A 144,179-nucleotide genomic window follows, 5' to 3' on the forward strand; every position below is an offset into this window, starting at 1 on the left:
ATGAGTGCAGAAAGATCTATGGTTGGCTGGTTGTGGTGGCTCACACCTGTAATCCCAGCACTTTCGGAAGCTGAGGCGGGTGAATTACTTGAACCCAGGAGTTCAGGACCAGCCTGGGAAACATAATGAAACCCCATCTCTACCAAAAAAAAAAAAAAAATACAAAAATTAGTTGGGCATTATAGTGCACACCAGTAGTTCCAGCTACTTGGGAGGCTCAGGTGGGAAGATCACTTGAGCCTGGGAGACAGAGGTTGCAGTGAACCAAGATAACACCACTGCACTCTAGCCTGGGCAACAGAGTGATATCCTATCTCGAAAAAATAGAAAGAAGGAAGGAAGGAGGAAGGAAGGAAGGAAGGAAGGAAGGAAGGAAGGAAGGAAGGAAGGAGGGAAGGAGGGAAGGAGGGAAGGAGGGAAGGAGGGACGAGGGAAGGAGGGAAGGAGGGAAAGAGGGAAGGAGGGAAGGAAGGAAAGGAGGGAGGGAGGAAAGGAAAGAGAAAAGGAAGGATCTACCGTTTAAAATTTCCAGATCTAAAAAAAGACTCAAATGATCTTGGTTGGGGGTGGTAATGCCAAACTATTAAGGTAAGTAACTGTCATACATCACATATTTGACTATTCTTTTGGTTCAGGCAACTTTCGTGGAAGATAATACAGGCAGTTTTGCCAACATGACAAAATAATACAATGGTCCCTTGGTATCCATGGGGAATTTGTTCCAGTACCCCCATGGATATCAAAATCTGTGGATCCTCAAGTTTCTTATATAAAATGAGGTAGTAAGCTGGGCATGGTGGGCCAGGCCCGTAGTTCCAGATGTTTGGAAGGCTGAGGAGAGAGGATTGCTGAGCCCAAGAGTTCAAGTCCAACCTAGGCAATATAGAAAAATTGATGTAATATTTGTATATAACCTATGCACACCCCCCTGTATGCTTTACATCATCTCCAGATTACTTATAATACCTAATACAATGTAAAGTCTATGTAAATTATTGTCATATTGTATTATTAGTATCTTTTATTGTTATTTTATAATTTTTTTCCATATATTTCCATTGGTTGAACTGGGATGTGAAACCCAGGGATTCTAAGGGCCAACTGTAATTGAATTAAAACCCTTCCTCCTGTTCAAGACTGTTTAAGACTTCGAAGAAAATAAAAATAATGTATAAGAGCTGGCCTTTTCAATACCCTTTTGTGAGTTTATTATCTTGAAAACCTGGATATAGTTTTTAACTCAAAGTAATAATTGATGCCTTCAGACCAAGGTGTTTTAATTTTCCAGAGTTTACAAAATCTCCAAAACAGATACTATTAATCTAATTTGTAAAGCACATAGATTGAAGCTTATATATTTGCATAAATTAAACCTACCAGTCATTAATCTAGAGGTGAACTTTGCCAGTTGGTGGTTGTTTTCTGGTTCTCTGGACACAAAGGGAGCGAACAAGACATTTGAATGGCTCCCTCTGTGTGGCATTTTGTGACCCACCAGCCAGGTCTTCCCTACCAGCCAGTCCTGGGCTGCATTTTCTGTTCTGTGTGGACAGTGACAGTGTCCTCTTGGAATTTAACTCTTACCTTTGTCTAGAGGCTGTGCAAATTAGATTATTTTATAAAATAAGAAAAATAACTTCCCAACCACATTACAATATAAACACCCCGAACTTAATGTAGTGCTCTTGCCTGTAATCCCAGCACTTTGGGAGGCCGAGGAGGGTGGATGACCTGAGGTCAGGAGTTCAAGATCAGCCTGGCCAACATGGTGAAACTCCATCGCTATTAAAAATACAAAAAAAAATTTAGCTGGGTGTGGTGGTGTGTTCCTGTAACCCCAGCTACTTGGGAGGCTGAAGCAGGAGAATCACTTGCACCTGAGAGGCAGAGGTTGCAGTGAGCCGAGATCTGCCACTGCACTCCAGCCTAGGTGACAGAGGGAGACTGTCTCAAAAAAAAAAAAAAAATAGTTAAAGACCTGCCTGACCAACTTGGTGAAACCCCGTTTATACTGAAAATACAAAATTGTCGGGCATGGAGGCGCCTGTAATCCCAGCTACCCTGGAGACTGAGGCAGGAGAGTCGCTTCAACCAGGGAGGTAGAGGTTGCAGTGAGCTGAGATTGTGCCATTGCACTCCAGCCTGGGCAACAAGAGTGAAACTCCACCTCAAAAATAAATAAATAGGCCAGGAGCAGTGGCTCATGCCTGTAATCCCAGCACTTTGGGAGGCCGAGGGGGGCAGATCACGAGGTCAGGGGATTGAGATCATGCTGACCAACACGGTGAAGCCCTGTCTCCACTAAAAATACAAAAATTAACTGGGCGTGGTGGTGTATGCCTGTAATCCCAGCTACTCAGGATGCTGAGGCAGGAGAATCACTTGAACCAGGGAGTTGGAGGTTGCGGTGAGCTGAGATCGTGCCACTGCACTCTAGCCTGGGCGATAGAGCAAGACTCCGTCTCAGAATAAATAAATAAATAAGAAAAAATAATAAATAAATAAATATAAAGGTGGCAGAATATTCTGCAGTTGTATATAATTCTACGAAAAGAAACTAATGAGGCCAGTCACGGTCTGAAATAATGCGAAAGCAAGTATCTAGATTCACAGAGGAAGTAGGTTTGCTCTGTTCTTTTAAGAGCTATAAAATGTCTGGTTGTTTTTAAATTAAAATTCCAGTGTTCATCCATATGTTTGGCATTAGGGAGACCTAATCTTTTTTTTTTTTTTTTTTGAGACAGAGTTTTGCTCTTGTTGCCCAGGCTGGAGTGCAGTGGCACAATCTCAGCTCACTGCAACCTCCACCTCCCGGATTCAAGCAATTCTCCTGCCTCAGCCTCCGGAGTAGCTGGGATTAGAGGCACACGCCGCCACACCCAGCTAACTTTGTATTTTTAGTAGAGACAGGGTTTCACCATGTTGGTCAGAATGGCCTTAAACTCCTGACCTCAGGTGATCTGCCCACCTCAGCCTCCCAAAGTGCTGGAATTATAGGCATGACCCACCGTGCCCAGCCAGACCATTAAGATGGTTAAGACCATTAAGATTAGGTCTTAATCTAATCTTAATCTAATTAAGATTAGATTAAGACCTAATCTTAATCACCAGTTAGAAAAGTGGAATGTATGGCCAGGTATGGTGGCTCATGCCTGTAATCCCAGCACTTTGGGAGGCCAAGGCTGGAGGATCATGGAGGTCAGGAGTTTAAGACAAGCCTGGACAGTATGGTGAAACCCTGTCTCTACTAAAAATACCAAAATTAGCAGGGCGTGGTGGCACACAGCTGTAGTCCCAGCTACTTGGGAGGCTAAGGCAGAAGAATCCCTTGAACCCAGGAGGTAGAGGTTGCAGTGAGCTGAGATGGCACCAATGCACTCCAGCCTGGGCGACAGAGCAAGATTCCATCTCAAAAAAAAAAGGAAGAGGAAGAAGAAGGAGGAGGAGGAGGAGGAGGAGGAAGGAAGAAGGAGGAAGGAGAGAAAGTAGAGTATTTACCATGCTACTTAGAAGGTAGTTCAAGTAACAGGGAAAAAAACAAATTCAGGTGGTAAAATGGCAGAAAAGTAAATGTTATGAGGGCTATAAAATATTTTAAGCAAACTGGCCTTGAAAAGATGACCTATTCTTTAAAATAAATCACTTGAATATGTATGAAAGAAAGTGTTTAAAATTATTTAAATAACATTCTTTTAGAGCAATCCAAATTTCAATCACTTTCTCTCCCTCATTAGTGACTTATACTTGACACTGAAATGAACAATTTAAACGTGAAATAGAGTTGTGAGAGAAAAAAAAGAGATCTATCTAAGAATCTTCATCCACTTTAGGCTACCAAAAACAACTTGGAGCACACCAAAAACAGTAACCACAGTGACAAACAAAAAGTGCTCTTTAATGTTTGTGGTATTCATCACAATGCATATAGCAAGAATGAAAACTGTTTTTTTTTTTTTTTTGGAGACAGGGTCTTGCTCTGTCACCCAGGCTGTGGTACAGTGGTGTTCATGGCTCACTGCAACCTCTGCCTCCTGGGCTCAAGCCGTCCTCCTGCCTCAGCCTCCTGAGTAGCTGGGACTATAAGCACAAGGCACAACACCCTGCCATTTTTTATTTTTTATTTTTTTGTAGAGATGAGGTCTTTCTCTTTCTCTCTCTCTCTCTGTTTTAATTTTATTTTAATCTAAATAGAGATAAGGTCTCAACATGTTGCCTAGGCTGGTTTCAATTTCTTGAATTCAAGTGATTCTCCCATCTCGGCCTCCCAAAGTGCTGAGATTACAGGCATGAGTCACTGCACCTGGCCAAAATTCTTTCCAGGTTAAAGAAGTGTTAAGACCGGGCACGGTGGCTCAAGCCTGTAATCCCAGCACTTTGGGAGGCCGAGGCGGGCTGATAACAAGGTCAGGAGATCGAGACCATCCTGGCTAACACGGTGAAACCCCGTCTCTACTAAAAAATACAAAAAACTAGCCGGGCGAGGTGGCGGGCGCCTATAGTCCCAGCTACTCGGGAGGCTGAGGCAGGAGAATGGCGTGAACCCGGGAGGCGGAGCTTGCAGTGAGCTGAGATCTGGCCAGTGCACTCCAGCTTGGGTGACAGAGCGAGACTCCGTCTCAAAAAAAAAAAAAAAGAGGTGTTAAATGGAACATTAAGAACTATGTCTAGGTCCGATGCAGTGTCTCATCCTTGTAATCCTAGCACTTTGGGAGACGGAGACGGGTGGATCACTTGGGGTCAGGAGTTCAAGACTAGTCTGGCCAACATGGTGAAACCTTGTCTTTACTAAAAATACAAAAATTGGTGAGGTGCTGTTGTGGGCCCCTGTAATCCCAGTTACTTGGGAGGCTGAGGCAGGACAATTGCTTCAACCCTGGAGGTGGAAGTTGCAGTGAGCCACGTTCATACCACTGTGCCTCAGCCTGGGCAACAGGCTGACTCCATCTCAAAAACAAAAACAAACAAACAAAAAACTATGTCTGACCCACTCCAAAAAAGAGATCAAATTATAAACCCACTATGTGCACCATACGTTTACATTTATTGAGGTAAACAAAGGTGACTACCTAGAATAAAAATGCCACCTTAGTGAATAACTTGGAACCAAATCAGCTCTTTTACTCTCATCAGAAGTGTAAGTCATGGCTGGTCCTTAGCAAGCACTTTATTCTTCTAGGATTACTTGCTTACAATTTAGGAAGAGATGTTCTTTCCATAACTATGATAAATATAAAATCTTAGATTCAGGTAGACATGTAAATTTAGATACACAAATAAAACATTCACCAAATGATGATGTCATTAAAACGGATTTATAAATTTGTCATCTTGGCTCAAGAGCCAGTATGGGCTCAAGCCACCCATATCCCAGGGTCTGTTTACTAGAACTATTATGAGGGTAAATACATTTCACAGGAAACAGTCAAGTGCTGAAAAGATGCTTGTGACTGTGGAAAGGATTTTAAGCTTGAATTTTAAATGTGTGTAATAAAACTACTGTGAAATGCGGACTCTACTTACTAGACTTGCCTCTATAAAAATCGATTGTTTGTCCTATTCTTATAATCAAGTGCACCCATTATGCCATATAACTTCCTGTAAGAATCTATACAAAAAAAAAAAAAGAATCTATACAAACTAAACACTTCAAGGTTATAGACAATCTGTTAGGATAATGTTACGATGTTGCAGGTTTCGACTATAAAATTCTAGTGCTTGCTTAACTCATAAAAGTGCTCCTCAGAGAGTCTAAGTATGTGGTTCCCTCTGATCTTATTCTTAAGGTAGAGTACACGTTCTTTTTCTCACTTTGGGCACCTCCTCTCTGATTACAATTATGTTGTTAGAGAGCTTCATTGCTAATCTAGGAAAAGTTTCTTCAACCTGTACGTAACATTGAAAAAGTATCAAAAATAAAAGAATATCACCTCCAAAGGGGTCCAGAATACAGCCATTTCCTTAGTAGGTTTCTGTTGAAGTTTTCCTTCCATTCTCTTTTCTAATATAAATTATGCTGCATCAGATGAAAAAAATAAATGAGACTGAAAAAGAATCAGAAAGAGAGCAGAGATCCAATAGAAAACGTCAAGGGAAGAGGTAGATCTCCTTTGTCAACTTTAAGGTGAGATTTAAAGAAAAATAACATTCCACTGTTCTTTGCTATAATCATGAAGAAAGACTGATATGTTAACCACCTTCTTTGCCTCTCATGCTGATGTGTGATGAAATGACTAGCAAAGTATTTTCAAAATTTCGATTATTCCCTTGAGATTGTCATTCTAGCATTACAACTTCCTTAAATGCATTTAAATTGGTATTACTTTAGTGTTACATTTTACCAGGAGCAATTTTGTTGTGTGGGAATTAAATTTGCAAAACAGATCTTCCTAAAAGTAAACAAATAAAAGAAGTCATTGAAATTCCTTCACACCCAAGCTCCCCCTTTATAGCTTTCCCTTTGTCTTGCTCCCTCCACTTCTCATTCTCTTTCTACATCTTCCCATTTTTCCTTTTTTTACTTCCCACTCTATTCTTTTCCTTTTCAAATGAGTTGATTACCATAGACATTTTTCTTCACACACACACACAAAACACACACACACACACACACACACACACACACCATGCACCACTCACCCCACTGCATCTGCTACTGATTGGTTTCTTCTGAAAGGACAGAGGGTCAGTTAGAGGAACCATCCTTCAGTTTGCATACAAAGTTCTGGCAGACTGGCTGAAATTGGTAGAAGTAACTGTCATTAGACTCTGCAGAAAATTAAGTAATTGGATCCATATGTGCTGGTTTTAAAAAGGAAGTAACTTCAATGTGTAGCTCTGATTTTAGTAAGAAAGGGTGCAGAAGTAAAAGCACATACCTACGATTATTTATCTAATTTACTTCTTGGCAAGTTATTGTACCACTTTTTTTTTTTTTAAGTTTTTTCCTAGTAACTCACAGAACAAGTACTCCACTCTTTAATGGAGATTTTGTATCCATAGATGTTTGACCTTGGGTTATAGAGTAACTACATGTTTTGAACCTATTTATAAGAAAGTAATATTCTAATCTAGATAATTTTCGTTTAGTACATACATATTTTACAACTCTGTAACTACTATATTTCTGCAAAATAGGATTTGACTAGTTCGGCCAAGTCAGAAATCCAATGTGATATGTATATTTGAAGACAAAACTACCAACACAATTTAAAATTTAAATAAAGCTTCAATAAAAATATAAAATAATATTCACTATAAATATTAAAGAAAACAACACAAGGCTTAAAATACAATAGGATTGTTTTATATCTGCAGCAGTGAAGAGGTAGCAACTAACAGCAAGAACGCTAGGATCTCACTGGTTTCAAATCCTAGCTCTGTTGTTTCCTAGATACGTAACCTTGGAAAAATCTCTCTTCTCTATACTCCAGTTTCCTAATTTGTAAAACGGGCACAAGAGGATGTTATGAGGATTAAATGAGATAATTCAAACAAAGTTCCTACAACAATTCCTGGTATGGAATAGGTGATATAGAGATGATCTTTCATATTAAGGTTGCTTTTAACAAAACCCATTACTGGAGCACATTTTGTTGTATCACTAACTTGCTTTGGACTTCAATGAGTCACTTAATGCCAGTTTTCTCATTTGTAAAATGGATGCAGATTGGACTTCATTTATTTCTTTTTTTTCTTTTTTTTGGAGATGAAGTCTCACTCTGTCACCCAGGCTGGAGTGCAGTGGCATGATCTCTGCTCACTTGACCTCCACCTCCTGGGGTCAAGCTATTCTCCTGCCTCAACCTCCCAAGTAGCTGGGATTACAGGTGTCCACTGCCACACCCAGCTAACTTTTTTGTATTTTTAGTAGAGACAGGGTTTCACCTTGTTGTCCAGGCTGGTTTCGAACTCCTGACCTCAAGTGATCCATCTCCCTCCACCTCCCAAAGTGCTAGGATTACAGGCTTGAGCCACCACGCCTTGCCTGGACATCATTTTTAACATTCCTCCGAGAGAGAGAGACAGAGACAGAGAGAGAGAGAGAGAATACATGTATAATATACACACATATATACATATATAATGTATATAATATATATTTTCTATGACCTTACCGGACTTCAAAAGTACACAAAATAGTTTAAATATTGTTATGTATGATATGGGCTCAACAAATCTAAAATCCTCATAGTCATTGAGTAACTAATCACAAACATTTCTTGTTTAGGTACCAAGTTTGGGGAATGCAGAGGTAATAGGATAATGAATAATAATAAAATACACCTTCTAGCCAGGTCAGGAGGCACAACAGAGAACTGTATCCAATATTCTTATAAAATAGCCTGTGTGGGTACTCACTGTAAAAATGGAGAGTTGGCAGTCGTTCTTGACTAGTTATCAGGATGAAAGTCAGGCAAAGCATGGCAGTGCTAGACATCCAGGCTGAGTATCCCAGGATAACATTAATTGGACTAGATTCTCTGGAAAAGAGAAATTATGTTTTTTCAGGATCTCACTAGAGAGTGAAATTAGGGTCCAAAAAGAAAGAATGAAAGTCTCGAATATTGCTCAATGAGGTTTTCTGTACTTTGTTAATCACACAGTAATTGGCATGCTGTTACCCTCATGTGTTTGGGACATAATGTTTTGGTACTATATTTTTCTTTCTCATAAAATGCAACAAAATCCCTGCATACACTAAGTATTCATTTCATTTTGATTAAATAAATTTATGAGCCCTCTTAAAAAGTCAGCCAAGGTCGGCCGTGGTGGCTCATGCCTGTAATCCCAGCACTTTGGGAGGCCAAGGCAGGTGGATCACCTGAGGTCAGGAGTTCGAAACCAGCCCAGCCAAGTTGGAGAAACCCCATCTCTACTAAAAACATACAAAAAATTACCCAGGTGTGGTGGTGGACACCTGTAATCCCAGCTACGTAGGAGGCTGAGGCAAGAGAATCGCTTGAACCTGGTAGTCGGAGTTTGCAGTGAGCAGAGATCACACCACTGCACTCTAGTCTGGACAACAGAGTGGGACTCCGTCTCAAAAAAAAAAAAAAAAAAAAGCCTGGTGCAGCATGCCTGTAATTCCAACACTTTGGGAGGTTGAGGTGGGTGGATCACCTGAGGTCAGGAGTTTGAGACCAGCCTGGCCAATATGGAGAAATCGCATTTCAACAGAAAAATATACAAAAATCAGCCCGGTGTGGTGGCATGCACCTGTAATCCCAGCTACTTGGGAGGCTGAGGAAGGAGAATCGCTTGAATCCGGGAGGCAGAGGTTGCAGTGAGCCAAGACTGCACCACTGCACTCTAGCCTGGACAACAGAGTAAGAGTTTGTCTCAAAGAAAAAAAAAAAAAAATCTGTAAAGTTAAAGTCTAAATGCCTCACTTTTTAAATAAAGAATCTGATAAAAATAATTTGAACAAAGCCAAATGATTTAGTGACAGAAGCCAGGACTAAACACTCAAGTTGTGTGACCTGTAAAGTCATCCTATTTCCATTATACTAAACTACCTTCACTTTTGTTCACGAACCAAATCACCAAGCCTAATATTCAAATACAAAATTTCTGATTTGTTTGTTTAATGCGAAACACTAGGCTATTCAAGCAGTGTAGTTCAAAAAAGATTCAAAATGTCATGTATTTCAAAGTCTTAAATATACACTTAAGGAATTCCAGCCCAGAGTTTACTCACAGTTTTATATTTTATATAATTTATCCAGTAAACAATAATTGTTGCTTAGGAGTCACTTGGGTTTATTTTGAAAATTCCTGAGACTGTTTTTGATTAAATAAGCACATAAACAAGGTTAACAGTGGGGATGGAGAGGATAAACCCAAATGTGTCTCACATTTTTTATTTAAAGAGAAGTATTGCTAATTAGGATCTCTTTTATTCAATTGAATTATTTATATCTAAGTTGTTCTTCATTAGAAAACCATCTAAAGATCACCATTATCCCTTTTATTTTGTCATAATACCAGAAGGTCTTCTTCATGCCATTTGGTCAATCACTTTAGTCAAGTAGCCTGGGTAAGAATCACCACAATATAGGGATGTCTGAAAGTTCCACGTATGTTGCTACCTCTGTTATTTTTGTACACAATATAAAGAATCTATTACTCGTATTCCTATGTTATTTTTCTCAGGTTTGCAAGACATATGAGGGTTAGGAAGGTATTCAAACTCTCAAAAGTATATGCCTTTTTTGGACTTATGATTTCTTGCAAAAATGTATATTTTGGCTCGGATATTAGGCTGATGCAGCATTTATGATCAGTAATGTTTTTTCAACCAGCACATGTGCCCAAGGAGATCCTGGAAAAATTTTTGAATGATCATTGTACTGAATAAATGTTTTACCACACTCAGTATTTGAATTTTATATATTTGATATCTCCAACACATCTAATCCATCATTTCCTCTAAGCAAGGAGAATGCCAATTTTGTTTACACAAGTTTTCAAACCTAACAATTTGTTTTATTTACTATGATTCTATTTTCTGTAACTTTGGCTGTTAGCTTTCCACTTGGTGCTATTTGAGTTCCAAGAATGGCAGTAGATTAGGTAGGCCTAGGAGAACTAATTAAGAATTATTTAGATAATAAAATTAAGTAAAGGATTAGTTAATTAATTGGAGAATTAAGGAAGGCCTAAAAGAACTAATGTAGAGAATGAAAACTAAAAAAGCATTATCTGGTCTATACCAAGAAGTGGTCAAAATGGAACAAAAGATCAAAAGAAAAATGCATACCAAAGCCAGGTCAGTCCAGCAAGAGTTAGAAAGCAGAAAAACGTAGTCGTCTGAAATCCAGCAAGGGTCAGAAAGCAGATAAATGGAAGAAATAGGAAGCCAGGAACAAAAAGGCCACAGGCAGATACCTGAAGTTAAAACAAAGTATTGGAAAGGGGTAGGGAACACCATCCAAACAATCGGGAATCAAATAGGAAACACACTTGAGAAGATACACTCTAAATTGAGCCACATTCTGTCTCCACGGTGATTAGCTTTAAATGCTTCCATCTGAGGGCAGAAGCTAATCCCACCACAAATAGAGACAGGTGGCTAACCAGGAATCACGAACGGATCCTGATAAGATTAAGATCTTCTTTACTACACTAGTGTGGTTAGCGTGAAATTTTACTGATTCATCAAGTAGGGTATCGAAAATATAGCAGTAAAGAAAGCAGTTAAAACTTCCTACCCTCATGAAGTTTACATTCTGTAGAGTTAGACAAATCCCAGATTAAAGAGTGCAGTTATAGAACACAGCTTTTCAGACTTGAAAGGTAACCTAGTTTCTACCCTTAACTTAGGTCAAGTTCCATAAACTGCCATCTTAGTACTTGCTGTAATTAATTCCTGAATTCACCTCGTTTTTTATCTTTTTCACTTTTCCAGGTAAATATTTTTCACATATTCTTTTTCGTCATTACAGTTTTCGTTTCTGGAGCCATAGTGGTTTTAAGTTCTCACCCATGCATTCTTTTTAATATCATGATTTTCATATTTAATTGAATATGATTCAATATTTGTAGACTCTGGAGAAGACACCAAAATGGGAAAGAACAAGTTTCTTCATTCAAGGAGTTTTTATTTCTGCAGGATTCCATATGTGCTTAAGAAACTGTCCGACCAGGATGAATGTATTATGGCCCACAAGGGAGGCATTAAACGCTATGGTGATGAAAAGGCTATGATAACAGGAAAATTTCCAGATCCCTGAAACATGACTAAAATCACTTCCGTTGGTAGGAATCAGGAAATGCTTATAGAGAAAATTCAATTAATTTATAAGAAAATTTAACTAATTAAATGTAATGCATAAGCGTTATATTCAAGAGTAGTGACATGTCTGATTCCTGATTTTATCCCTAGTATGCACAACAAAGTCTGGGACACAAAAGTACTTTAAGTACTCAACAAATATTTGTTGAACTGATCTGGAATGATTGATTAAACCCTGTAGAACTAGTAGGACTTCAATTAAGGAAAATTAGAACAAACGCAGCGGATTTTTTTCTAAAGAAAAGAAACACAAGGCCATGCACAGTGACTCGTGTCTGTAATCCCAGCACTTTGGGAGGCTGAGACAGGCAGATCACCTGAGGTCAGGAGTTTGAGACCAGCCTGGCCAACATGATGAAACCCCATCTCTACTAAAAATAGAAAAATTAGCTGGGCGTGGTGGCACATGCCTGTAATCCCAGCTATTCTGGAGGCTGAGGCAAGAGAATGCTTTAACCAAGGAGGCGGAGGTTACAGTGAGCCAAGACTGTTCCCCTGCACTCCAGCCTGGGTGACAGAGCCAGACTCCATCTCAAAAAAATAAAAAGAAAAAAGAAAAGAAACACAAAGCATGACAAAACAAGAAAAGAGAAAAAGGTAAGCAGAGAGTAGTCTAATTTGGATGCAGTGAAGTGTCCACAGAAAAAGTCATATTGGAAAGTTTAGGCCGGACATGGTGGCTCACGCCTGTAATCCTAGCACTTTGGGAGGTCAAGGCGGGTGGATCACCTGAGGTCAGGAGTTCGAGACCAGCCTGGTCAGGAAGGAAAAAAGGAAGAAAGGGAGAAAGGAGGAAGGGAGGAAGGGGGGAAGGAAGGTTAGTTTAATGCTTGGACTCTATTTCAGACATCTAGCTGAATGATAATGGGCAAAGGGAGAGAAATTTTAGATTGGAAAGAGTATTTTTACAGGGAGAGTGGGATGCAGTAAAGAAGGAAAGACTGAAGATGCAAGTGGTAAAGATGAAATCAATTGGGAAGGATCTTCTAGGAAAAGTTGGGGCACAAGATCCAAATCAAAGGGATAACAGGCCCAGGACTGAGAGACACGGGCCTCATATTGACTTTGCTATAAGCGATTTTCCTTTTTTTTTTTTTTTTTTGAGACGAAGTCTTGCTCTGTCACCCAGGCTGGAGTGCAGTGGCGCAGTCTCAGCTCACTGCAACCTCCGCCTCCCAGGTTCACACCATTCTCCTGCCTACGCCGAGTAGCTGGGACTATAGGCGTCCACCACCACGCCTGGCTAATTTTTTTGTATTTTTAGTAGAGACAGGGTTTCATTGTGTTAGCCAGGATGGTTTTGATCTCCTGACCTCATGATCCGCCCGCCTCAGCCTCCCAAAGTGCTGGGATTACAGGCGTGAGCCACCGCGCCCGGCTTGCTATAAGCGATTTTATTTGGGTCAAATCACTTAATCCTCTGAGTTTGCTGCCTTTTCTGTAAAATGGAGACAGAGCTTACATCATAAAATTATGATGTGTAAACAAAATAACATTTGTTAAATAGCTGGCATATATAGTATACTACTATAAAATAAATATATTTTTATTGAATTATATAGAGAATATTTATATCCTTATAGAATATGTGTAGGTACAGAAATGTGTTGATTTTCTAGGGCTGTTGGAGTGCCACAAACTGAGTGGCTTAAAACAACATAAATTTGTTCTTTCAAATTCAGGAGGCTAGAAGTCCAAAATCAAAGTGTCAGTAGTGTTGATTTTTGGAAACTCAGAGGATGATTTTGTTCCATGCCTCTCCCCTAACTTCTGGTGGTTGCTGGCTGTCCTTGGCATTGGTTCCATGGCTCATGGCAGCATAACTCTCATCTTTGCCTCTATCATCACAGAGCTCCTCCCCATGATTCCCTGTGTGTCTCTGTCTCTTCTTTTTCCTATAAGGACAGCCGCCATATTGGATTTAGGACCCACCCTACTCCAGTATGACTTCAATCTTAACTGATTACATTTGCAATGACCCTATTTCAAAATAAGGCCACATTTTGGGTTCCAGATGGACATAAATTTTACAGGGCACAATATTCAACCTCGTACAAGAAATATATTGTTATCTTTTGTTTTATAATAGCTTCAATAGGCTTTTTTTTTTTTTTTTTTTTTTTAATAAGAACCAGGATTTGGGCCTTAAATGGGAGGATAGCAAAATGTTTGAGGGCTGAGATTATGGAATTTGGATCCCATCTATTCCTCTTCCAGTCATCTAGCCCTTTAAGGCTACACCTCTTCAGCTGTCAGTTTTCTCATCTAGTAAACAGGGAGGCATGATACTTCAGAGTATTTTTTGGGAGGATTATGCGAAGTAACATATGCAACACACTTAACATAGGATTTGGCCCGGAGCACAGTGCTTGCCTCCCTCACAAAAGCTGTCTGTAGGGTGGAAGTCTAGGTTTGTATTCATGTAAACAAAGAAGATTCCTTGTTCTCTTATACTTGCAGGCTGAAAGTGCTGTTTGCAGAGCCAGTTGCATTGTTCTGACACTTTCCTACCAATATTTCTCCACACCTAGTTATTCAGTACTAAGATGAATGATTTATTGCTATTGTTGACTCACATTCCACAGCTGGATCACTTTTCATTATACTTCCATGTCTAACATTTCAGTTTGCCCATTGACTGTATCATCACGTTATTACTGTACTCCAAAAGTCAACTATTTAAGCAACATCTTTTTCTTTGTTTTTTTGAAAGAATAATTTTAAAACATGTAAAGAAATCATGTCTAAATTTTTATGAGTTTAATACATAATCACTCTTTCAGGTAGAAAACCAGGTATTTTATCACATCTATTTTTTTAGTGAGAAAAATGATGTTCTATGTGGTTACACGACTTAAGTGTAACAGTTTGCTCTGTCCTGATCAGTGGAGATATGTATCTTCCACAGCACCGATGTATATTAGTGACATTCTAGGAATTCATTGTTGATCACCTGGTAATGAAATACAAAAATGTTAGTCAATATTTGCTGTCTGTGGTAGGTCTCTATCTTATCTATAAAGAAGATTCACTACTACACCTTTGAATAGACTTGAAAGTTGGCCTGAAAATACAGTGCCAAAATCTATATTGATCTCTTATTGATTTAACATTCAACTTTGTTAGCTTGCTGTTTTCCTGAGTGCTGTACCAAGAAGACTGGGGCGGGAAAGGGGGAGGGATTTAAAAATCTGAATAAACTCTTTGCCATTCCCAAGTCAGTTTTATATCATGAGTTCAAATTCTATTGTATTCCATTGATTTTATGAAACGATGTACAGCATGGTAAAGTAGGACACTTTAACACTATGCTTCTGGTTCCCAAACAGGTCAATATATTCTCAAGACTTCAATAAAGAGATTTTAAGAATTTTTGTATGCCATTACCTATTATAAACTCCATGCCTAACTAGACAGGCAGGGACATTTACAGATTGACTTATAAAATCAAGATAAATTGTGCATTAAATGCAAACCTCAGGAAGCCCAAGGTTATGTATCAACTACCCAAGTGGAAAGAAGCCAAATACAACAAAATTCCTAACAGTTCAAAACAAATTACACAAGCTTTAGGGTTAGTACTTTGGCTGTTTTTGTGTTTCAGGGCATATCTACACTATTCTTTTGGCATTTTGCATTTTACCTAAAATATGTTCGATATAGCTGTTATAAACGGAATTTATTATACTTACATAATAAGTACAGTCATTTCCACTTATAACAGCTATAGCTGACATATAAGGGAGCTCTTGAAACAAAAAGAGATCTTGGTGCATGTGTGCAAAAGACAAGGTTAGACTGTTTTTGTGTTTTCTGAATTCATTGGGAGATGAACTAAGACTTTTTTTCTCCATCTCCAATTTCTGTGACTGTGGTATGTTAGCCTGGTATTCCACCACATATAAATTTTTAACCGTACACAGATTTCATGAGTTTGTGGCTTGCCTGAACTTCCTTTTTTAAAATCCAGACATTTGCAGATGAAAATAATCTCCGTTACTTTTAAAATTGCACTTTACAAAATATTCATATAAATGTAAATGTTTTGCAGATTTATTTCAAAACATTCTAAATTCCCAAAATCTTTACTGATACAAACCCACATGAATGAGGCAATTTGGAGAGTTAGTGTAAACAGGCACCACTTTGTAGTAAGTTTGGTAAAGATAAAGCATTTCAGCACATGTTCTGCCACAAAGCATTTGGGACTCTTACGTTAGAGCTTCAGAATTCCTTCTGAAGAAGACAAAAGAGAGACTTCCTGTCATTTCCACTGGTTTCTGCACGTGGAACCAATATGGGCAAAGTTTAAACAGATGCAAATGGCAAGGGGAGGAGGCAGTGTCACGTCTTGTTTTACGTATTTCTTCACATCCAGATTGGATTTAAGTCATTCTCTTCTTGGAGCTTTCAGAGTACACTGCCACTAAAGTTAGAGCATGCTTGAATGGTTTATTTCACCGATATTTGCTTATGGAAATAAAGGGGAGTGGCCGAGGGAAGGGAGAAGAGGAATGGAGGAGGGGTTTGAGGCTGAGGGAGGCTCTAACCACAGCACCGAGCACCGGCAACCTTGTCTGATGTGATCATTAACCTTCCTGCAAAACACAGCTGGCAGTTCTCTGAGGTTTGTCATTAGAATGTGAAGACAGCCACACAGATATTGCACAGACTATTTACAGATCGTTTGGTTTACATTGAGAGTCATTGCTCCACTTTTGTGCGGTAGGAAAATGAGATTTCAGCAATTCCTTTTTGCATTTTTTATTTTTATTATGAGTCTTCTCCTTATCAGCGGACAGAGACCAGGTAGGCCTTTGATACATTTGTGCAAGTAACTGTTTTGCCTCTTTGCATCCCTGGGTCTCTGAGCATGATTGTGTTTATGTGAAAACCACTTAGGTGTGCTTGCAATTAGTAGTATTGGGGATAAATGTGTAGGATTTTGAAAGTATGCTGTCTATCCTGTTGGGTGTATTATTTCAATATTAACAGCTGGACTTTGAAATGATAAGTATTTTACCACCATTTTTTCTAAATGCAAAGAAAATAGATCTCTAAGCTATTGCAGATGATGTTGTCCTTACAAATAAAATGAAACAGAAATGTTCGTCTATTCATTATAAAAGTAAATAAATCTATAGATTTTTAGGTAAAATGCAAACTCCAAAGCAGTTTATTTAAAAAGTATGTTGCTGCCCGGAGTAGGGACTGAATTAACATACAAAAAGCATAATGCAACAAAATGCAGATGAAATTTTAAAATTTCAATAGCTGTTGTTTCTAATTATGTAACTAGGCATGTCACTTAAAACAAGTGCAATTTTTATTATTATTATGCTTATAGAGCTAAAAAGCGTCAAAAATATGTATGGTAAAGATACATAATATTAATTTACTTGACACATTTTCAAAGATGATATCAACTGTATTGTACTTAACCAACAGAAATTTAGTACACAGAAGTATTCTAATGTACATTTACTTCAAAACCAAATAGCTAAGATTTCAAAGAACTGGTAAGTTAAAAAGAAAGAAAGAATGAGAGAGAGAGAGAGAGAGAAAGGAGGGAAGGAAAAAAGGAAGAAAAGAACAGGAAAAAAATTAGAAAGTTAAAGTTTGCTGACTCAGGAAAACCACAAACCCAACTTTAAATAAAAAGGTGGCAATATTTACATCCAAATATGTTAAATTATTCACTTGATAATATGCTTCTTCAGTTAGAACAGAAAATGATGCATTACTTGTTAAAAATTCAGACTTTGCTTTTTAGTGAATTAGAAGTTTGATCACTGTGAGTTTATTTCAAATGATGTCCCCTGATCTGTTCTTTTACATAAATAAAAAAAGTTCCAAGTCAGCAACTCTGAGAAAGCAGCTTGATCCCTTCTCATTGTTTACGGCAGTCACTATTCAAACCATTTATACTTTTCGGAAATACAGAGTAGCTTGGACAATGTTCTTACAAAATATTTGTGATTAATTTACTACATAAAATAAAAGGTCTAGGAGTATTTAGGAAAAAATCATGTAAAAGGAGGAGGATATTACTATTAAGATGTTGCTATATTGCTTAACGATATTAATAAAAAATAAATAAGAGTAAAAGAAGATCTTGCTATTAACATTAACTGTTAAGAACACCCCTTTTGTATACGCATCACATTGATTTTTAATTTTATAATCACATTTGAACAAATTGCAAATAACCACAGTCTAGTTTGGCTCCAAAATATGTTTGAATTGTCTAGATTAAACAACAATTAAGCCTCTGAAAAATGCTCCTAATACTTCTCTCTTTTTCCTTCAGTTAATTTGACCATGAGAAGAAAATTGCGCAAACACAATTGCCTTCATAGGAGATGTATACCTCTCCATTCACGAGTACCCTTCCCCTGAGGTATTTTCTGACCAAAAATAGTTTTGCTACACTTAGGCAATGTTCCAAATTAGATATGCCAGAGAATGTTTCTTCACAGTTTGTAACATGTGATAATGGCTTATGGCGATGTCAAGGCTTTAGAGATGCATACCAATAAATGAAAGAGTGAAATGAATGACATGACTTTTGAGAATTGCTTTAATAGCTAAGGAAGAAAATTAGACGAGGACAATGTAGGAAAATCTTGATAATTGTTGAATCTGAGTAACAGCTATATGGGGGCTAATATTATTGTGGATGTTATGCAGAATAAGCCGATTCCCCTATTAAGACCAGTGTGTATGAAAGCATTTGGACATATTCACCCAACATCACACCATCAATGAACTACCATCAATACTTCAGGGTTTTCTTTTCCTCTTCTCCTCTCCTCTCCTCCCCCTCCCTCTACTCCTGTCTCCTCTCCACTCTCCCCTCTCCCCCAGGGTCTTGCTCTGTCACCCAGGCTGGAGTGCAATGATGTGATCTCAGCTCGTTGCAGACTCAACCTCTTGGGCTCAAGTGATCCTCCCATCTCAGCCCCACAAGTAGCTGGGACTACAGGCGTGTGCCACCACTCTTGAGTAATTTTTGTATTTTTTGTACAGATGAGGGTTCCCCGTGTTACGCAGGCTGGTCTCGAACTCCTAACCTCAAGTGATCCACCTGCCTTGGCCTTCCAAAGTGCTGGGATTTCAGATGTGAGCCAACACACCTGGCCCTCAGGGTTTATTTTTTTCTGAAAATATTTCTTTTAATAGATAAAGTAAACTTAACACTAATGAAATGGCAGCTTTCCAGCCCCATCAATAGTAGCGACCTTGATAGTCACATCTTAAGGATAAATTCTGGTAGAGTTTTGCACCTCCCTTTTCTTGTTTTTACACTTGCTAAATACTTTTACACCACCACGATTACCGGTAATACTGCTTGAATCAGCTAACTTCAAACACTGTTCAAGTTTAAGTTACTTCATACTAAAAAATACACAGTTTGGCATTCCATTGTAAGTATTTCAAGCTCATTAATTCATTAAAGATATATCTTCCTTAAAAAATGCCAGAGAAATATCCCTCATCTGGTTAACATACACAGGCAATGGCTAAATTAGCTTACTCAGTTGGCCTGTAGAGTAGCTTTTATGGTTCCATTCATTCAGTGGAAAGAACAGTTGCTATGTCTGTTGTTTAATGCATGCTTTTCAAAGCCAGGGAAAGCCCTGTAGTAGAAAATTAAATGAAGGAGGAGCAATTTAGTAAGAAACATTTATCAAAAGGACTGAGACAAAAAATGTCAAGTTCTCTATGCCTATATCTGTAACAATTAATCTTTGTTATAAAAATACAAAAAATAGCTTCGGTGGGGGAATCCAGAAAGATACAGTAGGAGGATTACTGAGAAGCCAATTGATTGAAACATGCTTTAAAAAGATTTTTTGTGCCGGGCGCCGTGGCTGAAGCCTGTAATCCCAGCACTTTGGGAGGCCGAGACGGGCGGATCACGAGGTCAGGAGATCGAGACCATCCTGTCTAACATGGTGAAACCCCGTCTCTACTAAAAATACAAAAAACTAGCCGGGCGAGGTGGCGGGCGCCTGTAGTCCCAGCTACTCCGGAGGCTGAGGCAGGAGAATGGCGTAAACCCGGGAGGCGGAGCTTGCAGTGAGCTGAGATCCAGCCACTGCACTCTAGCCTGGGCGACAGAGCAAGACTCCGTCTCAAAAAAAAAAAAAAAAAGATTTTTTGTGTTAGAATATCCTTTGGTGTGTGTTGATAATGCTTCCAGCAGGGCATTTCAGTGTCATGTATAAAACAATGGTAAAAATCTGTGCTTAAGAGGAACAGAGACACCCCAGATTTTTCCAGCACTCCTTCATAAATAACAAAGAGGAGAGGACACATTTCACAATAGCAAGAGAATTCCTGCATATACAAAGAAAGACACCTTTCAAAATATAAACACAAGTCTTTAGATAACCACAGATTATCCTCAAATCACATACCATAAAAACCAGTGTTACAAGTAAGCATGAGTAGTGAAATTTGAATTTTTAAAGTTGAGGGAAACTTTGACTTATAAATCAAGTTTGTAAACCAAAAGGAAATGTAATTAAAGCTTTGCAAACTACTTAATAATAGCAACCCTTTACAAAAGTTGACTGATAGCTTATAAAACTGCTTGGGTTATAGCATCCATTTTCTCAGTTTTAGACTACTTCTAGATTCCAGCTACAGTTCTTTGAAGAATGCTTAAAAGTCACCTGTTGGAATCTACTTAAGAGTTAACGTAAGATAAACATTAGACGATTTTTCAAGACCTTGCTCAACCAGCACTATAATAACAAGTGCTACCTTCAGATCTGATAACATAATTCTCACTGTCCTAAATACTTTCTCATTTTTTATATGTTTTGCAACAAGGGCACTTTGGTAACTGGGTCAATGTACTGTAAACCTAGGTAGTGGACTCTAAGGCAAAACACCCATTTCATCTCCCCCTCTAATTTTTTGGATGCTTTAGATAAAATCACATGTGGTTATTTGATCAGTTAGGATCAAGTAAGACTTTGTAAAAGGATAGGTAAGGTAAACAATTGACTTTGAAAGTTTTCCAGATTAACCCTTTTTTAGAATGTTCAGACCTTTAGCTCATTTAATAGGAATGTCATATTATCTTTACTGAAGTCAATTTTTCCAGCTCCTAGGGTCATCCTCAATGATCCCAGCCTATGCAACTGAATTAATTACGCAGAAAAATCCATGCTGTATGCAGTTCATTTCCTTGATTTTTTTTCTTAAAAACATTTTGGCATCACCTTCAGTCCTAAGTGATTTAGAGTGAAGGAGAGCAAGAGAAGGGGTGTCAGGAAATGCAAGTCTACAGGTTAATGTGAGGGCCCTAGAGTGGAAAATGAGATTGCGACTTAAGACTGGCATGACTTCTCCCTTCCAATAGTAAAATCTCACCACAGCAATGCTTTTATTTATAAGTATGTACTCTAAGGCCAGGTCCAGTGGCTCATGCCTATTATCTTAGCACTTTGGGAGGCGGAGATAGGTGGACGGCTTGAGTGCAGAAGTTCAGGACCAGTCTGGACAACATGATTAAATCTTGTCTCTACCAAAAATAAAAATAAAAAAATTAGCAAGGCATGGTGGTGTGTCCCTCTAGTCCTAGCTGTTTGGGGAGCTGAGGCCTCCAGGGAGGATCTTTTGAGCCGAGGAGTTTGAGGCTGCAGTGAGCTATGATTGTGCACTCCAGTCTAGACCCTGTCTCTAAAAAATTACTTAATTAATATGTACTCTAGATAACTACATATCCCGTCAATATATACTCTACTCGCTTTTTTTTTTTTTTTTTTTTTTTTGAGACAGAGTTTTCATTCTTGTTGCCCAGGCTGGAATGCAATAGTGCCATCTCGGCTCACCACAGCCTCCACCTTCTGGGTTCAAGTGATTCTCCTGCCTCAGCCTCCCGAGTAGCTGGGATTACAGGCATGCACCACCATACCCAGCTAATTTTGTATTTTTAGTAGAGACAGAGTTTCTCCATGTTGGTCAGATTGGTCTCGAACTCCTGACCTCAGGTGATCCGCCCATCTTGGTCTCCCAAAGTGCTGGGATTACAGGCGTGAGCCACCGCGCCGGGTCTAGCTAGCTTTTTAATAACAATTGTAATACATGTTCATGGTGTAGAATATATTTCTAACAGCATAGAATGTAAAGTCAAAAGTACAAGTTCCCCATCCTACCCTATTGCCCATTTTCATGTTCCAGAGGTAATGACTATGAAAAGATTTTTGGAAAAAGTATCTTTTAATACATTATTTTTAATTGAGTCCAGCTAACACTCTCTTGTCACCTTCACTTACTATTCAAACTTTGCTTCTAGTTTCCTATTTTCTGCCTTATTCTTACCCCCTTTCAGACATGGGCATCTGAACCCCTTAACCAAACCTGCGCTGCTTCCCAACTCTTCCTGCAATTGTCCTAGCATCTTCATCCTTCTCACTCCATTCTCTCCACCTCTTGAGTTTAACTGAAACCCAACTCTGCTTTCAGCATAGAATCTCTACTTTCATGGAGCACTTCATCTCCCACTTTAGCTGGGTTCTCTGGGAAGAATTCTTCTGCACTTCATATTGCTATTCAACTATTATTTCAAACTAATAACCTCTAGTTTCTTTACACTTCTTAATCTTCTCTTCCAACTCATAGCAAAAGATAACTCCTCTTACTTCATGGTGAAATAGGAGGTCATTAAGCCTGGAAATCCAACCTCACCCCGAAACTACAGACATCTACATCTACAATGCTTCTTTTGTGTTCCCTTCCTAGTCTTTTTCTTTGAGACAGGATCTCATTCTGTCACCCAGGCTGGGTGCCATGGTGTGATTATAGTTCATTGTAGCCTCAAAGTCTTGGGCTCAGGTTATCCTCCTGCCTTAGCCTTCCAAATATGTGAAACTACAGGTGTATGACACCATGCTTGGCTGATTTTAAGATGTTTTTGTAGAGACAGGGTCTAACTTTGTTGCCAGGCTGGTCTTGACCTTCTGGGCTCAAACAATCCTCCTACCTTGGCCTCCCAAAGTGCTGGGATTACAGGCATGAGCCACTGTGTGTGGCCCCTAGTCTTTCAATAAAAGATACCTCTCTTGGATATGGGTAATCTCCCTAACCTCAAGTATCTTGATCTAGCAATTATACTCCCTTGCTCCCCCAGAATGTTCAATATGTCAACACTGATCTATTTTATCTTTTTTTTAAAAAAAAAAAAAGACAGAAAGATGAAAGAGACAAAGACAGAAAGAGAAAAAGAAGAAATGAAACAAAGAAAGAAGACAGAAAGAGGAAGAGAAGAAAGAGAAGGGAAGAAAAAAGGAAAGAAAGAAAGAGAAACAGGGAAAGAAAGAGAAAGAAAGGAGAAAAGAAAGAAAGGAGAGAAGAAAGAAACAGAGAGGGAGAGAAGAAAGAGAACGGAAGAAAAAAGGAAAGGTAGAAAGAGAAACGGAAAGAAAGAAAGAGAGAAAGGGAGGGAGGAAGGAAGAGGAAGAGAAAGAAAGAAGGAGAGAAGAAAGAAACAAAGAGAGAGGAGAGAAGAAAGAGAACGGAAGAAAAAAGGAAAGGTAGAAAGAGAAACAGGGAAAGAAAGAAAGAGAGAAAGGGAGGGAGGAAGGAAGAGGAAGAGAAAGAAAGAAGGAGAGAAGAAAGAAACAAAGAGAGAGGGAGAGAAGAAAGAAAAAGAGGGAGGAAGAGAAGGAAAGAAAGAAAAGAGTTCCACCATTGACTCCATAGTGCTCTCTAGTGACCAGCCCATGTTCTCTTCCATCTCTTCAAAGCCACATTTTTGGAAAAGGCAGCTGTTTTCTTTCCTCCCAACTATTTTCAACACATTCTTCCCCTTTTCCTTCTGGGGAAGGTCCATTATGACTTCCTTCTTCTGAATCCTGTGAATGTGTTTCAGTCCTGATCTCAGTTATCCCGCTGTAAGTCAAATGGAACACAAAATAATAACAATAATTTGACAAACAATACCTTACAACATATGCCTTTCCAGTTTCATCTGTTACCTGATTCTTTCCCCCTTGCCTGCCCCAGAGGGGATAAGAGTTAAGACTGTGTTTGGACCCACTGGATTCAAGCTCTGGCCACACAGCTCACTCTCTGTGATCATTGTTAGTAAGTCATTTATTCTCTCTGAGTTTCCCTCCACTTCCAGATCTATAAGATGGAACTTGTTATGGCCCTTACCCTATCATAACAATACTTGGCACATAGTAAGTGCTAAATAAATAGTAGTCAGACTTATTATTACTTTAAAATCAGTCCATTCTTCACCTCTTAGCTCTTCTTCAAGCTATGCTTTTACCTAAAAGGAAAATTTTTTAACTTTTGTTCTCAGTATCATTCATCCTTTAGGAAACCTTCTCTGATTTTAATACCCCTACCAATTACAATAGATATGCCCACTTTTGCTCTCAGAGCACTATTTACATACTTCTGTTAAAATCCTTAATGCCCGGCATTAGAAAGTGTTAACTGACTGCAGTCCTCCCCCTTCTCTCTGCATGCTGTCAATTCCTCGAAGCCCGAGGGTAGGCTTTACTTATCTTTGTATCTTCCGCCAAAAAAACTGCCTGCAATATAGCAGGCACTTCATAAGTGTTTTCGTTTGTTTGTTTGTTTTGTTTTGTTTTGTTTTTGAGACGGAGTCTTGCTCTGTCGCCCAGGCTGGAGTGCAGTGGTGCAATCTCAGCTCACTGCAGCCTCCGCCTTTTGGGCTCAAGCAATTCTCCTGCCTCAGCCTCCCAAGTAGCTGGCATTACAGGTTTGCGTCACCACACCCAGCTAATTTGTATAGTTTTAGTAGAGACAGGTTTTCACCATGTTTGGCCAGGCTGGTCTCGAACTCCTGACTTCAAGTGATCTGCCTGTCTTGGCCTCCCAAAGTGCTAGGGTTACAGGTGTGATCCGTCATGCCCAGTCTCATAATGTTGCTAAAAGAAGTAAAATAGGCTGGGCGTGGTGACTCACGCCTATAATTCCAGCACTTTGGGAGGTCAAGATGGGCAGATGGCTTGAGGTTGGGAGTTTGAGACAAGCCTGACCAACATGGTGAAATGCCATCTCTACTGAAAATACAAAAATTAGCCAGGTGTCGTGGCGGGCACCTGTAATCCCAGCTGCTCAGGAAGCTGAGGCAGGAGAATCACTTGAACCCAGGAGGTGAAGGTTGCAGTGAACCGAGATCACGCCATTGCACTCCAGCCTGGGTGACAGAGTGAGACCATGTCTCAAAAAAAAAGGAAAAAAAGAAAAAGAAAGATGAAATGAAATGAAGCTTTTACTTATTATCTTTTAAGATAATAAATTTAATACTTGTTCTCACTAGACACATACACACATTTTCAGATTTATTTTCTAATATTTCTAGGATGGAACTATGATTTTCTATCTCTGTGGTAGAGATATTTCCTCTTCTAGGAATTCCTTCTCTCATCAAGTCCAAACTCTCTGCCTCCTTGACAGTTCTCATATATCTTATTTTCCTCGTGAGGCCCACCCGAATTCAGTTAGTTTAAAATAATCTTCAATCCTCCTAACAGTCACAGCACTTTTAGTAGTAGGCTTTTAAAGCCATTTATCACATTCGACTTTGTTTCTTGAAATTTTTATCAGTATTGAAATATGAGCTCCTTGAAGACAAGATGTAGCCCCTAAAGCTTAAGGTACAAACCTTTGCTTAATGTGAATGGCCCAAGAACTGCCTGAAATATGGGACATTCCTGTGAGGGCTAAAATATCTGCAGGACATATTGCATAAAGCTAAATGAAATATAGAAAATCACTCTTTTCTAAATTAATCACAGCCCAGTGTCCAAAGGTCATGCTTGGAGGAAATCCCTAATGTCCCTAATTTACTGATGAGATAAAACTTTTCTGTAAAGATTATGATGCCAGCCAGCCACCGTGGCTCACACTTGTAAACCCAGCACTTTGGGAGCCTGAGGTGGCAGGATCTTTTAAGACCAGGAGTTTGAGAACAGCCTGAGCAACATTGCAAGACACTGTCTCTACAAAAAAATACATTAGCTGGCATGGTGCATCCCTGTAGTTCCAGCTACTCAGGAGGCTGAGGTGGGAGGATTGCTTGAGCCGAGGATTTGAGGCTGCAGTGAGCTGTGATCACACCACTGCACTCCAGCCTGAGAGACAGAGTGAGACTCCACCAAAAAAAAAAAAAAAAAGATTAGGGTGCCTTAATGATAAATATATTTACTTATACATTTATATATCAATACATAAATATAGTGATGTTTATATTATAAACATTTATTAAGATAATTATATATTCCTCTGAACAAAGTATGTATACAATGTTCTAGAGTTTCAAAGTTTTCTTTTCTTTTTTTTGAGACAGAATTTCTGTCTTGTTGCCTAGGCTGGAGTGTAGTAGAGTGGCACAATCTCGGCTTACTTGCAACCTCTGCCTCCCAGGTTCAAGCAATTCTCCTGGTTCAGCCTTCCAAGTAGCTGGGATTACAGGAGTATGCCACCACACCCAGCTAATTTTTTTGTATTTTTAGTAGAGACGGGGTTTCACCATGTTGGCCAGGCGGGTCTCGAACTCTTGAACTCAGGTGATCTACCCACCTCGGCCTCCTAAAATGCTGGGATTAAAAGGCATGAGCCACCGCACCCAGCCAGTTTTCTTCATTTCAAAAACTGATTTCTCCTTACAAAATGTGTAACAATTCTTTCCATAGATAGCTAAACTAGCTGCTCTCTACCATGTTGTTCAGGAATCTAAAATTTCTTTTTAGCATAAATCCCATCTAATACATTCCCCCCCTTACCCACCCCCATCTTCCTCTTCCTTCTTGGTATCACGGAAGGCATGGCCTGTCCTTCATACGTGCTGTGGGTCCCCTTCTCTCCCTAAGATTTCTTAGAAATTTCAAGCTGCCACTTACACCTTTACCTCTCTGGATCATCGTGTCAAATTGAAAGTTTAAATGGTGATAAGCCTATATATTAAAACAAACAAGACACACATATACACATCCACACACCCCTCTGTCAATACTCATGATTTTTCTGTACTCATTGTTCCCGATTCATTATTTTGCATTCACATCTAAATCCACTTTAATCTGTCTTACATCTCCTTTAGAATTATCCTTATCTTACTAAATTTTTTTTTTTTTTTTTGAGATGGAGTTTCGCTCTTGTCACCCAGGCTGGATTGCAATGATTCTATCTCAGCTCACTGCAACCTCTGCCTCCTGGGTTCAAGCGATTCTCCTGCCTCAGCCTCCTGAGTAGCTGAGATTACAGGCATGCACCACCACACCCAGCTACTTTTTGTATTTTTAGTAGAGACAGGGTTTCACCATGTTGGCCAGGCTGGTCTTGAACGCCTGACCTCAGGTGATCCATCTGCCTCGGCCTCCCAAAGTACTGGGATTACAGGTTTGAGCCACTGCACCCAGTCTGATCTTTCTAAATTAATTGACAAATTTTAGTCTTCTTCCTGATTTCACAGCAGAATTTAGCAGCTGGCTACTCGTCCTGCAAAAGTCCCTTCCCTTCAATTCCAGGGCACCATACTTATTTCCACTAAATTATCAGCCGACCCTCTGCCCCTAAGCAGGCTGTTGTACCCTTCAAGGTATAATAAAATGTATCTCTACTCTCTCCTGCTCTGTTTCATCCATTCCTTTAGCCCCAATTACCACTTTACACTTAATTTTCATACTCCTGAGGAAAAAAAGAAAAATAGAAGACGACCACTCAAATGAGATCAAGCCAGGGCTATTTATTCAGAGTTTACATAGCAAGGGAGTCAGCCAGCATCACTTGAGTTTGGCAGGGGACCAAGACAGGCAGAGAATCAGGAAAGCTTCATTGTGAGAAACAGGGAAGGCTTTAGGTATGATGTGACTGGAGATGGTTGGCATGGGAAAGCTGAAAGCAGGCTATCTAGAAGCAGGATATCCTATTTAATTTGGGGAGTATATGTGGTCTTCTTCAGTTAGTCCCAAGTTAGAACCAGGGGAGGAGGGATAAAAAGGACACTGGTAGTTCTTGATGAAATCTTGACCATCTGGGTCCAGCTGCTGCGGAGGTGGTGATTCGGCTTCCTGGGCTGATTGCTGCAGTCTGTGGGTCAAAGCATTAATATAGGATCTGGCCATTGTACACTTGTACATATTCAGTCTCCCAGTTCCCAATTTGTCACCAGTTCACCTCACACAAGCTCAACTACTGCTTACCTTGCAGCAACCTTCACACCTCCACTTTTGCTTCTCTTCTTTCTATCCAGTCTTTGTATTATGGCTTCTATACTGCTTAAGGTCCTTTAGTGATTTCTCATTACTCTTACAATTGAAATAAAATTCTGAATGTAAACCACAAAGGCGCTTCTCTGTGAGTTTGTCAAATATGTCATGTTCCTTACCACTTCAGAGCTTTTACACATTATTTTCTTCTGCCTAGACATGCTTTTTTCCTACTCTTCACCTTTTTCCTACTCAGTGAAAATTGTGATTAAATGTCACTTCACTTGAGTGTGTATGTATGTGTGGGTGTGTGTGTACCATATATCACTTCTTTTTTTCAAGACGGAGTTTTGCTGTTGTTGCCCGGGCTGGAGTGCAATGGCGTGATCTCGGCTCACTGCAACCTCTGCTTCCCAGGTTCAAGCGATTCTCCTGCCTCAGCCTCCCAATAACTTCTTTTATTACACTGGCCAAAGTAACCTTGGTGAGGGTGAGGAGGGAGTGGGGTGAGGGTGGGGGGTATGTGAGGGCTTGGTGTTCTTTAAGGAATCGCATTTCATTTATGTCAAAATTGTGCTGGAGTTTAGTTCAATTTTATACTAGTCTTCACATTTTTTTCTAATAGCAACATTTTTATATATACAAAAATTATATGTATAAATATGACGTATATACACATTATTTAAACACATATGAAAACCATTTACAGCTTTGTCTTTTTTTTTTTTTTTTTTTTTTGAGACGGAGTCTCGCTCTGTCGCCCAGGCTGGAGTGCTGTGGCCGGATCTCAGCTCACTGGAAGCTCCGCCTCCCGAGTTCACGCCATTCTCCTGCCTCAGCCTCCCGAGTAGCTGGGACTACAGGCGCCACCACCTCGCCCAGCTAGTTTTTTGTAGTTTGTAGTAGAGACGGGGTTTCACCGTGTTAGCCAGGATGGTCTCGATCTCCTGACCTCGTGATCCGCCCGTCTCGGCCTCCCAAAGTGCTGGGATTACAGGCTTGAGCCACCGCGCCCGGCCAGCTTCGTCTTTTACTTAGCATCTAAATGACATTAAATCTAATTTACTTTTATATGTGTATAAATATGACATACATACACATTATTTAAACATATGAAATCCATTTACCGATTTGTCTTTTACTTAGACGTATTTATTTGTACATTAAAAAAGTAAGTTATTTTTATTTTACTTTAAGTTTCAGAATATGTGTGTAGAACGCACAGGTTTGTTAAATAGATAAACGTGTGCCATGGTGGTTTGCTGCACCTATCAACCCGTCACCTAGGTATTAAGAATGTCATTTTGAATGACACTGTAGTCCAGTCAGCCCTCCATATCCGTGGGTTTTTCATTAAATCAGCCAATGGCAGATTGAAAATATTTGGGGAAAAAAAACAGAATGGTAGTATCTGTACTGAACATGTTCTAACTTTTTTCCTTGTCATTATTCCCTAAACAATACAGTATAACAACTATTTCCATACCATTTATATTGTATTAGGTATTATAAGTAATCTGGAAACAATTTAAAGTATATGGAAGGCTGGGTGTAATTTATATGCAAATACTACACCATTTTATATAAGGAACTTCAGCATCCATGGATTTTGGTATCCAAGGGAAGTCCTAGAACCAGTTCCCAGGGATACTGAGGGATGATTGCATTTCACTGTATGGATAGCCTTAATTTATTTATCTTGACTTTATTGGCCAATATTGACGTTTTGTAGTATTTATTTATGCTATTTTGAACAATGTTGCAGTGAACAGGCATGCATACATATTTGAACATATGCACACTTATTTTCTTACAAAATATTCCTAGAAGTGGAATTATGAGGATATGTATATTTAATTTTTTTTCAGATATCATTTATACACCAGACAATTCACCCATTTAAGGTGTACAATTTAATGGCTTTTACTATATTCCTAAGTTGTGCAACCATCACCATGATCAATTTTAGAACATTTTCATCATCCCATAAAGAAACCCCATACCCATTAGTAGGCACTCCCCATTTCTCCCCAGCTGTTCAGTCTTGAACAACCACTAATCTACTTTCTGTCTCTATAGATTCCCCTATTCTAGATATTCCATATAAATGAACTCCTGTGATATATGGTCTTTGTAATGAGCTTTTTTAAATTAATGTTTTCAGGGCCCATCCATGTAGTAGCATGTATCTGTACTCCACTCCAGTGTACGACTGAATACAATTCCATGATATGGAAAAATCACAGTTCATTTGTCCAGTCAACTATTGATGAACATTTGGGTTATTCCCGCTATTTGGCTAATATGAATCATTCTGCTGTGAACATTAGTGTATAAGTTTTTGTTGGAACATACGTTTTCAGTTCTCTGGGAATTAAAAGAGAGGAATTGTTGGGTCATAGGGTTATTCTATGTGTAACTCATTGAGGTACTGCCAAGCTGTTTTTCATGGGGGTGGCATCATATCACATTCCCACCAGCAGTATATGTGGGTTCTAATTTCTCCACATACTTGCCAACACTTGTTATAGCTATCCTAGAGGGTGTGAAGTGACATCTTATTGTGGTTTTGATTTGCATTTCCATAATGACCGAAATGTTGAGTATCTTTTCACGTGCTTATTGGATATTTTTTTTTTTTTTTTTTTTTTTTTGAGACGGAGTCTCACTCTGTCGCCGGGGCTGGAGTGCAGTGGCCGGATCTCAGCTCACTGCAAGCTCCGCCTCCTGGGTTCACGCCATTCTCCTGCCTCAGCCTCCCGAGTAGCTGGAACTACAGGCGCCCGCCACCTCGCCCGGCTAGTTTTTTGTATTTTTTAGTAGAGACGGGGTTTCACCGTGTTAGCCAGGATGGTCTCGATCTCCTGACCTCGTGAGCCGCCCGTCTCGGCCTCCCAAAGTGCTGGGATTACAGGCTTGAGCCACCGCGCCCGGCCTGCTTATTGGATATTTGTGTCTCCTTAGGGAAATTGTTATTCAAATCCTTTGCCCATTTTTCAGTTGGATTATTTGTCTTTATATTGTTGAGCTGTAAGATATACATATATGTATATGTTCTGAATACAAAGCCCTTATCTGAAATACGATGGGCAAATATTTTCTTCCATTCTGTGGATGTCTTTTTTTGGTGGTGTCCTTGGAGCAAAAAAGTTTTTAATTTTATTGACGTCAAATTAGTCTATGTTTCCTTTGTTAACTTGTTCTTTAGGTATTATGTATTTAAAAAAAATTAATCGAAGGTCACAAAGATTTACATCTACTTTGTCAATTTCTGCACAGAGCCATCTGGTATTTGGATAGGGATAGTTTTAAATTTATAGATCAATGTAGCAAGTATTGCCATCTTGACAAAATTAAGTCTTCCGATCCATGAAATGGAATGTATTTCTCTTTGTTCAGGTCTATTTTAATTGCTTTTGTAGTATTCAGAGTAGAAGTTTCGTACTTCCTTTGTTAAATTTATTCCTAATATTTATTCTTTTGATGCTATTGCAAATGGAATTTTCTTAATTTCATTTCTGAATTGTCCATTGCTAATGCATAGGAATACAATTGATTTTTTATTGATCTTACATCCTGAAATCTTAATACAATTATTGATTCATTCTCATAGGTTTTTCAGTAGGTTCCTTAGGATTTGCTGTGTACAAGCTCACGTACAAGATCACCTGCAAATTGAGGTCGTTTCTTCTTCCTTTCTAATCTGGGTGTCTTTTTTCTTTTCTTGCCTAAGTGCCCTGACGAGAACCTCCAAAGTAGTTCAAGCAAACATGTTTGTCTTATTCTTGGTCCCAGATTTAGTCTTTCATCCATTAAGTATTACGTTAGCTATGGGTCTTTGTAGATGACCTTTATCAGATTGAGAAATTTTTTTCTGTTGCAAGATTGCTGAATGTTGTTATTATGAAGGGAGGATGTTTGTTTTGGTCAACTTCTTTTTCTGTATCTAAATTATCATGTGTGGCCAGTTGTGGTGGCTCACACCTGTAATCCCAACACTTTGGGAGGCTGAGGGGGGCAGATTGCTTGAGCCAGGGAGTTTGAGGCCAGCCTGGGCAACACAGCAAAACCCTATCTCTGCAAAAAATGTAAAGAATTAGCCAAGAAGGTGTGGTGGTATGCCCCTACAGTCCTAACTACTCTGGAAGGTGAAGTGAAAGAATTGCCTGATCCCAGGCCCAGGAAGTTGAGGCTGAGTGAGCTGTGATCAAACCACTGCATTCTAGCCTGAGCAATGGAGTGTGACCCTGGCTCAAAAGAAAAAAAAGAAAAAAAATACAGAAAACCAAATATATATTCACACACACATATATATGTATATATATTATCATGTGGTATATGTTTTGTCTCTTATTCTACTAATATTATGCATCACATTAAATGATTTTTGGATGTTAAATTAACTTTGTACTTCTGAGGTAAATCCCACTAACTCATAACGTTCTTCACATGTTGCTGAATTTAGATTGTTAGTATTTTGTTGAGGATTTTTACAGCTACATTCATAAGAGATATTGGTCTGTACTTTTCTTATGAGGTCTTTTTCTGATTTTGGTATCGGGGTAACCATAAAATGACTTGGGAACTGTTTTCTCCTCTTCTGAATTTTGGAAGAGTTTGGGAAAAATTGATACTAATTATTCTTTAATTGATTTATAGGATTCACCAGTGAAGCCATGTGGTTCTTTTTGGAAAGTTTCTTAATTGCTAATTCGATCTTTTTTCTTGTTATGGATCTATTTCAGATTTTTATTTCTTTTTGAGTCAGTTTTGGTAATTTGTGTCTTTCTAGGAATTTGTCTCTTTCTAGGAATTTGTCTATCTTATCTAAGTTATCAAATTTGTTGTCACACAGTTGTTTATATTATTTTCTTATAGTTATTTTTCGTTCCTGTAAGGTTAGTAGTGATGTTCCTTCTTTCATTTCAGAGTAGTATTTTGAGTCTTTTCTCTTTTATTCTTGGTCAGTCTAAATAAGGTTCATCAATTTTGTTGCTATTTCCAAAAAAACAACTTTCGTTTTGTTGATTTTTGCTATGGTTTTTCCGTTCTCCAGTTCATTCGTTTCTGCCATAATCGTCATTATTTCCTTGCTTCTGCCTGATTTAGGTTTTGTTTGCTCTTCCATTTTTAGGGTCTTAAGTGAAATGTTAGGTATTCAATTGGGATCTTTCTTCTCTTTTACTATAGATGTTTTTAGGTATAAATTTCTCTCCAAGTGCTGCTTTAGCTGTATTCCCTAAGTATTCAATGTCATTCATCTCAAAATAGTCTCTTATTTCCCTTGTGAGTCTTCTTTGAGTTACTGGTTGTTTAGGAGTCTGTTGTTAATTTCCACATATTTGAGAATTTCTCAAATTTCTTTTGTTATTGGTTTCTAATTTGATTCCATTGTTGAGTCATCTATTTCTCCTTTCAATTCTGCCAGATTTTGCTTCATGTATTTTAGGACTCTGTTTTTAAGTATATTTACCTTCTTAATTGTTCTATCTTCCTCAATTGACCCTTTTAGCATTATAAATGTCCTTCTTTGTCTCTAGTAACAATTTTTGTCTTAATTTTTAAAAATATGACATAATTATTAGTATATTCACTTCAGTTCTCTCTTATACTTGCTGCTTGCATGATATCTCTTTTTTCATCCTTTGACTTTCAATCTATTTTTGGCTTTGAATCAGAAATACACCTTTGCAAAGAACATATGGTTAGATCATGTTTTTTGTTTGTTGTTTGTTTTTTTACCCAGTCTGACACAATCTGCCTTTTGAATGGATTATTTAGTAAGTTCATGTTTAATTTTATTATTTATATGGTCGAACTTACTTATGCAATTTTACTTTTTCTTTTCTATATGTCTCATGTCTTTTTTTGTTCCTCTCTTCCTCCTCTACTGCTTCCCCTGCATTAAATGAGTATTTTCTTGGGTTTGTTGTTTGGTCACTAAAAAAAAAAAAAAAAGGAAAGAAAAATTAAGAATATTGTGCAGTATAACATTTTAATTTATTTAACAATTTTTCGGCTGGGAGAGGTGGCTCACACCTATAATCTCAGGACTTTGGGAAGCCGAGGCAGACGGATCACTTGAGATCAGGAGTTCAAGACTAGCCTGGCTAACATGGCAAAACCCCGTCTCTACTAAAAATACAAAAAAATTAGCCAGGTGTCGTGGCGCACGCCTGTAATCCCAGCTACTCAGGAGGCTGAGGCAGGAGAATCACTTGAACCCAGGAAGTGAAGGTTGTGGAGAGCCAAGATCGTACCACTGTGCTTCAACCTGGGTGACAAATATGTATATATTATAAGTTTGATAAGCAAAAAAAATCCATCTCATTTTCATCTATTTTTTACAAAACACACACACATACATATATTTTTTTTTCTTTTTTTTCTTTTTTTGAGACAAAGTCTTGCTCTCTCGCCCAGGATGGAGTGCAGTGGCATAATCTGGGGTTACCGCAACCTCTTTCTTCCAGCTTCAAGCAATTCTCGTGCCTCAGCCTCCTGAGTAGCTGGGAATATAGGTATGCACCACCATGCCCGGCTAAATTTTGTAATTTTGGTAGAGACGGGGTTTCACCATGTTGGCCAGGCTGGTCTCAAACTCCTGGGCTTAAGCAATCCACCTGCCTCAGCTTCCCAAAGTGCTAGGATTATAGGCGTGAGTCACCATGCTCAGCCACACACACATATTTTTTCTAGATGACCTCTTGCAATGTTTTCCAGGCTGGTTTTCAACTTCTGTGCTGAAGCCTTCCTCTCACGTCAGCCTCACCAGTAGATGTGAGCCATCATGCCCGGCCCCATTTCATTTTTATGTTCAAATTTAGGCAATCTGAGTTGAGGGAGATGATTCCAGAAGAGGCATCTGCATATTTGTATTGTGTAATTAGTCATAGTTAGCACCCCACTATGACTGTGAGATGTGAAGTGAAAGTGAAATGTGAAGGAGGTGGAAACTTCCAGAAATGAAGCAAGAAGCAGCCTTCATGTCTTCAGGAGGGGGCCAAAAAGAAACTACCTAGGGCGGCCGGGCGCGGTGGCTCAAGCCTGTAATCCCAGCACTTTGGGAGGCCGAGGCGGGCGGATCACAAGGTCAGGAGATCGAGACCATCCTGGCTAACACAGTGAAACCCCGTCTCTACTAAAAAAAAAAGTACAGGCCGGGCGCGGTGGCTCAAGCCTGTAATCCCAGCACTTTGGAGGCCGAGACGGGCGGATCACGAGGTCAGGAGATCGAGACCATCCTGGCGAACACTGTGAACCCCGTCTCTACTAAAAAATACAAAAAAAAAACTAGCCGGGCGAGGTGGCGGGCGTCTGTAGTCCCAGCTACTTGGGAGGCTGAGGCAGGAGAATGGCGTGAACCGGGAGGCGGAGCTTGCAGTGAGCTGAGATCCGGCTACTGCACTCCAGCCCCAGCGACAGAGCAAGACTCCGTCTCAAAAAAAAAAAAAAAAAAAAAGTACAAAAACTAGCCGGGCGAGGTGGCGGGCGCCTGTAGTCCCAGCTACTCGGGAGGCTGAGGCAGGAGAATGGCGTGAACCCGGGAGGCGGAGCTTGCAGTGAGCTGAGATCTGGCCACTGCACTCCAGCTTGGGCGACAGAGCGAGACTCCGTCTCAAAAAAAAAAAAAAAAAAAAAAAGAAAGAAACTACCTAGGGAAACATTGACACCAGTGGCGCACACCTGTAATCCCAGCTACTCGGGAGGCTGAGGCATGAGAATCACTAGAACTTGAGAGGCAGAAGTTGCAGTGAGCCGAGACTATACCACGGCACTCCAACCTCGGCAACAGAGTGAGACTCTGTCTCAAAAAATTAATAAAATAAAATAAAAATTTAAATTCAGCCTTTTAAAGACACATAGGTGCTGCCTTTCTTTTGAAAAGTAAGAATATATAAAGATGCTTTCAGCCCTGAAAAACACTGGTAAACTTCCATAACTCATTATTTGAAAAAAAAATTAAGCATGTGTTTATTGGTGTGCTGGATAGTATTTCTTTGATGTATTTCTTTCTCCTTTGCCTCTCAGATATAGATCTCTCTAGCTAACTTTACTGGATCTATCAGAAGAAGAAGAGGAGTGAAGGAAAGACACTCAGCCACCCAAAAGAACTTCATGATGCCAACAGTGTGATTGCTTAGAAGTTCCTACACAAAAAAAGGATCATTTGAAAGCACCTGGGATGGTTTATTAGCTTCAGAGGATTTTATTCTTCTTGGCTTCTCTTTAGAGAGAAAGTAACATAAACTCAAAAGGATTCCAATCTGAAGCCCAAATCATTTGCCTACATAACAAAAATATCTCATCTTTTCCTGCACATTATTATTCTCTTATGGGTTAAAAAGAAAAATACCTTTTAGTGTCTTACAACTCTCTCATGGTAAAAGGTGCAATAATTTACAATGTTGCTTTTATATTCCTATAATTCTCCAAAAGTATTAACTTTGTATATGTTTGAGTGATTTTCTAAAAACTGCTCAATCTGAAATCAATTGCATTGACCATTTGGCTTCGCACAAAAGGGAGAAAATAATTTGTTCTTTGATTATAGATAAAGACTAAGAAAAGCTATTAATTGCTACCAATTTTATGATAGGCTTTAAGGTTTATGAAAGTATGATTTTTTGATTTCATGAGTAATGTTGTCCGTTTGAAGTTAAAACATAAAATCCTAATTGTAGTTCATTTTATGTTCAAATGAAACCATTGTTTTTGTTTTTGTTTTTGTTCTTGTTTTGAGACAGAGTCTCACTCTGTTGCCCAGGCTGGAGTGAAGTGGTACACTTTTGTCTCACTGCAACCTCCACCTTCCAAGTTCAAGTGATTCTCGTGACTTAACCTCCCAATTATAGGCTGGTATTATAGGTGTGTGCCACCACACCCACCTAATTCTTGTATTTTTTGTAGAGATGAGTTTTCACCCTGTTGCCCAGGTTGGTCTTGAACTCAGGCGGGAACCATTCATTTTTTAACCTTTCTCATCATGTAATTATAAGAACCCAATGTTTGATTTCCTTTGAAGTTTTGTTATGTCTTTTATTATTTTGTATAGATAATTTCTTAAAAAGTCTTACTTAAAGTTGACATCTAAAATACAGTTATGCCAATGAAGTCCTACTCAGGGTGATATCTGTATCTAAAAGATGAGTGCTAAACATCCTATTAGGCTTTGTCTTGGTGTTGTTCATCCTGAGATGCTGAGACATGGAAATAAAAAATCAGAAGGAATTTAGGGATACGATTACTCAAAAAAGAAACTATCCGGTCTAAATTTGAGTTGTGTTGATAACTAGGTGTTCCTCAGATGCTAAGATGTTCTTAATTTGTATTTATTGAAGGATTGTTAGCTTAGTGCCACAGAATTTTTCTTACTTTATATTAATTCCAGATAAGAAATTTACAAGTGTATATCTTTTTTCTTTCTTTCTTTCTTTCTTTTTTTTTTTTTTTTTGAGATGAGATCTGGCTCTATCACCCAGGCTAAAGTGCAGTGTCGTGATCTAGGCTCAACCTCCACCTCCCTGGCTCAAGCGATCCTTCCACCTTAGCCTCCCGAGTACCTGGGACTACAGGCACTCACGGCCACACCTGGCTAATTTTTGTATTTTTTGTAGAGATGGGGTATCGCCATGTTGCCCAGGTTGGTCTCAAACTCAGGCTGGTGAGCTCAAGTGATCCGCCTCCTTGGCCTCCCAAAATGTTGGGATTACAGGCATGTGCCACCATGCTGGGCCAAAGTTCATATCTGGAGTAGAAGTTTTACTTTGTAAACATTATAAAGTAGAAGAAACCATAAACCATTAACCCTTATTTTGCTAAAATGAAAGATTGGGGTTAATATATATATAATTTTAAATAGAAAATCTGACAATACTGTGGAATTTGTCTTCCTTTCAAAGCTTATTAAAAGTGTCTTTGCAGATGAATCGTACTTTCCACAAGTGCATTTGAGTAGAAACATAAGCTAGTCTCAGTTATATTTATGTTTAAAACACGTACTTGTTTGTATATTTTGTACTGAAATAAAAAACCACTTGATTGTCAAGATACACCTCATTCAATACAAGTCTAAACTCTTTCAAGTACAAATTCGCATATTCACATAAAAAGTTACAAATCGGTTTTACCATTGTGAAGTAATGAAATGGTTATACATTTCTTAATTGTTCAATAAAACACTCAATGATTTGAATGTCTGGCTGTCCTTACTTTGTATAAGAAGTGTTCAGTGTTGAGTACAGTATGGTAGAAATGTTCCTGATACCTGTCTGTGTTTCCAGTGTTTGTTCATATTAATTGAGGCATTTAAGACTGAACAGTCGGGCCGGGCGCGGTGGCTCAAGCCTGTAATCCCAGCACTTTGGGAGGCCGAGACGGGCGGATCACGAGGTCAGGAGATCGAGACCATCCTGACTAACACGGTGAAACCCCGTCTCTACTAAAAACACAAAAACTAGCTGGGCGAGGTGGCGGCGCCTGTAGTCCCAGCTACTCGGGAGGCTGAGGCAGGAGAATGGCGTAAACCCGGGAGGCGGAGCTTGCAGTGAGCTGAGATCCGGCCACTGCACTCCAGTCCGGGCGACAGAGCGAGACTCCGCCTCAAAAAAAAAAAAAAAAAAAAAGACTGAACAGTCTCGATACATCCCTTACCACTGCAGATCTTTTACGTAATTCAAGATTATCAGAGCAAGGGCAAAAATTCTCTCAAAGTCTACCAAAACTCAATAACCAGTGGCACATAGGCTTGTTGACATACCAGAACAGGTCCTTGACATACAGCTATCTTTTATTCACTGGGAGGTGAATGAGACCAGAGGGGTGCCAAATCTGTATTCTTTAAACTTAACAATTTTTATGGGTTAGTATTCTTTTAAGTATTTTTCTTGGAGATAGAGTCTCACTCTGTTGCCCCGGCAGGAGTGCAGTGACATGCTTTCAGCTCACTGCAACCTCCACCTCCTAAGTTCACGCGATTCTGGTGCCTCAGCCTCCCAAGTGGCTGGGATTATAGGCACCCGCCACCACTGCTCCTGGCCTAATTATTTTTCTATTAAAAGTTTTTTGTGGCCAGGCACGATGGCTCACACCTGTAATCCCAGCACTTTGGGAGGCTAAGGCTGGTGGATCACCTAAGGTAAGGAGTTCAAGACTAGCCTAACCAGCATGGAGAAACCTGTCTCTACTAAAAATACAAAAATTAGCTGGGTGTGGTGTCGGGCGCCTGTAATCCTAGCTACTCAGGAGGCTGAGGCAAGAGAATTGCTTGAACCTGGGAGGAAGAGGTTGTGGTGAGTCGAGATCAGGCCACTGCACTCCAGCCTGCGCAACAAGAGCAAAACTCTGTCTCCAAAAAAAAAGTTATTTGTAATTTCTAACATTTTCAGAACACAAAGGAAAAGACTTTTTACAGAGCTTGATCAAGATGTTTAAGGGGATCAGTAGTAACGGTGTCACCCCAATTTGGATCCCAGGGGTGAGTCAGTGAGTAGACCAGATGGAGGGTAGTGGACCAAAGAAAATGTAAAGGCTGATCCCTTCTTTCAGGTTTTGCCGTTCTTACAGCTTCCTTTGAGGAACAAAAATCATTGTTTGTTGTACATTTGATCAGAAGGAAAAAGAAAAACTGAAATTAGTGGTCAGTGAAGTCTTTAGTCCCATCCTGGATCATTTTTACCCTCTGTTCAGGGACAGGTCTAAAATGAGTGAGCACAAAACTGAAGAGTGTGCTGGAAATCTCCACAATCAAGTTAACATTTGAACTCCATTTTTGAAAAAAAAAAAAAAAATTAACATCCACGAAAAATACATGATGAATAAAACATCAAAATTTTAGATAAACACAGGATATTAGGAATGAGTGTGGCGGCTCACCCACCCAAAGTGTAATCCCAGCACTTTGGGAATCTAAGACAGAAAGATTGCTTGAAGCAAAGAGTTAGAGACCAGCCTCTGCAACATAGCAAGTCTTCATCTCTAAAACAGAATAATTAGCCAGGCATGGTGGTGAATGCCTATAGTCTAAGCTACTGGGGAGGCTGAAGTGGGAGAATCACTTGAGCCTAGGAGTTGAAGGTTACAGTCAGTTCTGATCACCACTGCATTCTAGCCTGGGCAACAGGAAGACCTGTTGAAAGGAAGAGAGAGGGCTAGGCACGGAGACTCATACCTGTAATCCCAAGTCAGCTATCTGATTGTGCACCAGGAACTCACAAGGACTATCCACACCATCTCCTGATGCTGAACACTTTTAGGATTACTACAACACTCCCTATTTTTTTAAGTATCCCCTTAATACCTCATATCAGCTTGGTTTTGTGGCACTTGCCATGTAAGTGACTTTATACTAGTCTTCAAGCTGGGCACAGTGGCTGGTGCCTGTAATCCAGCACTTTGGGAGGCCGAGGCAGGAGGATTGCCTGAGTCCAGGAGTTCGAGACCAGTTTGGGCAACATAGCAAGACCTTATCTCTATAGAAAAATAGAAAAAAATAGCCAGGTGTGGTGACATACACCCATGGTCCCAAGCTACTGGGAGTTCGAGGCTTCATTGAGCCATAATTGTGCCACTGCACTCCAGCCTGGGAGACAAGAGCAACACCTTGTCTCAAAAAAAAAAAAAGTCTTCAATAGGTGAAAGTAAAAGAATATTATGGGGCCGGGCGCGGTGGCTCAAGCCTGTAATCCCAGCACTTTGGGAGGCCGAGACGGGCGGATCACGAGGTCAGGAGATCGAGACCATCCTGGCTAACACGGTGAAACCCCGTCTCTACTAAAAACACAAAAACTAGCTGGGCGAGGTGGCGGCGCCTGTAGTCCCAGCTACTCGGGAGGCTGAGGCAGGAGAATGGCGTAAACCCGGGAGGCGGAGCTTGCAGTGAGCTGAGATCCGGCCACTGCACTCCAGTCCGGGCGACAGAGCGAGACTCCGCCTCAAAAAAAAAAAAAAAAAAAAGACTGAACAGTCTCGATACATCCCTTACCACTGCAGATCTTTTACGTAATTCAAGATTATCAGAGCAAGGGCAAAAATTCTCTCAAGTCTACCAAAACTCAATAACCAGTGGCACATAGGCTTGTTGACATACCAGAACAGGTCCTTGACATACAGCTATCTTTTATCACTGGGAGGTGAATGAGACCAGAGGGGTGCCAAATCTGTATTCTTTAAACTTAACAATTTTTATGGGTTAGTATTCTTTTAAGTATTTTTCTTGGAGATAGAGTCTCACTCTGTTGCCCCGGCAGGAGTGCAGTGACATGCTTTCAGCTCACTGCAACCTCCACCTCCTAAGTTCACGCGATTCTGGTGCCTCAGCCTCCCAAGTGGCTGGGATTATAGGCACCCCCGCCACCACTGCTCCTGGCCTAATTATTTTTCTATTAAAAGTTTTTTGTGGCCAGGCACGATGGCTCACACCTGTAATCCCAGCACTTTGGGAGGCTAAGGCTGGTGGATCACCTAAGGTAAGGAGTTCAAGACTAGCCTAACCAGCATGGAGAAACCTGTCTCTACTAAAAATACAAAAATTAGCTGGGTGTGGTGTCGGGCGCCTGTAATCCTAGCTACTCAGGAGGCTGAGGCAAGAGAATTGCTTGAACCTGGGAGGAAGAGGTTGTGGTGAGTCGAGATCAGGCCACTGCACTCCAGCCTGCGCAACAAGAGCAAAACTCTGTCTCCAAAAAAAAGTTATTTGTAATTTCTAACATTTTCAGAACACAAAGGAAAAGACTTTTTACAGAGCTTGATCAAGATGTTTAAGGGGATCAGTAGTAACGGTGTCACCCCAATTTGGATCCCAGGGGTGAGTCAGTGAGTAGACCAGATGGAGGGTAGTGGACCAAAGAAAATGTAAAGGCTGATCCCTTCTTTCAGGTTTTGCCGTTCTTACAGCTTCCTTTGAGGAACAAAAATCATTGTTTGTTGTACATTTGATCAGAAGGAAAAAGAAAAACTGAAATTAGTGGTCAGTGAAGTCTTTAGTCCCATCCTGGATCATTTTTACCCTCTGTTCAGGGACAGGTCTAAAATGAGTGAGCACAAAACTGAAGAGTGTGCTGGAAATCTCCACAATCAAGTTAACATTTGAACTCCATTTTTGAAAAAAAAAAAAAAATTAACATCCACGAAAAATACATGATGAATAAAACATCAAAATTTTAGATAAACACAGGATATTAGGAATGAGTGTGGCGGCTCACCCACCCAAAGTGTAATCCCAGCACTTTGGGAATCTAAGACAGAAAGATTGCTTGAAGCAAAGAGTTAGAGACCAGCCTCTGCAACATAGCAAGTCTTCATCTCTAAAACAGAATAATTAGCCAGGCATGGTGGTGAATGCCTATAGTCTAAGCTACTGGGGAGGCTGAAGTGGGAGAATCACTTGAGCCTAGGAGTTGAAGGTTACAGTCAGTTCTGATCACCACTGCATTCTAGCCTGGGCAACAGGAAGACCTGTTGAAAGGAAGAGAGAGGGCTAGGCACGGAGACTCATACCTGTAATCCCAAGTCAGCTATCTGATTGTGCACCAGGAACTCACAAGGACTATCCACACCATCTCCTGATGCTGAACACTTTTAGGATTACTACAACACTCCCTATTTTTTTAAGTATCCCCTTAATACCTCATATCAGCTTGGTTTTGTGGCACTTGCCATGTAAGTGACTTTATACTAGTCTTCAAGCTGGGCACAGTGGCTGGTGCCTGTAATCCAGCACTTTGGGAGGCCGAGGCAGGAGGATTGCCTGAGTCCAGGAGTTCGAGACCAGTTTGGGCAACATAGCAAGACCTTATCTCTATAGAAAAAAGAAAAAAATAGCCAGGTGTGGTGACATACACCCATGGTCCCAAGCTACTGGGAGTTCGAGGCTTCATTGAGCCATAATTGTGCCACTGCACTCCAGCCTGGGAGACAAGAGCAACACCTTGTCTCAAAAAAAAAAAAAAGTCTTCAATAGGTGAAAGTAAAAGAATATTATGGGGCCGGGCGCGGTGGCTCAAGCCTGTAATCCCAGCACTTTGGGAGGCCGAGACGGGCGGATCACGAGGTCAGGAGATCGAGACCATCCTGGCTAACACGGTGAAACCCCGTCTCTACTAAAAAATACAAAAAACTAGCCGGGCGAGGTGGCGGGCGCCTGTAGTCCCAGCTACTCGGGAGGCTGAGGCAGGAGAATGGCTGGAACCCGGGAGGTGGAGCTTGCAGTGAGCTGAGATCCAGCCACTGCACTCCAGCCTGGGCGACAGAGGGAGACTCTGTCTCAAAAAAAAAAAAAAAGAATATTATGGGACATGCTGATGTAGGAGGGACTAAGCTCATGGGGGGACGTGAGAAGCGGTGGTGCCATCTTGAGAGTGGCAAAGGCAAGGTCCCCATGTTGATGTAGTCCAGTGGGCCCTGGGCACAAGCATAGCTTTCTTTTGGAGATCTTGGGGCTCATAGCAAATGTAGACGACTCCACATCCCGGGGTGGGTGAATGAATAATACGCATCTTGGCCACAGGGCACCTCAGAAAGCCATGGGCTGCGTTGTGAAGGGGCTTGTGGGCAGGGCTATATGGGTGGATATTTTGGGAAGATTGGAAATTTTGACCTCTGGCTACTCTATTGGAAAAATATTCCTCTTTCCGCACCCCAGGAGTGGATATAAACCTTGTTGAATCCAGTTCAGAGAGGCTTTATGGCCAGTAAGGAGCCGCAAACTTGGTGGGATTGGGGTGTGAGTCCTTCCTGGCCTGCTCGGTGGCTCCTGCGCATCCTGTGGCCGGGGTTACCGATCTGTCTGCTTCAGGTGAGCTGAGAAGGCCGCAGGAAAGGCCCAGAAGGGTCTCGACAGGAGGCCTAACTGGGCAGGACTTCCTGAACATTCTCTGTGCCCAGACCTCCGAGTCGCTGCCTGCCCACGACTGGATCTCCTTATTATCTGGCGAGGCTTTTGTGAGAAATTCAAGATTGTAGCGTTAGAACGGGTGTGGTGGGCCTGCGTCAATCAAGCTTTCAATGTTACGATCCAAGTTAGGGTTTATGAAGTGGCCGTGTTTCTTCAAAGAGTTAATGTACGTGTTTGGGAGTGGGGTTTGGGGAGTTAAGGGAGTGAAGTGGTAGCCGCCAGTTGAGAACCCACCAGCCTACATCGCCTGTACCCTTGACCTATGTAAGCATCCTTTAATCCTCACAAGGGTCTTACAGGTACGAATTATTACTTCTACTTTGTAGATGAGGCGCTTTAGGTGCAGGCATGTTAACAATCAGCCAGTATGATGATGGTTGAAACAGAGCTTGGAATCTACCACAGGTTTTATTTATTCCTTAAACAAGCTAGAGACATATTCCCACCAATAAGCTTGCTGCCTGGTGAGGGATTTTTACACGTTAGGTAAAGAATTGCAGAGTAGCTGTAAAATCACATTATAACTGTGATATATGACATGATGGGGAGCTAGGCAAAAAACTCGAGCTAGACTTAATGGATCTTTTTGCTTTGTTTTCCTTAAAGCGTAGGTTCACAAAGTACAGTCCGCAGGCCAGCAACATCATCTGGGAACCTAGGAAAAAAATAGCCCTACTGAATCAGAAGCTGGGGAGGTGGCCCAAGCAATCTTACACCAAGACCTCCACGTTATTATAATGCAAGGTAAGGTTTGAGAACTGCCTCCATAAAGTAATAAAAGACCAGTGGAATGTTTTCACTTGGAAGATGAAAGGATTCTATTTGTATTTGAAAAGATCAATTTAGCTACAGACTTAAGAAATTGGAGGCACCATTGTGTATCTAGGAGAGAGACATAAGTGTTTTAAACTAAGGTGGTGACCGTGTGTACAGAGCTGTTCTGTTCACTTAATGTCCTGATTTTAAATAGTAGAGAAGACTGCTTTGTGTGTATGATTAGGGGAAGAGGGACACAATGATACCTGGAGTGAATACCTCTCGTGTCCTTTGCACCGTGCTAGAGTCCTTTTTTATACATGTTTTCTTTTTTTTTTTTTTTTGAGACAGAGTCTCGCTCTGTGGCCCAGGCTGGAGTGCAGTGGCTGGATCTCAGCTCACTACAAGCTCCGCCTCCCGGGTTTATGCCATTCTCCTGCCTCAGCCCCGCCACCTCGCCCGGCTAGTTTTTTGTATTTTTTAGTAGAGACGGGGTTTCACCGTGTGAGCCAGGATGGTCTCGATCTCCTGACCTCGTGATCCGCCCATCTCGGCCTCCCAAAGTGCTGGGATTACAGGCTTGAGCCACCGCGCCCGGCCTCATGTTTTCTTAAAAATATATTTTTTCTTCTGATTTTACAATTTTTTGTAATGATGCTCTGCAGTTTACTAACTGTTGACATTGGGCAAGATTCTTAAAATTTCTTCAGCCTCAGTTTTTTCCAATCTCTGAGTGTTTCACGTGTCCATGTGAAGAGATCGCCAAACAGGCTTTGTGTGAGCAACATGGATGTTTATTTCACCTGGGTGCAGGTGGGCTTAGTCCGAAAAAGGAGTCAGCAAAGGTGATGGGATTATCATGACTTCTTACAGGTTTTGGTATAGGCGGTGGAGTTGAGCAATGTTCTGGGGGCAGGGGGGTGGATCTCACAAAGTACATTCTCAAGGGTGGGGGAGATTATAAAGAACATTGATCAGTTAGGGTGGGGTAGAAACAAATCACAATGGTGGAATGTCATCAGTTAAGCACTATTTTCACTTCTGTGGCTCTTCAGTGGCTTCAGGCCATCTGGATGTCTACGTGCAGGTTACTGGGGATATGATGGCTTAGCTTGGGCTCAGAGGCCTGGCACTGAACACCCTATGCAACCTCATCCCTATTCCCACGCACTTTCTGTCTTTCTTGCTCTGCTCAAAAGTACCCATTTGAAAGTAGCAGGCCAGGCGCAGTGGCTCAGACCTGTAATCCCAGCACTTTGGGGGGCCGAGGTGGGTAGATCACCTGAGGCCAGGAGTTCAAGACTAGCCTGGCCAACATGGCGAAACCTTTCCACCTCTACTAGAAATACAAAAATTAGCCAGGTGTAGCGGCACATGCCTGTAATCCCAGCTACTCAGGAGGCTGAGGCAGGAGACTCACTTGAATCCAGGAGGTGGAGGTTACAATGAGGCAAGATCGTGCCACTACCCCTCAGCCTGGAAGACAGAGTGGGACTCCGCGTGGGAAAAAAAAAAAAAGTATTAAGAATTGGGAGTTACCGTATCCTCACTTAGTGTGGGATGGTGGGAAGAGCAGTTTATAAGAGACAGTATTCTTTATTTTCTTTCTTTCTCCTCTCTTTTCTTCTTTTCTTTTCCTTTCCTTTTTCCTTTTTTTTTTTTTTTTTCCTTTCCTTTCCCCTTCCCCTTCCCTTTCGTTGAGATGAGATTTTGCCATTTTGCTCAAACTGGCCTCGAACTCTTGGGCTCAAGGGATCTACCCACCTTGCCTCCCAAAGTTTTGGGATGACAATTGTGAGCCACCATGCCCGGCCATTGTCCTTATTTTTTGTAGTTCTGTGTTCGAATTTTTCACAAGTTAAATGTACTCTAATCCTTGGATATACACAGGGTATTGGTTCCAGGGCACCCTGAAGATACCAAAATCCATGAATGCTCAAGACCAACGGATGCAGATTCTGCATCCCAGGAATACTGTGTTTTCAATTGTATCCACAATCGATTGTGTTAGTGGATACTGAACTTGCTGATACAGAGGGCTGACTATTTAAAGTAAAGGATATATTTTAAAATGCTGAAATTTCTGTCTTACTCCAGAATTAGTATAGGAAAATTTCTGAAGCACACCACTACTACAGTGAACCTGTTGGAAGTTACTGCCTTTTTCAATCATTTGAAGATTAGCAACCTTATAAGACATAATAACTTTTAGGTTAAATATTAATGTACTTTGGGGTTTTTTTTTTTGAAACAGAATCTTGCTCTGTTGCCCAGGTTGGAGTGCAGTGACATGATCTCAGCTCACTGCAACCTCCACATCCTGGGTTCAAGTGATTCTCCTGTCTCAGATTTCCAAGTACCTGGGATTACAGGTGTATGCCACCACACCCACACCCAGCTAATTTTTGTATTTTCAGTAGAGACAGGGTTTTACCATGAGGCCAGGCTGGTCTCGAACTCCTGACCTCAAGTGATCTGCTGCCTTGTTCTCCAAAAGTGCTGGGCTTACAGGTGTGAGCCAATATGCCTGGCCAAATGTGCTTTATATGCAAGTAAATATACATATCTCTATATATGTATGTATTTCATGTAATAAAATATAACATGGGATAATAGAATTATATGGATTCCCCTAAATTTGCATGTGCTCTTGAGATTTTCTGAGATTGTCTTATAATACTTTTTTTTTTTTTTTTTTTTTTGAGACGGAGTCTCGCTCTGTCGCCCAAACTGGAGTGCAGTGGCCGGATCTCAGCTCACTGCAAGCTCCGCCTTTCGGGTTCAGGCCATTCTCCTGCCTCAGCCTCCCGAGTAGCTGGGACTATAGGCGCCTGCCACCTCGCCCAGCTAGTTTTTTTTTTTGTATTTTTTAGTAGAGACGGGGTTTCACCGGGTTAGCCAGGATGGTCTCGATCTCCTGACCTTGTGATCCGCCCGTCTCGGCCTCCCAAAGTGCTGGGATTACAGGCTTGAGCCACCGCGCCCGGCCCTTATAATACTTTTTATTTATTTTTGTTTTTGAGACAGTTTCACTCTTGTCATCCAGGCTGGAGTGCAATGGCATGATCTCAGCTCACTGCAACCTCTGCCTCCCAGGTTGAAGTGATTCTCCTGCCTCAGCCTCCTGAGTAGCTAGGATTACAGGCACCTGCCACCATGCCCAGCTGATTTTTGTATTTTTAGTACAGACAGGGTTTCACCATGTTAGCCAGGCTGGTCTCGAACTCCTGACCTCAGGTGATCCACCTGCCTGGGCCTCCCAGAGTGCTGGGATTACTGGCGTGAACCACCGTGCCCAGCCTATAATACTTTTTACTGTATATGTATCAAATGCCAAGGACTGTGGCAGGTGTCTTAATTTATTCATTTATGCTTAAAACGTAATATAGTATTTTTTCCTACTTTCTGAGAAGTGAAACTCAGAGAAATTAACTTGACCAAGTACATGTAACTGGTTAAGTGTTACCACTGGATGAATACCCAATTCTGTTAGGTATTGCTATCTGTCAATTTGTATTTTTTCTTTTTTCACCATTGTAGTGTTGGATCAATAAGCCCATTTTAACCCATTAAAATATTTGGGATATGTTGGCCAGGCACGGTGGCTCACACCTGTGATCCCAGCACTTTGGGAGGCCAAGGTGGGTGTTTGAGACCAGCCTGACCAACATGGTGAAACCCCATCTCTACTAAATAGAAAAAATTAGCCAGGCGCGGTGGTACATGCCTGTAATCCCAGCTACTTGGGAGCGTGAGGCAGGAGAATCACTTGAACCTGGGAGACGGAGGCTACACTGTGCCAAGATTGTGCCATTGCACTCCAGCCTGGGTGACGAGTGAAAAACTCCAGTTTAAAAAAAAAAAAAAAAAAATGGGGGTAAGTTATTAAATATGAACAACTGAACATATCAAATATAAAAAATGTAAGGTGATTTGATATATAGAGAGATGCATAGGATGATGTGGGAGCGTAAAGAAGGAGCAGTACAGCTTAGTGATTGAGTATCATGCCAATGGTTATGCCAATTAGCATAATGTTGGATAAGCGTGTTAAATTCTTGTAGACTCTGCTTTTACAGCTCTAATTGAGGATGATAGCTCCTAACTTATGGAGTTGTTCTGATGGTTTAGTTGAACCTGTGACTATGTGGAAGATCCTAGATCCTTAGCATAGTACCTGACATATAATAAATTATCTTAGAGAACATTTCTCTTGGGCTGAGTCTCTAGAAGGACCAAAACTTAGTCCTAGGAAAGAAGTGAGGGTAGGGTAATCTATGCAGCAAGTGGTTTGTGAAGAGGGAAAGCAGGGCATCTAGGTTGGTTGGTTGGATGGTTTTGGCCCAGTACTTTAGGGGACTGTAGCCAGGTGAAGATAATGAAATATGAAGGGCTCTGAATGGTGAGCTAAGGTACAAAATGTTGTCCTGACTTATGGGGAGTTATGAACAGATTGAGGGCTTAACAAGTTTCCAGAAGCTGCCATTAACATGCCAAGTCAGTAAAACTGAAAGCTGGCCAGATTTCAAGGTCTGAGGAAGGTATCCACTTCTTCCCCAGACCTAGTGGGTCATGAGCTCTAGAGAGCTAGGCCTTGCTAAACCAAAAGAATTATCTTACCTACCATCTTTGTTCAAGGCTCAATGGAATTTGTGGCGGCCCTGGCTGACCTCCAAGCAGAGGCTAGCTGTCCCATCTGTCTGGACTACTTGAAAGACCCAGTGACCATCAGCTGTGGGCATAACTTCTGTCTCTCCTGCATCATTATGTCCTGGAGGATCTAGATGATAGTTTCCCCTGCCCCTTTTGCCACTTTTGCCGCCCAGAAAGGAAATTTGTAAGCAATCCCCAGCTGCGTAGTTTGACTGAACTTGCTAAGCAACTCCAGATAAGAAGCAAGAGGAAGAGGCAGGAAGAGAAGCATGTGTGTAAGAAGCATAATCAGCTTTTGACTTTCTTCTGTCAGAAAGACCTAGAGCTTTTATGTCCAAGGTGCAGTTTCTCCACTGATCACCAGCATCACTGTGTTTGGCCCATAAAGAAGGCTGCCTCGTACCATAGGAAGAAACTGGAGGACTACAATGCACTGTGGAAGGAGAGAGTGGAACTAATCGAAAAAGTCATAACTCTACAAACCAGAAAATCACTGGAACTGAAGAAACAGGTAAAACATAGGGCAGAAGAAGTCAAGTCTGAGTTTGAGCAACTTAGGTTATTTCTGCAAAATGAGCAAGAGACTGTTCTTAGGCAATTACAAGATGAAGACATGGATATTTTAGCACAACTAAATGAAAGCCTAACAAAATTTTCAGATTATACCTCCTCATTAAAATATCTACTAAAGGAGATAGAGAGCATATATGTGAAGTCAGAACTGGAATTACTGGCTAATGTTAAGGATATCTATCACAGATAAAAAAAAATTTAAAATTCCCTGAACCTTTTTCATTCAAATTAAAAGAATATGGTTACCATCTGCCTCCACAATATTCTGGCCTAAACAAAATTATCAAGCGATTTCAAGTAGATGTAATTCTAGATCCTGAAACAGCACATCGTAAACTTATAGTCTCAGAAGATAGAAAAACTGTGCGGTATGGAAATACAACACAAAACTTACCTCGTAACCCAAGAAGATTTTATGTCCTGCCAGCTGTCCTGGGTTCTAAGGGATATAGTTGTGGCAGGCAGTACTGGGAAGTAGAAGTGAAAGACAAGCTTGAATGGATTCTTGGTGTCTGTAATGACTCTCTTCCCAGAAGGAGGAAGAGTCAACCAATTTTAGTACAGGATGGACTATGGGGAATTTGGTGATCTAGTCAGAATAATTATATTGTATTGGGCCATAAGGAAATTATTCTGCTGCCCAAAGTAACACCTAGTAAGATTGGCATTTTTTTAGACTATGAAATGCATGAGGTTTCCTTTTATAATTTGAATGATAGATCTCTTCTCTATACTTTTAATGATGATTTTACAGGAGCACTTTGGCCTTATTTTTATACTGGAACTGACTCAAGACCTCTTAAAATTTCTACAGTAACAGATTCTGAATGAAGAACTATTAAAAGACTGTTGTCTTGTTTCAACTATTAGACATAACTGAGCCAGTGAATCTAGTTTTGGCCATTCTGTAATTTGTCCAGTTTTCCCCCTAAAAAAACAGAATCGTTTATATCTCAGTTTCAGCAACTTCTAAAAATATGTGATTATAGGACCTACTTTATTATAAATTATGGAGTCGGCCAGGCGTGGTAGCTCAAGCCTGTAATCCCAGCACTTTGGAAGGCCGAGGCAGGCAGATCACCTGAGGTTGAGAGTTCAAGACCAGCCTAATCAATATGGAAAAATCCCGTCTCTACTAAAAATACTACATTAGCTGGGCGTGGTGGTGCATGCCTGTAATGCCAGCTACTCGGGAGGCTGAGGCAGGAGAATCACTTGAACCCGGGAGGCGGAGGTTGCAGTGAGCCGAGATTGCACCATTGCACTCCAGCCTGTAGCCTGGGCAACAAGAGTGAAATTCCCTCTCAAGAAAAAAAAAAAAAAAAAAAAAATTACGGGGTTAGTGACAAACTACCTTAGACATTCTAAGACAAAATACTTGAAAAATATATTACTGAAGGAATGTATTATATAAGAAAACTATTACTCCTATAATTGCCAATAGAAGCCCAATAATGTTTTTTCTGTGTTGCCTATATATTTTTCCTTTAAGATTAAGTTTTTTTTTTTTTTTTTTTTTTTTTGAGATGGAGGCTCGCTCTGTCACCCAGGCTGGAGTGCAGTGGTGCGATCTCGGCTCACTGCAACCTCTGCCTCCTGGCTTCAAGTGATTCTCCTGCCTCAGCCTCCCGAGTAGCTGGGATTACAGGCATGCACCACCATGCCTGGCTTATTTTGAATTTTTAGTAGAGACGTGGTTTCTCCATGTTGGTCAGGCTGGTCTCGAACTCCCGACCTCAGGTGATCCACCTGCCTTGGCCTTGCAAAGTGCTGGGATTATAGGCGTGAGACACTGTGCCTGTCCAAGATTAAGTCTTTATTAAAGGCATTCATCATTACTCTTGGACTACCTGATATGTAAAGATAGCCACTATCAACTTTTTTTTTTTTTAATTAAAATTTTCTTTCTTTTTTTCTGTTTTGCCCAGGCTGGTCTTGAACTTATGGCCTCACGCAGTAAATCCTGCTTCAGCCTCCCAAAGCACTGGGATTACAGGCATTAACCACCATGCCCAGTGCCACTTTCCCCTTTCATCTGTTTACCTCAGTATTCCTAAGTAACTTTTTTATTCTGTGCGTCTTTGTCAGTACTGCCTTAGTCCTATAGAAACTGAGATGTCGGTCGGGTGCATTGGCTCACGCCTGTAATCCTAGCACTTTGGGAGGTGAAGGTGGGCCGATCACCTGAGGTCAGGAGTTCAAGAGCATACTGGCCAAAATGGTGAAACCTTGTCTCTACTAAAAATACAAAAAAATTATTGGGAGGCCGAGGCAGGTGGATCACGAGGTCAGGAGATCAAGACCATCCTGGCTAACACAGTGAAACCCTGTCTCTACTAAAACTACAAAAGAAAATTAGCCAGGCATTGTGGCGGGCGCCTGTAGTCGCACCTACTCGGGAGGCTGAGGCAGGAGAATGATGTGAACCCTGGAGGCAGAGTTTGCAGTGAGCCGAGATTGCGCCTTTGCACTCCAGCCTGTGCGACAGAGCAAGACTCCATCTCAAAAACAAAACAAAGAAAATTGTCGCACGTAGAAGCACATGCCTGTAATCCCAGCTACTCAGGAGGCTGAGGCAGGAGAATCTCTTGAACCCGGGAAGCGAAGGTTGCAGTGAGCCGAGATTGGACCATTGCACTCCAGCCTGGGCGACAAGAGCGAAACTCAATCTCAAAAACAAAGGAAAGAAAATGAGATGGCACTCTTAACATCCTCCTCTACCACACACACGTATACACACAACCAGTAAATAATCTTCTTCTGTTCCCTCCGGACAGAGTACCTTCTAGTGCTGTTCAGCTCCTGTCCTTCACTTCACTTTGGGAACTGATCTCTAGTCTCAGAATCCATCTTAACTTAGTTCCATGTTTTCCTCCTTAGGTTTATGTTAATTCAGAGATTAATATCATTCAATAGATCACATATGTGACATTTGGAAAAACTTGTGTCAACAAAAAAGACTGGTGAGCTTTTGATGGGATTATGTTGTATCTTTTTAGATTAATGTGGAGAAAATTGACATCTTAACACGTCAGCTGGCAGACATAACTGAGACAATGAATCTAGTCTGTTCCATCAATTTTTATGTCATTAACTTGTCTGAAATGTGTAGTTTTCAATGTACATGTGTTTAGCATCTTTTGTCAGATTTGTCCTTAAGTATTTGATATTTTTATGTTGATTATTTCAATTCTAATTGTTCATTACTAGAATGTAGAAATTGATTTTTGTGCATTAATCTTATTTCCTATAAGCTTGCTAAACTCACTTCTAGGAGCTCTTATGTAGATTCCATTGGATTTTCTGCAGAGGTAGTCATGTCATGGGCAAATAGAGACATCGATATTTCTTCCTGTGTAAGCTATTGATCATCTGTCTTTCTTTCTTTCCTTTCTTTTCCTTCCTTTCCTTCCTTTCCTTCCTTTCCTTCCTTTCCTTCCTTCCTTTCTTTCTTTCTTTCTTTTTCTTTCTTTTTTTGAGATGGAGTCTCGCTCTGTTGCCTAGGCTTGAGTGCAATGGCCCTATCTTGGCTCACTGCAACCTCTGCCTCCAAGGTTCAAGCGATTCTCGTGCCTCAGCCTCCAGTGTAGCTGGGATTATAGGCTCCCACTACCACACCTGGCTACTTTTTGTGTTTTTAGTAGAGACGGAGTTTCACCATGTTGGCCAATCTGGTCTTGAACTCCTGACCTCAAGTGTTCTGCCCACCTTGGCCTCCCAAAGAGCTGGGCTTACAGACGTGAGCCACTGCACCCAGCCCAAAAGCACAGTTTTTAAAAATCTAGGTTTATAGTTTCAATTATTGTTTACAAAATTTTTTTGATTTACAAATATTACTTTATAACCATTCCTGCCAGCTTTTCAGAGGCAGCCACCCTGAACTTTTCAGCTCTTTTATAGTCACCAAATCACATTCTAATAATACTTCTGGATTTTTTAGTTTGAAGTATTATGTCCCACTTTGGAAGATAAGAATTTGGAACAGCCTTCACCCAGTGGCCCTTCTAGTAGAATTTATCATTTTTGTTTTAGAATATTTTCTCATATTTATTTTGATTATTTCAATACCATTGAAATAGAATTTATCATTTTTATTTTAAAATACTGTCTCACATTTATTTTGACTATTTGAATAACATTCATTTCTCAGCCATGCATTGTGCAGTGATTGGCATTTTGTTTTTTCTATAACTGTTCCCTGTAGTAAATAATCTCATTGTCAATATGCTTTGTTTTCCATGTTCTTTTTCTTTTTTTTTTCAAGTTTTAACCGAAGCTTGTATGTAAGATTACTTTATTCCTGCATCTTCTCAATTGTTTCTTCCTTGTATTTGCCCTTTTCTTTTCCTGCATGGCGAGATTTGACTTTCTTTTCAAGGATCTTTTTGCAGTCTTTGTCCAGTTTTAGCCTAGTGATAACTACCTTACTGGCGTGAATGCCTACATGGACAGTTGTGCCATTAGCCTTTACCCACTGCACCTGTTCAGTGGAGATGACGTATTTCTTCCTGTAAACCTGGACTGCTTTGCCAAGTTGCTGACCTTTATAGTGTCCTCGTACAACCTGAACTTCATCATCCTATTGGATGGGCATGGATCAAACGTCGTACTTCTGTCTCAGCAATTTGGAAAGAAGGGAAGACAAAGTCTTCCTGTGACTATGGGAAGGTGCACTGAAATGCCTTTTGCGGTTCTTGCTTCTGTCAGAAGTCACAAAGGGACTGAACTTCATTTTGGCCGCTCCCACTTCAGTGATGGCTGCAAAAGGAAAGCGCTCCATGTTCTTATTCTTAATTCATTCCCAAACTGTCCCCTGCACTTGTCTGATTTCCTGAATTCATTTAAAGGCATCTGGCTTTATGCCATTTTCATCTTGCAGAATACTCTCAAGGAGCCCTGTAATCTGCAACACAGGCACATTTGTTCACTAAGCCAGCTGCTCAGGTATCTTGGAGATATTCTTGGCATCTCTTGAATTGTTTTACCTGTCTATGTTTTTCCATTTGGAAGTTGGTTTCTTGTTTAATTGGAGCACATCCCTCAGTAGCTTTCTAATAAGGCTCATGGGAAATAAAGTTTTTGAGACCTTTGTTTTTTTTTTTGTTTGTTTGTTTGTTTGTTTGAGACGGAGTCTTGCTCTGTTGCCCAGGCTCGAGTGCAGTGGCGTGATCTCGGCTCACTGCAAGCTCTGCCTCCTGGGTTCATGCCATTCTCCTGCCTCAGCCTCCCAAGTAGCTGGGACTACAGGCGCCTACCACCACGGCCCGCTAATTTTTTTGTATTTTTAGTACAGTCGGGGGTTCATCATATTAGACAGGATGGTCTCTATCTCCTGACCTTGTGATCCACCCACCTCAGCTTCCCAAAGTGCTGGGATTACAGGCATGAGCCACCATGCCCGGCCTCTGAAAATGTCTTTAGTCTATCCTGATATTTAATCAGAAGTTTTGCAGGGTCTGGAATTATAGTTTTGAAAGAATTTACTCTTACGTATTTTTAACCTTTTAAATTGAGAAATATATAGTTATATCTGCAATGTATTATGAAATACATGAGGAGGCTGGGCGCAGTGGCTCAAGCCTGTAATCCCAGCACTTTGGGAGGCCGAGACGGGCAGATCATGAGGTCAGGAGATCGAGACCATCCTGGCTAACATGGTGAAACCCCGTCTCTACTAAAAAATACAAAAACTAGCCGGGCGTGGTGGCCGGCGCCTGTAGTCCCAGCTACTCGGGAGGCTGAGGCAGGAGAATGGCATAAACCCGGGAGGCGGAGCTTGCAGTGAGCTGAGATCCGGCCACTGCACTCCAACCTGAGCGACAGAGCGAGACTCTGTCTCAAAAAAAAAAAAATATATATATATATATATATATGAGGATAAACAAATGTTCTATAAGCATGACATTTAGTCAGTTACACAAATTTGGTCAGGAACTTGCACCCAAAGTCAGCTGGCATTATAATGGATAAATTTAAGCTCCAGGTACTATTGCAATGCTTCAATTATTTTTATTTTTTATTTTTTTGAGATGGAGTCTAGCTCTGTTGCCCAGGCTGGAGTGCAGTGGTGTGATCTCTGCTAAATGGGGCCTCTGCCTCCTGGGTTTAAGCAATTTCTTGCACCTCAGCCTCCCAAGTAGCTGGAATTACAGACACGTGCCACCACGCCTGGTCAATTTTTGTATTTTTTGTTAGAGTCGGGGTTTCACTATATTGGTCAGGCTGGTCTTGAACTCCTGACCTCAAGTGATCCACCTGCCTCAGCCTCCCAAAGTGCTGAGATTACAGGCATGAGCCCCCACGCCTGGCCAGTTATCTTAATCCTAACCAATCCAGAGAAAATTACATACTTCCTGGCTAAATTACAGTAATTAATTATAGTAGACATCAAAAATAGGATGACATTAGTGAAATGTGTTATTAGAGAAATATGGATTGACTGAAATATTTGAGGACCTGTGAACGCGGTGGCTTCCTTGGACAAGAAAACAATCATGGTTTAAAGACAATTATTTTTGTAAGTGATAAAGGGTTTTGTAAATGAAAAATATAATTGTGTACTTCCAGCATCCCTACTCTGCACTCCTCTTGCCAGTTTCTGGCTACTTAATATTCCACCACCAACCTTATGTCCCAAGAAATCATTGCTATAATATTCTTTTCCCTATTTCCTCTACATAATCAGGCTTCTTCCTAATTGTTCTATTCCTTACTCATTGCTGAAACTAAGGCACTGAGATAGTGGAAAGAGCATGCATTTGAAGTCCCATATTAGGTTGGGCAGTTTGTGGCAGTTATCAATTTATTGCCTCTATTTTTATCTTTCAAAGAATCAGCTTTGGTTTTGTTGATTTTTCTGTCTTGTTTCTAATTTCAATTTTATTGATTTCTGCTCTAATTTTTATTTTCGTCCTTCTGTATGCTTTACATTGAAAAGCGTTACATTTGCTTTTTTCTCTCTAGTTTCTTAAGGTAAAGGGTTAAGTTACTGATTTTAGATCTTCTTTTCTAATATATGTTATAAATGTAATGCTATAAATTTCCCTGGAAATACTGTATTTGTATTTTGCTCAAAATATTTAATTTTCCTGAGACTTACTCTTTGACCCAAGGGATATTTAGAAGTGTACTAATTTTCACATTTTTGTGGATTTCTCAGAGATTTTTCTATAATATCAACTTTAATTTTGTATGATTTCTATTCTTTAAATGTGTGAGGGTATGTTTCATAGCCTATGATGTGGTTTATCTTGGTGAGTGTCTCATAGAAACTTGAAAAGAAGGCTGATTTTGACTTCTCTGTTTTTTGTTTTTATTGGAGACAAGATCTTAACTAATGTTGCCCAGGTTGGACTCAAACTCCAGGCTCCAAGTGATCCACCCACCTTGGACTTCAAAAGTGCTAGGATTAAGACAGGGTCTGGCTATATTGCCCAGGCTAGCATTCAATAGCTATTCACAAGCACAATCATAGCCCACTGTATCCCCAAATTCCTGGGCTCAGGAGATCTTCCTGCCTCAGCCTCCCGAATAGCTGGGACTATAGGTACACATCACCATGCCTTGCTTCTCTGGGTTTAATCAACCATGTTTTAATGATTACATTTTAATCTCTTCTATTAACTTTTTATTTATTTATTTTTTGAGACAGAGTCTTGCTCTGTCACCAGGCTGGAGTGTAGTAGAGCAATCTTGGCTTATTGCAACTTCTGCCTCCCAGGTTCAAGTGATTCTCCTGCCTCAGCCTCCTGAGTAGCTGGGACTACAGGTATGTGCCACCACGCCCAGCTGGTTTTTTTTGTTGTTGTTGTTTTTTGTTTGTTTGTTTGTTTTTTGAGATGGAGTCTCGCTGTGTCACCAGGCTGGAGTGCAGTGGTGCAGTCTTGGCTCACTGCAACCTCAGCCTCTCAAATAGCTGAGACTACATGCACACACCACCATGCCCAGCTAATTTTTGTATTTTTAGTAGAGACGGGGTTTCACTATGTTGGCCAGGATGGTCTTGATCTCTTGACCTCGTGATATGCCTGCCTCAGCTGCCCAAAATGTTGGGATTATAGGCATGAGCCACCGCGTCCAGCCTAATTTTTGTACTTTTAATAGAAACTGGGTTTCACCATGTTAGCCAGGATGATCTCGCTCTTGACCTCGGTCATCCACCTGCCTCGGCCTTCCAAAGTGCTGGGATTACAGGCATGAGCCATCATGCCTGGCCTTATTGTATACATCTTTTAAAAACATTTTTTAGTGGTTCTTCCAGGGGTTTACAGTATACATTTGAAAATAATTTGAGGCCTCCTTTAAGTGAAATTATACTGTTTCCCTTTCAGTTTAAGAACCTTGTAATAGTATATTCCCAATTCTCACTGATTCTTTGTGGTCTTCTATTCATGCAATACTTTTACATGTGCTGGAAAAATACTTTTTTTTTTTTTTTTTTTGAGATGGAGTCTTGCTCTGTCGCTCAGGCTGGAGTGCAGTGGCCCGATCTCGGCTCACTGCCCGCTCCACGGCCCGGGTTGACACCATTCTCCTGCCCCAGCCTGTGGATAGCTGGGACTATAGGCGCCTGCCACCACGCCAGGCTAATTTTTTTTGTATTTTTTTTTTTATTCAAATGTCAACTTTATTGTTTCTATATAAACACCTTTTTGTACTGAAAACTGTAAAAATAACAACGTTTGCTGTGATTGCAATCCAAATTTTTGAAAGCCAGAAAATCTAGTTATTATGCTATAGCCAAACTACCTAATGCTTTCTTTATCCACAAGTAACTCTGCTTCAATTTCTTTATGTTGGGTGTCATCTCACTGACTTTGGGCTTCTCAGACACATGGGAATACTTATGTCTTTGGGTCAAATCAAACAGTAAAGCTAAAGTTATTCAAATACCTTCAAATGACACAGATCCCTTACAAATGACTAGTATCATAGTAGGAAGAAAAAGATAACAAGAAGAAAAATATATCCTAGAACTTGTTAATATTATTGGTGTATAGTCTATACTAGCATAGAATAGCTTTCACAACCTGCTATATAGGATTACCAGCAAGAAGAAAAAGGTGCAAGAACAAGTTTTATGGCTGAAGTGGCTTGGTGTCATAATTCCCTATTCTAGCATTCTCAGAAGGATCCCATCCATTAGACACGCAGAAACTGCAGGGACATTTGAATGGTCTTGATTCCTTCCTAACTCCCTTAAGCCCAGTGTTTGTCAGTATTCTTTCATGCGTACGAACTCTGCCGAGTAACATGTATCTGAATCTTGCCATCCTTTCTCTCTGCACAGACAGCAATGTTCTTACTCCTCTCCTCCTGTAAATCAAGTCATCTCTGATTTCCCTGAGGACTGGTGCTCTTGCAGCAATTCCATCTATCACGCGATGGAGTGACTCTTCTGATAGAGGGGAAGGGGATTCATTAGTGGCGTTGATAGTCAAGTTACTAAGGTTCTTTATCAACATCTCGGAACAGATTTCAGAGGCCCCTGAATCGTCCCGAGAATTTTCTTGGGTCAGCATTTGTGAAGACTCTGGGATGGAGGTTGGATTAAACTGCTGTGATGGGTCCATCTGCGTCTTGAACAACACTAAGCTTCTCCTGGATCTTTGAAACCAAGCAGAAACTGACTGACCTTCAAATTGCTACAAGGTAGCCTGGAAAGAGGCTGAAAACCGGAGCTCCCATATTTTTTTTTTTTAGTAGAGTTGGAGTTTCACTGTGTTAGCCAGGATGGTCTCAGTCTGGTGACTTCGTGATCCACCTGCCTCGGCCTCCCAAAGTGCGGGGATTACAGGCATGAGCCACCGTGCCTAACCTTATTATTGTTTTAAACAGCTAGTTATCTGTTAGAGCAATTACCTTTATTTTATGCACTTTATTTATTTGTGTAAACACAAGTTTCTGACATCTATAATATTCCTTTGGCCTGAAGTACTTTAACATTCCTTGTAGTGTCTGATGGCAACAAATTCCCTCCATTTTATTTTTCTAAGTATTTTTCAATTGCTTTTGAGAAAGTGCTAATCGGTTATAGAATTGTGAGTTGGCAAGATTTCTTTTTATTTACAGAAGTAACTATTATCTCCTTCCTTCATCAGTAGTCATGCACTGCAAAACAGTGGTTCAGCCACTGACCACATACATGACAGTGGTCCTATAAGATTATAAAATTGCATTTTTACGGAAATTTTCTATGCTTACATATACTTAGATACACAAATACTTGCCATTGTGTTACAGTTTCTATAGTATTCAGTACAGTAACGTGCTGTACAGATTTAAAGCCTAGGAGCATTCGCCTGTACCGTGTAGCTTACAGGCATCATAAGCTACACAACTGCAATCTAGGTTTATGTGACATACTCTATGATGTTCACAGAATGATGAAATCATCCTATGACATAATTCTCAGAACATATTCCCGTAGTTAATGTATGCATAGCAGTAATGTAGTTTTTTACTTGGACTGCCTTCAAATTGTTTTTGATTTTAATTTTAAGCAGTTTGAAGTTGATTGATATGTTCATATGTTTGGAGATATGTTGTCATTTTTTTCTTGTTTTGGGGTGTGTGTGTGTGTGTGTTTTTTTTTTTTTTTTTTGGAGACGGAGTCTCGCTCTGTCGCCCAGGCTGGAGTGCAGTGCCCGGATCTCAGCTCATCGCAAGCTCCGCCTCCCGGGTTTATGCCATTCTCCTGCCTCAGCCTCCCGAGGAGCTGGGACTACAGGCGCCCGCCACCTCGCCCGGCTAGTTTTTTTGTATTTTTTAGTAGAGACGGGGTTTCACCATGTTAGCCAGGATGGTCTCAATCTCCTGACCTCGTGATCCGCCCGTCTCGGCCTCCCAAAGTGCTGGGATTACAGGCTTCAGCCACCGCGCCCGGCCGTGTGTGTTTTGATATTCATCATGCTTGGTGTTCTCTGGACTTCTTGGATCTGGAGTTTTAGTGTCTGTAACTAAATACTTGGCCATGATTTTTTATGAGTATTTCCTCTGTTTTTCTTTTTAAATTTTATTTATTTTTGCCTTCATTTCCTAGTGATGAGATTTCTTCTTTCTGAGATTCCAAGAGTCCGTAAATGACACTGTTTGATACTGTCCCACAGTTCTTGGTTTTTGTTTTTTATTCTTTTCCCTTTATATTTCAGTTTGGGTAGTTTGTTTATCTGTCTTCAAGTTCACTGATTATTTCCCTCAGTATGTTGAGGGTACTAATTAGCCCATTGAAGGCATCTTCATCTCTTTTTTGTGGTTTTCATTGCTAGCATTTCCATCTGTTTTTTTTTTTTTTTTTTTTTTTTTTTTGAGACGGAGTCTCACTTTGTCACCCAGGCTAGAGTGCAGTGGCACGATCTTGGCTCACTGCAGCCTCCACCTCTCAGGTTCAAGTAATTCTCCCTCACCCTCCCGAGTAGCTGGGATTACAGGCGCCTGCCACCACATCTGGCAGTTTTTTTTTTTTTTTTTTGTATTTTTAGTAGAGACAGGGGTTCACCATGTTGGTAAGCTTGGTTTCGAACTCCTAACCTCAAGCGATGGTCCACCTCAGCCTCCCAAAGTGCTAGGATTACAGGTGTGAGCCACCACGCCCAGCTCTTCCATTTAATTTTATAGTTTCCAACTCGCTGATGAAATTATCTATCTACTCCTGCATATTGTCTTTATTTTCCACTAAAGCCTTTAACATATCAATTACAAATATTTTTCATTGTTTTGCATGAGATTTCCTACATTTGTGTCATAGCTTAGTATGGTTCTGATGTTCGTTTTGTCTCTTCAGAGTGTGGTTTATTTTCCTTTTACTTTTTTTGTATGCCTTGTATTTTTTTGTTTTTGATAAAAACCAGACATATATAGAAAAATACATACTGAGGTAAACATTTTTATACTTGTAGATTATATTAGTTTTGGAGGGAATACCCTAATAAGGTATCACAAACTGGATGATTTACATAACAGGAAATGTATTGTCTCACAGTTCTGGAAGCCGAGTCCAAAATATGGGTGTTGGCAGAATTGGTTCTTTCTGAGGGCTGTGATACAGAATTGCTTCCATGCCTCCAGGCTCTGGTGGGTTGCTGCCAATCTGTCATTCCTTGGCTACTAGATGCATCACTCCGATGGCATTCTCCCCATGTTTCCTCACATAACCTTCCTCTGTGCATATATTTGTGTCAAAATTTTCTATTTTTATAAGGACAGCACTCAGATTAAGGCCCACCCTAATGGCCTCATTTGAACTGATTACCCCTTTTTTTTTTTTTTGAGATGGAGTTTCACTGTTGTCGCCCAGGCTGGAGTGCAATGGACAATCTCGGCTCACTGCAACCTCCCCCTCCCAAGTTCAAGCGATGCTGCCTCAGCCTCCCGAGTAGCTGAGATTGCAGGTGCCCGCCACCACGCCTAGCTAATTTTTGTATTTTTACTAGGGCAAGGTTTCACTGTGTTGGCCAGGTTGGTCTCGATTTCCTGACCTCAGGTGATCCACCCGCCTTGGCCTCCTAAAGTGCTGGGATTACAGGGGTGAGCCACCGCACCCAGCCTTAACAGATTACCTTGGTTAAAGACCTAATTTCCAAATGAGGTCACATCTGAAGCACTGGGGTTAGCACTTCAATAGATGTTTTTGGCAGAACACCATTCAACCAATAGAAGAAATGAACTTGTTTCCCTTCTGCTAGGCCTGTAGGGAGGGTGTGTTTGTATTAATCGAGCCAGGAGTTAGGCAGAGTTTGAAGTTTGTTATTGCTGTGGTTACCCTTAGTGCATTCAAGGCTTCACACTCCCCTTGTGATATGTCTCTTTCATTTCTCAAACTGGATTCTACTGTTATCTTCACTCAACTCCTGTCAGTGTGGTTTTGGGAGTTGGGGAAGTCCATGTTTTCCAATGTTCTGATTGAGTATGAGTCGTGGTCAGGCACTCTGACCTCTGGTCTCAGGCATGTGTGGCCTTCACAAATGTTCTTGACCCTCCTCCAGATGTGATGCTGGGCCTAGCACACATTCCCACATCTCACAGCACACAGGGAAATGACTGGCACATCTTCCAAGTCCCCTTTTTCAGGGAACTACCTGGTGATACGCTCACCAGAAGGGAAGAAAACTAAGAAGGGAAGCAAGGGACTCAGACAACAATAGACTTAAAACCTCTGGACTTAAGGTAGAAGATAAAACATAATTCTTAGGGCAATGGAAACATGAAAGTCCTCAGATGACAGCTGTGCATCATATCACCAAATTTCAGTTCATGCTAAGATGATAGAGGGCTTCCGGAGATTGAGCGCTACAAAGAAAATGAATATAATCAACAAATTACATGTGGAGTTTAGAGAGGAACTTTAGAGATTAGCAGCTATGGGGCTGAAAGAGATAAACAGAAAATGCAGCAAGTAAAGTATCAGGCAATTTTAATCACAGTAAAACAAAATGTGTATCAAATTATAGTACCTAAGTGGCTCAGCTGTGAACAATTATACAGTCATATGAACATATTAATCCAGTTACATTACCATATTTGGATATTTGTGGGTAAAGATAGAGTATGTGTCTGGGTGGTGTGAGACCTAAATTCTCAGTTTACCTAATAGAATGTTAATTTGAAATGTCTAACATTAGACATATTACAGTTACGGAGAAACAGCAAGGTCACTGGAATAAATCATGGCTCTGTTTAACAGGAATTTGGCATAGGATAGCATGACCCAGGAGATTTTCGTTTTTATATTAGACTTGTTGCTGGACTGAACTAATAATTTTCTATGTAATTTTGATAAAATTCATAATGTGGAATTTTAATTCATAATGTAGAATGCATTGATGACTGTGTAAGTAATAACGTCTTTCATCTTAGACTATCAAAAATACTTTATAATTTACTCCCATTACATCTCTGAAGAGTATGCATTTCTAATACTATTTTATTGACAGCTGCTAAAATAATGGAAGAAGAAAACCTTTTCTCTGCTTATAAGTGGTAAACACAGAATTCAGAAATGTGACGCTCCTCTCGTAAATAAAAATACAAGATAGTTTGGAAATAATTCATCCTTCATAATCTATTACTGTACAGATTATTAGAGGTTAGAAATCACACCCAGTGTGAAACACAGCTTAAGTAGTTTCATAAAAATATCACTTGAAGAAAAGATATGAGACCTGGCATTCAAGTTATAAGATTAAATGTCACCCACGTCATTGTCCAGAAAAATCCTAATATTACCGGGTTTTACTTTTAGTAGGAGAACGATTGCCGCTCTACCTACTGTAATGACTTCAGCAAAGTTACTACATTTCTGTAGCTGAATACTAAAGCATGAATCCTATTGTGATGGTGTCTTTTTCCATCTCCTGGGAAGACAATTCTAACAAACAACTCTATTATATCTATCCCGTTTGATTTTGTCCTCTCTCTTCCTCCTAGTAATACCAGCCTTAATCTTTTTTGGATCATGAGTTTTTGTGGTGTCTTTCCAAATCTCACTGTATTCTATCTTCAGAGATACAAGATTATGACGTGCTGTTTCAGGACCTAGAGTGAAATCTATGTAAAATGAAGAATCTTTTGTCGACCATAATGTTGTGGCAAGGCCGGGCGCGGTGGCTCAAGCCTGTAATCCCAGCACTTTGGGAGGCCGAGACAGGCGGATCACGAGGTCAGGAGATCGAGACCATCCTGGCTAACATGGTGAAACCCCGTCTCTACTAAAAATACAAAAACTAGCCGGGCGAGGTGGCGGGCGCCTGTAGTCCCAGCTACTCGGGAGGCTGAGGCAGGAGAATGGTGTAAACCCGGGAGGCGAAGCTTGCAGTGAGCTGAGATCTGGCCACTGCACTCCAGTCCGGGCGACAGAGCGAGACTCCGCCTCAAAAAAAATAAAAAAATAAAATAAAATAAAATAAAAAAATAATGTTGTGGCAGAAGTCTAAACCATCATTCCTTAGTTAAAATGGAAAAGCTCATGAAGTTTTTTATCTTAAAACATGTTATTGATACATACCCTTATATCAATTACTGGTTGTCTATTTGAGTGAATAGTTTGCTATCTCACTTATTAGAGCTTTAAGATAATATGGTCTGAAAGTTTCTTTTTCATCTAGTGTATGTATCATATCCTATTCTTTGTATTTTCGGGTTTTCAGAACTGCATCTTATTCATTTTCTAAATAGAGTATAAAGTGCTCAAAATCAAAGTTTAATCTCTTCCACTAATATTCGACTATCTTTGGTAGCATCCATGTATTTTTAGTTAACATAACTATTAGTTTAGTTTTGGCTTATTTAAAGCATTTTATACTTGCTAGCTCAGAGGTCAGATGTCCCCTGTGAGCTTCTTCCTTGAGGCAGCCTGCTCAATAGGGCAGGTGAGCCCAGCGGGAGACAGCCCACTGCAGACCCAAACCCTCTAGTACTTGTCACAAAAAGGGACTAGGACCTGATGGTGATTCTCTTCTTGCCTTTTCCTGGTGGTCCTTCTGAGTTGGAGTTGCCTGGTAATTTCAGTGGTATGAAAGCCGGAGTGTTGCTACTAAAATTCCTCCCTGGAATTTTAGCATGAACGACTGACAGGGCACGAGGAGAAAACGATTCCCAGGACTGGTGAAGCGACCGCTGTTGGACCAGTATGCTCGTCGTTGGATCTCTATGCAAAGAGACTGTCCAAGCGGCTGCAGTTTAGCGTAAGGTCTGTCAGGGAGACCTGAAGCCCTGCGCCAGGAACGCAGTGCTCGCTCAGCCCACCTTGCAGGGATGGCTCTCCAGGTGCTGGGTCTGGAGAAAAAGCGTGTCTGGAAATGGTTCCTTACAGTGGGTTCTTGGAGTCTCGCTGACTTCAAGAATGAAACCTTCTGGCCGGGCGCGGTGGCTCAAGCCTGTAATCCCAGCACTTTGGGAGGCCAAGACGGGCGGATCACGAGGTCAGGAGATCGAGACCATCCTGGCTAACACGGTGAAACCCCGTCTCTACTAAAAATACAAAAAACTAGCCGGGCGAGGTGGCGGGCGCCTGTAGTCCCAGCTACTCGGGAGACTGAGGCAGGAGAATGGCGTAAACCCGGGAGGCGGAGCTTGCAGTGAGCTGAGATCCGGCCACTGCACTCCAGCCCGGGCGAAACAGCAAGACTCCGTCTCAAAAAAAAAAAAAAAAAAAAAGAATGAAACCTTCTTCATGGTGAGTGTTACAGCTCTTAAAGATGGTGTGTCCGGAGTTTGTTTCTTGCAATGTTCAAATGTGTCTGGAGTTTCTTCCTTCTGGTGGGTTCGTGGTCTGGCTGACTTCAGGAGTGAAGCCGCAGACCTTCCTAGTGAGTGTTACAGCTCTTAAAGGTGTCACGTCCGGAGTTGTTTGTTCCTCCTGGTGGGTTCATGGTCTCCCTGACTTTAGGAATGGAGCTGCAGACCCTTGTGGTGAGTGTTACAGCTCCTAAAGGTAGTGCAGACCCAAAGAGTGAGTAGCAGCAAGATTTATTGTGAAGAGCAAAAGAATAAAGCTTCCACAGCGTGGAAGGTAATGCAAGTGGTTGCCTCTGCTGGCTTGAGTGGCCAGCTTTTATTCCCTTATTTGGCCCCACCCACATCCTGCTGATTGGTCCATTTTACGGAGGGCTGATTGGTGTGTTTACAAACCTTTAGCTAGACACAGAGCACTTATTGGTGCGTTTTTACAGAGTGCTGATTGGTGTGTTCACAATCCTTTAGCTATACAGAAAAGTTCTCCAAGTCCAGATTGGACCCAGGAAGTCCAGCTGGCTTCACCTGTCAAGAGGATAGCTGCCCCACCCTAGGGCACATCCTTCCATCCACTGTGGTACCTGGCGCTGCACCTGGTCTCCAACGTCACGCCCGACCTCCACATCTCACCCGGAAGTTGAAGCCCAGAGCTGCCCCACAATCACTGCTCTGCAGCCCTGACTTCAGTACAGACTTACTGGAGGTGTCGCTCAGCCCGCTGCGGGAAGCACTGCAGGGCTCTTGGGAGGCCTAGGCCTCGGGAGCACTTTGTATTCTGTGAGAAGTTTGCATTCTCAAGGAACCTCAGCTGTTTGGTTTGCTCTTCTGCCACCCACCCTACCTGTGCCGACTGAGGGCACTCCCTGCCCCACCCTAACAGCATAGGATTCTAGTTGCCGTTTTAATTTACTGAATGTTATTTGTAACTGGTGGGAGAAAAATGTGGTTATAATTCACACTGAACAGCTTATTAAAAGTTACAGTAACACTATAATTGAAATAATGTATTTTAGGAAATAATGAAATTATAAGATGAAATATATAAAGTACAGATGAAATTATACGATGTCTGGGAATTTGCTCCATTGGCAGCAGAAGCTGGTGGGGTTATAACGATTGTTAATTCAAATGATAGAAGTTGGTTTCTTTTTATCTGTAGGTTCTTCATACTGTTCTCGCTACTATTACGGATGTATGAAATACTCTACAATTTAAAAGCTTCCTTTCGTAGCCGGGCTGAAGCTCATGCCTGCAATCCCACCACTTTGGTAGGCTGAGGTGGGCCAATCACATGAGCTCTGGAGTTTGAGATCAGCCAGGCCAACATGGTGAAATCCCGTCTCTACAAAAAATACAAAAATTAGCCAGGTGTGGTGTGGCCTGTGCCTGTGGTCTCAGCTACTCCGGAGGCTGAGGTGGGAAAATCGCTTGGACCCAGAGAACAGAGGTTGCAGTGAGCCCAGGATAGCGCCACTGCCCCGCGTTCTGGACAACGGAACGAGACCCTGTCTCAAAAAAATAAACAAAATGTTTCCTTGAAAAAGCGAATCACTTTTCAGCGTATCAATACCTCAATGCAGAAAGCTAATTTCTCTTACTGTTTTCTTTGAGCCGCCTGCCCCCTTTCAGTCTGTCTCACGGCTCTCAGATTCTGTCTCCTTTTCTCTTCTCCCTCACAGTTGTCCCTAATCTTAACCAATTTTCCTTCCTCTACCAATCCCATCTCCTTTCCTGTCTGCACTCTTTTTAATCTCATGAAACTGCCAAATTAGTTTACATTGGGATTGAGGAAAGACCGAGACCAGGCACTGTGCTTGCATCTGGGTGTGTGTCCAGTGTGTGGATCCCAGGCCTGGTCTCAGATTACCTGAGTCATCTGGGGCTGGTTCCTTGATCCCCCTCTTCACCCTGTAGTGGTCACATGAAAACAAGGACAATCAACCTCAATTTCCCTTTAAGTTTTGTGTAAGCACCAATAAAGACATATCTTCTGGAAAACTTGTTTTGTTTTCCTTTTTTTTTTGAGATTGAAGTGCAGAAGTGCAGTGGCAAGATCGTAGCTCACTGTAGCCTCAAACTCCTGACCTCAAGCAATCTTCCTGCCTGGGTCTCCCACAGTACTAGGATTACAATCCTGAGCCATTGAGTTCAGCCTGGAAAACTTTTTTTTTAAAAATTAGGATTTGGTTTGGCACAGGATTCAACATATTCCAAGAATGGTTTGTGTTTCTTATACTTCTGTTGACTGTTTAACTGTAGATAGCTGATTATGCAGAACATCTCAGACATTATTAGATGTTATTAGGGGAAAAGAGCATTAGGTCCCTTATGAGAAATCGAAATCTGTGATTCTCATACAACATACAAAAGAACTGTCTCATATAGCATGTCAGAGTAAAGAGTGAAATATATAGGTATATGTGAAGGGTATGTATATGCTACTTATAATATCATAATAAAATTTTAAGTAAATATAAAAAACTGTATTTTATTTTTTGTAAAGATGGGGGTCTCACTATGTTGGCAAGCTGGTCTGGAACTCCTGGCCTCAAGCGATCCTGCTTTGACTCCCAAAGTGCTGGGATTTTAACCATGGTGCCAGCCATGTGTCGGGTATGTATGTGTTCATATGATAACATAATAAAATTTTAATTACATATATGATATGTAATTATATATATTCTGTATATGTGCATATAAATATGGAAATTATATGAGAAAATATTGAATCATATATATAATTTTAGATGTATATTAAAATATTTAAAAAACAAAACTGATGCTTAAAAAGTAAAATACATGAGCTTCCCAAGGTTCTTTCCAATGTGGTTATTTTCCCCAGATTAGGTCCAGCCAAAGGCTGCAGGACCTTTACTGAGTATAGCTCACCTGAGCCTCCTGGTGCAATCCTCACTCAGATATTCTGCTCCCAGTAGAGACTTGGTGTGGGGGAAGGAGCTGCCCTGTATTCACCTGTCAGATGTTCACTGGGGATTGTCAGCTTTTTCCATCCTTGTAGAGCTGTTTCTTCCTCGATCCACGTCAAAAGACACAACATAGTCCCCACTTCTTGTTCACCAGTGTGGTGACCTCAGGACCAATTTAGTCTTATAACCCTGCAGGGAGTTTTCTTTCCTTTATGCAGTCAGCATACGGAAAGTGAAAAGTAATTCTATCTTGTTCTCTGATTGCATCTTCTGAACTGGGGTCTGAAAGATTTGACTCATTTTCCTTCATTTCCATCTCCTATCACTGCACTGAAAAGATCTCTCAAATTTAATCAAGGATCTGCTTTCTGGTTTGATTGAATATTTTGAAAAGCCTTCATTTTTTTCAACTGCAGCTTTGCTAAAGCAATGGTGCCCCCAGCCTTTTTGGCATCAGGGACTGGTTTCATGGAAGATAATTTTTCCACAGACATGGGGTGGGTGGAATGGTTTTGAGTTGAAACTGTTCCAGCTCATATCAGGCATTAGATTCTCACAAAAAGCATACCACCTAGCTCCTTCATATGTGCGGTTCAAAATAGGGTTCGGGAGGCTGGGCGTGGTGGCTCATGCCTGTAATCCCAGCACTTTGGGAGGCCGAGGTGGGCAGATCACTTGAGGTCAGGAGTTCAAGACCAGCCTGGACAACATGGTGAAAACCCGCCTCTACTAAAAATAAAAAATTAGCTGGACACGGAAGTGCATTCCTGTACTCCCAGCTACTCGGGAGTCCGAGGCAGGAGAATCGCTTGAACCTGGGAGGCAGAGGTTGCAGTGAGCTAAGATTGTGCCTCTGCACTCCAGTCTGGGCAAAACAACAATAACAACAACAAAAACAAACAGAGAAAAAAACAAAAAGAAGCAAAGAAGAGATAAATCAAGTGAAGATAAAGAACAAAATAAACAAAAGAAAACCAAAAAAACAAAATAGGGTTGGAGCTCCTATGAGAATCTAATACCATTGCTGATCTTACAGGAGGTGAAGCTCAGGTAGTGATGCTCACTCTCCAGGCTCACCTCCTGCTGGGTAGCCCAGTTCTTAGCAGGCCACCATCAGGTCCCAGTCTGCAGCCAGGGATTGGGGACCCCTGTACTAAGAAATCTTGTCAGGCTCTTTCTGCAATTGTTGTAATACTGTTTGCCCCCTAAGAGGCTTATTTCCAGAGTTGTCCTTAACTGTGTTTTCTGGATTCTCACACTCAGGCAGCTCTCCAACTGGGTAGTCTCGTGCAGCAGCCAGCCTCCCAGGAGAAAACTCACTGGCTCCTCCCTGCTCCTTCTGGAGGTGGTAGCTCTGTAGTTGTGATAGAGGGAATAGGGCTATGAGCAGTGTCAAAGCTCCTATTGTAGCCAGCTCTCCCGGGAGCAATGTATCAGAACTTTACTATGGGGGAACGTGGGCATGTAGTTTAAATAAGTCCCTGTGGTGAATCTGGTATGTTGTCAGTCTCTGTGTGGGATATAAGAAACACATTTGGTTTTTGTTCCTTTTCCTTTTATGGAGTCCCTGAAGTCCCTTGAAATGTCCCCAGTTATATGTTTTGGTTTATTTTATTTTACTTTTTAATTTTTGGACAGTATTTCAAGTTTATCTGTATTCACAGAACATACCAGGTGATCTTGACAGCTGCCAGATGACAGCCCTCCAACCCCTAACCCTGCAGCTGCTCACTAAGGGCAAATTCCAGAAGACCCAGAAGATCATTCCTGAGGTCCGCAGATGCCTCACATAGTGGACAGAGTTGAGATCCTGGAGGACGGAGTGTCATTCCTAAACCTACAACCCACTGTTAACAGTGGAAAGTGTTCAGGTTCTTGGCGTCTTGAACGAAGAATTGGACAAAACGCACAAAGCAAGAAAGGAATGAAGGGTTTTCTTGAAAATGAAAGCACCCTTTGCAGTGTGGGAGCAGGTCTGAACATAGGGGCTCAAAAGCCCTGTTAACAGAATTTTCGGGAGTTTAAATAGCCCCTAGAGGATTCCATTGGTTACTTGGGGTGCACCCTATGTAAATGGAGGGAATGAAGTAAAATTACAAAGTCATTTACAGTCTATGCCTTATGGAGAGGATATTTCCTGTTACAGCTGAAGTGTGCATTGGCCTTATGTTCCCTTCCTCCAGACTCTCTTTTCCTGCCTCACCACCACTAGATTCCAGCCAGGAAGGCCTCCTTAACTGGAGTCCTCCCCTTTTCTTCTCCTACTCTGCTGCAGTTCCAAGTGTCCCCCTTCCACCAGTCCCACAAAGCTCAAATACTGAGAGGTCTCCATTTACAGCAGGGGGGACATCTCACACCCTTGCATAAGTTAAAACAAATATTACACACACTCCTCCGTCACCTAGGCGGACATACGGGAATACAAGTAAACATTAATTAGGAGCAATGAGAAATAAATTAACGACGTTCTCCGGGTTTTTCCCCACCGGGCGTAGCCCTGCAGCGTCTGTGCCTCAGTCTTCTGTTACTCGGTCTCCCTACAAGCCGCAGCTGGCTTCTCTGCTGTAATGTTCTGAGTTCCCTGGGCAGTGCCAGATTGAAAAACGCTCTCCAGCACCAGATACGCCTGGTGTTTTCTTTGGTTTTTCTGATTCTTTTTGGGGATTGCGGGGAGTCAGGGTTAGAAGTCGGCCTGGTGGTGCTGGAGAAAAGTGCTGAGGTCCAGCGTGGAGTCCCAGGGCTCCCAAGTCAGATTAAAGACTTGAGGACGGGCGCGCAGGGGTGGGGGCGTCCTCCAGAAGCAGGGGCGCCGGCACACTCTTCAGCCATGGGATCTGGCAGAAGATGAAGTGAGCAGGAGAAAGAGAAGCCTCTTTAGCGGGGTTCAGTTCCTTTACTGGCAGCTGGCACCCGACCCCTGGAGGGTAGAGGACTCTGCAGCTCCCCATTCGTGCCCTTGAGAGGCGCTGGGGTGAGGCTGGGGCCTCTGCGGGCTCCAGGAGAGGTCCAAAGTGAAGATCTTAGAACCTGAGCTCTGCCAGGTCACCGGCTTCGTGCATGATGGTCATGATGGGATGGGAACTGCGGGAGCGACACATCATGCGCTGGGTGGAACACAAGGGCAAGGGCTGGGTTGTGTTTGTTTGTTTGAGATGGAGAGATGGAGTTTCGCTCTTGTCCCCCAGGCTGGAGTGCAATGGCAGGATCTTCGCTTGCTGTAACCTCCGCCTCCCGGGTTCAAGCGATTCTCCTGCCTCAGCCTCCGGAGTAGCTGGGATTACAGGAGCCCGCCACCACGCCCAGCTAATTTTTGTATTTTTAGTAGAGACGCAGTTTCACCATGTTGGCCAGGCTGATCTCGAACTCCAAGCCTCAGGTGATCTGCCCACCTCGACCTCCCAGAGTGCTGGGATTACAGGCATGAGCTACCCAGCCCAGTGGGCTGGGTTTTTAAATTTCATATATTGTTTTGGACTCAGGATGTTGCTCTGTCACCTTGTAGTGCAGTGGGCAGTCATGGTTCACCATAACGTGGAACTCCTGAGCTCAAGGGATCCTCCAGCCTCAACCTTCCAAATAGCCAGGACTGCAGGCTCATGCCACCATACCCAGCTAATTTTTTCAAATTACCATGATTGGTGGGTAGAGATGCATAATATTCCTTTGAGGCAAAGGGAAAGCATGGCCAGGAAGTTGTTGAAATAAGCCTTAAAAAACCTGGCCAAATCTGTAGTAGCCAGATATTTACCATTTGCTGATTGGATAGAGTAAGTCATGTCAATAACATTGGGAAAGATCACCCCATTAAAGCTGTCATCAATTCACTCTGAGATGTCATATTTCTTTCAAAGCATAAGAACACACAAAATTGGGGTTGAACCCAGAAATAGTGAGATAATCACTCCTAGATCTTGCATCATGGGTTTCAAATCTTGAGTATCTATTTTAACTAATATTTAATCATATTATCATTTTTCACTGGGGTCAGGAACATCCATGGATCCCATTTTGTGAAGCTGATTTGAAAATACAGAAGATGTAATTTAATTTGCATTTATTACTTATTGTCTTTCTCTTTTCTCTTTTATATTTCATCCCAGTGTGTGTTCTCACGTGGAAAATTTAGGGAAACCAGTGATTTTCATAGTTAAAATAAAGGATACCTCTTTTACCTCCATTTTATGTTCAGTAACATCACTAAGGTAATAGAGGATTCTTCATTTAAAATCAGAGGGATTCGGCCGGGCGCGGTGGCTCAAGCCTGTAATCCCAGCACTTTGGGAGGCCGAGACGGGCGGATCACAAGGTCAGGAGATCGAGACCATCCCGGCTAATACGGTGAAACCCCGTCTCTACTAAAGAATACAAAAAACTAGCCGGGCGACGAGGCGGGCGCCTGTAGTCCCAGCTACTCAGGAGACTGAGGCAGGAGAATGGCGTGAACCTGGGAGGCGGAGCTTGCAGTGAGCTGAGATCCGGCCACCGCACTCCAGCCTGGGCGACAGAGCCAGACTCCGTCTAAAAAAAAAAAAAAAAAAAAAAAAAATCAGAGGGATTCCTGGTAAACTAATTAGAGGGAAATAATAAAGTCTATAAAGGTTTTCCAATGATGCATATCAACAGATGCTTAGGTTCAATCATCATCCAGGTTACACAGACAGAAAAGTCAACCAGCACCTTTTAATCTTTTGTGTTCTTTAGATTGTTTTTGGTAAATTTTGTATTTTCAACTTGAAGTTGCAAATTAGGAATTTTCCTCCAGTTTTTTTGTTTGGTGGTTTTGTTGTTGTTTGGTCCTCTCCTTGAATCTATAATTTGGTTCCTCTTATTTTTCTTCCTCTTTCTTCTCTATCTCCCTGACTTTTCATGTCCATTGTTTTTCATTCTTTTTTTTTTTTTTTTTTGGTTGACAAGCAATACACTTTAGGGGCTGTTCCTTTTCATGTTATTATGTTTTGAAGTTTCTGACTCCAGAAAACGTTCTATTAGTACCATCACAGTTCTATGGGCACTGGAGGGTTACAGAGTTTAGGAACCCTGGTTGTAAATTTGGTTGAAATTGACCACTTCAGTGAGCCACAGGGGTCACTGGTTTCTCCCCATAATTCTTTTTCTTCTTTCTTTTTCTTTTTCTTTTTCTTTTCTTTCTTTCTTTTCTTTTTTTTTTTTTTTTGAAACAAGGTCACATTATGTTGCCCAGGCTGGTGTCAAGCTCCTGAGCTCAAGCGATCATTACAGGTGTGAGATACTGTTCCCAGCTATCTTCCTATAATTCTGAAGATTAGAATATTTGTTGTAACAAAGGCCTAGACAGCAGCAGAAAGCAAAGATATTTCTAGGTCCTAATTATCCATCTGCTTTTATGAGTGTCAGCCTCAATAGCTATTGTTTAAATGTTTGTCTCCACAAACCTCATGTGTTATAAACAATCACCCATGTGATTCCACTGAGAGGTGGAACCTAATGACAGGTGTTTAGGTCTCAAGGGCTCCCCCTCATGGATTCATGCTAGGCTAAAAAAGAGTTTTCGAGGTTATATGCCCCCACTCTGCTCTCTCTTGCTTTTGTTTGAGATGGAGTCTTTCTCTGTCACCCAGGCTGGAGTGCAATGACACAGTCTTGGCTCTGCCATCTCTGCCTCTGGGGTTCAAATGATCCTCCCACTTCAGCCTCCTGAGTAGGTAAGACTACAGCTGCACGCCATCATGCCCAGCTAAGTTTTGTACTTTTAGTAGAGATAGGGTTTTGCCATGTTGGCCAAGCTGGTCTTCAACTCCTGGCCTCAAGTGATCTGCCTGCCTAGGCCTCCCAAAGTGCTGGGATTACAGGCACGAGCCACTGCACTCAGCAACTCCGCCTCTGCTCTTTAGCCATATGAGCAACAGTGTTTCTCCCTCCAGAGGCTGCAGCATTGAAGGCACCATCTTGGAAGCAGAGAACAGGCACTCACCAGACACCAAACGTGTCACTGCCTTGATCTTGAGCCTCCCAATTTCCAGAACTGTGAGAAATTAATTTCTCTTCTTTAGAAATTATCAAATCTCAGGTATTCTCTCAAATCAGAACAAAATGGATTAACATAAGTAATTATAATTTTCAAATAATGCTAAATCTCCAAATAGTGACTCCTTGCTTCACACAAGTGACCACCAAATGAGCTCGTATATGGCACAGGATACAATTTTTCCCGTATGTGCTCTATAGAACAGGCACCAGTTTGGAGGTGAGACACACTAACGATTGGTCACAAACTAGAGTTCCCCCTGAACTTACATCTGTCAGTCACAGCTTATGTTAGAATCTAGAAACACACCATGGAAAATTTAGGAAAGGCAGTGATTCTTATAGTTAAGATATGGGATACCTTTTTTGCCTTCATTTTATGATTAATAATGTCACTAAGGTAATAGAGGACTCTTCGTTTAAAAGCAGAGCGATCCCTGGTTACCTAATTGGAGGCAAAGGATTAAGTCTGTGAAGGTTTTCCAATTGATGCATTTCAGCAGATGTTGAAGTTCAATCTGGGTTACAGAAACAGAAAAGTCAACTAGCACCTTTTAATTTTTTGTGTCGTACAGATTGTGGGGAAAAGAAAGAAAGATCAGACTGTTACTGTGTCTATGTAGAAAGAAGTAGACATAAGAGACTCCATTTTGTTCTGTATTTGAGATGCTGTTAATCTGTGACCATACCCCCAACCTTGTCCTTGCAAGTGACATGTGCTGTGGTGACTCAAAGTTTAACGGATTTTGGGCTGTGCTAACAAGAAACCTAACGAAAAACCTAACGAGAAACTCCCACAGGTATGGAAGGGCAGGCCACCCCTTCACAGATTCTTTTGGTAAATTTTGCATATTCAACAGGAAATTGCAAATTAGGAACTTCTTTTCCAGTTTTTGTTGTTGTTGTTTCTCTCCTTGAATCTGTAATTCAGTTTTATTTTTCTTTTTATTCCCTGTCTCCCTGATGTTCATGTCCATTGTTTTTTGTTTGTTTGTTTGTTTGTTTTGTAGACATTCAATACACTTTATGGGCTGTTCCTTTTAATGTGATTATGCTTCGACAATACATAATAATTTAACGTGATTATTGTCTATGACAATACTGATCGTAACAGCTTGTGAAGAAGGTTCAATAGAGAAATAAGGCATAAACTTTTCTGTAAACTTATCAGTGGAAGTGTACACGAGGATCTGTTTTTTAAATTATAAAAGACACAGCAGTATGTCTGGACCGAGATGCATGACTCAGGGAGACATTAAAAGGGACCTGAGTCCATGTTCCTATACTTAAATAGCAAAATATTATCTAAATTACTGATCTAGGTCAGAGAATTCTCTCAAAGAGTCTCAGCCAAACTCAGTAAAAGCAGCACAAAGCAGCTGAGCTGAAAATGCAGGCTCATGATGGGGCACAGAGCCAGTGAGCAAAGCAAAGCTAAAACAGCAATTCCCTGAAGGTGGCAGCCAACATCTGGATAATCCTGCTCACGATGGCCATTGAAAGAGTCCGTTTGCATAGATAGGGTGAACTCTGCCTGACAACTGGTTCAGTGCTGAGACTGCTGATGCCACACACTCCAAGACTGTGTGAAATGGACTCTTACTCCTGTAATGAGGTTTATGAGGAAAGAAGGGGGTCTACAGAGTTGATGCAGAAGTGACTTGAGAGAGCAGGGACGGGAGACTGGTTTGGGGCTGTGATGGTGGTCAGGGGTGGGGCTGCTGAAAGGGTCCTGCACTACCAGGGATTTGCTAGGTCTGAACCTTCCACCTGCACCAACAGAGGGAGCACCCAGGCTTTCTCATCAGCTTGTCCAGGGAGAGCAGAAGGGAAGAGAGAAGAGTGAATCCTCCAAAAATATCAGCAGTCAAACATAAACATGGAATCAGAACCTTTATTACAAATGCCCTCGAAAAACAGAGGAATAAAAGATAGCTACATCATAAAGGGTGCTCTAAGTAGTTCCTCATTGGCCTATGACAATATGATTGTAACAGCTCGTGAAGAAGGTGCAATAGAGAAGTAAGGCATAAGCTTTTCTGTAAACTTATCAGTGAAAGTGTACACATATGATCTGGTTTCTAAATTATAAGATGAAACCTCTCCCAACTTATAGTCCAGAAAAACACCAATTTGCAGGACTTCTGTATTCCTTGTACTGCATGGACTACAGAATGGCTGAATTTGCCAGCACCCCATCTGTGGAGTTGGTGATGTTAAGACCATCTCTGGGAAATGTTTCTTTACACACACCAAGGAACCATGTACCTTTGCCTCTCAACTTCTACTTGCCAAAAGTGTCTCCCAGGATCAAATCCCTCACAGCTTCGGACAGCTGGATAAAAACTAAATGACTGGAGATTATCAGTAAAGTGTGGGTTCATCATTCTAAATATCACACTTTTTCTGTCTCTTGAGATAATAAGACTAGGGTGGGCTGTTTCTGGATTTAGTGTCAAATCTTCCTGAAAAGTGCTCATCATTTTTTGCAGGCCAAAATAATGTGGAGGGAGACTCAAACTCTCCTTCTTTGAGTCGTATAAGAAGACTGCAGGGGTTTTCAGGTTGTCATGTGTTGTAGATGTTCTCAATACCTGTCAGCACATCCAGATCTGCCTGAAAACACTTCTCTGTTACTTCATTTAAGAGATTCTGTAGTGTGGATGAGTGGTCTGAAATTTGTCTTTGGTTTTCAGTGAGTTTTTCTTTAGCATCCTTCTCTTCAGCAAGTAGCCTGGCATTAATTACAGCTCGTTCCTTTACCAAGAAAGACTTAATTTCTTTAAATTCAGATTGTAATTCCTTCCTCCATGTTGCTATCTTCCTTTTCCTTAGAATCCAATAATATGATTTATAGTGAAATGAGAACTTAGACGTAAAAGAAGCCAGGGCTAGAATCTGGTGTTCTTTCCAAGAACACATTGGCAAGTGGAAGCCAAGAATGGAAAATGGGCTACAGACATGGAGTTGGGGGAGTGAGGTCATTTTGGGAGGTGAGAATGAAGGGAAGAAACAGAGGGCTGAAACTTAGGTGCCCATATGGCTAGACAAGGCTCTTGTTACCGATGGGTTTCAAATGAGTGATTTTTCCTCTTGCCAAAGGCTGTAACATGGTTTAACTAATTTTCTTCCTTCCTTCCTTCCTTCCTTCCTTCCTTCCTTCCTTCCTTCCTCCCTCCCTCCCTCCCTCCCTCCCTCTAGCATTTATTTATTTATTTATTTATTTATTTATTTATTTTTGAGACAGAGTCTTGCTCTGTTGCCCAGGCCAGTGTGCAGTGGTGCAATCTCGGCTCACTGCAACCTCAGCTCACTGCAACCTCATTTTCCTGGGTTCAAGAGATTCTCCTGCCTCAGTCTCCTGAGTAGCTGGGACTGCAGGCACACACCATCACGCCTGGCTAACTTTTGTATTTTTAGTAGAGACAAGGTTTCACCATGTTGGCCAGGCTTGTTTTCTTTTTTTTTTTTTTTTGAGACGGAGTCTCGCTCTGTCGCCCAGGCTGGAGTGCAGTGGCCGGATCTCAGCTCACTGCAAGCTCCGCCTCCTGGGTTTTTACGCCATTCTCTCGCCTCAGCCTCCCGAGTAGCTGGGACTACAGGCGCCCGCCATCTCGCCCGGCTAATTTTTTGTATTTTTTTAGTAGAGACGGGGTTTCACCGTGTTAGCCAGGATGGTCTCGATCTCCTGACCTAGTGATCCGCCCGTCTCGGCCTGGCCAGACTTGTTTTCAACGCCTGACCTCAAGTGATCTATCCACCTCGGTGCTGGGATTACAGGTATGAGTCTCCGTGCTTAGCCCTCTCTCTTCCTTTCAACAGGTCTTCCTGTTGCCCAGGCTAGAATGCAGTGGTGATCAGAACTGACTGTAACCTTCAACTCCTAGGCTCAAGTGATTCTCCCACTTCAGCCTCCCCAGTAGCTTAGATGACAGGCATGCACCACCATGCCTGGCTAATTATTTTGTTTTAGAGACGAAGACCTGCTATGTTGCACAGGCTGGTCTCTAACTCTTTGCTTCAAGCAATTCTCCTGTCTTAGTTTCCCAAAGTGCTGAGATTACACTTTGGGTGGGTGAGCCGCCACACTCATTCCTGATATCCTGTATTTATCTAAAATTTCGATGTTTTATTCATCATGTATTTTTCATGAGTGTTTATTTTTTTCAAAAATGGAGTTCAAATGTTAACTTGATTGCTGAGATTTTTGGCACACTCTTCAGTTTTGTGCTCACTCGTTCTAGACCTGTCCCTGAAGAGGGTAAAAATGATTCAGGATGGGACAAAGACTTCACTGACCACTAATTTCAGTTTTTCTTTTTTCTTCTGACCAAATGTTCAGGAAACAATGATTTTTGTTTCTCAAAGGAAGCTGTAAGAAGGGCAAAACCTGAAAGAAGGGATCAGCCTTTACATTTTCTTTGGTCCACTACCCTCCATCTAGTCTATTCACTGACTCATCCCTGGGATCCAAATTGGGGTGATGCCATTACTACTGATCCCCTTAACCATCTTGATCAAGGTCTTTAAAAAAGTCTTTTCCTTTGTGTTCTGAAAATGTTAGAAATTACAACTAACTTTTAATAGACAAATAATTAGGCCAGGTGTAGTGTTCATGCCTGTCATCCAAGCATTTTGGAAGGCCAAGGCAGGCGGGTCACTCGAGGTCAGAAGTTTGAGACCAGCCTGGCCAAAGTGATGAAACCCCATATATACTAAACTTCATTTTGGTCACTCCCACTTCAGTGATGGCTGCAAAAGGGAAGAGCTCCATGTTCTTATTTTTAATTCATTCCCAAACTGTCCCCTGCAGTTGTCTAATTTCCTGAATTTATTTAAAGGCATCTGGCTTTATGCCATTTTCATCTTGCAGAATACTCTCAAGGAGCCCTCTAATCTGCAGCGCAGGCACATTTGTTCACTAAGCCAGCTGCTCAGGTATCTTGGAGATATTCTTGGCATCTCTTGAATTGTTTTACCTGTTTTTATGTTTTTCCATTTGGAAGTTGGTTTCTTGTTTAATTGGAGCACATCCTTCAGTAGCTTTCTAACAAGGTTCATGGGAAATAAAGTTTTTGAGACCTTTGTATTTGAAAATATCTTTAGTCTATCCTGATATTTAATCAGAAGTTTTTCAGAGTCTGGAATTAGAGTTTTGAAACAATTTACTCTTACATATTTTTTTTTTTTTTTTTTTTGTTGAGACGGAGTCTCGCTGTGTCGCCCAGCTGGAGTGCAGTGGCCGGATCTCAGCTCACTGCAAGCTCCGCCTCCCGGGTTTACGCCATTCTCTCGCCTCAGCCTCCCGAGTAGCTGGGACTACAGGCGCCCGCCATCTCGCCCGGCTAATTTTTTGTATTTTTTTAGTAGAGACGGGGTTTCACCGTGTTAGCCAGGATGGTCTCGATCTCCTGACCTCGTGATCCGCCCGTCTCGGCCTCCCAAAGTGCTGGGATTACAGGCTTGAGCCACCGCGCCCGGCCTACTCTTACATATTTTAAACCTTTTAAACTGGGAAATGTATTGGTATGATATCTACAATGTATTATGAAATACATTAGCATAAACAAATGTGCTATAAACATGAGATCTAATCAATACATGACACAAATTTGGTAATGAGCTCTCACCCAAGGTCAGCCGGCATTATAATGGATAAATTTAAGCTCCAGGTACCATTGTAATGTTTCAGTTATTTTTATTTATTTATTTATTTATTTATTTTTCCTTTTTTGAGATGGAGTCTGTGTCGCCCAGGCTGGAGTGCAGTGGCACCATCTCTGCTAACTGCAGCTTCTACCTCCTAGGTTCAAGCAGTTCTCCCACCTCAGCCTCCTGAGTAGCTAGAATTACAGACACATGCCACCACGCCTGGTCAATTTTTGTATTTTTAGTAGAGATGGGGTTTCACCATATTGGTCAGGCTGGTCTTGAACTCCTGACCTCAAGTGACCCACCTGCCTCAGCCTCCCAAAGTGCTGGGATTACAGGCATGAACCATTATACCTGGCCAGTTATCTTAATCTTACACCAATCCAGAGAAAATTACACATCTCCTGACTAACAATAATGAATTATAGTAGACATAAAAAATAGGATGACTGCCGGGCGCGGTGGCTCACGCCTGTAATCCCAGCACTTTGGGAGGCTGAGACGGGCAGATCACAAGGTCAGGAGATCAAGACCATCCTGGCTAACATGGTGAAACCCATCTCTACTAAAAAAATACAAAAAAAACTAGCTGGGCGAGGTGGCGGGCGCCTGTCGTCCCAGCTACTCGGGAGGCTGAGGCAGGAGAATGGCATTAACCCGGGAGGCAGCGGAGCTTGCAGTGAGCGGAGATCGCGCCACTGCACTCCAGCCTGGGTGACAGAGTGAGACTCCGTCTCAAAAAAAAAAAAAAAAAAAAAAATAGGATGACATTGGTGAAGTAAGTGTTATTAGAGATATATGGATTGACTGAAATATTTGAGGATCTGTAAACGCAGTGACTTTCTTGGATAAGATAACAATCATAGTTTAAAGACAGAATCATTTTTGTAAGTGATAAGAGTTTCATAAATGAAAAATATAATTATGTATTTCCAGCATCCCTACTCTGCACTCCCCTTGCCAGTTTCTGGCTACTTAATATTCCACCACCAACCTATGTCCCAAGAAATCATCACTGTAATATTATTTTCCCCATTTCCCCTACATAATCGGGCTTCTTCCTAATTGTTCTATCCCTTACTCATTGCCGAAACTAAGGCACTGAGATAGTTGAAAGAGCATGCATTTGAAATCCCATACTAGGTTGGGCAGTTTGTGGCAGTTATCAATTTATTGCCTCTATTTTTATCTTTCAAAGAATCAGCTTTGGTTTTGTTGATTTTCTGTCTTGTTTCCAATTTCAATTTTATTGATTTCTGCTGTAATTTTTATTATTGTCCTTCTGCATGCTTTACATTGAAAAGCTTTACATTTGCTTTTTTTCTATTTTCTCAAGGTAAAGGGTTAAGTTACTGATTTTAGATCTTCTTTTCTAATATATGTTATAAATGTAATGCTATAAATTTCCCTGTAAATACTGTTTTAGCTATGTTACACAAATATTGAAATATTGTATTTGTATTTTGCTCAAAATATTTAATTTTCCTGAGACTACTCTTTGACCCAAGGGGTATTTAGAAGTGTACTAATTTTTACATTTTTCTGGATTTCTCAGAGACTTTTCTATAACATCAACTTTAATTTTGTATGGTCCGATAATGTAGTTTGTATGATTTCTAGTCTTTAAATGTGGGAAGGCATGTCTCATAGCCCCATGATGTGGTTTACCTTGGTGAGTTTCCCATAGGAACTTGAAAAGAATGCTGATTTTGACTTCTCTGTTTTTTGTTTTTATCGGAGACAAGATCTCACTAATGTTGCCTAAATTGGTCTCAAACTTCTGGCCCCAAGTGATCCGCCCACTTTGGACTTCAAAAGTGCTAGGATTAAGACAAGTTCTGGCTATATTGCCCAGGCTGGCATTCAATAGCTATTCACAGGCATAATCATAGCCCACTGCATCCCCAGACTCCTGGGCTCAAGAGATACTCCTGCTTCAGCCTCCCAAATAGCTGGGACTACAGGAGCACACCACCATACCTTGCTTCTCTGGGTTTAATCAACCACATTTTATGATTACATTTTAATCTCTTCTATTAACTTCTTTTTTTTTCTTTCTTTTTTTTTTTTTTTTTTTTGAGACAGAGTCTCACTCTGTTGCCAGGCTGGAGTGCAGGGGCACGATCTCCACTTATTGCGATCTCTGCCCCCCAGTTTCAAGAGATTCTCCTGCCTCAGCCTCCCAAGCATCTGGGACTGCAGGTGCACACCACCACACCCAGCTAATTTTTGTATTTTAATAGAGATGGGGTTTCACCATGTTGGCCAGGATGATCTTGATCTCTTGGCCTTGTGATCTGTCCGCCTCGGCCTCCCAAAGTTCTGGGATTACAGGCATGGGCCACCGCGCCTGGCTTTCTTATTTTATACGTCTTTTAAAACATTTTTTCGTGGTTCTCCCATGGGCTTACTGTATATATTTTAAAATAATTTGAGGCCTCCTTTAAATGAAATGTACTGTTTCCCTTTCAGTATAAGAACCTTATAATAGTATACTCCCAATTCTCACTGATCCTTTGTGGTCTTGTAGTCATACAATACTTTTACATATGCTGGGAAAACACTAAATATTATTGTTGTTGTTGTTTAAAAAAGCTAGTTATCTTTTCGAGCAATTACCTTTATTTTATTTTATGCACTTTATTTCTTTGTGTAAACACAAGTTTCTGACATATATAATATTCCTTCGGCCTGAAGTACTTTAACATTCCTTGTAGTATCTGCTTGTGGCAACAAATTCCATAGTATTTTTCTAAGTATTTCTCCATTGCTTTTGAGAAATGTGCTAATTGGTTATAGAATTGTGAGGTGGCAAGGTTTTTTTTATTTACAGAAGTAACTACTGTCTCCTTGATTTCACATTTTCTGATGAGAGTTCTGTTGTAATTCTTATCCTCCTTCCTTTGTCAGTAGTCATGCACTGCGTAACAGTGTTTCAGCCACTGACCACATACATGACAGTGGTCCTATAAGATTATAAAACTGCATTTTTATGAAATTTTTCTATGTTTACATATACTTAGATACACAAATACTTACCATTGTGTTACAGTTTCTATAGTATTCAGTACAGTAACGTGCTGTACAGGTTTATAGCCTAGGAGCATTCGGCTGTACCGTGTAGCTTACAGACATAATAAGCTACACAACTGCAATCTAGGTTTGTGTGACATACTCTATGACGTTCACAGAATGATGAAATCATCCTATGACGTACTTCTCAGAACATATTCCCGTAGTTAATGTAAGCATGGCAGTAATGTAGGTTTTTACTTGGGCTGCCTTCAAAATTGTTTTTGATTTTAATTTTCAGCAGTTTGAATTTGATTGATATACCTATGTTTGGAGATACGCTTCTTGATTTTGGAGTGTTGGTGTCTGTAACTAAATTCTTGGCCATGATGTTTTTCAAATATTTCTTGTTTTTATTTGTAAATTTTTGTTTATTTTTGCCTTCATTTATAGTGATGAGATTTCTTCTTTCTGATATTCCAAGTATCCATAAATGACATTGTTTGATACTGTCCGACAGTTCTTAGATTCTCTGTTTTTTATTCTTTTCACTTTATAATTTTTATAATTCAGTTTGGGTAGTTTGTTTATCTATCTTCAAGTTCACTGATTCTTTCCCTCAGTGTGTTGAGGGTACTAATTAGCCCATTGAAGACATCTTCATCTCTTTTCTGTCGTATCTTAAAATAAATCACTAAAAGAACGATTTTAAAAGTGTAAGTGCAGTATAGGTATCACATTTCATATTTAAATATAGTTTCACTCCCTCTTTGGGTGGTCCACCCTCCCTGCACCTCAAAGCGTTCACAAATCTCAAAGCTCCTCATATTACATTCTTCAAGAGTTTGTATAAAGTTTATTTTCCAGGTCCCCCCACCATCCTACTGAAAGTTCTAATCACTTGGTCTTCTGTTGAGCAGCCCTATCCTGAGGCTACCCCGGGCCCCAACCCAACCCACCTCATTAGCATAAATCCAGTTGATTCAAAGGGGTTCATTATGAATAACAAAAAACTGGCTGGGAGCCCATGGCTGTAATCCCAGGACTTTGGGAGTTCAAGAAAGGAGGATAACTAGTTCAAGAAAGGAGGATAGCTAGTTGGGAACTCCTGGCCTACACAGTGAGACACCGTTTCTACAAAAAGAATAATTTTTAAAACTTAGCGGGGCATGGTGATGTGTGCCTGCAGTCCTAGCTATTTGGAAGGTTGAAGCTGCAGGATTGCTTGAGCCCAGGAGTTCCAGGTTACAGTGAACCATGACTGCATCACTGCACTACAGGGTGACAGAGCAACACCCAGCACTTGCCCTTATGCTCCACTCAGTGCATGATGTGTTACTTCCGCAGCTCCCACCCCATCATGACCATTCTGAAACCAGAGTTCAGAGTGCCTGCCCATGACTCATACTCAATCAGAACATCAGACAACACGAGCTTCCCCAACTCCCAAAACCACACTAAGAGGAGTTGAGTAAAAGTAACAGTAGAATCCAGTTTGAGAAATGAAAGAGACATCACTAGGGGAGTGTGAAGCCTTGAATGCACTAAGGACAACCATAGTAATAACAAACTTCAAACTCTGCCTAACTCCTGGCTCGATTAATACAAACACACCCTCCCTACAGGCCTAGCAAAAGGGAAATACGTTCATCTCTGCTATTGGTTGAATTGTGTTTTCCCAAAAAAGTATGTTGAAGTGCTAACTCCAGTACTTCAGATGTGACTTTATTTGGAAATTAGGTCTTTAGAAGGTAATTGGTCAAAATGAGGTCATTAGGGTGGGCCTTAATCCAGTATCATTGCTGTCGTTATGAAAAGATGACATTTTGACACAAAGATATGCATAGAGGAAGATTATATGAGGAAATACGAGGGAATGCCATTGGAGTGATGCATCTACCAGCCAAGGAATGCCAAACATTGGCAGCAACACAACAGAACCTGGAGGCATGGAAACTATTCTGTATCACAGCCCTCAGTACAAACCAATCGTGCCAACACCCATAATTTGGACCCAGCCTCCAGAACTGTGAGACAATAAATTTCCTGTTATGGGCTGGGCGTGATGGCTCACGCCCATAATCCCATCACTTTTCGAGGCTGAGGTGGGTGGATCATGAGGTCAGAAGTTCAAGACCAGCCTTGCCAAGATGATGAAACTCTGTCTCTACTAAAAATAAAAAAATTAGCTAGGTGTGACAGCAGGCTCCTGAAATCCCAGCTACTTGGGAGGCTGAGGCAGGAGATTCGCTTGAGCCCGAGGGTTGGAGGTTTCAGTGAGCCGAGATGGCACCACTGCACTCCAATCTGGGTGACAGAGTAAGACTCTGTCTCAAAAAAAAAAAAAAGAAAAGAAAATTTCCTGTTACATAAACCACCCAGTTTGTGATACCTTATTAGGGTATTCCCTATAAAACTAATATAATCTACAAGTATAAAAATATTTACCAGCTGGGCGTGGTGGCTCACGTCCGTAATCCCAGCACTTTGGAAGGCCGAGGCAGGTAGATCACCTGAGGTCAGAAATTCAAGACCAGCCTGACCCACATGGAGAATCCCCATCTCTACTGAATATACAAAAATTAGCCAGGCATGGTGACACATACCTATAATCCCAGCTATTCAGGAGGCTGTGGCAGGAAAATCACTCGAAACCAGGAAGGAGAGGTTGTAGTGAGCCAACGTGGTGCTACTGCACTCAAACCTGGGTGGCAGAGTGAGACTCTGTCTCAAAAAAATATGTATATGTATATTTACCTCAGTATACATTTCCCTATGCATGTCTGGTTTTTACAAAACAACAAAAAACAAAATATAAGGCATACAAAAAGACAATGTAAGAGGACAATAAACCATACTCTGAAGAAACAAAACAAACATCAGAACCAGACTAAGCTATGACACAAAGTAAGAACTCTCAGGCGAAAAAAAAAGAAAAATAATGATAATTGATGTATTAAAGGCTTTGGCAGAAAATAAAGACAACATGCAGGATCAGATAGACAATTTTATCAGAGAGTTGGAAACTATAAAATCAAGTGGAAATGCTAGCAGTGAAAACCACAGAAAAGAGATGAAGATGCCTTCAATGGGCTCATTAGTACCCTCAACACACTGAAGGAAATAATCAGTGAACTTGAAGATAAACAAATTACCCAAACTGAAATATGAAGTGAAAAGAATAAAAAAGAGAACCTAAGAACTGTGGGACAGTATCAAATGGTGTCGTTTGTGGATACTTGGAATCTCAAAGAGAAGAAATCTCATCACTAGGATATGATGGCAAAAATAAATAAACATTTAAAAATAAAAAAGAGCAGAAAAAATATTCGGGAAAAAAAAAAGGCCAAGAATTTAGTTACAGACATCAAAACTCCAGAACCAAGAAGCCCAGAGAACAACAAGCATAATGAACATCAAAAAACACCAAAAAAAACCCAAAACAAGAAAAACAGATACGTTTTCATTTTTTTCTTGTTTTGGGGTGTGTGTGTGTGTGTGTGTTTTTTTTTTTTTTTTTTGGAGACGGAGTCTCGCTCTGTCGCCCAGGCTGGAGTGCAGTGCCCGGATCTCAGCTCATCGCAAGCTCCGCCTCCCGGGTTTATGCCATTCTCCTGCCTCAGCCTCCCGAGGAGCTGGGACTACAGGCGCCCGCCACCTCACCTGGCTAGCTTTTTGTATTTTTTAGTAGAGACGGGGTTTCACCGTGTTAGCCAGGATGATCTCGAACTCCTGACCTCGTGATCCGCCCGTCTCGGCCTCCCAAAGTGCTGGGATTACAGGCTTGAGCCACCGCGCCCGGCCATTTATCAAAATTTCTAAGTCGAAATACTTAGAAAAAATAAAATGGAGGGAATTCATTGCCATCAAGTGGACACTACAAGAAATGTTAATAAAAGTACTTTGGACCAAAGGAATATTATATATGTCAGAAGCTTGTGTTTACACAAAGAAGTAACGTGCATAAAAATAAAATAAAGGTAATTGCTCTAAAAGATAACTAGCAGTTTAAAACAATAATATATAGTGTTTTTCCAGCATAGGTAAAAGTATTGTATGAATACAAGACCACCAAAGATCAGTGAGAATTGGGAATATACTGTTACAAGGTTCTTATACTGAAAGGGAAACACTATAATTTCATTTAAAGGAGGCCCCAAATTATTTAAAAATGTATAAACCCTGGGAGAACCACTGAAAATGTTCTTAAAAGATGTATAAAATAAGTTAATAGAAGAGATTAAAATGTAATCCTAAAACATGCTTGATTAAACCCAGAGAAGCCAGGCATGGTGGAGTGCACCTATAGTCCCAGCTATTCAGGAGGCTGAGGCAGGAAGATCTCTTGAGAGTAGGAGTTTGGGGCTGACGTGGGCTATGATTGTGCCTACGAATAGCTATTGAATGCCAGCCTGGGCAATATAGTCAGACCCTGTTTTAATCCTAGCACTTTTGAAGTCCAAGTTGGGTGGATCACTTGGGGCCAGGAGTTTGAGACAAACCTGGGCAACATTAGTGAGATCTTGTCTCCAGTAAAAACAAAAAAACAGAGAACTCAAAATAAGCATTATTTTCAAGTTCCTGTGGGACACTCACCAAGATAAACCCCATCATGGGCTATGGAACATGCCTTCACACATTTAAAGAATAGAAATCACACAAATGACAGGGCATGGTGGCTCACGCCTGTAATCCCAACACTTTGGGGGGCCAAGGCAGGCAGATCACACGAGGTCAGGAGTTCGAGCCCAGCTTGGCCAACATGGAGAAACCTCGTATCTACTAAAAATACAAAAATTAGCTAGGTGTGATGGTGTGCACCTGTAATCCCAGCTAATCGGGAGGCTGAGACAGGATAATCGCTTGAACCCAGTAGGCGAGATTATGCCATTGCACTCCAGCGTGGGCAACAAGAGTGAAACTCTGTCTCAGGAAAAAAAAAAAAAGAAATCACACAAACTATATTATCAGACTGTACAAAATTATAATAGATACTACAGAAGAATCTCTGGGAAATCCACAAAAATGTGAAAACTAGTACACTTCTAAATACCCCTTGGGTCAAAGAGTCTCAGGGAAATTAAATAAATATTTTGAGCAAAATAAAAATAAAAATACAATATTTCAATGTTTGTGTAACACAGCTAAAGCAGTATTTAGAGTGAAATTTATAGCATTAAATTTATAACATATGTTAGAAAAAAACTAAAATCAGTAACTTAACCCTTTACCTAAAGAAACTAGAGAAAAATGGCCGGGCACAGTGGCTCATGCCTATAATCTCAGCACTTTGGGAGGCTGAGGCAGGCAGATCACAAGGTCAGGAGATCGAGACCATCCTGGCTAACACAATGAAATCTCGTCTCTACTAAAAATACAAAAATTTGCTGGGCGTGGTGGCGGGTGCCTATAGTCCCAGCTACTCGGGAGGCTGAGGCAGGAGAATGGCATGAACCCAGGAGGCAGAACTTGCAGTGAGCTGAGATCGCACCACTGCACTCCAGCCTGGGCAACAGAGTGAGACTCTATCTCAAAAAAAAAAAAAAAAAAGAAAGAAAGAAAGAAAGAAAGAAACTAGAGAAAAAAAGGAGATGGAGAGCTTTTAAATGTAAAGCATGCAGAAGGACAAAAGTAAAAATTGAAGCAACAACTCAATAAAATTGAAAATTGGAAACGAGAGAAAAATTAACAAAATCAAAGCTGATTCTTTGAAGAGATAAAGATAGAGGCAATATATTGATAACTGCCACAAACGGCCCAACCTAGTATGGGATTTCAAATGCATGCTCTTTCCAGTATCTCAGTGCCTTAGTTTCAGCAATGAGTAAGGGATAGAACAATTAGGAAGAAGCCTGGTTATGTAGGGGAAATGGGGTAAGAATATTATAGTGATAATTTCTTGGTACACAAGGTTGGTGGTGAATATTAAGTAACCAGAAACTGGCAAGGGGAGTGCAGAGTAGGGATGCTGGAAATACATCATTATATATTTTTCATTTACAAAACTCTTTTCACTTACAGCAGTGATTCTGTCTTTAAACTATGACTGTTTTCTTGTCCACAGAAGCCATTGAGTTTATAGATCTTCAACTATTTCAGTTGACCCATGTATCTCTAATAACACTTATTTCACCAATGTCATCCTATTTTTGATGTCTACTAATTATTGTAATTCAACCAGGAGACGTGTAATTTTCTCTGAATTGGTGTAAAATAACCGGCTGGTTGCAGTGGCTCACACCTGGAATCCCAGCACATTGGGAGGCTGAGGCGGGTGGATCACTTGAGATCAGGAGTTTGAGGCCAGCCTGGCCAACATGGTGAAAGCCCATCTCTACTACAATTACAAAAATTGACCAGGTACGGTGGCGCAAGTCTGTAATTCCAACTATTCCAGAGGCTAAGGCATGAGAGTTGCTTGAACCCGGGAGAGGGAGGCTGCAGTGAGCTGAGACTGCAGCACTGCACTCCAGCCTGGACAACAGAGCGAGCCTCCATCTCAAAAAAGACAAAAAAAAAAAAAAAACTTAAACTGAAGCATTACAATAGCACCTGGAGCTTAAATTTATCCATTATAAGGTCAGCTGATCTTGGGTGCGAGTTCATGACCAAATCTATGTAATGTATGGATTAAATCTCATGCTTATAGAATTCTGTGTATGCTAATGTGTCATTTTTTTGTATTTTTTTTTTTTTTTTAGTTTTTTGAGATGATACCCAGGCTGGAGCGCAGTGGCGCGATTTCGGCTCACTGCACCTTCTGCCTCCCAGGTTCAAGTGATTCTTCTGCCTCAGCCTACTGAGTAGCTGGGACTACAGGTGCATGCCACCAAGCCCAGCTAATTTTTTGAATTTTTAGTAGAGACGGGGTTTCACTGTGTTAGCCAGGATGGTCTCGAACTCCTGACCTCCTGATCTGCCTGCCTCAGCCTCCCAAAGTGTTGGGATTACAGGCATGAGCCACTGCACCTGGCCTTAATGTATTTCATAATACATTGTAAATATCACATTATATTTCCCAATTTAAAAGGTTAAAAATACGTAAGAGTGAATTCCAGGCCCTGATAAACTTTTGGTTAAATATCAGGATAGACTAAAGACATTTTAGATACAAAGGTCTCAAAAACTTTATTTCTCATGTACCTTATTAGAAAACTACTTAAGGATGTGCTCAAATTAAACAAGAAACCAACTTCCAAATGGAAAAACATAGCTAGGTAAAACAATCCAAGAATATCTCCAAGATACCTGAGCAGCTGGCTTAGTGAACAAATGTGCCTGCATTGCAGATGAGAGGGCTCCGTGAGAGCATTCTGCAAGATGAAAATGGTGCAAAGCCAGATGCCTTTAAATGAATTCGGGAAACTAGGCAACTGCAGGGGACAGTTTGGGAATGAATTAATAAGAAGAAGAACATGGAATACAAAGCATATTGAAGATTAGATAAGTATTAACTACAGGAAACAGTTACACAAAAAGCAAAAAGGCAATCACTTGACAATAAATGGCTCAGAAATGAATGATATTGAAATAGTCAAAATAAATGTGAGAAAATAGTCTAAAACAAAAATGAGAAATTCTGTTAGAAGAGGGCCACAAGGTGACGCCTGTTCCAAATTCTTGTTTTCCAAAGTGGGACATCATATTTTAACACTTCAAACTGAAAAATCCAGAGGTATTATTGGAACGTGATTTAGTGACTATAAAAGCAAATACCAAAAGAGCTGAGGAGTTCAAAGTGGCTGCCTCTGAAAAACTGGCAAAAATGGTTATAAAGCAATATTTGTAATTCAAATAAATTTTGTGAACAATAATTCAAACATTAAACTTAGATTCTTTTTAAATTGTGCTTTTGGGCTGGGTGCAGTGGCTCATGTCTGTAATTCCAGCACTTTGCGAGGCCAGAATGGGTGGATCACCTGAGGTCAGGAGATCCAGACCAGCCTGGCCAACATGATGAAACCCCATCTCTACTAAAAATACAAAAATCAGCCGGGCGTGGTGGCAGGCACCCGCAATCCCAGCTACTTGGGGTGGAAAGAGGGCGGTGCTGAGGCTCCAGAACTGCTTGAACCCAGGAGGCAGAGGTTGCAGTGAGATGGGATCATGCCACTGCACTACAATGTGGGTGACAGAGTGAGGCTCTATCAAAAAAAAATCTATATTACACAGGAAGAGATACAGATGTCTTTACCTGCCCATGACACGACTCTCTCTACAGAAAATCCAATGGAATCTAAACAAGAGCTACTAAAAATGAGTTTAGCAAGCTATAGGAAATAAGATTAATATTCAAAAATTAGTTTTCTATATACTAGTAATGAACAATTAGAATTGAAATAATCAACATAAAAAATTAAATACTTAAGGACAAATCTGACAAAAGATGTTAAATACACATACACTAAAAACTAAATTCCAATTACATAAAAATGCATGGAATAGATTCACTGTCTCAGTTATGTCTACTAGCTGATATGTCAATTTTCTCCATATTAATCTAAAAAGATAAAACATAATCCCATCAAAAGCTCGCCTTTTTTGTTGACACAAGTTTTTCCAAATGTCATCCATCTGTGATCTATTGAAAGATGTTAATGCCTGAATTAACAGAATAAACCCAAGGAGGAAAACATGCAACTAAGTTAAGATGGATTCTGAGACTAGAGATCAGTTCCCAAAGTGAAGGACAGTAGCTGCACAGCACTAGAGGGTACTCTGTCCAGTGGGAACAGATTATCTGCTGGTTGTGTGTGTCCAGTATGTGTGTGTGTGGCAGAGAAAGACGTAAGAGTGCCATCTCATTTTCTACAGGACTAAGGCAATACTGACAAAGGCACGCAAAATAAAAAATAAAGTAAGTTACTTTATTTAAAAATAAAAATAAATTAAAACTTTATTTAAAAAATAAAGTAAGTTACGGAGGTAGGGCCGGGCGCAGTGACTCACACCTGTAATCCCAGCACTTTGAGAGGCCGAGGCAGGCGGATCACAAGGTCAGGAGATGGAGACCATCCCGGCTAACATGGTGAAACCCCGTCTCTACTAAAAATACAAAAAAGTTAGCCAGGCATGGTGGCAGGCACCTGTAGTCCTAGCTACTTGGGAAGCTGAGGCAGGAGAATGGCGTGAACTCGGGAGGCGGAGCTCACAATGAGCCGAGATCAGGCCACTGCACTGAACAGAGGTAGACAAATGAAAGGTGAAAGTGGCACTGGACATGGTGGTTCATGCCTGTAATCCCAGTGCTTTGAGAGGCTAAGGCAGGAGAATTGCTTGAGGTCACAAGTTCAACACCACCCTGGGCAAAATAGAAAAATAAAAACTTTAATTAAAAAAAAAAGGTTGAGGCCGGGCGCGGTGGCTCAAGCCTGTAATCCCAGCACTTTGGGAGGCCGAGACGGGCGAATCACGAGGTCAGGAGATCGAGACCATCCTGGCTAACACGGTGAAACCCCGTCTCTACTAAAAAAAATACAAAAATCTAGCCGGGCGAGGTGGCGGGCGCCTGTAGTCCCAGCTACTGCGGAGGCTGAGGCAGGAGAATGGCGTAAACCCGGGAGGCAGAGCTTGCAGTGAGCTGAGATCCGGCCACTGCACTCCAGCCCCGCCGACAGAGGGAGACTCCGTCTCAAAAAAAAAAAAAAAAAAGGTTGAAAGTAGCTACCTGGCTCGGCGCGGTGGCTCACACCTGTAATTCCAGCACTTTGGGAGGGTGAGGCAGGTGAATCACTGGAGGTCAGGAGTTCCATACCAGCCTGACCAACATGGTGAAACCCCATCTCTATTAAAAATACAAATATTAGCTGGGCGTGGTGGTACAAACCTATAATCCCAGCTACTTGGGAGGCTGAGGCAGGAGAATTGCTTGACCCTGGGAGACGACGGCTACAGTGAGCTGAGATCCCAGCCATTGCACTCCAGCCTGGACAACGAAAAAAGGAGAGGGGAGGGGAGAAGAGGAAAAAGAAAAGAAGAAAAAGAGGCTATATTTAAATAGCAGGTAGTCCAAGAGTAATGATGAATGCCTTTAATAAAGACTTAATCTTTCTTAAAGGAAAAGTATATAATACAGAAAAAAATTATTGGGCTTTTATTGGCAATTACAAAAGTAATACATTTTCTTACACAATACATTTCTTCAGTAACAGATTTTTCAAGTATTTTACCATAGACTTTCTAAACTACCTTGTCATTGACCCCATAATTTATTATAAAGTAGGTCCCATAATCACATTTTTTGGAAGTTGCTGAAACTGAGATAAAAAATAGTTTTTAAGGGAAAAACTGGACAAAATACAGAATGGCCAAAACTAGATTCACTGGCTCAGTTATGTCCAATAGGTGAAAGAAAATGAGTCTTCTAATAGTTCATTCAGAATCTGTTACTGTAGAAATTTTAAGAGGTCTTGAGTCAGTTCCAGTATAAAAATAAGGCCAAAGTGCTCCTGTAAAATCATCATTAAAAGTATAGAGAAGAGATCTATCATTCAAATTATAAAAGGAAACCTCATGCATTTCATAGTCTAAAAAAATGCCAATCTTACTAGGTGTTACTTTGGGCAGCAGAATAATTTCCTTATGGCCCAATACAATATAATTATTCTGACTAGATCGCCAAATTCCCCATAGTCCATCCTGTACTAAAATTGGTTGGCTCTTCCTCCTTCTGGGAAGAGAGTCATTACAGACACCAAGAATCCATTCAGGCTTGTCTTTCACTTCTACTTCCCAGTACTGCCTGCCACAACTATATCCCTTAGAACCCAGAACAGCTGGGAGGAGATAAAATCTTCTTGGGTTACGAGGCAAGTTTTGTGTTGTATTTCCATACCGCACAGTTTTTCTATCTTCTGAAACTATAAGTTTACGATGTGCTGTTTCAGGATCTAGAATTACATCTACTTGAAATCGCTTGATAATTTTGTTTAGGCCAGAATATTGTGGAGGCAGATGGTAACCATATTCTTTCAATTTGAATGAAAAAGGTTCAGGGAATTTTAAATTTTTGTATCTGTGATAGATATCCTTAACATTAGCCAGTAATTCCAGTTCTGACTTCACAGGTATGCTCTCTATCTCCTTTAGTAGATATTTTAATGAGGAGGTATAATCTGAAAACTTTGTTAGGCTTTCATTTAGTTGTGCTAAAACATCCATCTCTTCATCTCGTAATTGCCTAAGAACAGTCTCTTGCTCATTTTGCAGAAATAACCTAAGTTGCTCAAATTCAGACTTGACTTCTTCTGCCCTATGTTTTACCTGTTTCTTCAGTTCCAGTGATTTCCTGGTTTGTATAGTTACGACTTTTTCAATTAGTTCCACTCTCTCCTTCCACAGTGCATTGTAGTCCTCCAGCTGTTTCCTATGATACGAGGCAGCCTTCTTTATGGGCCAAACACAGTGATGCTGGTGATCAGTGGAGAAACTGCACCTTGGACATAAAAGCTCTAGGTCTTTCTGACAGAAGAAAGTCAAAAGCTGATTATGCTTCTTACACACATGCTTCTCTTCCTGCCTCTTCCTCTTGCTTCTTATCTGGAGTTGCTTAGCAAGTTCAGTCAAACTACGCAGCTGGGGATTGCTTACAAATTTCCTTTCTGGACAGCAAAAGTGGCAAAAGGGGCAGGGGAAACTATCATCTAGATCCTTCCAGGACATAATGATGCAGGAGAGACAGAAGTTATGCCCGCAGCTGATGGTCACTGGGTCTTTCAAGTAGTCCAGACAGATGGGACAGCTAGCCTCTGCTTGGAGGTCAGCCAGGGCCGTCACAAATTCCATTGAGCCTTGAACAAAGATGGTAGGTAAGATAATTCTTTTATTTTAGCAAGGCGTAGCTCTCTAGAGCTCACGACCCAGTACGCAGTGGATATCCTCCCCAGACCTTGAAATCTGACCAGCTTTCAGTTTTACTGACTTGGCATGTTAATGGCAGCTTCTAGAAACTTATTAAGCCCTCAGCTCCTTAGCTTCAGAGTCTACTGCCACGAACACTTCACAGCTTGCAGCCAATTGCATATTAGAACTTAATAGCTGTGCTGCTGCTCTTCCCACTGAATGAAATAAAGTCAAGTTTTCTTCAAGAAAGCAGCCTCACATCCAAGACAGGGAATCCTTCCTATGAGTGAGAAAAGACACCACGTTAAAAATCTGATTCCGGCCGGGCGCGGTGGCTCAAGCCTGTAATCCCAGCACTTTGGGAGGCCGAGATGGGCGGATCACGAGGTCAGGAGATCGAGACCATCCTGGCTAACACGGTGAAACCCCGTCTCTACTAAAAAAATACAAAAAATTAGCCGGGCGAGATGGCGGGCGCCTGTAGTCCCAGCTACTCGGGAGGCTGAGGCGAGAGAATGGCGTAAACCCGGGAGGCGGAGCTTGCAGTGAGCTGAGATCTGGCCACTGCACTCCAGCCTGGGCGACAGAGCGAGACTCCGTCTCAACAACAACAACAAAAAAAAAAATCTGATTCCATAATCACAAATGTATTAAACATTCACACAAGAATCATCAATGAATGCTAAAATCACTGGGTGGAAGTTCTTGGAAAAACAAGATATTCATACTGCAGAGATTCACCCCATACATTACTTATTTTAATAAAAAAAAAAACTGGCCGGGCGCGGTGGCTCAAGCCTGTAATCCCAGCACTTTGGGAGGCCGAGACGGGCGGATCACGAGGTCAGGAGATCGAGACCATCCTGGCTAACACAGTGAAACCCCGTCTCTACTAAAATATACAAAAAAAAAACTAGCCGGGCGAGGTGGCAGGCGCCTGTAGTCCCAGCTACTCGGGAGGCTGAGGCAGGAGAATGGCGTAAACCCGGGAAGTGGAGCTTGCAGTGAGCTGAGATCCGGCCACTGCACTCCAGCCTGGGCGACAGAGCGAGACTCCGTCTCAAAAAAAATAAAAAAATAAAAAAATAAAAAAATAAAAAAAAATAAAAAAATAAAAAAACTAAAAAATCTGGGACAAACTTATGGGCTTCCTGATAGGATGCTATGGCTAGTATACAACATTGCCTGTATAATATTCTTTCCAAAAATACTGACCTTCAAGCTAACCATGAGAAAATTCATTCAGATTGTGGAGCATTCTTACAAGACAACTGGTATGCATTCTTCAAAAATGTCAATGTCAGGAAAAACAAGCATAAAAAAAGGTTTCTAGATTTAAGGAGAGGAAACAAACATGAGAAATACAATGTGTGACCCCTGATTGCATCTGAGATCTTGACCTGGCTAACATGGTGAAACCCCATCTCTACCAAAAAGACAAAAAATTAGCTGGGCATGGTGGCATGTGCCTGTAATCCCAGCTGCTTGGGAGGCTGAGGCAGGAGAACCACTGGAACCCAGGAGGCAGACATGGCAGGGAGCTGAGACTGCAGCACGGCACTCCAGCCTGGGTGACAGAGCGAAACTCTATCTCCAAAACAAACAAACAAACAAACAAACAAAAAAACGGGAACGAATAAATGTGAGATTCTTAGTATGGACTATATATCACATACTGTTGTACCAGTGTTAAATTGAGCACAATAAAATTATCACAGTAAGAAGTAAAATGCCCTTGTTGTTAGGAGATACATATATTGATGCACAGCGGGAAGCCATCTGGAAGCCTGAAGCTTTCCGAAGGTTCAACAATTTAGAAAAATGTATAGCCAAGTGCGGTGGCTCACGCCTGTAATCCCAGCACTTTGGGAGGCCAAGGCAGGCAGATTACATGAGGTCAGGAGTTCTAGACCGGGCTGAACAACATGGAGAAATCCTGTCTCTACTACAAATACAGAATTAGCTGGGTGTGGTGGCGCATGACCGTAATCCCAGCTACTCAGGAGGCTGAGGCAGGAGAATCGCTTGAACCCGAGAGGAGGAGGTTGTGGTGAGCTGAGATCACACCATCGCACTCCAGCCTGGGCGACAGAGTGAAACTCTGTCTCAAAAGAAAAAAAAAGTGTGTATATATATATGTATATGTATATGTATATGTATAAATAGAGAAAATATGAATGTAGCAAACAGTTAACAATGGGGGTGAATCCAGGGACAAGGTAGAAGGATGCATACCCTTTCAATCTTTCTGTAAGTTTGACACTTCAAAACAAAAGTGAGGCAGAACAACTTCCTGGCTTGCTTTCAAGACACCCACAGGTACCCGATTTTAAGCAAGTCAAATTCCTCCATCAAAGCTTGCAAGCCACCTAACCATCAATGCAGTATTTTTTCCCCTTCACCCTCTTTCCCTAGACACTTCTCAACTCTTCTTCTTCTCGCTTTCCTCATAACCCAATGACAGTGAGAGTAATAGTATATGCATCGTTTTGACATGTGAAATTGGCTCTGTCTTGGTGACCTAGCAAGTTATTTTATTATACAGACATTCTTTTTAGATTAGCAGAATAGGAAAAAATGCAGTAGACCTAGAAAGTCACCATGTATCAATTATTCCCAAACTCAAAGTTTTAACTCAGTGTCCTAGGACTGCACAAGCAAAAGCTATTACAACATGTTACAGGAGGCAGTATTTAACAATGTAAGCACTAACATTATTGAGAGGACACCAGACTTGAATCCTGGCTCAGTTATTTACTGTGTATCTTTAGAAAATCAATGTGTCTTTTTTTGAATTGCATTTCTTTGACCTGTAAAATGGGAAGTATAACAACCTCTTTTTGTTATAAGAATATCATGTAAATGGTAGTTAATTCTTGACCAAAGGAGCTTTCTGTTAGATGTATGAGAATCTGGATCCAAGCAAGAGCCATGTATTGCATTTGCTTATTAGTTCTTTTAAATCTTTTTCAGCCGGGCGCGGTGGCTCACACCTGTAATCCCAGCACTTTGGGAGGCTGAGGCGGGTAGATCACAAGGTCAGGAGATCGAGACCATCCTGGCTAAGACGGTGAAACCCTGTCTCTGCTAAAAATACAAAAAATTAGCCGGGCGCGTTGGCAGGCGCCTGTAGTCCCAGCTACTCGGGAGGCTGAGACAGGAGAATGGCGTGAACCCGGGAGGCGGAGCTTGCAGTGAGCCGAGATCATGCCACTGCACTCCAGCCTGGGTGATGAGCAAGACTCCATCTCAAAAAAAAAAAAAAAAAATCTTTTTCAATCTAGAATAATGCACCCTAAATCCACCTTTGTCCTAGACTACCCCAAATTCAAGATTTTCCTATTGCTCTTTTTTTTTTTTTTTGGTGGAGCCTGTGGCCCAGGCTGGAGTGCAGTGGCGCGATCTTGGTTCACTGCAGCCTCCACCTCCAGGGTTCAAGTGATTCTCCTGCCTCAGCCTCCTGAGTAGCTGGGACTACAGGCATGCGCCACCACACCCGGCTAATTTTTGTAACTTTAGTGGAGACAGTGTTTCGCCATGTTGTCCAGGCTGGTCTTGAACTCTGGACAGCAAGTAATTGGCCCACCTTGGCCTCCCAAAGTGCTGGGATTACAGGCATGAGCCACCGTGCCCGACATGCCTTTTGCTTCTTGGTATCATTTAACTTGTCCCTCAGGCCTTCACTTTTCAAACGAATTAAATTTTGTTTACTCTCATAACAATCTGTTTATAACTCCCCACAAGTCAGGACAGTTTTTTACTCTTAGCTCACCATTCAGAACCCTTCATATTTCATTATCTTCATCTGGCTACAGTCCCCCCAAAGTACTTAACGAAAACAAACAAACAAACATAGGTATCATGCTTTCCCTCTTCTGCAAAAACCACTTTCTGCTTAGATTACCCTACCCTCACTTCTTTCCTAGGACTAAGTTTTGGTCCTTCTAGAGACTCAGTCCAAGAGACATGTCCTCAAGGATAATTACATGTCAGGCACTATGCCAAGCATCTTCCATATAGTCACAGGTTCAATTAAACCATCAGAACAACTCCGTAAGTTAGGAGCTATTATCCTCAATTACAGCTGTAAAAGCCTAGAGCTGTAAAAGTGCAGTCTATAAGAATTTGAATATGCTTATCCAACATTATGCTAACTGGCATAACCACTGGCATGATAATCACTAAGCTGTACTGCTCCTTCTTTACGCTCTCACAGCATCCTATGCATCCCTCTATATATCAAATCAACTTATATTTTTCCTATTTGATATGTTCAGTTGCTCATATTTAATAATGCATCCCAAATATTTTATTTTTTTTTCTTTTCTTTTTTTTTTTTTTTGAGATGGAGTCTTGCTCTGTCACCTGGGCTGGAGTGCAGTGGCCGGATCTCAGCTCACTGCAAGCTCCGCCTCCCGGGTTTATGCCATTCTCCTGCCTCAGCCTCCTGAGCAGCTGGGACTATAGGCGCCTGCCACCTCGCCCAGCTAGTTTTTTGTATTTTCCAGTGGAGATGGGGTTTCACCGTGTTAGCCAGGATGGTCTCGATCTCCTGACCTCATGATCCGCCCGTCTCGGCCTCCCAAAGTGCTGGGATTACAGGCTTGTGCCACCGCGCCCGGCCCAAATATTTTAACAGGGAAAAATGGGCTTGCTGATCCAACACTACAATGGAGAAAACAGATAATGCAAACTGAGAGCTAACAATACCTAATAGAATTGGGTTTTCATCCAATTCAAACACTTAGCTAGCTGCATGTACTTGGTCAAGTTAATTTCTCTGAGTTTCACTTTTCAGAAAGTAGGAAATAATACTATTTCAGGTTTTAAGCATAAATGAATAAATTATGTAAGACACCTGTCATAGTCCTTGTCATTTAACACATGTACAATAAAAAGTATTATAGGCCGGGCGCGGTGGCTCAAGCCTGTAATCCCAGCACTTTGGGAGGCCGAGACGGGTGGATCACGAGGTCAGGAGATCGAGACCATCCTGGCTAACACGGTGAAACCCCGTCTCTACTAAAAAAATACAAAAAAATTAGCCGGGCGAGATGGCGGGCGCCTGTAGTCCCAGCTACTCGGGAGGCTGAGGCAGGAGAATGGCGTAAACCCGGGAGGCGGAGCTTGCAGTGAGCCGAGATCGCGCCACTGCACTCCAGCCTGGGTGACAGAGCGAGACTCCATCTCAAAAAAAATAAAAAATAAAAAATAAAAAATAAAAAAAAAAAATAAAATAAAATAAAATAAATAAAAAATAAAAATAAAATAAAAAAATAAAAAAATAAAAAATAAAAAAAATAAAAAGTATTATAAGACTATCTCAGAAAATCTCTCAAGAGGTCATACAAATTTAGCTGAATCCACAAACTTATAGCGTATTATAGTTTATGTATTATATGTAATACATATAGAGAGATACCTACATTTACTTACATATAAAGCACATTGGGCCAGGCGTGGTGGCTCACACCTGTAATCCCAGTACTTTGGGAGGCCAAGGCAGTGTATCACTTGAGGTCAGAAGTTCGAGAACCAGCCTGGCCAACATGGTAAAACCTCATCTCTCCTGAAAATCCAAAAGTTAGCTGGCAGTGGTGGCACATGCCCGTAATTCCACCTACTTGGAAGACTGAGGCAGGAGAATTGCTTGAACCCAGGAGGCAGAGGTTGCAGTGAGCAGAGATTGTGCCACTGCACTCCAGCCTGGGCAACAGAGCAAGGCTCCGTCTCAAAAACGAAGCACATTGACATTTCACCTAAAAGCTGTCATATCTTATAAGGTTGTTAGTCCTGAAATGATTAGTAATGGCAGTAACTTTCAAAGGCTCACTGTAGTAGTGGTGTGCTTCAGAAAATTTTCCTATACTAATTTTGGAGTAAGACAAAAGTTTTAGAATTTTAAAATACATTCTTTATTTTAAATAGCCCTTCGTATCAGGTAGGAAGTTCAACATCCACTAACACAATTAACTTCAGATAGAACCGAAAATACAGTATTCCTGGGATGCAGAACCTGCATCCACTGGTCTTGAGCATTCATGGATTTCGGTATCTTCAGGGTGCCCTGGAACCAATGACCTGTGTATATCCAGGGATGAGAGTAACTTGTGAAAAATTCTAACACAACACTACAGAAAACATAGAATAATGGCCGGGAGTGGTGGCTTCAGGACTGTATTCCCAGAACTTTGGGAGGCCAAGCTGGGTGGATCGCTTGAGCCCAAGAGTTCAAGACCAGCCTGAGCAACGTGGCAAAATCCCATCTCTACAAAAGGAAAAGAAAGAATAGGAAAAGAAAAAGAATACTGTCTCTTACAAACCACTCTTCCCACCTGCCCACACTAAATGTGGCTATGGTGACTCCCAATACTTGCTTAATACTTTCAAATGGGTATTGTTGAGCAGAACAAGAATGTCAGAAAGTGCATGGGAATGGGAGTGAGGTTGCACAGGGTGCTCAGAGATTGGAAAAATTGAGCCTGAGGAAGTTTTAAGAATCTTGCCCAGCTGGGTGTGGTGGCTCACACTTGTAATCCCAGCACTTTGGGAGGCCAAGGCGGGTGGATCACCTTAGGTCAGGTGTTCAAGACCAGCCTGGACAACATGGTGAAACCCTGTCTCTACTAAAAATACAAAAATTAGCCGGGCATGGTGGCACGCCTGTAGTCCCAGCTACTGGGGAGGCTGAGGCAGGAGAATGGCTCCAACCCCGGGGGGCAGAGGTTGCAGTGCGCTGAGATGGTGCCATTGCACTCCAGCGTGGGCGACAAAAGCAAAACTCCATCTGTAAAAAAAAAAAAAAAAAAAGCCGGGCGCGGTGGCTCACGCCTGTAATTGTAATCTCAGCACTTTGGGAGGCCGAGGCGGGCGAATCACGAGGTCAGGAGATGGAGACCATCCTGGCTAACACGGTGAAACCCTGTCTCTACTAAAAAAAAATACAAAAAATCAGCTGGGCGTGGTGGTGGGCGCCTGTGGTCCCAGCTACTCAGGAGGCTGAGGCAGGAAAATGGCGTGAACCTGGGAGGCGGAGCTTGCAGTAAGCCGAGATAGCGCCACTGTACTCCAGCCTGGGTGACACAGCAAGACTCCATCTCAAAAAAAAAAAAATCTTGCCCGATGTCACATAGTAAACTGCAGAACATCCTTGGAAAAAATGGCAAAATCAGAAGAAAAATTATACTTTTAAGAAAACATGCATACAAAAGGACTCTAGCACAGTGCAAAGGACACAAGAGGTACACACTCCAGGTCATTGTGCCCTCCTTTCCCCAAGCATACACACAAATCAGTCTTCTCTACTATTTAAAATCAGGACATTAAGGGAACACAACAGCTCTGTAGGCATGGTCACCACCCTAGTTTAAACCACTTATGTCTCTCTCCCAGATACACAATGGTGCCTCCAATTTCTTAAGTCTGTAGCTAAATTGACCTTTTCAAATACAAACATATCCTTTCATATTCCAAAAGAAAACATTCCACCGGTCTTTTATTACTTTATGGAAGCAGTTCTCAAATCTTACCTTGCATTATAATCACCTGGAGGTCTTGGTGTAAGATTGCTTGGGCCACCTCCCCAGCTTCTGATTCAGTAGGGCTATTTTTTTCCTAAGTTCCCAGATGATGTTGCTGGCCTGCGGACTGTACTTTGTGAACCTACGCTTTAAGGAAAACAAAGCATAAAGATCCAATAAGATCTAGTCCAAGTTTTTGCCTAGCTCCCCATCATGTCATATATCACAGTTATAATGTGATTTTACAGCTACTCTGCAATTCTTTACCTAACTGTAAAAACCCCTCACTAGGCAGCAAGCTTCTTGGTGGGAATGTGTCTCTAGCTTGTTTGAGGAATAAATAAAACCTGTGGTAGATTCCAAGCTCTGTTTCAACCATCATCATACTGGCTGATTGTTAACATGCCTGCACCTAAAGCGCCTCATCTACAAAGTAGAAGTAATAATTCGTACCTGTAAGACCCTTGTGAGGATTAACGGATGCTTACATAGTTCGAGGGTGCAGGCGATGTAGGCTGGTGGGTTCTCAGTTGGCAGCTACCACTTCACTCCCTTAACTCCCCAACCCCCACTTCCAAACACGTACATTAACTCTTTGAAGATAACACGGCCACTTCATAAACCCTAATTCAGATCATAACATTGAAAGCTTAACTAACGTAGGCCCACCACTCCCATTCTAACTCTACGATCCTGAATTTTTCACAAGAGCTACGCCAGAGACTAAGGAGATCCAGTCGCGGGCAGGCAGCGACCCGGAGGTTTAGGCACAGCGACTGTTCAGGAAGCACCTGCCCAGCTAAGCCTCCTGGCGAGGCCCTTCTGGGCCTTTCCTGTAGCCTTCCCAGCTCACCTGGAGCAGACGGATCAGTAACCTCGGCCAGAGGATGATCAGGACCCACCAAGCCCACGAGAAGAAGGCCTCAAGACCCCCAATCCCACCAAGTGCGCGACTTCCTGCCTGGGGCTCAGCCTGCGCGGTGGTTGGCGGTTCCCCCGGGAGTGGGCGGGAAGGGTCTGCGCATGCTCTGTGACCCTGGGTGCAGGGATCGTGTGAGGATCGAGAACTGGGTGCACCGTCTTCTGTGATCAGGGACCTGTTGACCCCGACTGGCATTTAATTCCCTTCGCTGTCTTTTCGGATTCTTGTCATTTTTTATTTATATGAGTAAACTTGAGGTCCAAGTAAGTCTGCAAGTTGGTTTTAAAAGCTTCACCAGCACAGCGTCCCCTCCCAGATGGTAAGGGAGTGGAGAGCTTTGCAGGGTCAACTGCTTCCCATAGCCTGGGGTGGCAGGGTGGAGTCGTTGAGAACTGGCTACCTTTGAAAGAGAGAGAAACAAACACCCTTTTGGATTAGTTTTTATCTCAGTGGGTGAGTGGGTGGATCTCTCCTACCCTGTGGGATTGTGCCCCACCCTATGAACTCAGGTTCACCTGAGGAAGTGACATTTCAGGCGGAATCTGAGGGATGAGGAAGCATTCGTTGGATCAATTGCACCGTCAAAGTCTTCAAGACCGGAAGAAGAGCTAATGTAGAGCCTGTCAACTTTAAAGAATTTAGTACAGGCCTGGCATAGTGGCTCACTTTCAGAGGCAGAGGTGGGAGGATCGCTTGAGGCCAGGAGTTCAGGACATAGCCAGGCCCTACCTCTACAGAATATTTTAGAAATTTTTTTTTTTTTTTTTTAATAAGAGACGGAATCTCTCTCTTTCGCCCAGGCTAGAGTGCAGTGGTGCGATCTCGGCTCTCTGCAACCCATGGGAAATTTGGGAACATTAACGAGCTGATGCACAGAGAGAACTTACACATTGCCCCTCTGAAGCAATGGGTAGTGTGTGTGTCTCAGCTGTCAGGGGTCACCTGGACCCTGTGTGAGTCCTCACCTCCGGAAGCGGTCTCCACATACCCTACAGTATTTTCGGCTTTATTGGTTGGTTGTAGGAGGTAACAGCAGGCCATGTTGTCATTCAGTACAGTAATGCTTTCTGTAGGGGGAGCAGGACCAGGAGGGATTTTCAGGGAGCAAGGCCACTCACTGGCCTAGCCTGAGCTACTCACCTGCCCATGGAACTGTGATTTTCTGGGATCCAGGTCCTCCCTACTTAAGAGTCATGACAGAATGGAAGTGTCGAGTGGTGGGGAAGTGAGCTGGCTGGCTGCCCCTGCTTCTCTGCACCAGACAGGCCTCCTCCAGGGTCCTTTCCACCCACTTGCCTCAACCTTCTCACCTCACCACAGGGACTTTTCCCAGCCTAACAGACTGGGTTCAGGGACTCTCTCTGGCAGGATTTCCCCTCCTACCTACTTTTTTGTTTTAGTATTGACTAGACTAATCAATAGTCATTTCCAATGACCACTAGTTAGTAATGTACTTCTTTTTTTTTTTTTTTTTTTTTTTTTTTGAGGCGGAGTCTCGCTCTGTCGCCCGGACTGGAGTGCAGTGGCCAGATCTCAGCTCACTGCAAGCTCCGCCTCCCGGGTTTACGCCATTCTCCTGCCTCAGCCTCCCGAGTAGCTGGGACTACAGGCGCCTGCCACCTCGCCGGCTAGTTTTTTTTGTATTTTTAGTAGAGATGGGGTTTCACCGTGTTAGCCAGGATGGTCTCGATCTCCTGACCTCGTGATCCGCCCGTCTCGGCCTCCCAAAGTGCTGGGATTACAGGCTTGAGCCACCGCGCCCGGCCTGTAATGTACTTCTTACTTGTAGAGTGGTTTACGATTTTCTTAGTTTCTATAAGAGAAGTGTTAAAGTGAGCTTAATATGGCCTGAGAAAGACTTCATACATCCACATTTGAGTCCTTGTGGACGATCTGAAACATAGCTTAATAAGTAGAGAGGGTTGAAAACCCAACTTAGGAGTATGCACCTGTAACAATAGCTGAGTCTTGGCTAATCCCAGCAGCCACACTTCAACCACTTATACACTGCTGAGCATTCAAACTGTGTTCCAAATAAGGCAAATGCCAAGTGGTAACCAATCCAGTTGTTTCTGTACTTCCGATTTCTGTACATCACTTCGTTTTTTTTGTCTACAAATCTTCTTCTACCATGTGGCTGTGCTGGAGTCTCATTGAGTCTGCTGTGATTCTAGGGGCTGACCAATTCAAGAATCATTCATTGCTCATTTAAACTCCTTTAAATTTAATTTGGCTGAAGTTTTTCTTTTAACAGAAGTAACATAACTCAGTGTTAGAAGTGCGGGATTTGAGTCCATTCCCCAGGTTCAAATCCAACTCCACCATTTTCTAACTGTGGGCCTTTGGGCATAAAATAAAAGAGAGTAAATTAATATTCTGGTGTGTAGTCATTTTTCAGTTCCCATATTTTTAATGTATTTGATGTCACATTGCCTGGGAGGTTATTTGGGTATATCTGTTTCTGCACTGTACTTTTCCAATGATATATAAACAAAGCTTTTGTGATTTTTTTGTTTGTTTTTATTTTTGTTTACTGACACAAGCTTAGGGGAAACAACTAGTTGTGTGTTTATAACTCAAATAGTTATGCTTAACTAAATGTGACTTGTACAAACTGAATCATAAATGTTAGGAAAAGTTAAAATATTACAAGTAAACCAAAAATATTTGTAATTTTTCAGCATTGGTCAAGTCTTTTAAAATAATATTAGCTCTGAAAAGTAAAAAAGGTCTAAACTTGTAATTTTTAAGAACTGTTTCTTTTTTCTTTTTCCTTCCTTTTTTTCTGTAGCTACATCTAAGATAAACTTCAAATGTAACAGAAAACCAAGGTTTTTTTTGTTAAGACTCTTTTCACTGATGGGATTGGGAATAATTGCTGTTCTCTATACTGGAACTTTTGGAGTTCTGTTCTTAGAGTGTCTCGGCTTCTTCTTTAAATTATGTAGACTTTTGTTTAATTAAAAGTAATCATTCCACTTATTAGAAAAGAAGGAGAAGAAAGAGCAAATGAGGAAGAAAGGACTACCAATCCCCCAAAGTGGTTTCCCAATAACTCTGTGGGATTGAATGTTATTTTGCTCATCTAAAATGAGCAAATGAAACCAAAATTGCAAAATGGCAACTTAGACAGTGAAAAAGATCTGACCTAACCAACTCCATCTTGCTTCTAACCTCCAAGCTGTCCTTGTTTATTTCTAGGCATAAACTGAACTAACTTTGGGAGGAATTTTATCATTTGTAAATTAAAACAAACACAATAGCAGCCCTTTTCCAAAACAAACCTCCTTCTTGCCTGCCTGTGTAAAACTAATAAATTATTAGTTTTCTAATCACAAGATCAGAAATTATGGTTTAGGACTCAGGCAGCTGCAGGCTACAAGATTCTGACCCTCCCTTAATTGTTTCTAAAATCAGTGCTTGAGATATTTTGCAGATGCTGCACTTGATGGATCAGCTGGCACCAGTCAGATCAACAGACTGGCTCATCTGATCTTGTGTTCCCTACCCAGAAACTGACTCAGTGCAAGAAGACAGCTTTAACTCCCTATGATTTCATATCTGACCTGATCAATCAGCACTCCTGGCTCTCTGGCTTTCCCTAATCTTTAAAACTCTGATCCCTGAGAGTTGCCCTTTAAAAGTCTGCCCTTTAAAACTCTGATCCCTGAGTGCTCTGGGAGACCTATTTAAGAAATAATAAAACTCTGGTCTCCTGCACAGCCAGCTCTGTGTGAATTATTCTTTCTCTATTGCAATTCCTCTGTCTTGATAAACTGGCTCTATCTAGGGAGCTACCAAGGTAAACCCATTGGGTTGTTACAGGAACAGGAACTTGGAAAACAAAAGTGGCCAGGCATGGTGTCTCAAGAGATCTTCTCACCTCAACCTTACAAAGTGCTGAAATTACTGGCATGATCCCCCACACCCAGCCCAACTATTTTTTAATTTTTTTTTACAGACAGGGTTTCTCTAAGTTGAATAGGCTGGTCTCAAACTCCTAGACTCAAGCAATTCTACTTGTTTCGGCCTCACAAAGTGCTAAAATTACAGGCATGAACCACCATGCCCATCCTGTACTAAATTCTTTAGAGTTAAGAAGCTCCGGCCGGGCGCGGTGGCTCAAGCCTGTAATCCCAGCACTTTGGGAGGCCGAGACGGGCGGATCACGAGGTCAGGAGATCGAGACCATCCTGGCTAATACGGTGAAACCCCGTCTCTACTAAAAAAAAATACAAAAAACTAGCCGGGCGACGAGGCGGGCGCCTGTAGTCCCAGCTACTCGGGAGGCTGAGACAGGAGAATGGCGTGAACCCGGGAGGCGGAGCTTGCAGTGAGCTGAGAGCCGGCCACTGCACTCCAGCCTGGGCGGCAGAGCAAGACTCCGTCTCAAAAAAAAAAAAAAAAAAAAAAAAGAGTTAAGAAGCTCCACATTGGCTCTTTTTTCAGCCTTGAAGAGTTTTGCCCTCAAATTTGTCCAACTAATGCATCTTCATCCCTCACATTCCACCTGAAATGTCACCTCCCCAGGAAAGACCTTGCTGAACCTAAATTGGTAGGGTGGGACACAATCCCTCAGGGTGGGAGAGACCCACCCACTCACCCACTGAGATAAAAACTAATCCAAAAAGGTGTTTGTTTCTCTTTCAAAGGTAGCCAGTTCTCAACGACTCCACCCTGCGACCCAAGGCTATGGGAAGCAGCTGACCTTGTGAAGCTCTCCCCTCCCTCACCATCTGGGAGGGGACGCTGTGCTGGTGAAGCTTTCAAACCAACTTGCAGCCTTATTTTGACCCTCAAGTTGCTCATAAAATTTTTTTTTAATTGTATGAATCTGAAAAGATAACCAGGGAAATTAAATGTTAGTTGGAGCCAACACAAGCCTGATTACGGAAGAGACCGCCCCAGCACTCCTCAAAATCTTCACACTCTCCCTGCACCCAGGACACTGAACATGCACAGGCCCTTCCCTCCCTTTTTCCATTTCCACTGGAACCACCAACCACGGAGCAGGCTGAGCCCCAGGCAAAAAACTGAGAACTTTGCAAAGGTCTTGTGAAAAATTCAGACTCCTGGTCCCAGAATTGTACAGTTAGAATAGGTGTGGTGGGCCTGCAAAAATTAAGCTTTCAAGATTATAATCTGAATTAGGGTTTATGAAATGGTATGTTATCTTCAAAGAATTACTTTGTGTGTTTGGGAGTGGGGGCGGGGAGTTAAGGGAGTGAAGTGGTAGTTGTCATTTGAGAACGCACCACCCTACATCACCTGCATCCTCCAATCCATGGAAGCATCCTTTAATGTTCACAAAAATCTTTAAGGTATGGATTATTATTTCAAATGTGTAGATGAGGCAGTTTAGGTGTAGGCATGTTAAGAATCATCCAGAAGGACCATGGTTGAAGCTGAGAGCTTCAGATCTTCCACAGGTTTTATTTATTCCCCAGATAAGTTTGAGACATATTTCCACCAAGAAGCTGACTGTGCCATGGGGGATTTGGCTACGTTAGGTGAAGAATTGCAAAATTAGTTGTAAAATCAAATTTCAACTATGATATTCAACATAATGGGAATCTAGGCAAAGAAACTTGGAGTAGTTTGTGGATTTTTTTTTCTTTTTGAGACAGGGTCTCACTTTGTCACTCAGACTGAAGAGCAGTGGTGCCATCATAGCTCACTGCACCCTGGCACTCCTAGGCTCAAGCAATCCTCCTGCCTCGGTCTCCAGAGTAGCATGCACCACCACACCTGTATATTTTTTCTTCTTTTTGTAGAGAGGACGATCTGGCTATGGTGCCCAGGCTAGTCTCAAACTCCTGGCCTAAAGTGATTCTTCTTCCCTGACCTTACAAAGTGCTGGGATAGCAGATTTGAGCCACCATGCCCAGCTATGGACTAGATTTTTTTTTTTTTCTTTTTTTGAGACGGAATCTCGCTCTGTCATCCAGGCTGGAGTGCAGTGGCATGATCTCTGCTCACTGCAAACTCCGCCTCCCAGGTTCAAGTGATTCTCCTGCTTCAGCCTCCGGAGTAGCTGGGACTACAGACGCGTGCCATAATGCCTGGCTGATACGGGGTTTCACCATATTGGCCAGGATGGTCTCAAACTCCTGATCTCAGGTGATCCACCCGCCTTGGCCTCCCAAAGTGCTGGGGTTACTATGTGTGAGCCACCGCACCCGGTCTGGATTAGATCTTAATGGATCTTCTTAGCTTTGTTTTCCTTCAATTATTTGCCCACAAAAGGATGGTCGCCAGGCCAGCAGCATCATCTGGGAACTTAGGGAAAAATCAGACCTACTAAATCAGAAACTGGGGATGTGGCCCAAGCAATCTTCAGGTGATTACAAAACAAGCTAAGGTTTGAGAACTTCTTTATTGAATTAATAAAAGAAGGAAGATGAAAAGATTATACTTGTAAAGGATTATCTTTGAAAAATGAATTTAGCAACAGAGTTAGGAAATTGATTGGAGACACTATTATGTATTTAGAAGAGAGACATAGGTAGCTTAAACTAGGGTGGTGACAGTGCCTACAGACTGGTTCCATTCACTTAATGGCCTGATTCTGAAAAGTAGACAAGACTGCTATTGTGTGCATGCTTGAAAAAAGGGGGCACACTAATACCTGGAGTAAGTCCTCTTGTGTCCCTTGCACTGTGCTAGAGTCTTTTTCTGTACATAGTTCCTTAAAAGTGTATTTTTTCTGATCTTACAATTTTTTCAATGATGCTCTGCAATTTACTAGCTGTGTAACATTGAGCCAGATTATTAAAACTTCTTCAGCCTCCGTTTTTTCTGAGTCAACCTATGCAATCTCACCCTTACTCCTACTCCCATGCACTCCCCATCTTTCTTGGCCTGCTCAGAATTGCCCATTTGAAAGTATTAAGAGGGCAGTTTTGTCTTGTGCCAGTTTTCAAAGGGAATGATTCTAGCTTTTCCCCATCCAGTATAATATTGGCTGTGGGTCTGTCATATCGAGTGTTTAACATAAAGGGATGTTTCATTTTATCAAACACCTTTTCTGCATCTATTGAGATAATCATGTTGTTTTTGTCTTTGGTTCTGTTTTTGTGATGAATCACATTTATTGATTTGTGTATGTTGAACCAACCTTGCATCTCTGGAATGAGTCCAACTCAATTGTGGTGAATCTTTTTGATACCTCGCTGGATTTACTTTGCCAGTATTTTGTTGAGAATTTTTGCATCAATGATAATCAAAAATATTGGCCTGAAGTTTTATTTTTTTGTTGTATCTCTGCTAGGTTTTGGTTTCAGGATAATGCTGGCCTCAAAAAACAAGTTAGGGAGGAGTCCCTTTTTTTCATTTTTTTGAATAGTTTCAGTAGAAATGATATCAGCTCTTCTTTGTACCCTGGTAGAATTCATCTGTGAATCCATCTGATCCTGGTCTTTTTTTTGGTGGGTAGCCTATTTTTTACTGCCTCAATTTCAAAACTAGTTACTGGTCTGTTAGGGATTTCATTTTGTCCTGGTTAAGTTTTGGGAGGGTCTATGCATCCAGGAATTTATCCATTTCTTCTAGATTTTCTAGTTTATGTGCAAAACTGTGTTTATAGAATTATCTGATGATTATTTGTATTTCTGTGGGATCAGTGGTGATATCCTCCTTATAATTTCTTATTGCATATATACAATTCTTCTCTTTTTTCTTCTTTATTAGTCTAGCTAGTCATCTATCTATTTTATCAATTTTTTTCAAAGAAGCAGCTTTTGGATTCTTTGATTTTTTGAAGGTTTTTTTTTTTGCATCTCTATTTCCTTCATTTCAGCTCCGATCTTGGTTATTTCTTGTCTTCCGTTAGCTTTGGGCTCTGTTTGCTTTTGGTTCTCTAGTCCTTTTTTTTTTTTTTTTTTTTTTTTGAGACGGAGTCTCGCTCTAGCCCGGGCTGGAGTGCAGTGGCCGGATCTCAGCTCACTGCAAGCTCCGCCTCCCGGGTTTACGCCATTCTCCTGCCTCAGCCTCCCGAGTAGCTGGGACTACAGGCGCCCGCCATCTCGCCTGGCTAGTTTTTGTATTTTTAGTAGAGACGGGGTTTCACGGTGTTAGCCAGGATGGTCTTGATCTCCTGACCTCGTGATCCACCCGTCTCGGCCTCCCAAAGTGCTGGGATTACAGGCTTGAGCCACCGCGCCCGGCCTTGAGTGAGTTTCTTAATCTTGAGTTCTAATTTGATTGCTCTGTGGTTTGAGAGACTGTTTGTTATGATTTCAGTTCTTTTGCATTTGCTGAAGAGTGTTTTACTTCCGATTATTTGATCAACTTTAGAGTAACTTCTGTGTGGTGATTACAAGAATGTATATTCTGTTGTTTTTTGACTGGATAGTTCTCTAGATATCTACCAGGTCCACTTGATCCAAAGCTGAGTTCAAGTCCTGAATATCTTTGTTAATGTTCTGTCTTAATGATTTGTCTCATACTATCAATGGGGTTCTAAAGTCTCCCAATATTATTGTTTGAGACTCTTAGTCTCCTTGTAGGTCTCTAAGAACTTACTTTATCGGCCGGGCGCGGTGGCTCAAGCCTGTAATCCCAGCACTTTGGGAGGCCGAGGCGGGTGGATCACAAGGTCAGGAGATCGAGACCATCCTGGCTAACACGGTGAAACCCCGTCTCTACTAAAAAATACAAAAAACTAGCCGGGCGAGGTGGCAGGCGCCTGTAGTCCCAGCTACTCGGGAGGCTGAGGCAGGAGAATGGTGTGAACCCAGGAGGCGGAGCTTGCAGTGAGCTGAGATCTGGCCAGTGCACTCCAGCTTGGGTGACAGAGCCAGACTCCGTCTCAAAAAAAAAAAAGAACTTACTTTATCAATCTGTTCCTGTACTCAGTGCATAAATATTTAGAATAGTTAACTCTTCTTGTTAAATTGAACCCTATATATTTAGAATAGTTAACTCTTCTTGTTAAATTGAACCCTTTACCATTACATAATGCCTTTCATGTCTTTTTTGATCTTTATTGGTTTAAAGTCTATTTTGTCAGAAACTAGGATTGTGACCCCTGCTTTTTTCTGTTTTCTATTTACCTGGTAATATTCTTCCATTCCTTTATTTTGTGCCTATCTGTGTCTGCAGGTGAGATGGGTTTCTTAAAGAGAGCATACCAATGGGTCTTGGCTCATTATTTAGCTTGCCATTTTGTGTCTTTTAATTGGGACAGTTAGTCCATTTACATTTAAGGTTAGTATTGTTATGTGTGAATTTGATTCTGTCATCGTGATGCTAGCTCATTATTCTGCAGACTTGTTTAGGCGATTGTTTCATAATGTCACTGGTCTGTGTACTTCAGTGTGCTTTTGTAGTGGCTAGTAACAGTTTTTCCTTTCCATATTTAGTGCTTCCTTTAAGAGCTCTTGCAAGGTAGCCCTAGTGGTGATGAATTCCCTCAGCATTTGCTTGTCTGAAAAGGATCTTTTTTTTTTTTTTTTTTTTTGAGACGGAGTCTCGCTCTGTCACCCAGGCTGGAGTGCAGTGGCCAGATCTCAGCTCACTGTAAGCTCCGCCTCCCGGGTTTATGCCATTCTCCTGCCTCAGCCTCCCGAGTAGCTGGGATTACAGGCTTGAGCCACCGTGCCCGGCCGTTGAAAAGGATCTTATTTCTCCTTCACTTACAAAGCTTAGTTTGGCCAGATATGAAGTTCTTGGTTGGAATTTTTTTTTTTTTTTTTTTTTTTTTTTGAGACGGAGTCTTGCTCTTTCGCCCGGGCTGGAGTGCAATGGCCGGATCTCAGCTCACTGCAAGCTCCGCCTCCCGGGTTTTACGCCATTCTCCTGCCTCAGCCTCCGGAGTAGCTGGGACTACAGGCGCCCGCCACCTCGCCCGGCTAGTTTTTTGTATTTTTAATAGAGACGGGGTTTCACCGTGTTAGCCAGGATGGTCTCGATCTCCTGACCTCGTGATCCGCCCGTCTCGGCCTCCCAAAGTGCTGGGATTACAGGCTTGAGCCACCGCGCCCGGCCAGGAAATTTTTAAAGAATATTTAAGCCGGGCGCGGTGGCTCAAGCCTGTAATCCCAGCACTTTGGGAGGCCGAGACGGGCGGATCACGAGGTCAGGAGATTGAGACCATCCTGGCTAACACGGTGAAACCCCGTCTCTACTAAAAACTACAAAAAACTAGCCGGGCGACGTGGTGGCGCCTGTAGTCCCAGCTACCCGGGAGGCTGAGACAGGAGAATGGCGTGAATCCAGGAGGCGGAGATTGCAGTGAGCTGAGATCCGGCCACAGCACTCCAGCCTGGGTGACAGAGGGAGACTTCGTCTCAAAAAAAAAAAAAAAAAAAGAATATTTAATATTGGCCCCCCAATATCTTCTGGCTTGTAGGGTTTGCACTAAGAGGTCCACTATTAGTCTAATGGGCTTACCTTTGTAGGTGACCTGGCCTTTCTCTCTGACTGCCTTTAACATTTTTTCTTTAGTTTCAGTCTTAGACAATCTGATCATTATGTATCTTGGGGTTGATCATCTCTTGGAGTATCTTACTGTGGTTCTCTGGATTTCTGAATTTGAATGTTGGCCTGTCTTGCTAGGTTGGGGAAGTCTTCCTGAATGACATCCTAAAGTATGTTTTCCAACTTGGTTCTGTGTCCCCAACTCTTTCAGGTGTCATTATCAGTCATAGGTTTGGTCTCTTTACATAATTCCATTATTTCTCGGAGGTTTCATTCATTCCTTTTTATTCTCTTCTCTCTATGCACGTTTGCCTGTCTTATTTCAGAAAGATAGTCTTCAAGCTCAGAAATTCATTCCTCCACTGGATCTATTCTGCTACTGGTACTTGTGATTGTGTTGCGAAGTTCTCATGTTGTGTTTTTCAGCTCCATCATGTTGGTTATGTTCCTCTCTTTAGAATAGCCAGTTTAGGCTATTCTGGCTATCAGCTCCTGTATTGTTTTATTAAGAGTCTTAGCTTTTTTGCATTGGGTTACAACATGCTCCTTTAACTCAGCAAAGTTCGTCATTACCCACCTTCTGAAACCTATTTCTATCAATTCAACCATCTCAGCATCAGCCCAGTTCTTTGTAGGAAAAGTGTGGTGGTCATTTGGAGGAGGTGAGGCACTCTGGCTTGTTGATTTTTCAGCATTTTTGTGTTGATGCTTTCTCATCTTTGTGGGCTTATCTGCCCTTGAACTTAGAGGTTGCTGACCTTTGAATGGGGTTTTGTGGCATCTTTTTCATTGATGTTGTTGTTGTATTCTGTTTGTTTGTTTTTCTTCTCAGAGTAAGGCTACTCTTCTGTAGGGCTGCTGTAGTTTGCTGAAGGTCCACTCCAGATTCTGGTTGCCTCAGTTTCTCCTGTATCTGGAGGTATCATCAGTGAAGACTATGCAACAGCAAAGATGGCAGCCTGCTCCTTTCTCTGGAAGCTTCATCCCAGCAGGTACTGACCATTTCCTAGTCCAAACTGTGCCTGTAGTAGGTGGCTGGAGACCCCTGTAGGAAAGTCTCACCCAATCAGGAGGAACAGAATCAGGTACCTGCTTAAACTCTTCCCCATCTGGAAGCTCTGGACTCTCCAGAGCCAGCAGGCTGGAACAGCTAAGTTGACTGTACTGCGAAGTTGGCAGCTGCCCCTCCCGTCAGGAACTCAGTCTTTCTTAGGTGGACTCCAGCCTGTTGCTACTGACTGGAATTCCACACCCCTGGGCCTTAACTTGTGAGGTGCTGTGGAAGTGAGGCCCACAGAATGATGCTGCTTGGCCCCCTAGATTCAGCCCCCTTCCTAGGAATGTGCACAGACGATGGATGCCAAGGCTGGGGTTTAAAAACTCCTCAGTCTCTGTGCCTGAGCGGCTGCTTTGCTGAGACTCCACACAGCTCTGTGTGTATCAAACCAAGACCCTGGCAGCATGAGCTCATGAGGGGATCTCCTGATTGGCAGGTTGCAATAAGCTATAGGAGAAGCATGGTTTCCCAGGAGGGATCACACAATCACTCAACTTTTTATGACGGCAGTCATATTGGATTACAACCTACCCTAATGACCTAATTTCAACCAATTACCTGCATAAAGAACTAATTTCCAAACAAGGTCACACCTGAAGTACCAGGGGTTTTAACATGTCTTTATGTGTCAACACAATTCAAATGATGGCAGGGATAAACTTGTTTCCCTTCTATTAAGCCATTGTGAGGATGTGTTTGTTTTAATCTAGCAAGGAGTTCGGCAGAGTTTGAAGTTGTTATTGGTATAGTTACACCTAGTGCATGAGAGTCTTCATGCTCCCTAAGAGATATGACTCTTTTATTTCTCAAACTGGATTTTAGTGTTATTTTTACTCAACTCTTGTTAGCATAGCATTGGAAGTTGGGGAAGTCAATGTTCCCTGATGTTCTGATTGAGCATGAGTCACGGGCAAGCACTCTGAACCTCTGTCTCGGGTGTGTGCAGCCTTCACAAATACTCTTGACCCTTCTCCAGATGTAATGCTGGGCCTAGCACACATTCCCATATCTCACAGCAAAAAGGGAAATTAATGGCACATCTTCCATTTACCCTTTCTCAGGGAGCTACCTGGTGAATGCTCATGAAAATAAGGGAAGAAAACTAAGAAGAAAAACGGGAGACTCAGCCAACCATAGACTTAACACCTCTGCACATAAGACAAAAGGTAAAATGTAATTCTCAGAACAATGGGAAAAGAAATGACCCAGGATGGGAGCTGTGCACTATACCACAAAACTGCCATTCAAGTTGAGTAAGAGCGTAAAGCGCTTAAGGGTGCTACAAAAAAATAAATATAATCAATGAATTACAGGTAGAGTTTAATTTTACTGAGAGAAAATTTAGAGGTCAGCAAATAGGAGGCTGAAAGAGACACACAGAAAATGGAGCAGGTAAGAAGTCAGGCCATTTTAATCACAGTAAAGCACAATTTGTATACATAGAAAATACAATCATACTACCTGTCTTAGCTGTGAACAATTATATAGTCACATGAACATATTAATCCAATTATTATAATATATTACCATATGTGGGTACTTTTTGACAAAATATAGAGTATATGCCTGAGTGGTGAAAGACACCTAAATTCTCAGTTTACTTAGTAAAATGTTAATTCAAAACGTGTAACATTAAACATTATACTACAGTTACGGAAAAAAAGCTTACTTAGTAAAATGTTAATTCAAAACGTGTAACATTAAACATTATACTACAGTTACGGGAAAAAAGCAAGATCACTAGAATAAGTCAAGCCTCAGGGAAACAGGACTTTGGTGTAGGATGGCACAAGCCAGGAGATTTTTCTTGCTGTAATTCAGGGGCCGGTCATTTCCCCGATGCTGACTGCAGAAAGGGAGGCAAAGTCCCTAAATAGTTATAAGCCTGAATGGGAACTGATGTCATCATATTGATAAACAAGAAGTGGGGACTGTGTTGTGTCTTCTAAGCTGGATCCAGGGAGAAATATCAGGTCTGCAAAAATGGGAGGAGCTGTCAGTCCCCAGTGAACCCCTGGCAGGTGGACACAGGCAGCTTCCCACTCTACACCAACCCTCTCCCCGGGGAGCAGAACATCTGAGAATTGCACCAAGGGCCACAGGTGAATGAAACTCCGTGAAAGGCCTGGAGTCCTTGCCTGGACTTAAGCTGCAGAAAGAAGCCACGTCAGAAGGAACCTTGAGGAGCTTATGCATTTTATTTTTAACGTCAATTTTCTTTATGAGAAAGATAAATATTTTGGCCAGGTGTGGTGGCTGACGTCTATAATCCCAGCACTTTGGGAGGCCGAGGTGAGGGGATCACCTGAGGTTGGGAGTTTCAGACCAGTCTGACCAACATGGAGAAACCCCGTCTCTACTTAAAAATACAAAATTAGGCCGGGCGCGGTGGCTCAAGCCTGTAATCCCAGCACTTTGGGAGGCCGAGACGGGCGGATCACGAGGTCAGGAGATCGAGACCATCCTGGCTAACACGGTGAAACCCCGTCTCTACTAAAAAAATACAAAAAACTAACCGGGCGACATGGCGGGCGCCTGTAGTCCCAGCTACTCGGGAGGCTGAGGCAGGAGAATGGCGTGAACCCGGGAGGCGGAGCTTGCAGTGAGCTGAGATCCGGCCACTGCACTCCAGTCTGGGCGACAGAGCGAGACTCCGTCTCAAAAAAAAAAAAAAAATACAAAATTAGCCAGGCGAGGTGGCACATGTCTGTAATCCCAGCTACTCGGGAGGCTGAGGCAGGAGAATCGCTTGAACTCAGGAGGCAGAGGTTGTGGTGAGCCAAGATTACACCATTGCACTCCAGACTGGACACCAAGAGTGAAACTCCATCTCAAAAAAAAAAAGAAAATAAAAGGTAAATATTTCGACGTACATCTAAAATTCTGTGTATTTAATGATACTTATTTTCTTGTTGTATTAATTAGCATATAGATATATAATATTGAAATATATCTATAATTGCATATCTTATATATTTAATTAAAATTTTGTTATGTTATTATATTTAGCATATAAATATCCTACACATGGCTAGTGCCATGGCTGTCATCCCAGCATTTTGGGAGGTCAAGGTAGGAGATTGCTTGAGGTCAGGAGTTCCAGACTAGCCTGGCCAACATAGTGAGATCCCCATCTCTACAAAAAAAATATGTATTTTTGATATTTAATTAAAATTGTATTATGCTATTATATTAGCATATACATATTCTACACACACACACATATATATATGATTCACTCTTTACTCTGATGTCTTATATGAGAAAGTACTTTTGTATATTGTATGACAATCACGGATTTGGACATACTGTAAGGGGCCTCATGCTAGGTTGCCCTGATTCCAACTAATTTTGTCCAAGATGTTCTGCATAACCAGCATACCTATCATTGGACAGTCAACAGAAGTAAGAGAAACACAAACCATCCTTTAAATATCTTGAGTTCTGTGACGCACCAAATCCTATTATTTTTAAAATGTTTCCAGGCTGAGCTCAGTGGCTCAAGCCTGTAAACTCAGTACTGTGGAAAGGCCCAGGTGGGAGGATCACTTTAGTCCAGGAGTTCAATACCAGCCTGGACGATATAGTGAGACCTTGTCTCTACAACAAGTTTTTTTTTTTTTGAGACGGAGTCTCGCTCTGTCGCCCAGGCTGGAGTGCAGTGGCCGGATCTCAGCTCACTGCAAGCTCCGCCTCCTGGGTTTACGCCATTCTCCTGCCTCAGCCTCCCTAGTAGCTGGGACTACAGGCGCCCGCCACCACGCCCGGCTAGTTTTTTGTATTTTTTAGTAGAGACGGGGTTTCACGGTGTTAGCCAGGATGGTCTCGATCTCCTGACCTCGTGATCCGCCCGTCTTGGCCTCCCAAAGTGCTGGGATTACAGGCTTGAGCCACCGCGCCTGGCCCAAGTTTTTTTATTTTTATTTTTTTGTTGTTGTTTTTTTTGTTTTTTGTTTTGTCTTGTTTTTGTTTTTGTTTTCTACAACAAGTTTTTTAAATTAGCCAGGCATGCTGGCATGCACCTGTAGTCTCAGCTGCTCAGACAGATAGCTGAGGTGAAAGAATCACTTGAGCCTGAGAGGTCAAGGCTGCAGTGAACGATGTTCTTGCCACTGCACAGTAGCCTGGGCAGCAGAGACTGAAACTGTCTCAAAAAAGAAAAAAAAAAAAGGTTTCCAGAAGATATGTCTTTATTGGTGTTCATCATCACAAAATGTAAAGGGAAATTGAGGTTGGTTTTCCTTGTTTTCACATGATAATGAAAGGATGAGGAGGGGGATCAGAAAACCAGCCCCAGATGACTTAGGTAATCTGAGACCAGGCCTAGGATCCACACACAGGGCACACACCCAGATGAAACCACACCTGGCTCTCTTTTCCCTCAGTCCCAATTTACATTAACTTGGTACAGTTTTATGAGATTAAAAAGAGTGGAGGAAGAAAGGAAATGGGATGGTAGCGAAAGGAAAATCCAATAAGATTAGGGACAATTTTGAGGGAGAAGAGAAAAGGAGACAGAAAGGATCTGAAAGCCTTGGAAACGGAGAAGAGGCTTGAAGAAAGGGATAAGAGAAATAACCATGCCTGGAATGAGGCATTGATAGGCTGAAACATGGTCAGCCTCTTGAAAGGAAACTTAATTGTAGAGAATTTCATGCATCCATAGTGGCAGAGAGAACATTATGAAGAACGTGCATGTAACAAAAAACCAACTTCTGTAATTTAAATTATCCTACAATCTTTATACTCCCACCGATTTCTCCTGCCAATTATTTTGGAGCAAATCCCCAGACATCATATGATAGTTTAGTCTGAAACTATTTCATCATTGATTTCCTAGAAGATAATATTTTAATTATTAAAGTGTTATTATAACATATTAATTAGCAATACTTTATATAATTATCAGATACCTACATGTGAAAATTGAATCATAATATTAGGAAAAAATAGGTCTGAAATTAGAACCATATTAGGTCAATACCTCACAGTATAACTTTTAGCTCTGCAAAAATCCCTAGGTTGTATCTCCAAGTTTTTATTTTTGCTATTTTCTTGGTTGGAAAAACATGGTGGATTTTTCTATGGCTTCCATGAGTTTGGATTTTCCAGCTGCACAGTGAGGTTGTCCTTACCATGGTTCTCTGTTCCTGTAAATCTTACAAGTAGGGAGTTGGATTTAGAAACTTAATTGGATCTAATTTCACGGTTTGGGTTTTTTTCCTTTTCTTTTTTGGCGAAACTACTTGTCAGTTGTGTGCTCTCTTCAGGAGTCCTAACAATGCCGGTTGTTCTTACTTTTCGTGATGTTCATAGACACGGCAATCTGCCTACATCTGTTAATAAATTTGGGTTTGCAAAAGTGTCATGTTCTAATTTTCTAGATCCTTTTATTGAAATTGTGGTGGAGGCCGGGCACGGTGGCTCACTCCTCTAATCCCAGCACTTTGGAAGGCCGAGGCGGGAGGATCTTGAGGTCAGGAGATGGAGACCATCCTGGCTCACACGGTGAAACCCCGTCTCTCCTAAAAATACAAAAAATTGCCGGGCACGGTGGCTCACGCATGTAATCCCAGCACTTTGGGAGGCCGAGATGGGCGGATCACGAGGTCAGCAGATCGAGACCATCCTGACTAACACGGTGAAACCCTGTCTCTACTAAAAAAAATACAAAAATTAGCCGGGCGTGGTGGCGGGTGCCTGTAGTCCCAGCTACACCGGAGGCTGAGGCAGGAGAATGATGTGAACCCGGGAGGCGGAGCTTGCAGTGAGTGGAGATCGAGCCACCGCACTCCAGCCTGGGTGACAGAGCGAGACTCCGTCTCAAAAAAAAAAAATACAAAAAATTAGCCGGGCGAGGTGGCGGGCGCCTGTAGTCCCAGCTACTCGGGAGGCTGAGACAGGAGAATGGCGGGAACCCGGGAGGCGGAGCTTGCAGTGAGCTGAGATCGCGCCACTGCACTCCAGCCTGGGTGACAGAGCGAGACTCGGTCTCAAATAAATAAATAAATAAATTGTGGTGGAACATATGTTTAGTAGGAACACTTGTGCCATTATTCGAACAACCTGAGGTACTGTTCAGGAAGGAAGAATACACGCCTGATTGAACAACCTTTTTAAACAAGAATCATCTTCTCCGCCTAAGCAACAGAGGACTTTCAGTGGTGACTCTTTCCTGAGCAAGAGGACTCACGGCGGACCTTCAATTCCCGAAGACCAGTGAATACAGCAGGACACAGGAAGGTCACTAATTGGCTACAGAGGGGCTCTTCTTAGAAGCTGTCACTGGAATTGAAGGAAAGGAGGCTGAAGGACCCTTCCGAAGGTCCGGCTTCATAGGTACTGACTTCCAGAAAGGAGAATGTTGAGTTTTTTTTTTTTTTTTTTTTTGAGACGGAGTCTCACTCTGTCGCCCAGGCTGGAGTGCAGTGGCCAGATCTCAGCTCACTGCAAGCTCCACCTCCCGGGTTCACGCCATTCTCCTGCCTCAGCCTCCCGAGTAGCTGGGACTACAGGCGCCCGCCACCTCGCCCGGCTAGTTTTTTGTATTTTTTAGTAGAGACGGGGTTTCACCGTGTTAGCCAGGATGGTCTCGATCTCCTGACCTCGTGATCCGCCCGTCTCGGCCTCCCAAAGTGCTGGGATTACAGGCTTGAGCCACCGCGCCCGGCCGAGAATGTTGAGTTTTCAGTTTCTCAAGTTTCTTACATCAAGAAAACAAGGCTTTCCTCAAGAAAGGAACTTCAAACACATCCTTCCTGGCATAGGGATCTCTGCAGCGTCCTGGGGCCGACTCCAAGCCGAGGTCAGCTGCTGCATCTGCCTGGATTACGTGACAGACACAATGACCACTCTGTGGGCAGAACTTCCATCACTCCTGTCACTCCTGCATCCACAGTGCTGGGAGGACCTACAGGACATCTTCCCCTGTCCCATTTGCCCCCACTACTTCCCCGACAAGAATCTCAGGAGCAACACCCAATTGTGCCACATGACTGATATTGTCCAGCAGTTTCAACCCCCATGAGGAGCAAGAGGGAAGGGCAGGAAAAAGAGCCCTTGTGTGGGAAGCACAGTCAGAGTCTGGCCCTGTTCTGTGAGAAGGATCTGGAGTTGCTATGTCCCCTGTGCCGGGTCAGCTCTGGCTATGGGGGTTACTTTCTCTTGCCCATTGAGCAAGCAGCAGCCAGGCGTAAGAGGAAGCTCGAAAGCTACATTAATCCCTAAACAAGTAAGTTGAAGGTGCTAAAACGGGATGTGAAATGCACACTCCAGAATCTTGAAGTTAAAGGGGAAAAGTGAAACAAGGATGTATTCTCTGAATTTGAATGATTGAAGTGTTTCTTGTCAAAGAAACAAGTTGCACTTCATGCCAGTTCAATTTTTATTGAAGAGGAGGATGTTGAAGAAAAACTAAAAACGCCAAATTTCAGACCACATTTTCTCATGAAAAGATGTGCTTTATGAAAAAAACTGACAAGTGTTTATTTTTAAAGTTCCAGGGTACACGTGCAGCAGAACGTGCAGGTTTGTTAGGTAAGTAAACATGTGCCATGGTGATTTGCTACACCTTAATCACCTAGGGATTAAGCCCAGCATGCATTAGCTATTTGTCCTAATGCTCTTCCTTTCCCTACCCTACTGGCTTCCAGATCCAAGTGTGTATTGTTCCCCTCCCTGTGTCCCTGTGTTCTCACTGTTCAGCTTCCCCTTGTAAGTGAGAACATGAGGTGTTTGGTTTTCTGTTCCTGCATTGGTTTGCTCAGGATAATGACTTCCAGCACCATCCATGTCCCTGCAAAGAATATGATCTCGTTCTTTTTATGTCTGCATAGTATTCCATGGTGTATATGTACCACATTTTCTTTCTCCAGTCTGTCACTGATGGGCATTTGGGTTGGTTCTTTGTTATTATGAATAGTGCTGCAGTGAATATACACATGCATGTATCTTTGTAGAGATAAGGTTTTGCCACCTTGCTCAGGTTAGTCTCAAACTCCTGGCCTCAAGTATTCCTCCCGTCTCAGCCTCTCAAATTGCTGGGACTACTGGCTTGAGCCACCATGCTCAACCCATCCTAAATTTATTATCCTTGAAAACAGAGAAAGTGTGACATCTGTAGCAAGGAATCTTTACTAATAATTTCAAAGCCATTTACTCTCCACAGTCTTGGGTCTGAGGATTTAATACTGGCAGGAATTTTGGCAGGTAGAATAAAGAGGCACAGCTGTATGATCCTTTGGTGTGTGTAGAGTCTTTTTTTTTTTTTTTGAGGCGGAGTCTCGCTCTGTCGCCGGGACTGGAGTGCAGTGGCCAGATCTCAGCTCACTGCAAGCTCCGCCTCCTGGGTTTACGCCATTCTCCTGCCTCAGCCTCCCGAGTAGCTGGGACTACAGGCGCCCGCCACCTCGCCGGGCTAGTTTTTGTATTTTTAGTAGAGACAGGGTTTCACCGTGTTAGCCAGGATGGTCTCGATCTCCTGACCTCGTGATCCGCCCGTCTCGGCCTCCCAAAGTGCTGGGATTACAGGCTTGAGCCACCGCGCCCGGCCCGTGTGTAGAGTCTTTATTCAGAGAGGCTCACACAGCACCATCACCAAGATTGGATGTTGGCACCAGGTGCAGTGGCTCACACCTGTAATCTCAGCACTGTGGGAGGCCGAGACAGGTGGATTACTTTGAAGTCAGGAGTTCCAGACCAGTCTGACCAACATGGTGAAACCCCATCTCTACTAAAACCACAAAAATTAGCCAGGCATGGTGGTGTGTGCCTGTAGTCCCAGCTACTTGGGAGGCTGAGGCAGGAGAATGGCTTGAACCCGGGAGACAGAGGTTGCAGTGAGCTGAGATCATGCCACTGCACTCCAGCCTTGGCAACAAGAGCAAAACTCTGTCTCAAAAAAAAAAAAAAACAAACAAAAAAGAAAAGAATGGATGTTGGCAATTCCAGCAACTTACTGAAACATGCAGCATATGGGATCTAGCCCCAGCCAAACAGATTGGGCTTTCTCTGACCAGTTAGTTGGTAGAGGGTTCATTTTATAGTTTATTTTCTGATTTGAATAATGGATCATACATGTTTTCACTGACTGACATGTTTATAGAAAAATGTATGCCTTATTTCTGCTTTCAACCTTTTTCAATATCTCTTACAATCAAAATAGTCAAAGATCAACAGTATCCTACCTGAAAGACTGTGGTGTATGATATATTCTCTTGCGATATTCTTGGCGGGTACTTCTAATAAAGAGTGTGACTCTATTTTTGATGTTTGACTGCTGACATCTTTTAATCCTGACCCCTCTCTCTTCTCTTTCTGCTCCACGTCCAGGCTGGCTGATAAGCCAGGATTCCTCCCTCCGGCAAAGGTGGGAAGTAAAATAAAATGCAGAACACTGAATATAGCTTGCTCTCATTGGTGTGAAAACAAACTGAAAAGGGTCTCTTTGCTTGTATACTGATATATCCATAAGATTTTCCCGGAATGATATGGAAGAAACTTATGAATGGCAACTCTGGAGAGAAGTCTGGGTGTGGGATGAGAGAGCAATCTGCTTTTCACAGTATCCTATGGTGACACTGTGTATTATACCAAGTTCATCTATATCATAATTTTTTAGTGTCTCAACAAACACATTTCTGTAATTGGAATAGAGAACCCCAGCCAGGCACACTGGCTCATGCCTGTAATCCCAGCAGAGTGAGAGATGGAGGCAGGTGGATCACCTGAGGTCAGGAGTTTGAGACCAGCCTGGCCAACATGGTGAAACCTGTCTCTACTGAAAATACAAAAATTAGCCAGGCATGGTGTCACATGCCTGTAGTCCCAGCTACTCAGGAGAGGAATCGCTTGAAATCAGGAGGTAGAGAATTCAGTGAGCCGAGATTGCGCTACTGTACTCTAGCCTGGGCGATAGAGCAAGACTCAGTCTCAAAAAAAAAAAAAAAAAGGAATCTGAATACATCCTATGATGTGTGACTGCTGGCAGCTTTTAAATTTTACCACTCCTTGTCTTTTTCCTTCTGCCCCACATCTTGGCACGTAATAGGAAAACTCTTGGTGAAGGTGAGAAGTCAATCCACACAAGCCCCTTCACACACATGGAAACACTCAGTTTCACTCCCACCCTGTAAATAAAATAAAAACCACCAGCTGGTTTCCCTGCTCACAAGCCATTTCAAGCCAGATAGAGAAACCTGTCCTACTCCTCCCTCAAAGCCTAATCAGGCAGTTAGATTTTTTAACATAATCTTTTGGTGTGTGTGTGGCATCATCAGTCTCAATATCTGAACCGAATTTTGAATGAGGATCCATGAACCCCAATATTAGTGTTGTTGACCAGATGAAAACCTTTTTCCTACTCTCTGATAGGACAGATATAACACCTGTAGTTAGTCGAAAACCCATAGAGTTTGCTACCTCTCTATTCTCCAGACTGTCAGTTTTCTTTTTCTTATTATTATTTTTGAGACAAGGTCTCACTCTGTCTCCCAGGCTGGAGTGCAGTAGCACCATCTCTGCTCACTGCAACCTCCACCTCCTGGGCCCAAGTGATCCTCCCATCTCAGCCTCCCAAGTAACTGGAACTGCAGGCATGCAGGGCCACACCCGGCTAATCTTTGCATTTTGGGTAGAAATGGGGTCTTGCCATGTTGCCCAGGCTGGTCTCAAATTCCTGGATCCTCCCACCTTGGTCTCCCAAAAGTGCTGGGATTACAGACATGAGCCACTGCACCAGGGTGCAGTTTTCTGATAGCAGGCACTCTAAACCCATGGGAAAGCCAAAATGAGCTCCCCCCACCAAAGTCTCCCTTGACTATCAGTGCAGTGTCATGAAGAGTGAACTGTCTGGTGGAGCGTGTTCTGTCTAGGAGACTTAGGACAAACAGCCAATGATGTCACCTGAAAGGAGAGCCAGAGAAAGAAACCTGGGAATCACCCCCATCTAAGGATACTGAATGGGGAAAAAGTAGTAATATCTTTTTTTTTTTTTTTTTTGAGATGGAGTCTCGCTCTGTCGCCCAGGCTGGAGTGCAGTGGCCAGATCTCAGCTCACTGCAAGCTCCGCCTCCTGGGTTTTACGCCATTCTCCTGCCTCAGCCTCCCGAGTAGCTGGGACTACAGGCGCCCACCACCTCGCCCGGCTAGTTTTTGCATTTTTTAGTAGAGACGGGGTTTCACCGTGTTAGCCAGGATGGTCTCGATCTCCTGACCTCGTGATCCGCCCATCTCAGCCTCCCAAAGTGCTGGGATTACAGGTTTGAGCCACCGCGCCCGGCCAAAAGTAGTAATATCTTAAACAAACTGACAAGATACAGTCTGAGACCAGTCAGCAATATCAAATTACTGAGAGATCAAGAAAACTAAATTTAGACAAACTGTTTCAATGCTCTTGGACACCAGATCATTATAAAAGTAGAAAATAGTTGGCCAGGCGCAATGGCTCACACCTGTAATCCTAACACTTTGGGAGGCCAAGGCAGGTGGATCACGAGGTCAAGAGATGGAGACCATCCTGGCTAACACGGTGAAACCCCATCTCTACTGAAAATACACAGTATCTAAAGACACTGCCTCCTCAAGATTACTTTTGCCTCCTTCCCTGCAGGCTCTGGAGTATTTTAGGTAAGAAAAGAGCTCCAAGAGCAAGGTACTCTATTGTTTCTGTGGACAAGACGATAGTCTCAGTTTAAAAGGATTTTAAAAGCTGATTTTTTTCCTTCCTGACATCAACAGTACTTCAGGTTTTTCAAAAGATAAGAAAAGTTACTACTAAAGCTATATTTCACTAATAATGAAAATTATTTAGAAGACAAAACCATCACAACTTTGCAACCCCAAATTCATTAATAGATTTAGGCAAATCACTGTTTCAACTAATATCATAAAAAGTGAGTAAAACAGACATTATAGTCCTCTTGAAGAAAGAACACAACACTGAGAAATAGTTTCACCAAAAAAACTGAACTCAAATGTAATGAACCCGCTCTGTCAAATAACCTAGACAGAGAAAACTACTAAGGACCATCTCAGCGGTCAATTAGTAAAATCTAGGCTGTATGCGGTGGCTCATGCCTGTAATCCCAGCACTTTGGGAGGCCAAGGCGGGTGGATCACCTGAGGTCGGGAGTTCGAGACCAGCCTGACCAACATGGAGAAACCCCTTCTCTACTGAAAAAAAAAAAAAAAAATTAGCCAGACATGGTGGTGCATGCCTGTAATCCCAGCTACTCAGGAGGCTGAGGCAGAAGAATTGCTTGAACCCAGAAGGTGGAGTTTGCAGTGAGCCGGTTGCACTCCAGCCTGGGCAACAAGAACGAAACTCCATCTCAAAAAACAAAGAGATCATTTAGTAAAATCTGAACTCTTGGCAAATACAGAAATATTCCACCATGTTTCTTCCATCAAGAAAAGCAAGAAAATAAAAACATGCAGGAGAAACTTAGGGATCTATGTAGATTTAAAAGTCAAACTAATCAAATACAAAATGTTCGCCTAATTAGGTTCTAATTTCAGGTACATACTTTTATCAAATATTATAATTCAATTTGAAAAGGTAGATGTCTGATGATTATATAAAAATTATTGCTAATAGTGCTATCAATGTCTTTTAATTTAATGTAAGGACAAATATGAATATAGATTTTTTCTTTTTTTTTTTTTTGAGACGGAGTCTCGCTCTGTTGCCCAGGCTGGAGTGCAGTGGCCGGATCTTGGCTCACTGCAAGCTCCGCCTTCCGGGTTTATGCCATTCTCCTGCCTCAGCCTCCCAAGTAGCTGGGACTACAGGCGCCCGCCACCTCGCCCGGGTAGTTTTTTGGGGTTTTTTTTGTATTTTTTAGTAGAGACGGGGTTTCACTGTGTTAGCCAGGATGGTCTCGATCTCCTGATCTCGTGATCCGCCCGTCTCAGCCTCCCAAAGTGCTGGGATTACAGGCTTGAGCCACCAGGCCCGGCCGATTTTTGTAATAATAGGAGTATAGTGTGGCACAGATTCAAGATATTCCAAAGAATTTTTTTGTTTCTCTTGCTTCTGCTGACTGTAATGATAGATATTCTGTTTATAGGGAGCACCTTTGACAAAATTAAAGGGACCACAAGTAAATTGGCATAAAGTTTTTTCGAAGAAGTATAATTCTTCAATTCCCATATGATAAAAAAAGAACTTCCGGCCGGGCGCGGTGGCTCAAGCCTGTAATCCCAGCACTTTGGGAGGCCGAGACGGGCGGATCACGAGGTCAGGAGATCGAGACCATCCTGGCTAACACGGTGAAACCCCGTCTCTACTAAAAATACAAAAAACTAGCCGGGCGAGGTGGCGGGCGCCTGTAGTCCCAGCTACTCAGGAGGCTGAGGCAGGAGAATGGCGTGAACCCGGGAGGCGGAGCTTGCAGTGAGCTGAGATCCGGCCACCGCACTCCAGCCCGGGTGACAGAGCAAGACTCCGTCTCAAAAAAAAAAAAAAAAAAAAGAACTTCCTCACTGAAGATTTAAAAGTAAAAAGTGAACCGTACATGTTTATGTGTATATATATATATATATATATGTTAACATAATACCATAAGAAAAATTTTAATTTTCATTAAACATTTATAGGTAATATATACATTTCATGTGAAACATTTATATATAATATATACATATCATGCTACTATAATACAATAAAAATGTTTATAATTATATAAAATTTTAAATATGTATTAAAATATGTTTCTAAAGTACATACGTATTGCTAAAAATTAAAATATGTAAGCCAGCAAGGTTCTTTCCCATGTGGCTACCCCCAGCTTAGGTCCTGCTGAAGGCTCCATGCCTTTCACTGAGTCTTCCTCACCTGTACCCCTAAGGTGATTCTCACTGAGATATTCTGTTCCCAGCAGAGGCTCAGAGATGCCCTGTGTGCACCAGTCAGGGGTTCACTGAGGATTGTGAGCTCCTTATGTCCTTGCAGAACAGATTCGTGGTCCTCCATCCAGGGCAGGAGCACAACACAATCCGTCTTTTCTTTTTCTGTTTTCAGTCAGTCTCGCTCTGTCACTCGGGCTGGTCTTGAACTCTGGGCCTCAAACGACCCTCTCCATTCGGTCTTCCAAAGTGCTGGGATTACAGGCTTGAACCACCCGCCCAGCCTTTGGTTTAATGTTATGGTGGAATCTGGCCCCATTCAGCCTTAGGCCTTTAGAGTTTCCTTTCCTTCCTAACATTGGTCAGACTCCAGATGCAGTCAGTGTCCTCCTGACTACAGCCTTTATCATCCTCTCTGATTGCATCTTCTGCACTAAGGTGTGAAGATATGAAGATTTCACTTGTCCCCTGTTCCTACTTCCCACTCTTCCATCAAATCTCAGACTTCATCACAGGAGGGTATTTTTCTGGGAAGGTAGCCCTAAGTTTTTTTATTTACTTATTTATTTTATTTTATTGTTTTATTTTTTTGAGATTGAGTCCCACTCTATTGCCCAGGCTGGAGTGCAGTGGCCCAATCTCGGCTCACTGCAACCTCCGCCTCCCCTGTCCAAGTGATTCTCCTGCCTCAGCTTCTCGAGTAGCTGGGATTACAGGGATGCACCACCATGCCCGGCTAATTTTTTGTATTTTTAGTAGAGATGGGGTTTCGCCACGTTGGCCAGGCTCGTCTTGAACTCCCGACCTCAGCTGATCCGCAAGTCTTGGCCTCCCAAAGTGCGTGAACCACCGCGCCTGGCCAAGTAGCCCTAAGTTTTAAACAGAAAAGTGCGCCGGCCGGGCGCGGTGGCTCACGCCTGTAATCCCAGCACTTTGGGTGGCCGAGGCAGGCGGATCACGACGTCAGAAGATGGAGACCACCCTGGCTAACACGGTGAAACCCCGTCTCTACTAAAAAATAGAAAAAATTAGCCAGGCACGGTGGCGGGAGCCTGTAGTGCCAGCTACTCGGGAAGCTGAGGCAGGAGAATGGCCTGAACCCGGGAGGCGGAGCTTGCAGTGAGCCGAGATCGCGCCACTGCACTCCAGTCTGGGTGACAGAGACTCCGTCTCGAAAAAAAAAAAACAAAAAACTGCTATGCCAATTCTATGAATTCTTCTGCAAATATTAGCCTCTTTCAGTGTCTTATTTACCAAGTTATAAGACTTGAGGTTCCTCACAATTACTAATCTTTCAGCCTTGAAGATTTTATCCTCAAGTTCGTCCAACAAACTCATACTCGTCCCTTAAAATCTACTTTAAATATCAGTTCCTCAGGAGAGACCTTGGTGAGTCGGAGTTGGTAGGGTGGGGTCTAATCTCCAGGGTAGTAACTACGCAGCCTCTCAACCAGAGACGTAAACTGATCCAAAGAGCTGATTATTCCTCTTGCACGTTAACACTAACCACCCTGGCCGGGCGAGGTGGCTCACAGCGAGGCAGGCGGATCGCCTGAGCCCGAGTTCGAGACCAGCCGGGGCAACATGGCGAAACCCAGCCTCCACCAAAGAAATACAAAAATCAGCCAGGCGTGGTGGCGCGCGCTTGTAAGGTGGGAGGATCGCTTGGGCCTGGATGGTCGAGACTATAGTGAGCCGAGACCGCACCAGACCCTGTCTCAGAGAAAAAAAAAAAAAAAAAAAGTTGCTCATAGGAATGAAAAATCTGAAAAGATGGCCATTGTGATTTAAATGACCCGCTGAAGCCATCAGGGCCCCCAGGACGGAGGGAGCCGCCACAGGCTCTCCTCAGAATCTTCCCCTCTCCCTGCACCCTGGGGCATTGAGCATGCTCAGGCCCTTCCCGCCCACTTCCGATGGAGCAGCCAACCACCGCGCCGGTCAATTGTGCACTCGAAACTCGAAAACCAAGGCGCCCATGGTTGTGTGGGGGTTCCGTTCTGCGTCCCGCGGGGTTCCACGGGTCCTGCACGGCATCAGGCCTGAACCGCCGGCCCAGCTGCTCCAGGTAAGCTGGGAGGGCCGCAGGAAAGGCGCAGTAAGGCCTGGCGGGAGGCCTCCTTAACTGGGCAGGGGCTTCCTGAATATCAGCTGTGCCCACACCTCGGAGTCGCGACCTGTCCGAGACTGAGCTCAGACTGTGGATCCTTTTTTTTTGTTTTTGAGACGGAGTCTTGCTTAGTCGCCCAGGCTGGAGTGCAGTGGCGCGATCTCGGCTCACTGCAACCTCCACCTTCCGGATGCAAGCGATTCTCCTGTCTCAACCTCCCACACCCGGCTAATTTTTTGTATTTTTAGTAGAGACGGGGTTTCTCCATGTTGGCCAGGCTGGTGTCGAACTTCCGACTTCAGGTGATCCGCCCGCTTCGGCCTTACAAAGTGCTGGGATTACAGGCGTGAGCCACCGTGCTCGGACGGATTCTGTTTTAGCCGCGGAGGCGGTGGGACCCCGATGATTGAACTTTGATGAAGATTCTGATCTGAACACCAGTTTGGGAAGTGGCCACGTGATCTCTAAAAATTATAGTTGGAGCGTTAAGGAAGGATCTAGCACCCTACAGCGCCAGCACTTCTCTGGCGGATTTCGTCTCCTTCCGTCCTCACAAGGATCTGGCTGTTAAGAAACTGCTAGGGATGAGAAAGTTTAGGCTCACTTAGGTTTCATATCATCTAAAGTAATAGAGGCTGAATCTCGAGATCTGGGAATCTCTCACAGGTTTGATTCATTTGATTCACTTTGATTCAATTGATTCATTGAGCCTGCACTATGGACCAGCACAAGAATCAAAGTAGAAGCCAGGCGCGGTGGCTCACACTTGTAACCCCAACATGAGGAGGCCAGGGCGGGAGGATCTCTTGAACCCAGGAGTTCTAGCTCACGCTAGTGCCTGGGCAACATAGTGAGACCCCTGTCTCTACAAAAAAAAAAAAAAATCTGAGCATGGTGGGGCGTGCCTGTGGTCCCAGCTGCTCAGGAGGCTTAGGTGCAAGGATCACTTGAGCCCAGAGGCAGAGGTTGCAGTGAATGGAGATCGCACCACTGCACTCCAACCTTGGCAACAGAGTGAGAGCCTGTCTCAAAAAATAAAATAAATTAGGTAATAGAGGTTGAATTTTTCTTTTTTAATGTGACAAGATCTCAAGCAGTAAAGATTGAATTTTGAGAGTAGGGAATCTACCGCAGGTTTGATTTATTAGCCTAATAATTATTGAACACACACCGTACACCAGCATAAGAATCTGAGTTGGTAATTCAGTTTTGAGGAAAATAAGGAAGAATTCAGACCGTGAACTGTACTCTCCAGTGTCCTTAACCAAAGGTTGACAAAAATAAATATAAAAATATCAACTATAATCTGCAGTATGATCGATATGTGGAGCCAGGAAAAGAGTAAAGTCCAGGTGCTGGTGAGTCTTGTAATACTTAAAGAGTAAGAAAAGCCATTCCATTGGAAATCAGAAGGTTATAGATTTAGATTTGTGTTTGGAAACTATAGAGTTATGGAATTGACTGAGGAGACAGAGCATGTCAAAAATAAAGCCAGACACTGGATAGTCTTAAGGACAGATTTTAATCAGTAATGTATTATTGCAATAGGGAGAATAATTCAGCATGAACAGAACTCAACTGTGATTTGTACAGAGGTGACCAAGTGCTTCAAAGGGGAACTGGGGAATGAAGGTAGTGAGTAGGGGCTCTGTAGAGTCAGGGAAGTAAAAAATTACAAAAAGTGGGAAAGGGGTGGTTGGGTCACATGAAACACACCCGGGTTTGCTCGCTGGCACTTAAGGAAATCAGGCCCCAACTCTCCCATAGATGCTGGGAGACAGGGGCCCTGTCTTCAGGTATCAGAAGATAGTTACTATAGTAGGCTAATGTTTATAGCTCGGACTGGGAAGAGCGGCTTACGATGCTGTTCTTTATGAACTTCATTGCCTGAGTCTGGAAGATGGGTAGGGGAAAGCTGGAGTGTGTGGGGAAGGACAGACCATTGAGTTCCGGGATCTATGCAGGAATGTTCCCTGAACTTTTTTATTTTAAATGAAATACACTTTTTTTTTTTTTTTAAGACGGATTCTCACTCTGTCGCCCAAGATGGAGTGCAGTGGCGTGATCTCTGCTCACTGCAACCTCCACCTCCTGGGTTCAAGCAATTCTCCTGCCTCAGCTTCCCGAGGAGCTGGGATTACAGGTGCATGCCACTACACCTGGCTAATTTTTGTATTGTTAGTAGAGACAGGGTTTCACCATGTTGGTCAGGCTGGTCTTGAACTCCTGACCTCATGATCCACCCCCTCTCGGCCTCCCAAAGTTCTGGGATTACAGGCATGAGCCACTGCGCCCGTCTATGAAATACACTTTTTTACAGCAATGTGGTTCTTTCTTATAATTTAAAAAATTCCAGTCATATTTTGCAATGTATTGGCTGTATAGCTTTGTTCAGAGTGCTTAAAACTGCCTCTTCAAATTTACCCAGCCCCAAAGCATCCATTAAACATGGTGTGTTAAAATAAGGATTAGGAGCCTATGCAATGACATTGTTATTTATGAGAATGTTAAATTGGAAGGTGGGAAGAGTTAAAGGACACATTATTATTTTATTTTACTTTCTTATTATTGAAAAATATTATAATTTTTAACATGTAATAATACCTTACTGTCCCTTCAAAATTGGAATGTAAATGACACTTTCGGCCCAACTACTGCTATAAGTAGTTAACACATTTTCTAATCAGGAACAGTGAGGCCGGGCGCGTTGGCTCAAGCCTGTAATCCCAGCACTTTGGGAGGCCGAGACGGGTGGATCACGAGGTCAGAAGATCGAGACCATCCTGGTCTACACGGTGAAACCCCGTCTCTACTAAAAAATACAAAAACTGGCCGGGCGACGAGGCGGGCGCCTGTAGTCCCAGCTACTCGGGAGGCTGAGGCAGGAGAATGGTGTAAACCCGGGACTCGGAGCTTGCAGTGAGCCGAGATCGCGCCACTGCACTCCAGCCTGGGCGACAGAGCGAGACTCCGTCTCAAAAAAAAAAAATAAATAAAATAAAAAAGGAACAGTGAGAGAGACAGTAGTTTTAGACCAAAATAGCACTATATATATACTACAACAGTTAAAGACATAAATGGAGGCAGTTTGACTAGATTTCTAAATGTTCTTTTCACTTGGAAATTTAGACATAAATGGAGGCAGTTTGACTAGATTTCTAAATGTTCTTTTCACTTGGAAATTTTATAAGATTTTGGAATAATACCTGTGTTAGTATCCCCAAGACCACCCCCGGGTTTGGTGATTTGCTAAAATGACCGCAGGACTCAGCGTAGTATTAATTGAGGTTATAACCTAATTATTTTGAGATGACATCTCGCTCTGTCATCCAGATTGGAGTACAACGGCACAGTCATGACTCACTGAAGCCTTGAACTCCTGGGCTAGAAACAAACTCAGAGAAATTAAGTTAGTTGATCAATGACATAGATCTAGGTAAGTGAATGTTGGAGTGAAACACCCATCCCATTAGAGACTGCTACCTAATAATTTGTGTGATATCGGTTTACATCATCTTATGTGTGTTTTTTTTTTTTTTTTTTGAGACGGAGTCTCGCTCTGTCGCCCAAGGTGGAGTGCAGTGGCCGGATCTCAGCTCACCGCAATCTCCGCCTCCCGGGTTCACGCCATTCTCCTGCCTCAGCCTCCTGAGTAGCTGGGACTACAGGCGCCCGCCACCTCGCCCGGCTAGTTTTTTGTATTTTTAGTAGAGACGGGGTTTCACCGTGTTAGCCAGGATGGTCTCGATCTCCTGACCTTGTGATCCGCCCGCCTCGGCCTCCCAAAGTGCTGGGATTACAGGCTTGAGCCACCGCGCCCGGCCTATCTTATGTGTTTTTTTTAAAAAAGTTTAAAAATCTTAATTCCCCTCGTTAGACTATTTGATATAGTAGCGATTTGTGGATATCCATCTGGATAGGTTAAACAGAACGCTATATGAAGCACTTGAATAAAGGTTTTCAAGACTATGCACTAATGTGAATGTGAAGAAAAGATGATGTGCTTGGGCCGGGCGTGGTGGCTCACATCTGTAGAGACTTTCTCATCTGTCTCACTTTGAGAGACTGAGGCAGGCAGATCACTTGAGGTCAGGAGTTCAAGACCAGCCCGGCCAACATGGCGAAACCCCGTCTCTACTAAAAATACAAAAATTAGGCCGGGCGCGGTGGCTCAAGCCTGTAATCCCAGCACTTTGGGAGGCCGAGACGGGTGGATCACAAGGTCAGGAGATCGAGACCACCCTGGCTAATACGGTGAAACCCCGTCTCTACTAAAGAATACAAAAAACAGGCCGGGCGCGGTGGCTCAAGCCTGTAATCCCAGCACTTTGGGAGGCCGAGACGGGCGGATCACGAGGTCAGGAGATCGAGACCCTCCTGGCTAATACAGTGAAACCCCGTCTCTACTAAAAATACAAAAACTAGCCGGGCGAAGTGGCGGGCGCCTGTAGTCCCAGCTACTCGGGAGGCTGAGGCAGGAGAATGGCGTGAACCCGGGAGGCGGAGCTTGCAGTGAGCCGAGATCGCGCCACTGCACTCCAGCCCGGCGACAGAGCGAGACTCCGTCTCAAAAAAAAAAAAAAAAAAAAGAATACAAAAAACTAGCCGGGCGACGAGGCGGGCGCCTGTAGTCCCAGCTACTCGGGAGGCTGAGGCAGGAGAATGGCGTGAACCCGGGAGGCGGAGCTTGCAGTGAGCTGAGATCCGGCCACTGCACTCCAGCCTGGGCGACAGAGCCAGACTCCGTCTCAAAAAAAAAAAACAAAAATTAGCCGGGCATGGTGGCAGGCACCTATAATCCCAGGTACTGGGGAGGCTGAGGCAGGGGAATTGCTTGAACCTGGGAGGCAGAGGTTGCAGTGAGCTGAGATCATGCCATTGCACTCCAGCCTGGGAGACAAGAGTGAGACTCTGTCTCAAAAAAAAAAAAAAGAGAGACTGGGCATGGTGGCTCACGCCTGTAATCCCAGTTCCCAGCACTTTGGGAGGCTGAGGTGGGTGGATCACCTGAGGTCAGGAGTTCGAGATCAGCCTGGCCAACATGGTGAGACCCCATCTCTACTAAAAATACAAAAATTAGCTGGGTGTGGTGGTGTGCACCTGTAGTCCCAGCTACTTGAGGCTGAGGCAGGAGAATTGCTTGAACCTGGGAGGCGGAGGCAGAGGTTGCAGTGAGCCGAGACTGCGCCATTGCACTCCAGCCTGGGCAACGAGAGCAAAACTCTGTCTCACACACACACACACACACACACACACACAAACACACACACACACAAAACAAACAGTGTGCTTAGTGATTTAGTATCACACCAGTAGTCACACCAGTTAGTATTAGGACTTTGGATAAGGCTATCAGATCATTATACTTTTTGTTTGTTTGTTTTGCTAAGTCTCGCTCTGTTGCCAGGGCTGGAGTGCAGTGCTGTGATCTCGGTTCACTGCAACCTCACCTCCTAGATTCAAGTGATTCTCCCACCTCAGCCTCCCAAGTAGCTGGGACTAGAGACAAGCACCACCATGCCCAATTAATTTTTGTATTTTTAGTAGAGATGGGGTTTCACCATGTTGGCCAGACTGATCTTGAACTCCTGACCTCCAGTGATCCGCCTGCCTTGGCCTCCCAAAGTGCTGGGATTACAGGTGTGAGCCAATGCGCCCAGCTCCTGTTTCATTAAATCTAAGATGAATGATTCTATTCATACTAGAATCATTCTGAAATGGGCTGAGTGCAGTGGGGCTCTCTTTTAATTTTGAACAGTCTCCCAACCTAAATTTTATGTTTTATAACATTGACATTATTCTCTATTTGTATTATTTTTGGATTTTATTCATTCATGTATCCACCTGTTCATGATTCACTTTCTTGAAGGTCTTTACTGATTTTCTACTACCTCCCTATGAATAAGGTAGACCAAGTACCCACTTCCAGTCTATCTCATTCACCAGCTAAGGCCAAAGGAGAAAAAAATACCCGAAGAAAACAATCTCAGATTATGACTGAGTTCTGTGAAGGGAAAGAGATGGGATAATGAGAGACTAGAGGGTGGGGTGGGAGGCAGTCAGATGGATGAGCAGCAGATAGGAGTTGTGAGGTGACCTGAAGGAAAAGAGAGGTGTTTATAAGGATCATGACCCCTTCACCAGTCAATATTTAAGCATGTATTTCCTAAGAATGAGGACATTTTCTTTTGTAGCTATGTTGCAGTTAGGAAATTCAGGAAGCTTAACTTTGATGTATTACTAATATCTAATAAAGAGTACACCCTCCATTTTTTCACTTTGTCCTATACTATCCACTTTATTACAACTTTTTTTTTCTCAGTCTAGAATCTAAGCTAAGAGAATTAATTGCTTTTTTTGTTCGTTTGTTTTTCCTCATATGTAAGGAAACAGGCTGGGCATAGGGGCTGTCACCTATACTCCCAGCACTTTGGGAGGCCAAGGTGGGAGAATTGTTCAAAACCACCCTGGCCAACATAGAGAGACCCCCATCTCTACAAAATATTTTAAAAATTAACTGGGCCTGGTGGCACAAGCCTGTGGTCACGGTTACTCTGCAGGCTGAGGCTGCAGAGAACCATGGTCATACCACTGCACTCTGGCTTGGGAGACACAGCAAGATCCTGTCTGAAAAAAAAACCCTGCTTTTTTTCCCCAGCACTGTTATCTTGTGCTGTTGAGAACCATTTTCATGTTGAATCTTGTATGATTTGGATTTCTTCACTGTTATATATACATACATACATTTTTATATATAATTTTATAGGTCAGGTGCACTGGCTCACACCTGTAATTCCAGCACTTTGGGAGGCTGAGGCAGGCAGATCACATGAGGTCAGGAGTTCGAGGCCAGCGTGAAACCCCGTCGCTAACAAAACTACAAAAATGTAGCCAGGCGTGGTGGCAGGTGCCTTAATCCCAGCTACTTGGGAGCCTGAGGCAGGAGAATCACTTGAACCTAGCAGGCAGAGGTTGCAGTGAACCAAGATTGTGCCATTGCACTCCAGCCTGGGTGACAGTGAAACTCCATCTCAAAAAATAATAACAATTGTATGTTATATATAATAGAATTTTATATGTAATACACAGTTACTTATAATAGAATCTTATGTATTTTATATATATATTCTGCACAAGTTCTCCATAGATGGTAATGCTTTGCTCCCCATTGCAGGTCATCAGTTTGCCCCATCATTGGCTAAGGTGGTATTCTCTACATTATAAAGGTACTTATTTTTCTCTTTGTAATTAAAATATAATCCTAGAGTAAAATTTTGAGAATGTGAATATCTTTTTTTTTTTTTTTTTTTTTTGAGGCGGAGTCTCGCTCTGTCGCCCGGACTGGAGTGCAGTGGCCGGATCTCAGCTCACTGCAAGCTCCGCCTCCCGGGTTTACGCCATTCTCCTGCCTCAGCCTCCCGAGTAGCTGGGACTACAGGCGCCCGCCACCTCGCCCGGCTAGTTTTTGTGTTTTTTTTTAGTAGAGACGGGGTTTCACCGTGTTAGTCAGGATGGTCTCGATCTCCTGACCTCGTGATCCGCCCGTCTCGGCCTCCCAAAGTGCTGGGATTACAGGCTTGAGCCACCGCGCCCGGCCTGAGAATGTGAATATCATTCCCCCATAACATTTTACCCAGTAGTTTTTACAGTTAGTGATGATTTTTGCCTGAACCAATTATTATATTGTGATTCCAAATCCAGGAGATTTTGAAATTAAAAATCTTTTCTCATCCACAGGAATGACTGCTGTATTATAACCTTTGGCTAGTTTATTGAAGAAGAAAATCATTACAGGTAGATTCAGATGGGCTCATCTATAATAGAGCTGTAAGCTTTGAATTATTATCCTCCAAGCGAACGAGCAGGGGACTAAACAAGACTCCAGTGGGTGCCATCAGCATGCCAGGCCAGTGAAGCCTAAACCTGATCAATCTACAAGGTTCGGGAGGGGGTATCCACTTCTCAGTGGGTTTGCGCTCTACGGAAGCCGGACAAGTTCAGCCCAACTTCCTTTTCACAGTTCCTTCACCCTGACCAGAGGGAGCTTACCTTACGCACTACCTTTGTTCGCAGCTCGATGGAACTCGTGACGGCTCTGGTGAACCTCCAAGAGGAGTCTAGCTGTCCCATCTGTTTGGAGTACTTGAAAGACCCAGTGACCATCAACTGTGGGCACAACTTCTGTTGCTCCTGCCTCAATGTATCCTGGAAAGATCTAGATGATACCTTTCCCTGTCCTGTCTGCCGTTTTTGCTTTCCATACAAGAGCTTCAGGAGGAACCCCCAGCTCCGTAATTTGACTGAAATTGCTAAACAACTCTATATTAGGAGGAGCAAGAGAAAGAGGCAGAAAGAGAATGCCGTGTGTGAAAAACACAATCAGTTTCTGACCCTCTTCTGTTTGAAGGATCTAGAGACCTTATGTACACAGTGCAGTTTCTCCACTAAACACCAGAAGCACTACATTTGCCCTATTAAGAAAGCTGCCTCTTATCACAGAGAAATTCTAGAAGGTAGCATTGAACCCTTGAAGAAGAATATAGAACGAGTTGAAAAAGTGCTAATTCTGCAAGGCAGCAAATCAGTGGAGCTGAAGAAGAAGGTAGAATATAAGAGGGAAGAAATAAATTGTGAGTTTGAGCAAATTAGATTGTTTTTACAGAACGAGCAAGAGACTATTCTTAGGCAGATACAAGATGAAGAGATGAACATTTTAGAAAAACTAAATGAAAACCTTGTAAAATTTTCAGATTATGTTTCCACGTTAAAACATCTACTGAGGGAGGTAGAGGGCAAGTCCACGCAGTCAAACCTGGAATTACTGACACATGTTAAGAGTGTGCACCACAGTTATCAAAATCTAAAACGTCCTGAACTCTTTTCATTTAGATTAACAAAATATGGTTTCAGTCTTCCTCCTCAATATTCTGGCTTGGACAGAATTATCAAGCCATTTCAAGTAGATGTGATCCTAGATCTTGACACAGCACATCCTCAACTTACTGTCTCTGAGGATAGAAAAGCTGTGCGATATGGAAGAACAAAACCAAACATTTGTTATAACCCAAAGAGATTTTATGTCTGCCCTGCTGTCCTAGGCTCTCAGCGATTTAGTTCTGGCCGACATTACTGGGAGGTAGAAGTGGGAAACAAACCTAAATGGATATTGGGTGTGTGTCAAGACTGTCTTCTTAGGAACTGGCAGGATCAGCCATCAGTTCTGGGTGGATTCTGGGCAATTGGGCGATATATAAAGAGGGGTTATGTTGCGTCAGGTCCTAAGACAACCCAGCTTCTGCCAGTAGTAAAACCCAGTAAGATTGGTATTTTTCTGGACTATGAATTGGGCGATCTTTCCTTTTATAATATGAATGATAGGTCTGTTCTCTATACTTTTAATGATTCTTTCACAGAAGCCCTTTGGCCTTATTTCTATACTGGAACAGATTCCGAACCTCTTAAAATCTGCTCAGTATCAGATTCTGAAAGATAAGGAACTGGTAAATGAGTTTGTTTCAGTTTTTGTAGGTAACTTAGCCAGTAAATTTAATCTCATTTCTGGAATTTTAAGTTTTACCACTGAAAACCAGAGTTGATTTTTCTCCTAAATTTTTGGCAACTATAAAAAGATGTTCATAATGCCACTTTCATATATTTAGTCTATGAATATAATTGTCAAATGCTTTGATTTCTAAGATAAAATATTTTAGAATTATGTTACTTAATATGTCCAATAAAATGTTTTCAAATTGCCTATAATTTTTTTTTTAGTTAAGCCAATTATTTAAAGTTTCATACATTATATGAATATCATACTTGTCACATACCTTTCTTTTTAGTGGATTATTCTGTTTACCTCCCTATTTCTCATAATTTGTTTCTGTTCTTTTGTGTGTGTCAGTTGAAACAATTGGCTTATTTTTGTGCTTAATGAGGATTTCACTTTGTTTAAATCCTTTCCCCACATATACTTACCTGTGCACAGTCCATAAGTAATCTCTAACAGCTCTTTTTCTCTTTCTGTATATCACCTGCCAATCTACACCAACTACACTCATGACTACTTCCAGTCACTACCATTCTAGGAACTGACCTCTACTCTTGGCTTCTTTCTTGGTTTAAGCCTCTGTTTTCCTCTTTATCTTTTCATTTTGGGGTATCATCAACCCAAATGTTGCAGCATTGTAAAGTTTGTCAGACTACAAGTTTGCAAATGACTTTTCCCACATTTGGGTGGCAGTGAAAGAGACTATTTGGAATCATTTTAATTTTTAAAACTTGATGGTTTTGACAAGTCTGATATCAGTCTGATTCTTGATGCTTGGATACCACTGTTTTTCATAATCCTTTAAGATCTTTTGTAGCCCTAGTGTTTGAACTTTGTTTATTTTACTGACTAATCAAAGCTTAGTTTAGTATCCGTTTTCCAAAATGCTTGGAACCAGAAGTGTTTCAGCTTTCAGATTTTTGGGGGGGATTTTGGAATATTTGCTTACGCACGATGAGATATCTTGGGGATAGGACACAATTTGAAAGAAAAAATTCATTTTATACACACAGCCTGCAGGTAATTACACGAAACAAAGTTTGTGTACATTGAACCCTCAGAAAGCAAAAGTGTCAGGTGTGGAATTTTCCACTTGGGTGTCATGGCAGCACTCAGTGTTTCAGATTATGGAGCATTTTGGATTTTATGTTTTTGATTAGGGATGCTAAACATCTGCCTTCAATTTGGAATTGTATTAGATGAGCAAAACAAAGGTTTCCATCCTTAAGCAGCAGACTTCCTGGAGGGGAGAAAGGAAACAATAAAATAGTAAACACAAAGAATTGCTGTAGTGTGTTAGATGCTGATCAGATACTGTGGTGACAGGGAAAAGCAGGTCAATGTCACCTGTGTGAGAGTGCTGTGCATAAGGGAGAGTTAGCTATGTGAGGTGGGTGGTCAGGGTAGGTATCTTGGAGAATGTGGAATCTGAGCAAACATTTGAGTTGAGGGAATAGGCTTGGAAATAGATCCTCATCAAATTTCATTTCAGAGTGCATGGCTTGAGAAAGTGTATGGGGAAGGGACTGTCAAGCTGTACTAATAGCAAGGAAGCCGGCGACAAGTAGTGAGTAAAGAAAAATACTGGAGTACGGTCAGAGAGGTAGTATATTTCTCTCTCATTTGATCCTGGGGTTTCTCCAGAGAGTGGCTATACCCTGCAGCCCTGCACTGCCCCAACTCCGGGGGATTTGGTAGTGGATATTTACAGGGTGCCTTTGATGGGCTATTTATCCTGGTGGATGGCCTAATGCCTGAGTATCCAATCTGTGACCAGGAGTCCCTCTCACTGGAAACTTGTTTATACTGACAAACACCCTGTGGCTCTTGTTGGACCTATTTCCAGCTTATTCATGCCAAGACAGCCACTCTGTAGGAGAGCCCTGACCAGGGGAAAAGTTAAGTCCATGTGTTAGTAGAGTTTGACATAGAGGAGGCAACGCAACAAAAACACATAAAATAACAGAAACAGTTTTATTACAGGTCCATGAGAGAAGACGGTACTGTTGAGGGCTGATGAGAAGGCTGCAGGGGCAGTGCTGCTCACCTAGCGGTTGAGGAGCCAGAGAGAGAGAGAGACCAATGGCCCAAGGCCTTTATTGGGGTCCAGTGCATTTCCCAAGGGGCATTCTAGTTGGTGGATTTGGGGTAAGCAGGCATGAGTTTTGTGGGGTCACACTGTATGAGAGGTAGTCCTTGCAGCAAATGTATACAGTCCCCTGTGGGGTGTGCAGGTCAGTGGGGTGAGTCAAGTAGGTTTTATCTACATGTCCCATTAGGGAGGTGGTCACCAGGAGGCTGTTGTATAAGGCAGATACCTGGATCAAATACGTTGAGGAACAGAAGTAGAGAACTGGTAGCAGTAGTAAGGGCAACCAAGCCCTGTTTCTGATATGAGAAAGTTAAACCCTTATTAAAAGTGGATGTTTACAGCTCAGGAAGGCAAAAAATTAAAAAAAAAAAAAAAATGCTGAAGGCTGGACACAGAGGCTTACACTTGTAATCCCAGCACTATGGGAGGTCACTTGAGCCCAGGAGTTTGAGACCAACTTGAACAACATAGTGGGACGCTATCTCTACAAAAAATGTTAAAATTTAGCCAGGCATGGTGGTGAGTACCTGTTGTCCCAGCTACTTGGGAGGCTGAGGCAGGAGGATCACTTAAGCCCAGGAGGCCGAGGCTGCAGTGAACTATAATTGCGCCACTGCACTCCAGCCTAGGTGACACAGTGAAACCCTGTCTCAAAAAAGAAAAAAGGAAAAAAATCATAGGAAAAAATATATTTACTATTCATTAAGTGGAAGTAGATCATAATGATCTTCATCCTCGTCATCTTCACGTTGAGTAGGCTGAGGAAGAAAAGGAGAAGTTGGTCTCAGGTAGCAGAGGCAGAATAAAATCTGTTTAAGTGGATCTGCTCAGCTTGTACCCATGTTGTTCAAGAGTCAACTGTACACTACATCACCTATGAATTATTCTTGTCAAGAAAAAAGTTAAATCTGAATTTAGCAAGCCTTTATAACTAACTCTCAGTTTACAGAAAATATGGGGGTCAAGGAATAAGTTAAGTGACACAGGAAATGACACAGAAATGTGTGAAATAATACAGGACAGTTACCTACTCTACTCAACAAGGCAATTATATCTTTTTAGTTGAAACCAATAAAATTTCTAAATGTAAAACACAAAACTTCTTTCAATCCAGATTTGAACAACCAAC

The 144,179-nt window shown here is 42.1% G+C and overlaps 5 protein-coding genes, 1 long non-coding RNA gene and 1 pseudogene across 7 annotated transcripts; 4 read left to right on the forward strand and 3 right to left on the reverse strand.

The window, feature by feature from the left end:
- Positions 1-16,184: 16,184 nt before the first annotated feature.
- On the forward strand, positions 16,185-36,178 carry APELA (apelin receptor early endogenous ligand). Of its 2 annotated transcripts, none has more exons than XM_033215599.1 (3): positions 16,185-16,603; positions 18,105-18,194; positions 36,037-36,178. In XM_033215599.1, exons 1-2 carry the CDS (start codon positions 16,528-16,530, stop codon positions 18,191-18,193), a joined length of 165 nt encoding a protein of 54 aa, XP_033071490.1. In that variant the 5' UTR covers positions 16,185-16,527; the 3' UTR covers position 18,194; positions 36,037-36,178. The 2 variants fall into 2 exon arrangements, with proteins under 2 accessions (XP_033071490.1, XP_033071489.1); XM_033215598.1 differs by having other exon boundaries at positions 16,432-16,603; positions 36,031-36,178.
- Positions 36,179-43,703: 7,525 nt separating this feature from the next.
- LOC117086088 lies at positions 43,704-67,388 on the forward strand. Its single transcript, XR_004438197.1, has 3 exons — positions 43,704-43,792; positions 44,498-44,635; positions 67,263-67,388. It is a non-coding gene; the product is annotated as an uncharacterized LOC117086088 (long non-coding RNA).
- TRIM61 (tripartite motif containing 61) lies at positions 49,262-57,625 on the forward strand. The gene is given in 3 exon segments (XM_033215602.1): positions 49,262-49,420; positions 49,423-49,811; positions 57,521-57,625. Coding segments are annotated over 3 exon segments (624 nt in total). The 5' UTR covers positions 49,262-49,290.
- On the reverse strand, positions 54,078-54,615 carry LOC117086087 (annotated as a pseudogene).
- LOC117086086 (developmental pluripotency-associated protein 3-like) lies at positions 58,951-59,490 on the reverse strand. Its single transcript, XM_033215603.1, has one exon. The coding sequence runs from the start codon at positions 59,443-59,445 to the stop codon at positions 58,951-58,953; it is 495 nt and encodes a 164-aa protein (XP_033071494.1). The 5' UTR covers positions 59,446-59,490.
- A 26,382-nt stretch (positions 67,389-93,770) lies between the features above and the next one.
- LOC117086084 (tripartite motif-containing protein 60-like) lies at positions 93,771-103,205 on the reverse strand. The gene is made up of 2 exons (XM_033215600.1): positions 103,068-103,205; positions 93,771-95,818 (listed from the first exon to the last, which is right to left on the reverse strand). Exon 2 carries the CDS (start codon positions 95,479-95,481, stop codon positions 94,069-94,071), a length of 1,413 nt encoding a protein of 470 aa, XP_033071491.1. The 5' UTR covers positions 95,482-95,818; positions 103,068-103,205; the 3' UTR covers positions 93,771-94,068.
- Positions 103,206-131,257: 28,052 nt separating this feature from the next.
- On the forward strand, positions 131,258-141,170 carry TRIM60 (tripartite motif containing 60). Its single transcript, XM_033213302.1, has 3 exons — positions 131,258-131,369; positions 138,586-138,637; positions 139,485-141,170. The coding sequence occupies exon 3, from the start codon at positions 139,489-139,491 to the stop codon at positions 140,902-140,904; it is 1,416 nt and encodes a 471-aa protein (XP_033069193.1). The 5' UTR covers positions 131,258-131,369; positions 138,586-138,637; positions 139,485-139,488; the 3' UTR covers positions 140,905-141,170.
- Positions 141,171-144,179: the final 3,009 nt, after the last annotated feature.

This window comes from Trachypithecus francoisi, unplaced genomic scaffold (genome assembly GCF_009764315.1).
Source record: "Trachypithecus francoisi isolate TF-2019V2 unplaced genomic scaffold, Tfra_2.0 Lachesis_group1, whole genome shotgun sequence".
Classification (NCBI taxonomy): domain Eukaryota; kingdom Metazoa; phylum Chordata; class Mammalia; order Primates; family Cercopithecidae; genus Trachypithecus; species Trachypithecus francoisi.

What these genes read in the sequence shown, in the direction of transcription:
- APELA (XM_033215599.1), top strand. Translation starts at nt 16,528, where the DNA reads ATGAGATTTCAGCAATTCCTTTTTGCATTTTTTATTTTTATTATGAGT. An exon ending in TATCAGCGGACAGAGACCAG is followed by an intron (nt 16,604 to 18,104) that starts GTAGGCCTTTGA and finishes TTTTTCCTTCAG; the next exon opens with TTAATTTGACCATGAGAAGA.
- LOC117086086 (XM_033215603.1), bottom strand. Translation starts at nt 59,445, where the DNA reads ATGGACCCATCACAGCAGTTTAATCCAACCTCCATCCCAGAGTCTTCA.
- LOC117086084 (XM_033215600.1), bottom strand. Translation starts at nt 95,481, where the DNA reads ATGGAATTTGTGACGGCCCTGGCTGACCTCCAAGCAGAGGCTAGCTGT.
- TRIM60 (XM_033213302.1), top strand. Translation starts at nt 139,489, where the DNA reads ATGGAACTCGTGACGGCTCTGGTGAACCTCCAAGAGGAGTCTAGCTGT.